This window comes from Meles meles, chromosome 10, assembly GCF_922984935.1.
Source record: "Meles meles chromosome 10, mMelMel3.1 paternal haplotype, whole genome shotgun sequence".
Lineage (NCBI taxonomy): Eukaryota > Metazoa > Chordata > Mammalia > Carnivora > Mustelidae > Meles > Meles meles.
In genome coordinates this window covers 78,884,140-79,028,318 of record NC_060075.1, presented here as the reverse complement: position 1 = coordinate 79,028,318, position 144,179 = coordinate 78,884,140, and positions in this window count along the sequence as shown.

Sequence of the window (144,179 nt, the reverse complement as noted above, 5' to 3'; positions counted from 1 at the left end):
CTTCTCTTCCTCTCTTTCTCTGTCTGCCTCTGCCTATTTGTGATCTCTGTCTGTCAAATAAATACATAAAAATCTTAAAAATAAATAAGTAAATAAAACTACCAAATTTCTGAGATTTAAATGCGGTAATAATAGGAAGCCACTTACTCCAGGGCTTATGACACTGATCTCAGACATACCATCCTTCTTGAACAGTCTCTGAAATGTCAGGAATTAATTCAGTCTAGTATTACTTTTTTAATTAGTGATTACTTTTTTAATTAGTGAAAATACCACTTATACTGATAATTGCCATACTCCCATAATGTGTCTGTTAATAAATTTTTCCATTCCGTTAAGTGATGGGACATCTCTGAAATTAAAATTCTAGAAGCTCAGCGTAGGCCCTCTCCAGGACCAAAAGGAGAGGCAAATGGGAGAATTCTCTCTTGGTTGCATAATTACTAGTTGACTGTGCACATTGAGTCTTAAGACATTTATCAGAAACTTAGTTAACTATGATTATAGCAATTCTGTGGACATGGGTAAGATCACTGATGTTCTGGACCAGTCCAGGTCTTACTGGTATGTCCCATTTTTGATTACTTGTCTCTTTCTCCATGTAGTGGTACATGTTAACAAGGTGTACTTACCAGATATGCACTACAGTTGGGAAAGATACAAGGTTCATCAAAACCTAACTCAAAAATGCAAGGCAATGTCATTGGAAGATAAGTCAGTTCTACTGAGACATTTCTTAATCCAAGCAGGAGATCTTAGAATTTCCCAAACTGCATCCTTTTTTTTTTTTTAAGATAATTCACCACATTTCCATATGCCTAAATATCACTATAAGTGTTTATGGTAGGCAGAATTCTGATGGCTCTTAAGATTCCCAGCCCTTGGTGGATATACACCTTCTCCTAGTCAATTAAACTCCAATCTGGGTGCTTCTGTATAAAGGCTTTTAATGTGTAACTAAAAAGGTCCCAAATTAGTTGGCTTTAAAAAAGGGGGACCCCTGTCTGAAACTGACCGAATCATGTGAGCTCCTAAGAAGACTGGGCTTTTCTGAGTGACAGATTTTCTCCAAGAGAGGAATTCCATGTACAAGAGCATCTCTGTTGCTGGTTTTGAAGCAGAGGGGGTCACATGACCTCTAAGAGATAAAAGTGGCCTCCATCTGAGAGCCACAAGGAAACAGGGACCTGAGTCTAACAACCCCAAGGAACTGAATTGGGTCCTTAGGCTACACCTGGCCTTCAAGCTTCAGATGAGAGCATGGCAGCCTGCACCTTCACCTTCAGCCTGTGTGAGACTCTGAGCAGGAACCCTAGTCACACTGTGCCCAGACTTCTCACCTGCAGAACTGTGAGCGAGGAATTAGTGCTGCGTCAAGGCACAAAGTTTGCCATAATTTCTTACACAGCAATGGAAAACTAATGTACGACCTGGCTGTGTTTTAAATGCAGTTTTATTCAGGGCACCTGGGTGGCTCAGTGGGTTAAAGCCTCTGCCTTCAACTCAGGTCATGATCCCAGGGTCCTGGGATCGAGACCTGCATCGGGATCTCTGCTCAACAGAGAGCCTGTTTCCCGCCCCCCTCTCTGCCTGCCTCTCTGCCTGCTTGTGATCTCTGTCTGTCAAATAAATAAGTAAAATCTTTTAAAAAAAAGAATAAAAATAAAAATCAATGTAGTTTTACTATATCTTTTGCTTTTTAGGATTTTTATTTTTCATTTTCCCTCTTCTACCTGGATAACTGAATTAACGGTAAAAACTCCAATAGGCAATGTGATATGTCACAGACATGGAGGAGCTCTCGAAGAGGTTTGCTATCAACGTACAGATACATAAATGTCTCTTGTCAACATTCAGTAGAATTTCTCCCGAATCGTTGTCTAAGTATACATATGACAATAACATTGAACAGATATTTGCCTAATTGCAACAGAATAAAGGCCTTTTTATCCTCCTCTGTTAGGAGCTCAGGAGCTTTACTTGGTTTTCTTTGGCACTTTTTACCATGTGGAAGACTTAAGGACCTATAGACAGTTACACCAAGGCTGAGATGTTTCTATCTTTTAACCCATGTACCACTTCAAGGCAAGTTTTCTTTAAGCTTTCCATGACAATCTTTCATTTATTTCTCAGTTTCCAAGCCATTTCATTTCTGTGGTATTTCCTTAGTGTGGCTCAACCGCATTTCAAACTCTCCCTACCCTGGCAACAGCTCTGCTTCTTGGCAAACACTCAGATGTTTAAAGTCTCTGGGTTGTATAGCCTGTGTTACAGTGGTCCCTGAAGCATCATGATCTGAAGCTATTTCGAAGTTCCAAAGTCTTGCCTTTGCTCCCCTGGAGCAGTCTAATATCACTTAGATCCTCTGAGGTGAATAATGAAAGCTTACATCCTTGGGAATTAGAATTCTCCCTCTCCCTCCCCTCTTCTCCTCTCCCTGTCTCTCTCTCTCTCCCTTCCTTTTGTTCTCTCCCTCTCCCCTTCCCTCTCTTCCTTCCCTCTCCATTCCTCTCTCTCCTCCTTCCCTTGTGCTTCTACTTTCACCTTTCTCTCTTTTTTGCTCTGCTGGGTGACTCTACAGCAATCCCCAGAGTATATATACACCATCAGTTTACTTTTCAAGAGTCACAAGTAATTCCAAGTTTGGAGTCTAAATGCGACTCGGTGAGGATTAGTTGAACCAACTTCCTCTGTGGGATGACACTCCAACTAATCAGTCCCCCCTCAATTCTGGGGGAAAAAAACCCCAAAAACAAACAAACAAAAAACAAAAATAAACAAAAGAAGAGTGAAGGCTACAAAAATTCATTTTTGGTCTGTTATAACAGGTACAGTGTTTGATGTAATCTAAAACACCATCATTTGCAAACAAAAGTTGTTTTTTTAAAATAGAAAAAATTGCTACCTATTAAATTTAAGTACTTATTAAAGTTGATGTGCAAAATTTAGACTCTAAGACACTGAATGATTGATATTCATGAACTTCTTGATGGTAGAAAATCTCAGATATTTTAAATAAATTTCTGGGGACTACATTGCTTTGGAGATGTGGAAACACTTATGTATATCTAAATGACCTTCTGCGTCTGATAGAGACCTAGTTGTGAGCACAATCACTTATGCAATTTTTGCACATGCACAAATCAGGAATATAAGGAGAATTCTTTGGAAACATTACATACTGCTACAAAGCCCAGAAATATTTTCTTCTACTCAGTATGTGGATCAAATTCTTTGGTTGCTCTAAAACTTCTAAATATGGCATAGGTAAAATGTCACATTAGAAGAATTCAGTGAAGAAGAAATCTAGCCCATCAATCCTTCTCTCATCACAACATCTTAATTCCTATGGCTTTGAATTAAATAAAAAAATAACTGTAGTACATTTTTGTCATCTGTTCCTGTGTATAAATTTTTTTTCTCTTCTTTCCCAAAATGCACTGGTCTTCATTTATGGGTCCATGAAGTTTTGATCAAGGTTTTTTTTTTCTTAAGATTTTATTTATTTATTTGACAGACAGAGATCACAGGTAGGCAGAGAGGCAGGCAGAGAGAGAGGGGGAGAAGTAGTCTCCCTGCTGAGCAGAGAGCCCGATGCGGGGCTCGATTCCAGGAATCTCAGATCATGACCTGAGCCAAAGGCAGAGGCTTAACCCACTGAGCCACCCAGGTGCACCTGGTCAAGGTATTTTTACCTGGATTGTGGTTATCGGCAAATTCAATGCTCTAGAGAGAGTGATTAATATCAGGGAAGGCATGTGCCTTCAGCCAGTGCAATCAAAGTGAATGTCAAGACTTTTGATGGAAATGATAGCTCTCTTGTGAGAATGATATTTGGAAATGGCTGACTCCATTTTCGCTACATTATAGAAAAACAGTATTAATTAACAGGCAGAAGAAGGTAGCAATGAGAAGATCTTACAGAAATAGAGTTTGATAACATTATGAATCCCTGAAATAAGTCTTGCCTGCATACGGGTATCATAGAGTTTGGGTTAGGATCTTTTGCTGTAGTCCATAAAGTAGTCTAACTGGAGCTGAAAATTCTGCTTTTTCAATAGAATTTTGATCCATGAAAAAATCATGTGGTATATGATCTTAATGCTTTTTTTTCTTTTTTCTTTTTATTTTGTAGTTAACATACAATATTATATCAGTTTCATGCATATCTTAGAGTGACTCAGCAGTTTCATATATTACTCAGTGCTAAGTGAGATTAAATATACTCTTTTTTCCCTTTTAAAAAGAGATCTAGTGAGATATAATGCATTTTAAAAAAATTTTTTCTTTAGGTTCCAGTTAGTTAACTTACAATGTAATAGTTTCAGATATCCAATTTAGTGACTTAGCAGTTCATGCAACACCTGGTCAGTCTTAGAACCCTGAGATCATGATGTGAGCCAAAATCGGGAGTTCCACTTAATCGACTGAGCCACATACCTACCCTAAGACTTCATTCTTTTGTGTGTGTGTGTGTGTGTGTGTGTGTGTGTGTGTGTGTGTGTGTGTGTGTGTATACCGCTGCTTCTTTATCCATTTATCAGTGGAAGGACACTTGGACTTTTCCCATAATTTGGCTATTGTAGATGATGGTGCCATACATATTGGGGTGCATGTATCTCTTTAAATTAATATTCTTCTATTCTTAGGGTAAATATCTTGTAGTGCAATTGCTAGATTGTAGGTCGTTCTATTTTTAACTTTTTGAGGAAACTCATATTGTCTTCCAGAGTGACTGCACCAATTTGCATTCCCACCAACAGTGCAAGAGGATTCCCCTTTTCTCCGTATCCTCACCAACACCTGTAGTTTCTTGTGTTGTTGATTTAGTCATTCTGTTAGGTATGAGGTGATATCTCATTGTAGTTTTGATTTGTATTTCCTTGATGGTCAATGATATTGAGCATCTTTTCATGTATCAATTGGTCATCTGTATGTCTTCTTTGGAAAACTGTCTATTCATGTCTGCCTATTTTTAAACTGGATTATTTTTTGGGTGTTGAGTTTTCTAAGTCATTTGCATATTTTGGTTACTAACCATTTATCACGTATGTCATTTGCAAATATCTTATCCCATTTAGTAGACTGCCTTTCAGTTTTGTTGATTGTTTTCTTTGCTGTGCAGAAGTTTTTATTTTGATGGAGTCTCAATAGTTTATTTTTGCTTTTGTTTCCCTTGTCTCAGGAGACATGTTGAGAAAGTAGTATCTGTGGCTGATGTCAAAGAGATTACTGCCTGTGTTCTTCTCTAGGATTTCTATGGTTTCCTGTCTCACATTTAGGTATTTCATCCATTTTGAGTTTATTTTTGTATATGATAAAAGGAAGTGGTCCAGTTTCATTCTTTTTCATGTTGCTATCCATTTTACCCAGCACCAGTTGTTGAAGAGACTGTCTTTTTCCCATTGGATATTCTTTTCTGCTTTGTTGAAAATTAATTGACCATATAGTTGTAATACTGTTATAATAATTACTGAGTTTTCTAATTTGGTCTATTGATCTGTGGGTCAATTTTCTGTGCCAGCACCATAATGTTTTGGTCACTACAGCTTTGTGTACCTTGAAGTCTGGCATTGTGATGCTTCCAGTTTTGCTTTTCCTTTTCAATGCTGCTTTGACTATTAGGGCTCTTTTGTGGTTCCATAGAGATTTTAGGATTATTTGTTCTAGTTCTGGGACAAATGCTGTTGATAGTCTGATAGGGATTTTATTGGATGTGTAGACTGTTTTTTTTTAAATAATTTCACTAATATGTGGATTGATTGATTTTTTATTATGTTATGTTAGTCAACATACAGTACATCATTAGTTTTTAATGTAGTGTTCTGTGATTCATTGTTTGTGTGTAACACCTGGTGCTCCATGCAATAAATATGTGGCCTCCTTAATAGGCCTCACCAGGCTCATCCATTCCTCTACCTCTCTCCCCTCTCCAACCCTCAGTGTGTTTCCCGGAGACCACAGTCTCTCATGGTTCATCTCCCCCTCTGATTTCCCCCTCTTCATTTTTCCCTTCCTTCTCTTAATGTCCTCCATGTTATTCCTTATGATCCACAAATAAGTGAAACTATATGATAATTGACTTTATGCCAAGTGAACGTGTAGCTTATTTCAAGTAGTGTGGACATTTTAACAATATTTCTTCTTCCCATCCATGAAGATGGAGTGTGTTTCCATTTCTTTGTGTCCTCTTTAATTTCTTTCATCAGTGTTTTCAGAGTATAGGTGTTTTACCTCTTTGGTTAGGTTTATTCCTAGATATCTTATTGTTTTTGATGCAATTATAAATGGGATTGCATTACATCTTTAATTTCTCTTTCTGCTGCTTCATTATTAGTGTATTAAAATGCAACAGATTTCATGATGTTGATTTTGTACACTGCTACTTTACTGAATTCATTTATCATGATGTTCTAGGAATTTTGGGGTAGAGTTTTTTGGATTTTCAATGTAGAGTATCATGTCATCTGCAAAGAGTGAAAGTTTGACTTCTTCGTTGCCAATTTGGATGCTTTTTATTTCTTTTTTTTTTTTAAGATTTAATTATTTATTAGAGAGAGAGCAAGTATGAGTGGGTAAGGGTCAGGGGAGAGGGAGAAGCAGACTCCTTGCTGAGTGGGGAGCCAGCTGTGGGCTTCAATCACAGGAACCTGAGATCATGACCTGAGTCAAAGGCAGATGCTAATAGACTGAACCATCCAGACTCCCTGCCTTTTATTTCTTTTGCTCTCTGATTGTTGAGCCTAGGACTTCCTGTACTATGTTAAATAACAGTGGTGTAAGTGGACATCCCTGTCTTGTTCCTGACCATAGAGGAGAACTCTCAGTTTTTCCCCATTGAGGATGATATTAGCTGTGGGGTTTTTGTGTATGGCCTTTATTATGTTGATGTATGGTCCCTCTAACACAACTTCACTGAGGGTTTTTGTCATGAATGGATGTTGTACTTTGTCAAATGCTCTTTTTCTATTTAAATGATCATATAGTTCTTATAATTTCTTTTATTAATGTGGAATACCATGTTGACTGATTTGCAAATATTGAACCACCTTTGCAACCCAGGAATAAATCCCACTTGATTGTGGTGAATCAATGTATTGTTGGATTCAGTTTGCTAGTATTTTATTGAGAATTTTTACATCCAGGGGTATTGGGCTGTAGTTGCCTTTTTGGTGGAGTATTTTTCTGGTTTTGCCATTAGGATGATGCTAGCCTCATAGAATGAGTTTGGAAGTTTTCCTTCCTTTTCTATTTTTCTGAATAGTTTGAAAAGAATAGGTATTAACTCTAAATGTTTGGTAGAATTTGCCTGTGAAGGGAATGAACTTTAGCTTGTTGGGATTTTTTTGATTATTGATTCAGTTTCTTTGATGGTTATTGATCTGTTCAAGTTTTTATTTCTTCCTTTCTATGTATTGGTAGTTTATGTTTCTAGGAATTTATCTATTTGTTCGATGTTGTCCAGTTTGTTGGCATATAGTGTTTCATAATATTCTTACAATACTTTGTATTTCTATAGTGTTGGTTGTTATTTCTCCTCTGTCATTTGTGATTTTACTTATTTGGGTCCTTTCTCTTTTCTTTTTGATAATCTGGCTAGAGGTTTATCAATTTTATTATTTTTTTCAAAGAATCAGCTCCTGGTTTCATTGATCTGTTCTATTTTTTTTGTAGTTTCTACTTTATTTATGTTCTAATCTTTATTATTTCCTTCCTTCTGCTGGCTTTAGGCTTCAACTGTTATTTTTCTAGATTCTTTAGGTGTAAACTTAAGTTGTTTAGTTGAGGTTTTTCTGGCTTCTTAAGATAAGCCTGTATTGTTTTATTCTTCCTTCTTAGGACCATTTTTGCTGCTTCCGAAAACTTTGGGACCATTATGTTTTCATTTTCATTTGTTTCCATCTATTTTTAAAATCTCTTCTTTGAGTACTTGGAAGATACATTCATTATTTAATAGTATTTTGCTTAGTCTCTAAGTATTTGTGGTCTTTCCACATTTTTTCTGTGGTTGACTTGTAGTGTTCTAGCATTGTGGTCAGAAAACGTTCATAGTATGATTTCAGTCTTTTTGCCAATTGGATTTGTGACCTAGTGTATGATCTCTTCTGGAGAATACCCCATGATCACTAGAAAAGAATGTGTATCCTGTTGCTTTATGGTGAAATGTTCTGAATCTATCTCTTGAGTCCATCTGGTACAGCGTGACATTCGCTCTTTCCTTGTTGATTGTTTGCTTAGATGATCTATCCATTGTTTTAAGTGTGTTAAAATCCCCTATTATTATTGTATTTTTATCAGTGAGTTCCTCTATGTTTGCTTTTAATTGTTTTATATATTTGGGTGCTCCCAAATTTGGAGCATAAATATTTACAATGGCTATATCTTCTTCTTGGATTATCACCTTTATTATGATATTGTACCTTGCTTTGTCTCTTGCAGTCTTTGAAGTCTAGTTTTTCTGAAGTAAGTATTACAACTCCTGCTTTCTTTCAACATCCATTTGTGTAATAAATGGTTCTCCTTTCTCTCACTTTCAATCTGTAGGTGTCTTTATGTCTAAACTGAGCGTCTTGTAGACAGCATATAGGTTGGTCTTTTTTTTTTTTTCTTAACCCATTCTGACAACCTTTGTCTTTTGATTAAGGTGTTTATCTATTTAAATTGAAAGTGATTATAGATAGACATGTATTTATTGCCATTTTATTTGTTTACTCATTGTTTCTGGAAATTTTCTCTGATGCTTTCTTGTCTTTGTCACTTTTGGTTTTTCCTTCGCATTCAAAGAGTCCCCCTTAATATTTCTTGCAGGGTCACAAACTCCTTTAGTTTTTGTTTGTCTGGGAAGCTCTTTATCTCTCCTTCTATTCTGACTGACATTCTTGCTGGCTAGAATATTCTTGGCTGCAGATTTTTCTATTCAGCACTTTGAGTAAAGAACGCCACTCCCTTCTGGCTTGCCAAGTTTCTGTTGAGAAATCTCCAGCTAGCTGTATGGGTCTTCCCTTGCAAGTTAAAGACTTCTTTTATTTTGTTGCTTTCAGGACTTTTTCTTTATCTCTATATTTTGAAAATTTAAGTACAATATGTCTTGGTGTTGGCATGCTTTTGTTGATTTTGATGGGAGTTCTCTGTGCCTCTTGGATCTGGATGTTTGTTTCTTTGCCCAGATTAGGAAAGTTTCCTGCTATATTGTCCAAAATATTTTTTGCTCCCTTTTCTCTCTTCTTCCTCTCGAACTCCTATAATACAAGTGTTATTACTTTTGATGGAGTCACTGAGTTCCCTAAGTCTGATCTTGTGTTGCATAATTCTTTCTCGCTTTTGTTCAGCTTCATTATTTTCAATTATTTTGTTTTCTGGGTCACTAATTTATTCCCTGATTCTCCCATTCTGTTATTGATTGCATCAAGCTTGTTTCAAATCTTGTTTATTATATTCCTCATCTCTCATTGACTTTTCTTTTTAACTCTTTCATCTCTGTGGAAAGAGTCTCCCTGATAGCTTCTTTTCTTTTCTTGAGCCCAGTGAGATCCTTATATTTTAAATTCACCATCAGACATATTACTTCTATCTGTTTTGTTTAGATCTCTGGCTGTGGCCTTATCTTGTTCTTTCATTTGGGATAAAATCCTCTGTCTTTGCATTCTGTTTAAGTGTCTCTGCAGTCTCTGTTTTAGAAAGCAAGTTGTGTTTCCTGTTCCTGAAAGTAACCACTTTATGAAAAAGAGATCATGTAGTGTCCAGGACTTGACACTTCAGGGATTGTCTCTGGTGTGTGCTGTATGCACCCTGCTCTTGTGTTTTGGCTGCTTTCTCCTTCAGGTCAGACATCTGCAGAGCCTCTCTCTACCTACTATGGACAGTGCTTGGTCCTTGGCCTGCATGTGGTGAGTTTTGAGTAGGTGTGCCTGATCTTCTTGTGAAACGAGACCTGACAGCACTTCTATTAGAACTGAGTTCCTGCAGAACTATCTGGTCAGGACACATGGTGTGAGCAGGGGCTTGTGCTTGGTCTCCTGGGAGAGGGGCCTGCTGTGCTGGGACTGAGGTAAGCTTGACTGGGAAGGGCAGTTCTGCCAGAACACGGGGGTGTGGGTCTTCATGTAAGTGAGTTAGGCATCCAGTTTTGGGGCTGTGCTTCCCCACAGGGGTGGCTCTGTATTTATGCTGAAAGACAGGGTAGATAAATGGCACCAACCAGATCTTTTGTTCCTGGATAAGTGTCTCTGTGAAAGCTGCCTCAGAGAAATACCCTGAAAAGAGGGAATAATTTCCTCCTGTGTGCCCTAGGAATTCTTCAGGTACCTGTGAATTTTCACTCTCCTGCAAGTGATCTGTTTCTTCCTTAAACCATTACTCCACCTGTCCTACCTTCTTCTATGTGGGATCTTTCTTCTTCACCTTTACTTGTGGAGTTTGTTCTGTTAGACTTCAGGTTAATTTTGAGGTATTTAGGATGATTGGATGGTTATCTAGTTGCATTTGTGAGATAAAATGAGCCTCCTCATCTACCACAATCTTCCTCAACCAGGCCCAGATAAATGTACTCTTACTCCCCTCCATTTTTTGCCCCTCCATATCTTGCCCATTTCTCTCATTTCCTCTCTAGTAACCATCTATCTCTTTGTTCTCACTAGTTAAAAGTATCTTTCTTGGTTTATCTTTTTTTTCTTCCTTTGTTCATTTGTTTCTTAAATTCCACATATGAGTGAAATCATAAGATTATTTGTCTTTCTCTGACTGACTTATTCTGCTTGGTGTTATACTCTCTAAACCCATCCATGTTACTATAGATGTAGGATTTTATTCTTTTCTGTGGATGAATAATATCCCCTTGTGTGTGTATATACATCTTTTCTTCATTATCCATTCATCTGTTGATGGACACTTGGGCTGCTTCCATTGTTTGATTATTGTAAATAATCCTACAATAAACATAAGGATGGATATATCTTTTTAAATTTGTGTTTTAGTATTCTTTGGATAAATACCCAGTACTGCAATTACTGGATCATAAGGCAGTTCTATTTTAACTTTTGAGGAACCTCCATACTCTTTTTTTTTTTTATTCTTTTTTTCAGCATAACAGTATTCATGGTTTTTGCACAACACCCAGTGCTCCATGCAAAGGGCCCTCCCTATTACCCACCACCTGTTCCCCCAACCTCCCACCCCTGACCCTTCAAAACCCTGAGGTTGTTTTTCAGAGTCCATAGTCTCTTATGGTTCGCCTCCCCTTCCAATTTTTTTTTTTTATAAACATATAATGTATTTTTATCGCCAGGGGTACAGGTCTGTGAATCACCAGGTTTACACACTTCACAGCACTCGCGATAGCACATACCCTCCCCAATGTCCATAACCCCCTCCCCCTCTCCCAACCCCACCTCCCCGCCGCAACCCCCAGTTTGTTTTGTGAGATTAAGAGTCATTTATGGTTTGTCTCCCTCCCAATCCCATCTTGTTTCATTTATTCTTCTCCTATTGCACTAATGGAGAACCTCCATACTCTTGTCCATAGTGACTGCACCAGTTTGCATTCCCACCACAGTTTAAGAGAGTTCCTTTTTCTCCACATCCTCGCTAACCCTTGTTGGTTGTTTTGGTTTTTATCCATTCTGAGAGGTGTGAGGTAACGTTTCATTGTAGTTTTGATTTGCATTCCCCTGATGACAAGTGATATTAAACATCTTTTCATGTGTCTGTTGGACGTCTACATGCTTCTTTGGAAAGTGTCTGTTCATGTCTCCTCCCCACTTTTAAATTGTATTATTTGGTTTTTTGAGTGTTGAGCTATATAAGTTCTTTATGTATTTTGGATACTAACCCTTAATCAGGCATGTAATTTGCAAGTATCACCTCCCATTCTTTAGGTTCTTTTAGTTTTGTTGATTGTTTCCTTTGCTGAGCTAAAGTTTTTTTTTTATTTTGATTTAGTCCTAATAATTTATTTTTTGTTTTATTTCATACCTCAAGAGACATATTTAGAAGGATGTTGACCATTGTCAGATAAATTACTGTCTGTGTTCTCTTCTAGAATTTTTCTGGTTTCAGGTCTCATTATTATGTCCTGAATCCATTTTGAATTTATTTTTGTGTATGGTGTAAGAAAGTGGTCCAGCCTAATTCCTTTGCATGTTGCTGTCTAGTATAATTATAGGTTTATTTCTGGGCTTCCTGTTCTGTTCCATTGTTCTCTTTGTCTATTTTTATGCCATTACCGTATTATCTTGGTCACCACAGTTTTTAATATAACTTAAAGTCTGGAATTGTGATACCTCTAACTTCACTTTTTTTTTTTCAAGGTCACTTTGACTATTCTGGATTTTGTACACATTTTAGGATTGTTTGTTTTAGTTCTGTGGAAAACTCTGTTGGTACTTTGAAAAGGATTGCATTAAGTCTACAGATTGTTTTGGGTATTTAGTGACTTTTTACAGAACAAAAACAGAGTAAAAATGGATAAATTATAATTTTTGAGTAGGCTACAGATTTTGTTTGAATAGGAATATGTATATAATTAACAAAAAATATAGGTAATATGAAATAAAATACAAATAATATAAAAATAAAGTACATACAAATAATGTATATTAAAATATATTATATAAAAGAATATATGTATAACTGTATTTTTTGCTGCTGTTATGAACAATAGCACAGTATCCCTTTATCTATGTATTTTATATATAAATTCATTATGGTATATATAAAGTCCTTGGGGGTGTGACTGACTGTCCTTGTTAATCATACCAGTAGCTAAAGTGTGGATTACACCAGATTTAGGAAGAGCCAAGTAGAGAGAGCAGCTAAACAAATATTTGAGAAACTTGTGTAGGCAGAGGAGATATGGTTCAATTAATTTAATTACATATTTCATCAATCTTTAGAATAGCTAAATAATAAATCCAATGTACAAAGTTCAGTTCAGTATACCCTATAAGCATTGTCATAAATATCCTAAAATAACTTATAAATTATAAATGATGCATTTATAATTTAACTAGGGTGTCTCTCTTAATGGAGTTTGTAGCAGTCTAGTATGTATCTTCTTAGCAATACCACATTTTCAAATATCCATTTCTTTTTTTTTTCACTCCTAAAATACTTTTTATAAAGGTAGACTGCCTCAAAATGTACAAACCTGCCAGATAAAAATATTTTGTATTTTTTGTTTTACTGCTTATGGAGCTCACAGTATCCACAACTATAAAATCATTACCAGTCTTTATGTTTTGGTAAACTCTGTTTTTCTACACTGTACAAATAGTTCATTAGCTCTCATTTTATGGAGAAAGAAAGCATAATTAAATCTTAGTTTTTCTTGGAAGAATCCTTTAATCTTTTGGCAGGAGGACATATACTTATACATTTATAAAATTACTCTCAATATTATCAGCATATGTACTAATCTCTAAGCCACTAAGAGAATGGGGAGAGCAGCAGCATGGGGAGAATTATTAAGATTCTTTTCTTTGTATGTTATTTTAGAACAAACACTTTTTTGTAGAAAGTTTTGTAGTATGCATGGAAATTTTTCAGAAATGTCATTGGTCCACTGATTCTCATAGCAAATTGTCATAGTGGTCTCTTCAAATATTTTATTCTTTTTTCTTTGGTCTATATGGACTGAATATTCTCTACATTTTTTTTTCAGAAATGTGTTTAAGAAAAAAAATTAAGTATCCAGAAACTTCATAACATTTCTTTTTTTTTTTTTTTTGGATTCAAGTTGTAGTTTCTAGTAGCCATCTTTTTTTTTTCGATTTTATTTATTTTTTTCAGCATAACAGTATTCATTGTTTTTGCACAACACCCAGTGCTCCATGCAAAACGTGCCCTCCCTATTACCCACCACCTGTTCCCCCAGCCTCCCACCCCTGACCCTTCAAAACCCTCAGGTTGTTTTTCAAAGTCCATAGTCTCTTATGGTTCGCCTCCCCTCCCCAATGTCCATAGCCCCTTCCCCCTCTCCCAATCCCACCTCCCCCCAGCAACCCCCAGTTTGTTTTGTGGGATTAAGAGTCATTTATGGTTTGTCTCCTTCTCAATCCCATCTTGTTTCATTTATTCTTCTCCTATCCCCCTAACCCCCCATGTTGCTTCTCCATGTCCTTGTATCAGGGAGATCATATGATAGTTGTCTTTCTCCGATTGACTTATTTCACTAAGCATGATACGCTCTAGTTCCATCCACGTCGTCGCAAATGGCATGATTTCATTTCTTTTGATGGCTGCATAGTATTCCATTGTGTATATATACCACATCTTCTTTATCCATTCATCTGTTGATGGACATCTAGGTTCTTTCCATAGTTTGGCTATTGTAGACATTGCTGCTATAAACATTCGGGTACACGTGCCCCTTTGGATCACTATGTTTGTATCTTTAGGGTAAATACCCAGTAGTGCAATTGCTGGGTCATAGGGTAGTTCTGTTTTCAACATTTTGAGGAACCTCCATGCTGTTTTCCAGAGTGGTTGCACCAGCTTGCATTCCCACCAACAGTGGAGGAGGGTTCCCCTTTCTCCGCATCCTCGCCAGCATCTGTCATTTCCTGACTTGTTAATTTTAGCCATTCTGACTGGTGTGAGGTGATATCTCATTGTGGTTTTGATTTGTATTTCCCAGATGCCGAGTGACGTGGAGCACTTTTTCATGTGTCTGTTGGCCATCTGGATGTCTTCTTTGCAGAAATGTCTGTTCATGTCTTCTGCCCATTTCTTGATTGGATTGTTTGTTCTTTGGGTGTTGAGTTTGCTAAGTTCCTTATAGATTTTGGATACTAGCCCTTTATCTGATATGTCGTTTGCAAATATCTTCTCCCATTCTGTCACTTGTCTTTTGGTTTTGTTAACTGTTTCCTTTGCTGTGCAAAAGCTTTTGATCTTGATGAAATCCCAATAGTTTATTTTTGCCCTTGCTTCCCTTGCCTTTGCCGTTGTTCCTAGGAAGATGTTGCTATGGTTGAGGTCAAAGAGGTTGCTGCCTGCATTCTCCTCAAGGATTTTGATGGATTCCTTTCTCACATTGAGGTCCTTCATCCATTTGGAGTCTATTTTCGTGTGTGGTGTAAGGAAGTGGTCCAATTTCATTTTTCTGCATGTGGCTGTCCAATTTTCCCAGCACCATTTATTGAAGAGGCTGTCTTTTTTCCATTGGACATTCTTTCCTGCTTTGTCGAAGATTAGTTGGCCATAGAGTTGAGGGTCGATTTCTGGGCTCTCTATTCTGTTCCACTGATCTATGTGTCTGTTTTTGTGCCAGTACCATGTTGTCTTGATGATGACAGCTTTGTAATAGAGCTTGAAGTCCGGAATTGTGATGCCACCCACTTTGGCTTTCTTTTTCAATATTCCTTTGGCTATTCGAGGTCTTTTCTGGTTCCATATAAATTTTAGGATTATTTGTTCCATTTCTTTGAAAAAAATGGATGGTATTTTGATAGGGATTGCCTTAAATGTGTAGATTGCTTTAGGTAGCATGGACATTTTCACAATATTTATTCTTCCAATCCAGGAGCATGGGACATTTTTCCATTTCTTTGTGTCTTCCTCAATTTCTTTCATGAGTACTTTATAATTTTCTGTGTATAGATTCTTAGCCTCTCTGGTTAGGTTTATTCCTAGGTATCTTATAGTTTTGGGTGCAATTGTAAATGGGATTGACTCCTTAATTTCTCTTTCTTCTGTCTTGTTGGTGTACAGAAATGCAACTGATTTCTGTGCATTGATTTTATATCCTGACACTTTACTGAATTCCTGTACAAGTTCTAGCAGTTTTGGAGTGGAGTCTTTTGGGTTTTCCACATATAGTATCATATCATCTGTGAAGAGTGATAGTTTGACTTCTTCTTTACCGATTTGGATGCCTTTAATTTCTTTTTGTTGTCTGATTGCTGAGGCTAGGACTTCTAGTACTATGTTGAATAGCAGTGGTGATAATGGACATCCCTGCCGTGTTCCTGACCTTAGCAGAAAAGCTTTCAGTTTTTCTCCATTGAGAATGATATTTGTGGTGGGTTTTTCATAGATGGCTTTGATAATATTGAGGTATGTGCTCTCTGTCCCTACACTTTGAAGAGTTTTGATCAGGAAGGGATGCTGTACTTTGTCAAATGCTTTTTCAGCATCTATTGAGAGTATCATATGGTTCTTGTTCTTTCTTTTAGTAATGTGTTCTATCACATTGATTGATTTGCGGATGTTGAACCAACCCTGCAGCCCTGGAATAAATCCCACTTGATCGTGGTGAATAATCCTTTTAATGTACTGTTGAATCCTATTGGCTAGTATTTTGGCGAGAATTTTAGCGTCTGTGTTCATCAAGGATATTGGTCTGTAGTTCTCTATTTTGGTGGGATCCTTGTCTGCTTTTGGGATCAAGGTGATGCTGGCCTCATAAAATGAGTTTGGAAGTTTTCCTTCCATTTCTATTTTTTGGAACAGTTTCAGGAGAATAGGAATGAGTTCTTCTTTAAATGTTTGGTAGAATTCCCCTGGGAAGCCGTCTGGCCCTGGGCTTTTGTTTGTTTGGAGATTATTGATGACTGTTTCAATCTCCTTACTGGTTATGGGCCTGTTCAGGTTTTCTATTTCTTCCTGGTTCAGTTGTGGTAGTTTATATGTCTCTAGGAATGCATCCATTTCTTCCAGATTGTCCAATTTGTTGGCGTAGAGTTGCTCATAGTATGTTCTTATAATTGTCTGTATTTCTTTGGTGTTAGTTGTGATCTCTCCTCTTTCATTCATGATTTTATTGATTTGGGTCCTTTCTCTTTTCTTTTTGATGAGTCTGGCCAGGGGTTTATCAATCTTATTGATTCTTTCAAAGAACCAGCTCCTAGTTTCATTGATTTTTCTATTGTTTTTTTGGTTTCTATTTCATTGATTTCGGCTCTGATCTTTATGATTTCTCTTCTCCTGCTGGGTTTAGGGTTTCTTTCTTGTTCTTTCTCCAGCACCTTTACGTGTAGGGTTAGGTTGTGTACTTGAGACCTTTCTTGTTTCTTGAGAAAGGCTTGTACTGCTATATATTTTCCTCTCAGGACTGCCTTTGCTGTGTCCCACAGATTTTGAACTGTTGTGTTTTCATTTTCATTTGTTTCCATGAATTTTTTCAATTCTTCTTTAATTTCCTGGTTGACCCATTCATTCTTTAGAAGGATGCTGTTTAGTCTCCACGTATTTGGGTTCTTTCCAGCTTTCCTCTTGTGATTGAGTTCTAGCTTCACAGCATTGTGGTCTGAAAATATGCAGGGAATGATCCTAATCTTTTGATACCAGTTGAGACCTGATTTGTGACCCAGGATGTGATCTATTCTGGAGTAGGTTCCATGTGCACTAGAGAAGAATGTGTATTCTGTTGCTTTGGGATGAAATGTTCTGAATAGATCTGAGATGTCCATCTGGTCCAGTGTGTCATTTAAGGCCTTTATTTCCTTGTTGATCTTTTGCTTGGATGATCTGTCCATTTCAGTGAGGGGAGTGTTAAAGTCCCCTACTATTATTGTATTATTATTGATGTGTTTCTTTGATTTTGTTATTAATTGGTTGATATAGTTGGCTGCTCCCACGTTAGGGGCATAGATATTTAAAATTGTTAAATCTTCTTGTTGGACAGACCCTTTGAGTAGGATATAGTGTCCTTCCTCATCTCCTCACTTTCCTCATTATTATAGTCTTTGGCTTAAAATCTAATGGATCTGATATAAGGATTGCCACCCCAGCTTTCTTCTGATGCCCATTAGCATGGTAAATTGTTTTCCAACCCCTCACTTTAAATCTGGAGGTGTCTTCTCATCTAAAATGAGTTTCTTGTAGGCAACATACTGATTTGTTTTGTTTTTTTATCCATTCTGATACCCTGTGTCTTTTGATTGGGGCATTTAGCCCATTAACATTCAGGGTAACTATTGAGAGATATGAATTTAGTGCCATTATTAGTCTGTAAGGTGACTGTTACTGTATATTGTCTCTGTACCTTTCTGATCTACTACTTTTAGGCTCTCTCTTTGCTTAAAGGACCCCTTTCAATATTTCCTGGAGAGCTGGTTTGGTGTTTGCAAATTCTTTCAGTTTTTGTTTGTCCTGGAAGCTTTTGATCTCTCCTTCTATTTTCAATGATAGCCTAGCTGGATAGAGTATTCTTGGCTGCATGTTTTTCTCGTTGAGTGCTCTGAATATATCATGCCAGCTCTTCCTGGCCTGCCAGGTCTCTGTGGATAAGTCTGCTGCCAATCTAATATTTTTACCATTGTATGTTACAGACTTCTTTCCTCGGGCTGCTTTCAGGATTTTCTCTTTGTCACCAAGACTTGTAAATTTTACTATTAGGTGACGGGGTGTGGACCTATTCTTGTTGACTTTGAGGGGGGTTCTCTGCATCTCCTGGATTTTGATGCTTGTTCCCTTTGCCATATTAGGGAAATTCTCTCCAATAATTCTCTCCAATAGACCTTCTGCTCCCCTCTCTGTTTCTTCTTCTTCTGGAATCCCAATTATTCTAATGTTTTTCGTCTTATGGTGTCACTTATCTCTCGAATTCTCCCGTCATGGTCCAGTAGCTGTTTGTCCCTCTTTTGTTCGGCTTCTTTATTCTCTGTCATTTGGTCTTCTATATCACTAATTCTTTCTTCTGCCTCATTGATCCTAGCAGTGAGAGCCTCCATTTTTTATTGCACCTCATTAATAGCTTTTTTGATTTCAACTTGGTTAGATTTTAGTTCTTTAATTTCTCCAGAAAGGGCTTTAATATCTCCAGAGAGGGTTTCTCTAATATCTTCCATGCCTTTTTCGAGCCCGGCTAGAATGTTCAGAATCATCATTCTGAACTCTTGATCTGACATATTACCAATGTCTGTGTTGATTAGGTCCCTAGCCTTTGGTACGGTCTCTTGTTCTTCTGTTTGTGGTGATTTTTTCCACCTTGTCATTTTGTCCAGATAAGAGGATATGAAGGAGCAAATAAAATACTAAAAGGGTGGCAAAGACCCCAGAAAAATGCGCTGTAACCAAATGAGAAGAGACCCCAAATTGTGTGGGGGAGAAAGGGGATAAAAAGAGGTTCAGAAAAAAAAAAAGAAAAAAATTTAAAAAATAAAACAAATAAAGAAAAAATATAACAAAGAAAGAAAAAATATATATATTTAGATAAACTAGGCAAAAAACGTTAAAAAAGAAAACGGTAAAAGTTTTAAAAAATTTAGCAGAAGAAGAAAAAAGAAAAATTGAAAAAGAAAAAAAAAATTGAAGTAGCTGCAAGACTAAAGAATCATGGGGAGAAAGCCATGAGTTCCATGCTTTGCTTTCTCCTCCTCTGGAATTGCGCTGCTATCTTAGGAATTGAACCTACTTTCCTTGATAGATGAACTTCGTCCTGGCTGGATATTTTGTTGATCTTCTGGGGGAGGGACCTGTTGTAGTGACTCTCAAGTGTCTTTGCCCGAGGTGGGATTACACCGCCCTTACCAGCGGCCGGACTAAGTAATCGGCTCGGGTTCGCTTTTGGGAGCTTCTGTTCCCTGAATGCTTTCCGTAGAGTTCCGGAGGATGGGAATGAAAATGGCGGCCTCCTAGTCTCCGGCCCGGAGGAACCGAGAGCCTGGGGCCCCACTCCTCAATGAGCCCCCAGAGGACAGCACCCAATCACTCCCGTATCCCCAGCCTCTAGCCGCGCTCCGAGCTTACCCAGCCCGTGACCAGTTCAAGGTAACCCCGAGCTGAGAGTTCAGTCCTCGGCTCTGTCTCTCCAGCCGGCTTCTCCGTTCTAATACCTGCGAGCTCTGCGACACTCCGACACCCCCGATCCTTCTGTGACCCTGCGGGACCTGGGGCCACACTGACCCCGCGTGGGCTGCACCCTGGTTTAGCCTCTGGAGGAATGTCCCTCAGTGGAACAGACTTTTAAAAGTCCTGATTTTGTGTTCCATTCCTCCGCCGCTTGCCGGGAGCCGGCCCCTCCCCCACAGTCTATCTTCCCGTCATTTTAGATTCACTTCTCTGCCAGTCCTACCTTTCAGAAAGTGGTTGATTTTCTGTTTCTAGAGTTGCTGTTCTTCTTCTCTTCGATCTCCCATTGGATTTGTAGGTGTTTGCAATGTTTAGATAAGCTATCGAGCTGATCTCCTTCTACCTGATGTAGTCTCAGCCTGCTGCTTCTCCGCCATCTTCCTTCATAACATTTCTAAGTATGGAAGTTTACAACTGTGTTGTCAGCTGTTCACATTTTTATGATTTTCTCCTTCAAAGATTTTTCTCTTTTCAGATGTCCTTTCTACTCATCCTATATATGTTGTTCTAAGTTTTATCTTAATATGTTGATTGCTAAATTAACTTCTTTAGTCCTGACCACTTCTCTGAGCTTCATATTCTATATTTAACAGCTTAATATTTCTGTGATTATTTCTAATAGATAAAAACTTAAGAAATGGTAAAAATAGAACCCTTAACTTCCAGCACAATACCTGAACCTACTTGTCACTGTCTTTACTAACAGCATCAAATAATAATTAGATGTTTTCCTGGATTATTCTGTGTTTCTCAGTACCCATATTCAATCTCTCAGCAAGTTCAAAAACTACCCGAGATCTACCCACTTCTATCCATTTCTCCTATGATCATCTCTGGTTGGTGCCACAATCTTTTATTACCTGGACTATTTCAAAGGTTTTCTTTTCTGAATGGTTATTTATGCTCTTGAACTATTAGAATCTATGCCCCAACCTTCAATGGTATTTTTCAAAGTGTTAATTTGGGGATACCTGGGTGTCTCAGTTAGTTAAGCATCTGCCTTTGTCTCAGGTCACGATCCCAGGGTCTTGGGATCCAGTCCAGCATCAGGCTTCCTGCTCAGTGGGGAGCCTGCTTCTCCCCCTGCCTGCTCTGCACCCTCCTTGTGCACTCTCTTGCTCTCTCTTTGAAAAATAGATAAAATCTTTAAAGCATTTATTTGATTAAATCATTCATTAATCACTTATTAGAGGATCTTAAAACTCTAAAATATTTTATAGTAAAATCCCAGGCCTTGTAGGACCTGGCTCCTGTCTACCTCTTTAGTTTGATTTCCTTCCACTTTCCTTCTTGTTCTCTGCTCCAGTCACAAGACTGATCTTTCTGTGCTTCAAGCCAATGGGCTTAATCTTTGGGGCTTCACACAAGCTCTTGGTTTTATCTGTGATGTTCTCTTGCTTGATTTTTGCTTGACGGCCAACTCTGTCATTCAGATCTCAGTTTGTCATCTTTTCTGAACACTGAAACTTTTTATTTTCTTTGTAGTAACAATCAAATTCTAATTTCTTGTTTATTTTTTCCTTATTCAAACATAAGTTTACTGTTTATCTTGTTCACTATTATAGTTTTAATTCCCATGACATATAAGACATGAAAAACTAGGTAACAATTTTGGGATAAGAGTTAGTGTGATAGTATAACTCGAATTGAGAAGCATTATTTCAGCTCTGATTTATTTGACAAAATTGTGACAAGATCAGTTAGAATGCAAAGGATTAAAACAGAGAAGAAGCATTATTTGAACAATACCTATTTACATCATCCTTATAGGAAGTTACTGTTCCATTACTACATTTTCTTTGTAAGTCATTTTTAGTTGGCTAATTATCCCCAAGTTTTTTAATATGCATTCTGTCTTTTGCCTTAGATGAGGAAACCACCTCATGATGATACTATTACATGATGAGTTTTTGGCTTAAGTCATCTCATTGTACAACTTTATTAAAACTCTTCTCATTGCTGCCTTGTCTGGTGGAAATTTCAGATGCATAATTTATTATTTTTTTCTCATAATCCTCCACTTTACAGTAGCAGCTACAATTCATGTTGTTTCTCTGCCAAGAGTGAAACATCCTTCAGTAAAGGCAGGATGCTCTCCTGGCTTAAGAGTTTTTTTATTGCTCTGATTAATTTTACTCTTAGGCAAGAATGAAAATGTGATAGCCTTTAACACACTGCTCTCAGGTGGAATTTAGAAATATATGTATACTTATATTTACATGTGCACACACAAACACACACACATATATTTGTATGTATGTATGTATATAAGTGGTAAAACAAACACCCATTTCCATCATAATAGATTTTGTGTGGGTCTTGTTCTTCTGATTCAGTTCTCTATTAAAGAAGAATTTTTACTGAATTTAAGTAAACCAGCAGGAAAAAAATACAGTTGATGGATGTTAGAAATAATGCTCACTGCAGCAAATTCTTTGTGGTATAATTACACTACATTTTTAAGATGCTTTAAATATACTGTTCCCATTCTTTAAGTGGCTACTTGTATGACATTGTAAAGTGTTAAATATTGAATGTAAATTGTATGCTCTAGGGCTTCCTTTTTCAGCACTTTTACATTAAAATGTGTGTGGTAAAGCATAGTGATAATGATGGGAAAGAATGAACAAAGTGAAAAATGACAACTATCTTAACAGCGTTTAAAGTCTATGAAAATTTATTTTCATTTTTTTTGTGAGTACCAAATACCTCAAAGATTTTCTTTTGCATAATTCTAATATAATATAAAAAGACACATATATTTTAGATTTAGATTTTACTAAGTAAAGCCTTATAAATTGTGCTGTAATTTAATTGTTGACCTTCTACTGTGTGTGTGTGTGTGTGTGTTTAAACAAGATTTTTTGGGGGGAGGTTACTAATCTTCAATATCAGTGGTATGTGATTACATTTATACTTTGTGCCTGAAATGACTAAAGGATGTTTATTTTATTTTTTAAAATATTTTTTTTAAAATATTTTTTATTTATTTGACAGAGAGAAATCACAACTAGGCAGAGAGGCAGGCAGAGAGAGAGGAGGAAGCAGGCTCCCTGCAGAGCAGAGAGCCCGATGCGGGGCTCGATCCCAGGACTCTGGGATCATGACCCGAGCCGAAGGCAGAGGCTTTAACCCACTGAGCCACCCAGGCGCCCCTTAAAATATTTTTTATTATGTTAGTCACCATACAGTGTATCATTAGTTTCTGATGTATGGTTCCATGATTCATTGTTTGCATATAACACCCAGTACTCCATGCAATTTATGCCCTCCTTAATACCCATCACCCATCAACCTATCTCCCAATCCTCCTTCCCCTCTAAAACCCTCAGTTCGTTTCCCAGAGTCCATAGTCTTTCATGGTTTGTCTCCCCCTCAGATGCCTCTCTTCATTTTTCCCTTCCTTCTCCTAATGTCCTCTATACTATTCCTTATGTTCCACAAATAAGTGAAACCATATGATAATTAATTTTCTCTACTTGACTTATTTCATTTAGCATAATATCTTCCAGTTTTATTCACATTGATGCAAATGCTGGGTATTCATCCTTTCTGATAGCTGAGTAATATTCCATTGTGTATATGGACCACATCTTCTTTATTCATTCATCTCTTGAAGGACATCTTGACTTCTTCCACAGTTTGGCTATTGTGGACATTGCTGCTATGAACATTGGGGTGCATATAGCCCTTCTTTTCACTACATCTGTATGTTTGGGGTAAATACCCTGCAGTATATTTGTTGGGTAAAGTAGCTCTATTTTTAACTTTTTGAGGAACCCCCACACTGTTTTCCAAAGTGATTGTACCAACTTGCATTCTCACCAACAGTGTAAGAGGGTTCCTCTTTCTCCACATCCTCTCCAACATTTGTTGTTTCTTGCCTTTTCAATTTTGGCCATTCTAACTGGTGTAAGGTGGCATCTCAAGGTGGTTTTGGTTTGAATTTCCCTGATAACTAATGATGTTGAACAGTTTTTCATGTGTCTGTTAGCTATTTGTATGTCTTCTTCTTTGGAGAAGTTTAAACTTCTACTTTATCTTGTCTGAATCTTACATGAAGTAGCTAATTTTGTCTTATTCTGGTGTTACCCTTGTTCCTTTGTAATTTGGAGTCCATTTTTTTATCTCATTTAAAATCTCAAAAGCTACTATATTTGTCTTTTTAAAGAACCGTAAAAAGGAAACCCCTTGAAGGCACACCATCCACAGTACTGTTGTATATGTGTTTGTCTCAATATCAGTAAATATTTGTTTAAGGAACAAATCTTGAAAAAAAGTAAATAATTATGCATATTACAATGATTTTGATTATGATTATGCATAATACAACCTGTGTTATAAGGTCAGTTATTATGGCTTATTTTACTTAACATAATGCCTTATGATCTACCTACGAGTAATCTGATTTCCTTCTTTCTCATCACTGAACAATATTCCATTGTATATGTGTATATGTGTGCATACACACACACACACACATACAAACGTATACACACATATATTCCACATTTTCTTAATCCATTCATCTGTTGGCAAGCACTAAGGTGATTTTTGCATCTTGCCTATTGTGAATAATGCTGCAATGAACATGAAAGTTCAGATACCTCTCTGAGATTCCAATTTCATCTCTTTTGAGTATATATCCAGAAGTGGAGTTGCTTGATCATATGGTAGTTCTATATTTAATTTTTGAGGAAACTCCATACTGTTTTCCATAATGGCTGTACCAATTTACATTCCCACCAACAGTGAACAATGGCTTTCTTTTCTTTTCTTTTTTTCCCCCCCAATGGTTGTATTTTCTCCACATCCTTGTCAACACTCATTATCTTTTTCTGTTTCAACAATCGCCATTCTAAAAAGTGTATTGTGATATCTCACTGTGGTTTTGATTTGTATTTCCCTGATGATTAGTGATGTCAAGTATGCTTTCAGAGGCCTTCTGACCATGTGTATGTCTTATTTTGAGAGATGTCTGTTCCTATCCTTTACCCATTCTTAAATGGTATTATTTGTTTTTTAGCTATTGATTTCTATGAGTTTTGTATATATTTTGGTATTAACTCTTATCAGATAAATAATTTGCAAACACTTTCTCCCATTCCAAGCATTGCCTTTTCACTATGTTGTTTCCTTTGCCTGAAGAAGCTTTTCAGTTTGAGGTAGACTCCTTTGTCTGTTACTTTTGTTGTCTATGCTTTTGGTGCTATATCTAAGACATCATTGCCAAGACCAATGTCAGGAAGATTTTCCCAATATTTTCCTCTATGGGTTTTATGTTTTCAGTCTTCAATCCATTTAGAGTTGGTTTTTTGTGTATGGTGTGAGATAGGGGTTCACTTTCATTCTTTTCACATGTGGATATCCAGTTTCCTAGTACCACTTATTGAAGAGACTGTTCGTTTCCCATTGTGTTTCTTGACACCTTATTGAAGATCAATTGACTGTAGATTTATTTCTAGGGTCTCTGTTCTGTTCCATTGGTCTACATGTCTATTTTTATGCCAGTACTGTATTGTCTTTTTTACTTGACATGTATTATATTAGTTTCAAGTGTACAATATAATGATTAAGTAAGTCTATACAGTTTTTAGTGCTTATTGAGATAATTGTACTCAAACAGTACTATATTGTTTTGATTACTGTATCTTCCTAATGTTCTGTTTGTTAATTTGTTTTTAAATTAGAAAGTGTAACACTCCCAGCTTTGGTCTTCTGACTCAAGATCCTTTTAGCTCTTTATGTCCTTTTTTGATTCCATATGAACTTTTAAATTATTATGTTTTAAAGATTGTATTTATTTATTCGAGAGAGAGAGAGTGCAGGAGAGAGAGAGAGAAAGAAAGAGAGAGAGCAGGGACAGTGGGAGAGGCAGAGGGAACAGCAGAGGTCAAGGGAGAGGCCGAGGGAGAGTGAGGGGGAGAACCGCCCCCCCCCCCCCGAGCAGGGAGTTCCTTGTGGGGCTCTATTCCAGGACCCCTGAATCATGACCTCAAAGCAGATGGTTCACCAACTGAGCCGCCCAGGTGCCCCCAAATTCTTTCTTTTTTTATTTCTGTAAATAATGCCATTTGAATTTTGGTAGGACTTTGATGTGGTCATTTTCAGTTTTCGTTCTCCAGTGCATTGCTGCAACTTCTTTATTGTGTTCCAGAGTTCTTGCAAAACATTTCTACACTGGATAGTTGTTAAATAATTGTTTTTGTGGGGAAAAAATTGTTAGGACCTCCTAATGTGCTATCCTGCTCATGTCACTCTATTACTTTGTAATTAATTGCTTTCATGTCCATGTCCTTGAATTTTAAAAGCATTATTATGTCTGTTTAATCCCAGTGCATTCCATATACACAATGAAATTAATTTTAAATAAATCATTCAATATTTAGATTCATTACAAAAATTGGCAAGGCAATGCAAGTGTTGATAACTCATAAATAGTAATTACATGGACTGTAGATAGGTTATTGGAGATTAAAGTAATCTTCTTACTGCTTTTCCTAGTGAATAACAACTTTATACACATAGTGTCGAATTTAAGACCCACTAATATTAACTACCATGGCCTTTGAACCAATTATCGTTCAGTCATACCAAACAAAATGATTAATGAATTAATTACTGAGATTTTCCACATGTGCCTTTTGAAGATGTATTTTAAATGCAGTTTTCTATTAAAAGCAGCTCACCCATGTTTCCTCAGTCTCTGCTCCTGGGAATGACGTTATATACACTGTATTAGTAGAAAGTGATCCTAATATTTGTGTAAGAAAGAGCAGAGTCTTCTCTTCAGCACTTTTGCTTCAGTGGTCAAACCTTGCCCACCCTCTTTCCCCTCATATTCTTGCTGTGTTATGTATTGTTGAAGGAAGTTGCACTTAATGGAAACATTAGAGCTCAATGCATAAGCATATCCAAACAATGCTGAATCTGTGGTTTTGGTTATAACTGTAGAATTACATGTAGGCTAACTACTCTCACTGAATCACACATGCGTATAGCTTAACTTTAAAGGGTAACTTGCTATTGGTATTTAGAATACTGTTCTCTTACTGTTCTCTTAGGTAACTATAAAAGTCAAATGATACCCACAATCATAGGAAAAATAGCATTAACTGCATAAATGACATTCGCATTAGCAAGCGCATATGCAGGTTTTTGTTTTGGTAATGAAAGTATCACAAGACTGTTAGAAAAACGTTTCCCCCCCCCAAAACAACAGCTTAAAAATACCTGAAAATATGAACCCAATTATTACTTTGCATGCTATATACAAATATATAGTATAGGGGAAAACAAATAGCACTTTGGTCTTGGTATAAATTTCAGATGTAAAACCTAAATAATAGTAAAATTTTGGAAATGTTACTCACCGTGTATTGCATGCCCAGTGTGTGCCAGGTGGTACCAACAATTTTATACATTTAATCTAATCACCACAGTTCCCACATGAAACAACCTGTACTTTTCCCCATTGTCAAGGGAAGTAGCCAAGGTTCTGCTTGAAAGTTCAAAGTCAGGTCTCTCTGTTTCACCATGTAGCTTCCTCAGGTTCTCCTGGCTTATCATCTAGGGAAGTAGAATTGTTTATAACCAGCTTTAAAGGCTGAAGTTAACAAACACACAAGGGCACCAACTGTGAAATGACATTTAGGCCCAGGAGCACAGGCCCAAATGGGCCAAGACCCTTCAATCTTCTTAATCTGACACATAGGGCATTTTGTATTCAAGGTAACGATCTGGAAAGTCAGTAAACTTAAGGGTCTTTGTTTTCAAGGATGAAGACTCATTTTCAGGAAGGTGTCAAAGGTCTGGCAGCTGAAATTCTTGGGTTGTGTCTCCAGTGTGTTCTTCTGTTTCAGCTTCTGGTCCCATCTGTCTAGAATAGTGCGGCATCAGTGAAACTGGCCTGTCTCGGGCCCTCTCTGCTTCAGTGTTGTACAAAGCACAGCCAGCAGACTCACCCTTCCAAAGCATCAGGGTAAGCTTTTTGAAGGTGAGAGCTAGGTTCCTCATGATACATCATGCATGAGAGCCACTAAGTCAATCTATGTGGCCTCTTCCATGGATCATAAAGTCTCATTTTGCTAAAAGGACTCCCAGATTGAGAAATGGGGCCATCTTCATGATCTTCTTTTGCTGTCACCACTCAAATCACTCAGTCTAGGGAAAGGTGTCATGGAACAAAGGATCCTGCTTATCCAGGCCAACCAGCAGCCAGTTTGTTCTCACTGCAGACTCTGATAGTCTGTAACATATAGCAAATGTTAAGCTCTTTCTAGTATCATGTTTTGTACATGATATTATATATAATTTATATACACATATTATATATGTATATATACATATATATATTCTTAGTTTTAAGAAGTACATTGGGAGAAGGCTAAAATGAAAATTATGCATAATACCAAGTACTGGTAAAAATATACAGTGATTGAAATTTTCGTTATAGCTAGGGAAAGTGATAAAGAGTACAAACACTTTCAAAAATGGTTTGACAGTAGCTATTCATCTATGTAACTTGTAAATCTAGGTTTTATATACCCAACAGAAATCAATGTATGTGTATACACACACACACACACATATACGCATATCCTTCAAAATATATATATTATAATATTCACAGAAGCACTATTCATAATAGCCCCAAATTATCTGAAAGTTAAGGTATATGCATTCAATAAACTATGTGGCAGTGATAATGAACAAGCTAGAGCCTGACTAGAACTTCATAAATATTATGTTGAGTGGAAAAAAAAAAAACCCACGGAAGCATACATACCATGTAATTATATTTATATAAAGTTCAGAAAAGGCAACGGTCATCTTTGGTATTACAGAAGATAGGGTGTGGGCACCCTGGAAGTAGTGTTGGATGTGGGCATCAGGTAACCCTGACATTCTGGTTATCTCCTACTTCTAGACCTTATTGCTGGTTACTTAAATGTCATTTACATTGTAAGAAGTATCATCAGTTCGTATCATTTGACTGTGTATTTTTCCAAATGCATGTTATACTTTAATATAATTTACAAAAACATTTAAAAATCCACTGTTCTCTTTTGAGTATGGGATTTGAAACATATTTACTGACACATATCTTTTAAGAAATCTGTTGCATTAATGCCTCCTGTTTTTTTCCCCACTTATCCCCGTAGCCTATCTCTCTAAGTCATTTGAATGGAAGAGGTCAAAAATGCTTATCTTGGTGTGAGTCACACTATATCTGATTTAGGTTGATCATGCAGTAAATTTTATCACTTCTCGTGTGACTTCAGGGTCTACTAAGAAAACTCATTTGTCTCTACAGACATCTTCCCTATTTACTCAGCGTGGATTGGAATTCCATTCTGGGTCTTTGTTCTGTAGGAAGATTTTATATTTTAATGAACATTTGTCTAGTGGATTATTATTTTGAATTTTTTACATTTCAAAGTATTTTCTGAGGAAAAAAACCCATGAAATTCTCAGAGCTAGAAGGTAGGAAAGATGCTTGTGGAAGAGAATTCTGGAAAACTCAGAATAGAAGTGTTGATACTTCTCCAGCTTCTGAGATTATACAGAGCTGTGGTTTGCAAACTCTCCCTTTTAGTAGGATGGAGGCAGAGAAGGCTTCTGAATTTAATATGATCCACTTTGAAGTGCATTTAATAATCTAGTAGCAACTTTGGGGCTATTCCTAGAAACACTGCCTTTGTTAATAGAATTGAGAAGGAACAGTACTATAAGCAGCAACACATTTTCCTTCCCCAGGGCCTGCAGGCTTGGACTTCTTTCTTGAGCAAAGGAACTAGGAGGTCTCAACTCCATGTTTTGCAAATACTTCATGTATCAGGTTGGTTCTAGATTAAGAATTCACAAAATCTGCGTGGTTCTAAACTGCAAAAACTACTTTTAATTGAAAAAGAATAAATTCAGTGCCATATTCATTTTTACTCTCTTCTTCCCTATTCATATGCTTATAGTATATATTCTTACCGTTAAACAAGATTTGTGTTACATAATATAGAGACATGCAGATAAATACTTTGACTTAGAAAAACAAAGTGAAAAAAAAAACAAAAGAAAAACTTCCATGAATCTAATGCAAGTGAAATGCTTGTTGCTTTTTTCCACTGTCACAGCCCTAGTATTTAAGTTACTGCAAATCAGGGAGGCTTCCTGGTCTTAGAAACTTCTATACTGTTATTCTGATGACACGTGTTATGCAGAAAGCCACATTCATGACCAGGGACAGTGAGGAGGGAATGCTAGTAGGTTCAGCCACCTCTGACCTTCATGCTTAGTTTTGAGGATAAGAGTGACCGAAAAAATTTTAATTATTACATATACATCCAAGTCAGTTCTTAAAAACAGGCTTAAACTCCTACCAGTTTTAAAAAAAGACATGATTTCATTGTTTAGTCATCCTAAAGAATTTACATTACTACATTTCTATCTCTGCTTCTATTTTATCCTTCCTTATTCATATATATACATATATACAGTTTGATAGAAAGTAGTTTGTACATATTTGAGCAAGCTGGAGAAACCGTCAACACATAATCAGCCATGAGAATGTATACTAGAGGATCTCCCAGTTAAACAGGGTATATGATCATAATTGAGAGAGAAGAGAAGAATCAGGCAGATGTCAGCCAGGAACTCCCCCCCCCCCCCCCCCCCGCGGAAACTTGGATTCTAAATTAAACACTTCATGCATTTCAAAAATGACAATCTTCTACTGATCATAATAGTGAAAAATTCCTCACTATTATGTTTACATCCTAAAACAGTTAGGATTTCATCACTTTGCCCTGTAAATGAAGCTTTTGGTGGATGCATAGATGGCTTTGTTAGCAAAAGCCAGTAACCTCTAGTTTGCAGAATTATTTAGGACACACTTTCATATACATACTGCCACCTGCTGGTAGTTTTGTATATATCCGTCCACAAGAAAAACGAAATGGCTGATTTTTCAGAAGGATGTGATTATTTCAGAGCTTCGGATTTTGAATGAATTCTTTTAGTAATCATTGGAAAAACACATTTTAATCAATATTTAGATACAAGGAAGCATTGTATTTTCATACATATTTTTTACTTTAGGTAAAATCAAAAAATTTTTTTAGACAAAAGCAAGCAATACTAGTGAAATATATAGTCAGCTGTTTATATATATATATATATTACACATGATCAAGTGATTTCCAGTGGCCTCTGGTTACTATCAGTATTTTAGATAATTTTTAATTTATAGATTCTTTAAAGTTAAAATTATCTGATCTAATAACTGCTATTAATATGGACAATGTAATGTAGCATGATTACATATATTATCTCTTGATCCTTGAAACAGTATTATGAGGGATTTACTAGAAATATCCTCATCATAAAGATGAGTTCAAGGTCACAGACGTGATAAGCCATGTAGAAATAGATCACTGAATATTATTAAATATCGGATGAAGCCTCTTTTAAATGGAGAAACCAGTCCTTTAAACCGGTTGATGTAAACATTGATCAGTCCCCAAACTGCAAACTCTTTTATTCTTTTGTCACAAATCTCATTACAGTTCTACATTTAATTATAAAGGGCTGTATGTAGACAAAACACACATGAAGATCTATGGCTGCTTAAAAACACAAAATTGAACAATTCAAATATGTCATCCTATAATAGTTCATATAACCAATGTGAGACCAAAAAGAAAATGCAGACATTTCAAAAGAGGGTCAGGAACCATGGCTGGAAATGTGGAAAACAAAAAATGTTGAAAACATGTTTATGATAAGTATACCTATACTGTTACCTAATATAAATATTAGATATTTTTTCTAAATGGACTCTAGCGATTTAATTAATAAAACAGAAGGAAAAATGTTAAAAAATATATTTAGGATATATTTAGGGGACTCAGGGCCTTTTTGTTTGTTATAATCACACTTTTTGTTTTGAGATCATTGTAGAGTCACATGCATTATAAGAAACAATAACAGAGAGGTCCACGTACCCTTCATCCATTTTCCCCCAGTGGTAACGTCTTGCAAAATTCTAGTATAGTATTACCCCAGAATGTCAACATTGATGCAGGCTAGATACAGAGCATTCTGTCATCACAGAGATCCCTCCTATTGCTCTTTGAAAGCCACACTCACTCCTCTCTTAACCTACTCACTCTTTAACCCCTAGTAACCACTAATCTCTTTTCCACCTCTGTAAATTTGTCATTTCGAGAATACTATACAAATGGACTTTTGCATTGTATAAGCTTTGGGGATTGGCTCTTTTCACTCAGCAAAATTCTCTGAAGATTAATCCATACTATAGAGTGTATTTAGTGTTCCTGTTAATTTCTGGGGGAGTATTTTATGGTATGGGTGTACCACAGTTTATTCAACTGTTCACCCGCTGAAGAATACCTGGGTTTTTTCTAGTTTGGGGCTATCACAAATAAAGCTGCTATAATCAGGCATGTACGAGTTTTTGTGTGAAGAAACATCTTCATTTCTCTGGGATACAATGCATGAGTGATTTCTAGTTTCTCCACAGCTTCACCAGCATTTGGTGTTTTCACTATTTTTTTATTTTAGCCATTGTGATAGTAGTGATCTCTCATTGTGATTTTAGTTTGTATTTCCTAAATGCCTAATGATGTTAAACATCTTTATTTTTAAAAGATTTATTTATTTATTTGAGAGAGAGAGAGAGAGAACACGTGCATGCACCAGTGGATCAGGGGAGGACCACAGGGAGAGAATCCTTAAACAGACTCACCTCTGAGTCCTCGAAGGGGCTCAATCTCAGCACTGATGAGATCATGACGTGAGCAGAAACCAAGAGTCAGACATCTGACTGAGTCACACAGGCAGCCCATGATTTTAAGCATCTTTTTATCTGCTTATTCCCATATGTATATCCTCTTTGATAATGTCCTTTGCTCATTTTCTAATTGGATTTTGTTTTGTTTTGTTTTTTACTGTTGACGTTTGAAATTTCTTTACATACATTAGACACCAGTACAAAGTTGTCAGATACGTGGTTTCAAATATTTCCTTTTACTCTGTAGTTTGTCTTTTATCCTCTTAATAGTATCTTTTAAAAAAGAGCAGGGATACCTGGGAAATTCAGTCAGCTAAGTATCTGACTCTTAATTTTGGCTCAGGTTATGATCTCAAGGTTGTGAGATCAAGCCCTGCATGGGGCTCTCTGCTGGGTGTGGAGCCAGTTAAAGATTTTCTCTTTCCCTCTGCCCTTCACGACCCTCTTAAAAAAAAAAAAAAGACTAAAATTTTTAATCTTGATGAAGTTCAATTTAATTTTATCAATGCTTCCTTTTAAGATCCTTGGGTTTGATGTCAAAACTTTGAATCCTTCACCTAGCTCTGTATCCCAAAGATTTCTTCCCATGTCATTTTCTAGAACTTTCATAGTTTTACAACTTATAGTTAAATCTATGAGTTACCTTTTATGTAAGGTGTGAACTTAGATTGAGATTCTTTTTTTTTAATTTATTTTTATTTTTTATTTATGTATGTATAGTGCTGTAGTAACAGTGAAAGGCCATCTTTCCTCCATTGAAGTACTTTTGTAACTTTGTCAAAAATCATTAGAACACATTAATGTGATCTCTCTCTAGGTCCCCTGTTCTGTTCCACTGATCTGTGTCTGTCCCTCTACCACTATCACACAGTCTTCATTAATATAACTATCTAATAAGTCTTGAAACCTGGTAGACTGATTCCTTTATCCTCTTTGCTCAAAATTATTTTCATTATTCTACTTTCTTTGTATTTTGATGTAAATTTTACAGTAATTTTGTCTACATAAAAAAATCTTGCTGATGTTTTGATTGGAACAACATTAAAGTTGTATATCCCTTTGGGGAGAATTGGCATTATTATTATGTTGAATATTCCATCCAGGAACACACTCATTCTCTCCATTTATTTAGATCTTCCTTGATTTCATCCATGAGCATTATGTATAATTCAGCATACAAGTCCTGTATATGTTTTTTTTAAGAGTTACACTTAAATATGTCATTTTTCGAGTGATTATAAATTGTAATGTTTTTTAAGTCTAATTGGAAAGACTTATAAACAAATGATTACAGTAGAATTTGATTAAGTAAATAAACCATCGTTCTCTTTTCATTCTTCATTTTCTGTCTTCCAGAAATACTTATTGCTTGTTATATTTTTAATTTTTTTTCTCTCTTGATGCTGTTTACATATTTCTCCTACCCCCATTCCCCACCTCCACCTCTGGCAAGCGCCAGTCTATTCTCTGCATCTATGAGCTTGTTTATGTTTCTCTTTTTAGATTCCACACACAGGAGTGATCATATGGCATTTTACTCTGTCTGACTTATTTCACTTAGCATAATGCTCTTTAGGTCTATTCTTGTTGTCACAAATGGCAAAATTTCATTCTTTTTTATGGTTGAATAATATCCATTACACACACACACACACACACACACACACAGAGTACAATTCCTTTTACATTTATCCATTTATGAGCATTTAGGTTCTTAGATTGTTTTCATATCTTGGCTATTGTAAATAATGTTGTGATAGACATGGGAGGGTAGAAATACCTTTCTGACTTAATGTTTTTATTTTCTTCAAATAAATATCCATAAACAGAATTGCTGGGTTATATGGTAGTCCTATTTTTAATTTTTTGAAGAAACTCCATCTGGTTTTCCATAATGGTTGTACCAGTTTACATTTCTACCAGCAGTGCAGAAGGATCCCCTTTACTCTAGGTCTTGCCAAAACATGTTGTTCATTGTCTTTTTGATAACATCCATGCTAACATGTATGAGGTGATACCCTATAGGGGTTTTCATTTACAGTTCTATGGTGATTAATGATGTTGAACACCTTTTCATGTACCTATTGGCCTTCTGCCCGTTTTCTTTAGAAAAATGTCTATTCAGATCTGCCCATTTTTAATTCACATGATTGGTTTTCTCTTCTTCCTACCTTCCTTTTTTTTCTACTGAGTTACAGGAGTTCTTTTGATATTTTAGCTATTAGCCCCATCTCAGATATATGATTCACAAATAATTTCTCCCCTTCAATAGATTGCCTTTTCATTTGTTGTTAGTTTCTTGCTGTGGGGAAACTTTTTAGTATGAGGAAGTCCCATTTACTTACTTTTGCCTTTGTTGCTTTCGCTCTTGGTGTCAGATACAAAAGACTCATTGCCAGTATCTAGGTCAAGAAGCTTATAGCTTATGTTTTCTTCCAGTAGTTTTATGGGGGTTTATGTTCAAGTCTTTTGCCCATTTTGAGTTAATTTTTGTATGTGATATCATTTTTGTATGTGATGTAAAACAGTGGTTGAGTTTCATTCTTTTGCATGTGGCTATCCAGTTTTCCCATTACCATTTATTAAAGAGACTGTCCTTTCCCTCTTGTGTGTTATTGGCTCTTTTGTTATAAATTAATTAATTGATCATATGTGCATGGGTTTATTTCTGAAATCTCTATTCTCTTCCATTGATCTTTGTTTTTGTTTTTATGCCAACATCATACCCTTTTAATTATTTTAGCTTTGTAATATAACTTGGAGTCAGGAAGTGTGATACCTCCTTTTTTGTTGTTGTTGTTGTTTGTTTGTTTTTTCATTATTGCTTTGACTATTCAGGGTTTATGTGATATTCCACACTCACAAAGTGGAAGAATCAATATTGTCAAAATATCCATACTACCCAAAGCAATCTACAAATACAATGTAATTCCTATCAGAATTCCAATGGCATTTTTCAAGGAACTAGAACACAAGTAATCCTAAATTTTGTATAAATATAAATATATATATATTTGTTATCTGCAAATAGTCTCAGTTTTACTTCGTTTCTGATTTAGATACATTTGATTTCCTTTTGCCTAATTGACATGGCTAGGACTTCTTTGTTGAATAAAATAGGTGTGAGTGGGCATGTTTGTCTTGTTCCTCATTTTGGAGGAAAGACTTTTAGCTATCCACCCTTGAGTATAATGTAGCTGTGAGTTTATCACATATTACCTTTATTATTTTGAAGTATGTTTTCTTTATACCCACTTTGTTGAGAGTTTTTTAATCATAAATTAATGTTAAATTTTGTCAAGTATTTCTTCTGAATCTATTGAGATGATTATATTATTTTTATCCTTTTTGTTAATGTGATGTTGACTGATTAACAGATGTATAGCCATCCTTGTATTCATAGAATGAAACTTGATCATGGTGTATGATCCCTTTAATGCACTGTTGAATATGATTTACTAATATTTTGTTGAGGAGTTTGTATCTATGTTCATCAGAGAAATTGGCCTGTAATTTTGTTTTCTTGTAGCATCCTTGTCTAAATTTGGTATTGGTAATACTGACGTCATAAAATGAAATTGGAGGGGTGACTGGCTCAGTAAATTAAGTGTCTTTCTTTGGCTCAGTTCATGATCTCAGGGTCCAAGGATCAGGCCCTGTGATGAGCTCCCAGATCAGCAGCAAGTCTGATTCTCCCTCTGCCTCTTTTCCTGAGCTCCACTTATGTTCTCTCCCTCTCTTTCTCAAATAAATGAATAAAATCTTTAAATCTTAAAAAAAAATGAAATTAGAAAATGCCCCTTTTCTTTTATTCTTTGGAAGAGTTTGAGAAAGTTTGGCAGAAGGATTTGTAGAGTTGTCCAGTGAAGCTGTCTGGTCCTGAACTTTTGTTTGTTGGGAGATTTTTCATTATTGATTCAATTTCCTTACTAGTAATTGGTGTGTTAAGATTTTCTGTTTCATCACAATTCAGCCAGAGTAAGTTGTGCATTTATAGTTTATTTATGACAAAGATATATCAATCCATTTTTTGAAAAGATTCTCATTCAACTACTGATGGTAGTCCCCTATTGTGCATCCACTTACACATAGATTTGAGAGCCAAAGATGGTGTTAGAAAGATGAGAAACCTGATTTGTTTTATCATGCTCTGCTGCAAGGCACAGCTTTAGACTTAACCATGTTAATAATAACCATATGTTCTTTATTTTCAGGGACAGTCAAGACATCATATAATTAGATGCTTTTCAATAAAGGTGACCAATTATACTTATGATTAATATGATTATAATTTTATGTCTTTAGAATACATTGTTTGCATACATAGTACACAACAAAGTGTTTTTCTCTATTGGACGTGCTCAATTTATATTTGATCCATATAATTATTCTTTGTATTAGTAAACTCTTTTGAGATAAATGACTTGGAAACATGGCTTAGGATCTTTCATTTTTCAGTATGTCTGGAAATATCCAGCCTTATTAAATGATACAAAATGTGATTATTTGTATGTAGTCAGATTTTAGGATGAACCAAAAACCTATGCTGACCTTGCCCTTTAGCCCATCACACTAGGTTGTTACTCCACATTTAGGTGTATGTTCTTTTATTCAAAGTAAACATAAGCCTTCTTCTCTTAAGTGGAATTACTTTTTAGTAATCTCTGTGTATTCTCTGTCTGTGTAAAGGATTTATATTATTTTATAAGATCATGTGTCATAGAAGCTTGAGAAGATAGTGTAATCGCAAAGAAGGAAGCAAACTTCATCTACATTACTGTTATCCCTATCTATGTGATATAATGGCATTTTTAAAAAGGGGACCTAATGTAAAGCCCACTTCTCATACTCTGAAGCCATCAACCGTGCTTTTGTAGACTCCAGTTCCAGATTATTATAAGACAAAATAAATTCCATGTTAAAAAGATTATATTTTTATCCAGAACGTTGACATTTAACAGCTGTACTGACTTTATAACACAATCCATATAATGTTATTTTTTTCTTCAAATTTAACTATCACCAACCCCACACATAGATTGAGCTATCTTTGTGAACTCCAAATCACTTTTCACCTGTGTGCTGATTTTTTTTTCCTGATTGTCTGTTAATTAAATACACATTTCTTATGGAATGTCAATGAAACCACCACCCACTTCTACCACCAAATGCATATTCCCACCACTACATATGGACCAGGTAGATTCTATGTCTTCAAAAATCTTAGAGCCTGAGAAGAAGTTCACACATAGGGATATGCTGATAGATCTTTAACTGCCAGCTCCCAGGGGAAACTGAGAGTCTGATGGCAAGCATTTGCCAATATTTATGGCATAAATTCTCCCACCGTGACTGGTTTCCAGCTACCAACTTGAAGTCACTAAACAAGATATTGGGAAGAAATGTGTGTATTTCATTATTGCAACCTGGTAAAAGCTGGCTGCGGTATGCAGTTGGTTATGCAGACATCATTTATAGTACCGTGTGCTAAATGATTTGATTGAGGCATGTCATAATGCTCAGGAAACAAAGAATGTGAGGGGGGCAGTTGTCAATCAGAATCAGAGAATTCTTCCAGTAGAGCAGTCATTGGCACAAACTGCATCATCTCCGTACTTCTCCAGCTTGGTTCTCATCCTTATCTGTCTGTTCCTATTAATATATAATAGTATTTTTTCAATTACTCAGAAGTTATGAAATCCTAGATTTGCCATTTTATTAATTCTTTTTCCCACCACTTAGTTTTGAAGCCCCATTACTTCTATCTTTCTCAAAACATTGGTATGTATCCCCCAACACCATGTTCTACTCACTGTGGAATCCTTATAATCCAGTGTCTCACATGAGGTTATTCTTAGTAGATCTCACTTGAATAAATGTATCTTTAAGTAAGTATACTTATTGAGGTATCAAATAAATGATATTATTTCTTTACTTGTTCTTTAATTATCCTTCCCATCCATTTCTACTTCAGTGTTTATTTCCTGCAGCGAATCGTTCTGTCTTACCTACCACAATGTTCATTCTCCCCACCACCCCTGAGTAACAAAGGTACTTAAGGTGGCAACATTCCCAAGTAAAGGATGGTATTTGTTGACCTCTTTGTGGCGAGGAGCTGGTCTCTTTGAGACCAGTCCCCTGCAATGATAGGTAATTAGAAGTACTCTGGGATAGTTTCAGGAAGACTCCCTAAAAATATGGTGGACTTTCTCCCTACTTCCTGTTTTCTTTTGCCAGAATACAGATGTAATGGCTCAAGTTCCAGCAGCTATATTAAGACGTAAAATAACTTTGAGAATGGGCTCTGAGAATCACTACTTGTTTTCATCATACACTGTATCTTCAGTTTGAGTTTCTAAATAACTTACTGTTTAAAGATTTCTCAGAGTCCTAATCAAAATTCCTGGGGACTCCTGTAGGTTTTGAGGTGCCTCCAAATATCAAAGCCCTAGTAAATCTGTTTGTTATTCCTGTTTGTCCCTGATTTTTGAAGCATCCCTCATCCATATCTCAGGAAAAGACAGGTTCTCTAAGCCACAAATCTCATATATTATCTTACAAATAAAGAATCTTTGTGAACAATCCATCTAGGAGAATTTGTTTCTTGATTGTATTTCTATTTTCTTGGTTTAGACTTTTTTGCTGTAGATCACTGGAATTCACAACTATATGGAAATATCAGAGATCTATATTATTCACTTTGGAAAGGTTGGAAATTTTGGACCTCTTCATAAGAGGTGTGTCCCCAAATATTATGATATAAATAACTTCCTGTAATCAGAGATATGGAATGGAAATCAGTTAAATATATGTAATTTTCTAGAACTTACAAAGTCTGTGCACCAGTTATCTTATTGGAGCTTCACAAGACCTAGTGAGGAAAGAATCAGCATTATTGTTTATATGCTGTAGAGGAAAGGATTAAGACTCAGGGTTCTCTAAGAAATCAGAAGTAATTAAATTCAATACAGCCATTTTTTATTCCAAGTTGCTTGATTCCCCATCTTTAATACCTCCTTGGACCTTTATTAAGCCATATTTGAAATTATAACAAATGTTTTAAAAGGCAATTAATGAACTCTTGCATTTGAACTTCAAGAGGAAACTATTAATCCCCAAATATCTATTGGCTTTAATCATGCTTATGGGCTAAGGTATGTTATAATAACTAACTGGCTAAATATTTCAGTGGCCTAAAACCACAAATGTTAATTCATTTGTAATCACATTCAGAACAAATCAGCCAGACTAATCAGCTCATTAAATCAACCAGAGACACAGATCGATGTAGGTAGGCATCATGTAATTCTTGGTTCTACAATCGCTAAGGCAAGGAAAAAAATAGTACTACAGAGCCCTGCATTGGCAATTTAATATTTCTACCTGAAAGGGCCTATCATCCTTTATGGTTACAGTTTACTGGCCAACACAAGTCACATGGCCCCAAGGAAGGTCTACTATTTGTTTGTTTGTTTTTTGTTTTCTAGGACTGTTGTAAAAAATTACCACGAACTTGTGTACTTAAACAGCAAACAAAAATTTATCCTCTCAAAGTTTGTTAGGCCAGAAGTCTGAAATCAAAATTTGTACAGGGCCATGTTCCCTCGGAAGGCTCTAGAGGGGAACTTCTTGCCTCTACCAGATTCTAGTGCATCCAGGTATTTCTTAGTTTGTGGCTATGTCCAGTAGAGCCACAATATCTATATATTTTTTCTCTTTCTCTACATCTATATATCTCTCTCTATATATTCAATGTACTCATGTCTTTACATGACTCTCTCCTCTGCATGAGTCTTCTCTTCTTGTCATTGGATGTAGGTCCAACTGGATAACCTAGGATGATCTCATCTTTAGATCCTTAATTTATTTCCATTTGCAGAAACACTTTGAAAAAATAAGGTTGCATTCATAGGTTCTAGGGGTTAGGGCATAGATATATCTTTTGTGTGTGGTGAGGGAAAGGTTGGGGGAGGGCACCATTCTGTTACTACCCTAGGCAAGTTTCCCAAACCCTATTTCAAATATTGTTAAGGACAGTTCAAGCAATATAGAACCCTCGAAAAATGCTGAGTCAGAAGCTGTGGAAACCTGTAGTGAAGGAAGGTACATCCAGGGAATAGAAAGAAGGCAAGGGTTGTTGCCAACTCCAATAGTACAGTGCCCTCAATATATTTGCTCAGAGAGATTTCAGAATTGCTATGGATCAGAGATTGCCAATTGTCTCACATTCTGCCACTCTGTGAATGGGGACATTTATGCCATTATTGTGAGCCTGTGGTCACATCCTGCAAAATGGATGTGTGTGGGATAGATAATTTCTTATGTTTTTACATCTTCAAATCTAAAGAAGCCACATCTGGATAAAACAGAGAAACTACCATGCATCATCATATACCTCCTTTACTACAAGCTGTGTCTTAAATCTATGGTGTTTTGGGTTTCCCTCCCTTAGAAGACTAAATTTATATTTTATGCTGAAAGGGAATTGAGATACCTATTTTATGACCAGAAGGGGATACTATGATAGACATTAAGTATGTTACATATGTTGGGCGCCTGGGTGGCTCAGTGGGTTAAGCCGCTGCCTTCGGCTCAGGTCATGATCTCAGGGTCCTGAGATCGAGTCCCACGTCGGGCTCTTTGCTCAGCGGGAGCCTGCTTCCTTCTCTCTCTCTCTGCCTGCCTCTCTGTCTATTTGTGATCTCGCTCTGTCAAATAAATAAATAAAATCTTTAAAAAAAAAAGTATGTTACATATGTCTTTTCTGCACATGGTAAAAATGTACTTATTCACTCACTTGACATTAAGCATGACCACATGTCTTGTTTGTCTAACGACATGTGAACAGAATTGTCATGTGAGACTTTCAGGAATTCTTTAAGACCTATATATCTTCTTCCTTTCATAGGAACTCATCATATTCCATATGGCAGAGGCTTAACTAGCCTTGATTACCAAATGAGAAAGTGTGAAGTAGAGCTCCCATGGTGGATATTTTCTTGAGTTAGGAATGAACTGCTGTTGTCATATGCCATTAGAATTTTAAGGTTTTTAGTTACTGCAGAATAACCTATGGATGATATGAGGTGAATAATATAAAATAAACACTGTTTAATTATTTAATCAAAATGTTTCAAGGACATGCAAGTTTTAGGTAAATGTATTTGATACACCATTAAGTATTTATGTTTGTTATTTTTCACTAATAAATTTAACTTTTGTTCGAAGAGAAGTCCTATATTGTTTATATCACCGTCTAACCAAAAATATTTGCTGTGATTCTTCTTTATCCTTGATGAATGCAGAGTCACAAGAGGCTCCAGTGAAAACCTGTTCCTCAAAAGTACCTTACAGAAAAGAAAACTCTTGACATAGGAAGTGACACCAGCCTCAAGCATATTCATGAAAATATCTTTGATTAAATACTGAGCAGGCCCAAGTTATGGCACTATTTGAACTTTTTATACCTATATATTTTTGGTGCATATATATTAATACATTTATCTCTCATAAAAGTGACAATAAAATAAGTAACAGAGTAATAAAATGTGAAGTACTAGGATGAAGAAAATTATTTTTCAAGTTTTGTTTCATATCAGCAAAGGCAACTCAGATTTTCCTTATAGGTTATAATTTCATTAAACAGTATTTTAAAAAACAATTCCTAGTATTAGTGAACATATTGTGTTTAAAAATTAAAATCATTTCATTTTTATTAAAAAATGATCTCTTCCTGGGTTTTGTTTTTAAATCAACTTAAGATGGTCAGGATTTTGCTTTTGAATCAACTTAATAATTTATTGTTAGCATCAATTAACACGACAAACATTTCATTTGATCAGCATTAGACAATTTCACTTTATCTTCACTTAAGTGCAGATACAATCAAAGGATCAGTCTCACTGTATTTCTGAGCCTACACAGGGAAGAAAATCAACATAGTACCTTCAATATCTTCAGTGCTATGCTCAAAATTTTATGGTGTTATGTGTCATTATTTTCAACTTGTATTTGAGGAGCTTTCCCAGGGTCTTGAGCCAAGTAGGGACAGAGCTAACATTTTAATTCTAGTCCGATTTCAAAGCCTGAGTTTATTCCAATCTATCAGGTCATCCCATTTCCACAGTTGATGAAGTCTGGTATAATTCTTTCTTCCCTAATATTGGTATTCATCTTGTTGAGATGAACCCTAAATACTCAGGTATACTTGGACTTTCACATCTGCTACTTTCACAGAACTCATATAACTTGGCTTCTATTTAGATGAGTGATTGCACCCTAGTTATCCTTTTGAAACTGGAATTTTGACATTTTTTCCAGCCCTCCCTACGTAAGGCCAACCCATATATTTCTAGAGTCACTAAAAATAGAATGTGATAAGGTAGACAGAATTCCAGTATACCTAAGATTTTTGCCTCCCTGGTTTCCGTGCCCTGTATAATCTCATTCTGTTAAGTATAAGCACATCTATGAAACTGATGGGATATAACTCTCATGTATATGTTATGTTATGCAGCAGAAGTGATTTTGAAGATGTAATTAAGGTCCTTAATTAGCTGACTTTGAGTTCTCTAGAAAAGGGAGAATCCTGGATGGGTCTGACTTAAGCACATGAGCCCTTAAGGAAAGACAACACTTTGAAGCCAGAAACACTCATGTACTAACATTGTAGAAACAAGGTGCCGTTGTTGTTGAGACTGCCATGTGTTAGGGAATGATGGTGCTCCTCTAGGAGCTGGGACTTCACTTCTATAAGTCAAAAGAACTAACATTTCTCAACAACCTCAATGTGCTTGGAAGTGGACCCTAAGCTCTAAAGTAAGAGCACAACCCAGCTGATACTTGGATTTCAGTCTTATGAGACCCCAAGCCAAGAATCCAGCTACGCCAAACCAGTGCTTGTGATCAATAGAACTGTAAGGTAATAAATGGCTGTGGCTTTTAGCTGCTAAATTTGTGGTAATTTATTGCACATCAATAATTGCAACAATAAAAAGCCAATACACAGAGAATTGCACTTTCTGTGTTTACTTATGTTTGGCTTTTTTATTTTATTTTATTTATTTATTTGACAGATAGAGATCACAAGTAGGGAGAGAGGCAGGCAGAGAGAGAGAGAGAGAGAGGAGGAAGCAGGCTCCCTGCCAAGCAGAGAGCCCGATGCGGGGCTCGATCCCAGGACCCTGGGATCATCACCTGAGCGAAAGGCAGAGGCTTTAACCCACTGAGCCACCCAGGTGCCCCTAATGTTTGGCTTTTGCTCTGAAAAATTAACTATCCTAACCAGAGCCATTGTCACACATCTGTTCGTCTTAATAAAGGTAAAAATGACAGAATTCCTATCCACCAAGTTATAATGCTCTGTGAGTATCCTGGCTTGACTAGGATAAATTTAAATATGCCACCTCCCATTGAGGACTGACTGGCTTCATAGTCTGTTATTTCTTCAGTGTCACCTTAAACCACTTATTCTCTGCCCTCTGATTTCGGACTTCCTCCTCTTTCCCAGTAGCCATTGATGAGATTCCTGTCTTTTTAGCAGCAAAGCCAGAAGGAATTTCATCAAACATATTGTGAAATGGATTAAAATATCCTGTACTTCAAAAGGGGTTCATGAAGCTTCCACTTGAAGTCCGTTGTTAACATCAAAGAGTTTTCGAATAATGTATTCCCCTGAATAGAAAAAAAAAAATGATGGATATAGATTATGTGATTTCAATTACACTAGCGGCAGGGATGTGTATTTTCTAGCATTTTCCTTATTATGATTTAAAAGCATGTTTAACTTTCACTGAGTTTTGTACTTCTGATTAAATAGGTATTCCTCCCTTTGATTCCATTGTGTTAACCTCTAAATATTGTCTGTCAGAATCTTGGCTGCTTTCAAATGTATATACATATATCTGTGCTGCTTTCATTTTGTTCTTTAAAATATGCATAGTTTTTGGATTCCTTTAAGCCCATCTGTACTGCACACCTCTGTATATCATGTCAATAGTGGAAAGTTCATCCTGAGAACAGAGATGATGAACAGAAGACCACAGCAGGAAAATTTAAAATAAAAGAAAAACATATTTATTGGCATGGGCTGTAAGAGGGTGAAAGATGTATACAGTGTAGAGAACTTTCTGCCAATTCCTCACTTTCAACTCCCAACAGCCCTCATCCAAAATAGAAAGAATTCCTCCCCATTTGATGTAAATTCCTTTGCAGCTAGAAGAATCTGCATTGGACACAAGGGAAGAGATAGGCATGCTTTCAAGAATTCATAGAGGTTAGCAGGAAATTAGGAAAGACAAATGACAGCCAACGAGTAGAGTAACTTGGCATCTTAGGAACCAGTGGAACAAATCCAGAGCAAGGAAGGGCACGTTAAAAGCTGGGCAGTCCAGCTCCTGATAAATTTGATTTAAATTAAAACTACATGTCTCTTCCATTTTTTAAAATGCAGGTCTTGCTTTGTAACTGACAACAAACAACACATTGGAAAGCTGGCAGCCTAGCTATTAAGCTGGAGTTTGGCCCTGTCTTCAGTTTAATCTGTAGTCTCAAGTTAAGTCACTAAACTGTCAAAGCCATTGGCCTGCAGATGTTTAAATGACTGAAATAATATTTACCTAACTCATAGGGGCACGTTGAGGGTTTCATTAATTCTTATTTGAAAAATGTCTTTTTAAAACCTTTAAGTGAAAAGTACTGAGACATATGAAGTAGCATTATCATTTCCTTCTGACGGATTGCAAAAATGCAGTCATATGCTAGTTGTCACCAATAAGAGTCAAGTCAAAATTTAAAACTGATTATGTCTTAAATCTTGACTTTTTTTTTTCGTTGATGAAGTGTTTCAGGCTAAATGTACAACATATCTTAAATCCGTGGCAAGAAAAGAGGTAAAGGCAACTCCATATGCATGTTCATCTTACTATACTCGGTAGACAGGCATTGGTCTCAAGGTAATGGATAGTCATTATCTCAAATATTTGAAATTAAAACAACATTTTGGGGAAAACCCCCACAATTTATATGCCCTTGTGGTTTAGGGCATTATTTCTTAAACAGTATGGTGAATTGGACATCTCACTTTAAGAGTCTTTTATAGTTATTATGTTTAATAGCTTTCAAACTACTCTCCCCAGATATATACATTCGTACATACACACACACTAGAGGGTCTCATAATAGTCAAATTACACTAATGAACATCGTGGGAAGCACAAAGATTGTAAACATTCATCCCTACATGAACCTAAATTTTACATTGGTAGGTAATATTGGTAAACAGAAAAAGTTACTGAAAATAGAACTAAAATACAAAGCACCATAACTTCCAAGGGAGCACTAGAAAAATTAAGTACAAAAATGATAATTGCTATCAAATGCATTTCTTTCAAAAAAGAACACCAAAATCACAATTTCTCTCTCAAGACTGATGTTATTATTTCCATGTAGAAACGGACTCACGGAGGTTCAGAAGCTTGGAGTCAAGAACAGGAAGGAAAGCTTATCGAACTGCCCACATTATCTGCAGGGTAAGGGGTCCACACTGACTGGAGCAAGGGGTTCTAATGGGGAACAGTAAAAACGAGACTAGAGACAAAGGTTATGTTTCTATCTGGAAGATTTTTTTTTTTTTTTCTTAAGTACTTGGGTTCATTATTACATGAGCACATAGATTTTCATCTGTGATGATAGAGTTTGGCTTTTCATTTTTGCAGCATTGTCTTCTTAGTTCAGATAGATACCTGTCACTCTTCCTGCTTGGTTAATGGGAGTATACCGTAGACTGGTGCAGTAGTTGATGCTTTTTTATTTTACTTTTTTTTTTTCGCTTTGCCCCCCAGTGCCCATTAATTCTTCTTCTGACATTAGCCGCCAGTTCCCACTTGAGGTTCCCTACCCAGTTCGGTCTCAGTGCATGGGTGTCTCTGCCGACAGCATTGCTACTCCCAAAGATGGCACAACTTAGGCCTTATTACCTCCTGGAACAGTGATTAGATCAATAATAGAAACAAGCCTCAAACCAAGCCACTCAAAATCAAAAACAGTAGATCGAGACTTTTGTTTTGATTAAGAAGAATAGACATATTCTTTCGTATAGAGCTAAAAAGGATGTGGGTCAGACCCGCTGCTATATCCATCCTGACAAACTAAAGGAAGTAGAGCTGAGGGGAATCCAGGGGATTAAGAGGGAACCATGGCCCTGAGGATGGCATTTGTGTGGCTATTCTGGATGGGATGGTATCTTGCTGGCTTTGAAGATGAAGGAATGGGGCCATGACCTAAGAAATGTGGGAAGCCCTTAGTAGCTGGAGAAGATAAGATGACAGATTCTTCCCTAGAGCCTCCAGAAAGGAAAGAAGCCTAATGACATCTACATTTTAGTCCAGAGAGACCCGTGTCCAGTGGCTAACCTGGAGGACTGTAAGACAATAATATATTTTTAAATCACCATGTTTACAGAAATTTATTACAGAAGCAATAGAAACTATAGTGAACACATAAATGCTCTCCCGTGCCCCTCACAACCTCTTTTTTTTAATGAGTCACATTTTCTTTCACTTGCAGTTGAGTTGAGAAAATATATTAAAAGCTTTAAAATCATTTAAATAGATTTAGTGCTTTGTGACATGACCTGGGAACTACACAAAATATCCATTGTTCAGTAATTTGATCATCAGTTTGAGAAACTGAAGCAAAATCTTGCTTGTTTCTGGGATGCTAGTTCTTTGGAAAATTGATATTGGACACACTTATGTCCAGAAAAGCAGAGTGAGCTATTAGTTAAATTTTATGTTGTTATCAGTTTTGTTCTAATGCCATATATAACTATCACTTTTTAAAGGAAATGACTTCCATAAGAATCTTTACAAAATCTATTATTAGAAGAAAGCACAGGGTTAATAGGTTTAATTTAGTAATGCGATGTAATTTTAGTAAAATGAATTTTCTATATAGAATCAAGAAAAAATTGTATCAATTTAGAGTAACATAAGGGAATTCAGTATTGCATTTCATGAATTATTTCTCTGAAGTATCTGTTTTATTTACTACTTATAAAACTGTATTGCTCATGAAATGTGGTTAATCACCCACTCACATACTAGGAAAAACAGAACAAAATGTTATCCTATGTAGAAATGATGCAGCCATCTCATTTAAAAATACCAGCTACATCGTTTTTTTTACTGTTTTCCAACTCATAATGTGTCTAAGAGTGTTAGTGGATTATAGAATCCCAACATACGGTTTTTATTCAGCTGTGGCTTGGCGCCTTTGGAGGAGCTGTGCAATTGAATCAAGTAATTTGCAAGCAGGGTTGAAGCATGTGTGTCTCTTCCTTTCTCTTTAAAAGCTATATATTTTGTATCTCTACACAGGTACTTAAATAGCAATTGTGCCAATTAGTAACAATTATGAATTAGTTTAAATTTGATATGTACACTTAAAATGGATTTATCTATGATAATTTTATAGCTGTTTCTAAGAACAAAAATGAATACAATATTTGAAAAAAAAATTGTAGTGGACAGAAAACTAGGCTTATAGCCAGATTGGACAAATCTAAGTACATTTTGTGGTCCTAACCCAGAGGACCACCAAGAAAGTTATGTGACTATCTTGAAACCTTCTAATCTATGAGGCATGCAGGAAAGCAGTGAGGAAAGTTAGTTATTCCAAAAGGCCTGTTTGGCTTCATTTTGACCTGTTGATAATGGAAGCAAAGAAGCCATAGGAAAACTAAGGGCCCAGACAAGTCTCCAGTTCCTAAATAAATCCATGAATAGCATCCACTTATTCTCTGGAACTGAATAAATCAATCCTTATGAAAGTGTTGAGTTGACAAGTCAATATCATAAAAGAAGAACTGTATTAAGAGGAATATTCAGAGTTTGAAATTTGGACCAAATTCTTAAACCATGTATTAAGTCAAGATTTCTACACTTCAATTTCCTTTTTTCCCCCTGCAAAGAAAGAATTAACTTCACTTAATGTTACAGAGTAATAGGCTCCCAGTATAGCCTTTTAAAAACACTTGTAAAATTTTATTATGGTTATGCCTTCTGAGACTATTTTTTATTACTAGAAAATTGTGAGCAACATACCTGAAGAAATAAGTGATCTATGATCACACATTTGATCCATTATTGGATCTTCAGGCACTTATACTCGTGGAGGAGAAATCTTTATAGGGTAAGAGAAATCGTACTTGGCTCTCTGCACTGAGAATTGTTCATTATATGTGTAGGAACAATCATGTTTGCTCGTGTCCCTAAAGATACCATATAATGTCAGTGCTACATAGTTGCAGACATTTGCTGCTCTAGGAACTTAAAATGGAATTTGAGCATAAAAGCCATCAAGAGAGAAATGTTCTTTTATTGTAAGAATAAACCTTAACAGTATGCTGAATCAATTATCCTTTGGAAACCATTCTGGTATTATAGTGTTGCCCAGGATATATTGGCATATTGCATTTCTGGCTTGCTCTTTAGAAAAAAAAAATGTATGTTTACTGATTTCAACATTCCTTTTTGTGTATAAATGAGTGAAGCAATTACATTTGGTTCTCGCCAAGTCAAAAAAAAAAAAAGGGGGAGTATTCCATTTTATCATGATAAACAGATCATATAACTACAGCAAGACTAGTAACAAATAAGAGAAAAAGCATGTTCTTGGAGCCACTAAACTTACTAAATCTTATAGGAAAAAAAAAACCTCAAGGAAACAATTCGCTATAATAAAATAATAATAAAATAAACATTTACTGCATATACAATTTCTGTAATCAGTCACTTCCTTTCCATCCTTACTATGTTGTCCTAATTTAGATTATTATATTTTCTTCCCTAGATTGTTGATCTTTCTCCAATCCCACTAGAATAGTCACACTGAGAGATAAATCAAACCACGTGATCTCCCAGCTGAAGTTTCTTGATGACTCTCTAATGTCTAAGTCTATTACTTGACCCTTACTGAATGGTACTTCCACTTCTTGCCACTCCTTTTTAAATTTAGGAATACAAATTTTACTCCATGGAGTTCCACACCTACATTCTGACAGACTTTCTTGCCTAAGTCATATCCTCTGCCTGAGTGACCTGCCTATGTATTTTTCACCTGAACAATTTTAGTTTATCCTTTATGAATTGGTTTAACAAGAATGGTGTTATTCTCACAAGAGTATATATGCTTCTTTAGAACCCCTCTCCCTTGCACATCTCTATCTTAGCACTTACTACTGTATTTTGATATCACTTTTTTAATCTTTCTATCTCTTTAGACCCTACATTCCCTGAGACCATTTTTCTATCCTTAACAATTAGCATAATGCTTGACATATAATTAAGTTGTAGTAAATGCTTGTGAGGATGAACTAAATTCCATTCACAGAGCTAGCATTATTACTTAAATAGTTCTCCTGCAAATATTTAGGAAAGTCATGACTGATATTACTATTCACATTTTATATAAGACAAAACTGAGGCATAAAGAGTTAATTTTGGCTGATTCCAAATGCATGTTGAGTGAGAGGAGAAGCTGAGACTCAAATTCAGGTGTTTTGCTATTGGACTTGGTTTTCTTTCTGTAGTATTTCATTGCTTTCCTAAAACACAGACACTAATGAACTAAACTCTGGTCTCAACTTTTACCCTAAACTCACTAGGTGACATTGGACTTGTCATGTGAGCTCATTTGGTTTCAGTTTTCTCTTTTGTAAAATTTGAGCACTAAACTGGACTCTGGAGTCCTGCCCTTTTGTTTTATGTTCTACTGAGGCCAAAATAAGCAGTTTTTACACAGCACTACATTACTCTGGTTTTATACTTCTACTCAGTTTTTTTCCATAATGTAAACATTTTTAAAGACCTAACTTTTTGTTCTATATGCAAATGATGCCTTCGTATTAGTTATTGGGATATCGAGAGAGTCAACTCAGTCGATCTACTCTGCTTCCCTCAGGTTTGGACCAAATGAGATAGAGGAGAAGAGTTAGCAGATGGAGAAAGAAAACATTAATATTGAAACAGGCTCAATTAAAGATATAATTGAGTATCGTTCTGAATATAAGCTTTCTAAGTCCTGTCTTCCAGGTTAGACTTTGGGATAACCCAAAAAGCACAGGCTTCTACTGCTCTAACTGAATAAACAAAAAGCAAAACAAAAGAAAACAAACAAAATGAAACAACAACAACAACAAAAAAAAAACAGCAAATGAACAAACACAAAAACCCAAAAATGAAATAGCAAACCTTTGAAGAGAAGATGATCTATTGATTAGCTTCCTTCAGTCTACAAACATGACAAATGGCAATCATCCCTAGACAGATAACTTTTTTCTGTTTTCATGCTATTACCTATCAGTTATGTAACTATATCAACACAACCATATAACAAATTATGCCAAAACTCAGTGGCTCAAACCAAGAAGTATTTATTTAGCTCATCAAATGTTGGCAACATCCATGGAGCCCAACTAGAGGATTCCTTTGGTCAAAACTAGATTGCATTACATAGTTGGAATTTGACTTTCTATTTATTGATAAAGGATGATCTTTATCCAGGACTGCTCTGGTGACTGGGACAATTCACGTGGTTTTCCACTCTCCATGAGATTTCCTTTCCAGAAGGAATCTCCACAATCTCTATGAGATTCTCACATCTTTTAGGCAGATGAGCCTGAGCATAGTTTCATGATATGACACAGGGGCAGGAAAAATCACGCCAAACTGTTCAAGAGAAGCAGAAGTAAGCAAGTTTTTTTGACACCCTGAATAAATTACATTCACTGCTATCCACAGAAGGTCACATGGTCAAGCCCAGAGTCAGTGTAGGAGGGTGTAGCTACAGAGATCTTAGAAGAAATGGAGCCATTAATCAGCTATACATGGGGAGAAATAAGGAGCAGGAAAATAGGTCAGGAATATTTAAAAATTAATCGTCTTTCTGGAAATGAGAAGACTGAGCCAAGGGATCATTCATGATGAAATTTTTGCATGGTAAGGATGTCAGTGACTGTGTTTCAGCCACATCAGGTATATATGACTGGTAGCATCAGAATGCTATTTGCACAACTGATTGAAGACTCTCCTAGAATAATTCAGTCAAACAGAAAAGATGCAGTTATGGCAAGCTCCAAGGAATACCAAAACCCTAAAATTGGGACAGAGAAGACATTTATGTGTAATTTGATATCTGTTACTTCATTTTTCTTTGGATGCAAAACCCATGGACTCATGCCTGAGTTCTAAGTAGACAGGCTGCCAGAAGTCAAAGTTGTTTCCGTTTCAGTAAAATCTTCATGAAATCTAGAAGCACAAACAGCCCTGCTCTAATACACTGAAGAGGAGAAATATATTTTCCCAACAACAGCCTAGTTTTTGAGCCCATTTGACACCTCTAGTACACTGGAATAGCTGAAGAGGAAGTAGGCTGCAAGTAAGTAAAAGAGCAGAATGGAAGAATAGGTGATAATGCTCAGGGGACTAAAAATACCGGGCATAAATACTAGTTCTGTTCAGCATAGCACCCTGTATAATACCCAAAAGTCATGGCAAAGAATGGCAAACACAGAAGACAAGAACATGCAAAAGAAAGGATACTACTTTTTAAATGACAATATTTTTAAAATATATATAAGACATAAGCTTGTACAATAATGGTATGACTTTGATTAAAGAGGACTTGAAATTATAATTGAAGATACCTTAAAACAATGTGGAAAGAGCCAAGATGCCCTTCAACAGACAAATGGATGAAGAAGATATGGTCCATACATACAATAGAATATTACACCTCCATCAGAAAGGATGGATACCCAACTTTTGTATCAACATGAACAGGACTGGAGGAGATTATGCTGAGTGAAATCAGTCAAGCAGAGAGAGTCAAGTATCATATGGTTTCACTTACTTGTGGAGCATAAGAAATAACATGGAGGACATTAGGAGACGGAAAGGAGAAGTGAACTGGGGGAAACCGGAGGGGGAGATGAACCATGAAAGACTGCGGACTCTGAGAAACAAACTGAGGATTTTGGAGGGGAAGGGGGTGGGGAATGGGTGAGCCTGGTGGTGGGTATTAGGGAGGGTACGTATTGCATGGAGCACTGGGTGTGGTGCATAAACAATGAATCTTGAAACACTGAAAAATAAAACAAAATTATTAAAAAAAAACCAACAATGTGAAAATTTATGGAAGTAAAATAACCAGAGATAAGTTTAGCTTCAGGTTGTTTTGATCCAGAGGCTACTATAGTTCTGGGACTACAACTCCAATTCCCTGTGGCTCTCTTGGCTCTGCCCTATTCTCAGATCGGCTCTCCTCATGGAAGGAACTGTGTCTTTTGGTCAGTTAGATCTGAGGTCTCAATTTTCTCATCTGTATAATAGCACCTATCAGGGCACCTGGGTAGCTGAGTCTGTTAAGTGTCTGCAGGCCCTGGGGCTCCCTGCTCAGCAGGGAGTCTGCATCTCCCTCTTCACTCCCCCCCAACCTCCAACCCCCGTGCTCCTCCATATTCTTTCTCTCCTGTGTGTGTGTCTCTCTCTCGCAAATAAACAAATAAAATCTTTAAAAAATGATGATTAAATTTTAAAAATTCCTAGAAAAATCTTACTCTGGTTCCTAGATAATAATGCATACTCAATGTATATATTAGTTTTTTTGTTATTATACTCGCTATTATTGACAAAGATCGTGAAATATCACAGACCCAATGTTTTTCATATTTTAGGTCATTGAATTATAAGTCACTAATAGTAGAATTCAAAGTGAAAAAAGAGGGATGAATTGAATTCACCCTATTTATTAATATTGGATGCTTTGCAAATGACTTAACTCTCAGAATTGCAATCTAAGGTTAATATGCCTATCTCACAGCAACAGGTGAGAAATATTGTAGTGGTGCTTAGGCTAGCAAGGGATACATAATAGAAACTCTCTCTTTTAAAATTTTATTTTTTTTAAATTTTATTTAATTTAATACCTGAAAAACAAAGGTGACATTCCTTTAATATAGGCCTCTATGTAATGACTGTGGGCGAAATTGGTCTCATAAATCTGAACCACTAAATGTCATTTTGAAAAAAAATAGAATGATAGAAAGTCTCATAAATATTTTAAAAATTCTAGTATAGATATTGTTTGCTAACAAATAATATTATAGTTTACTAACAAATAACACCATAGTTTGCTGCCAACACTATAATAACACCAAAGTATCAAGCTTTATAGTAACAATAATGTAATAGATATCTTTTTTTTTTTTTTTTTTGGAGGAGGCAAAAGTTGTTTTTATTTGAACTCCCTTCAGAGCACCCACATCTGGAACACAGGGACCACGTCTGCTTTTGGATGTTGTTCAGGTTTGGCGGTCCTCGGCTCGATTTTCTCTGTGCAGAGCCAATCCGCCGTCCTTAGCGGCATTCTGCTCTTCAAAGACTGAGCAGGAAATGTTTCCATTTTGATGTCTGGCAGGCAGAGGCAGCACATGGGCGGTTGTACTGGGTGCACACTGAGACCTTTTCTGGCCCGGAGAGTCTGTGATTCATTTGAGGGGGAGGCGCACCACTGATGGTTTGCTGGTGGTGATTTCCTCTGCTCAGTCTGGCTTCCAGGGGATCCTACAAAGGCTGAGACCCCACTCAGCTGCTACAGGAAGCCCTGTCTTGTGCAGTGACCACCTACCTCTCTGAAATTCCTGGAATGTCCACGGTGCTTAGATGTCCCACCCAGCAAGTCCAGTTCATACGGCTCATCACCCAGTGCCAGATAGTCTTGTCCTCGCTCTTGAAATGTGGAAGGTGGATACCAGAGGCCCGCAGAAGTCCAGACGGTCACATGTCTTCCATCACATGAACATGAAAAATACCAAAACTCTTAAGCGGGAGTGGTATCATTAAAATATATATATATATATAATGAATTAATGGTTTTCACATCCATATACAAAAATCAATACAATGTAATTGTACAAGTTGCAGGGTAATTACAAGGCTTATTGAGGAAAAGCAAATCTTTACACTTAGAAAAGGAAGTATCAGAGTTTATTTATGTCCTCTGAGCAAGAGAGATTTGCTTTCTTTTTTTTTTTTAAGATTTTATTTTTTTTAATTTGTTTATTTTCAGCATAACAGTGTTCATTGTTTTTGCACCACACCCAGTGCTCCATGCAGTATGTGCCCTCCCTATTACCCACCACCTGGTTCCTCAACCTCTCACCACCCCCCGCCCCGCCCCTTCAAAACCCTCTGGTTGTTTTTCAGAGTCCACAGTCTCTCATGGTTCATCTCCCCCTCCAGTTTCCCTCAACTCCCTCTCCTCTCCATCTCCCCATGTCCACTGTGTTCTTTGTTATGCTCCACAAATAAGTGAGATCATATGATACTTGACTCTCTCTGCTTGACTTATTTTGCTCAGCATAATCTCTTCCAGTCCCGTCCACGTTGCTACAAAAGTTGGGTATTCATCCTTTCTGATGGAGGCATAATACTCCATTGTTATGTGTACCACATCTTCAACAAAACAAAGAGGCAACCCATGGAATGGGAGAAGATATTTGCAAATGACAGTACAGACAAAAGGTTGATATCCAGGATCTATAAAGAACTCCTCAAACTCAACACACACAAAACAGATAATCATATCAAAAAATGGGCAGAAGATATGAACAGACACTTCTCCAATGAGGACATACAAATGGCTATCAGACACATGAAAAAATGTTGATCATCACTAGCCATCAGGGAGATTCAAATTAAAACTACATTGAGATACCACCTGACACCAGTTAGAATGGCCAAAATTAGCAAGACAGGAAACAATATGTGTTGGAGAGGATGTGGAGAAAGGGGAACCCTCTTACACTGTTGGTGGGAATGCAAGTTGGTGCAGCCACTTTGGAGAACAGTGTGGAGATTCCTCAAGAAATTAAGAATAGAGCTTCCCTATCACCCTGCAATTGCACTGCTGGGTATTTACCCCAAAGATACAGTTGTAGTGAAAAGAAGAGCCATCTGTACCCCAATGTTTATTGTAGCAATGGCCACGGTCGCCAAACTGTGGAAAGAACCAAGATGCCCTTCAACAGATGAGTGGATAAGGAAGATGTGGTACATATACACAATAGATATCTTTTTAAATGCACAGTAAGATTGAAACTAGGATAAGTGTCAGAGGATGCCAGTTTTTTTTAGAGAAAGACTCTTTTTTTTAAGATTTTATTTATTTATTTGGCAGACAGGATCACAAGTAGGCAGAGAGGTAGGCAGAGCGAGAGAGGAGGAAGCAGGCTCCCTGCTGAGCAGAGAGCCTGATGAGGGGCTTGATCCCAGGACCCTGAAATCATGACCTGAGGCTTTAACCCACTGAGCCACCCAGGCACCCCGACGATGCCAGTTTTATTTCATTATTTTTTAAAATAGTTTTTTGGCAAATAATATTATTTACCATCAACTCTTCTTCATAACATTCATATTCATAACCTTAATTAATTGGTTCTCACTAAAAGTCAGAATTATTTGGTGATGATTTTTAGGTCAGCAAATTTTTTTATTTCCCAAATTACTTCCTAAAATAATTCCATTTTAGATTCCTGAGTGGGTTTGAATGGACCATGATAAAATACTCACAAAAACTATGTTCCACCAATGGCCAAACATAAGGAAAGTTTACTTTGGAATTTAGAGGATAAAATATGGATTTTCTTTTTTAAGCAGATAAAGATGTGGTGCAGTGTCAAAAAACTCAATAGTTTATAATCAAATTGGAAAATAAAAGTTTCAATTTGCAAAATTATATTTCTATTTGGATATAAAAACATGATATATCCAACTGTATACTGAGAATACTCCTTTTGCTTATTTCTTTCACAAGTCCATTAAGCACAGACATCTTTCCAAATAATCAGACTTATAATATATAATGTCTCTGATTTAATTGTTAAAAACATGGATGGATAAAAAGGAAAAGAACATAAATTACTCAAGCTGAATTTTTTTTCAAGCTGAACTTTCTTAAACAATGATATTGTACTTTTATACTGAGTACATTAAGTGTAATAATAATTACAATACAATTAATTATATTCCTACAAATATTTTATACTATTTCATATTCTTTCTAAAGTACTGACAACGTTTGTATTATGAATTTGTATATTTGAAGTGCTTAGTGTTTAGAGTGTGTAACAAAAAATGAAAATAATGTTTACACACAATAACCTTTGAAACATTTCTTCAAAGATCCATGAAACATAAGAGTATATATATTTTCTTAACAAAAATATTATGGAATACTAAGATGGGCTTGGAGTGGATTTAGACTTCCTGACATGCTTGTTAAAGTTACACCGCTGTTGGGTTTTAATGGCAGAAAGAGTTTCTCTCTTTCTCTCTCTTTCTGCCAACAGCATATAACTTAAATGTATGATTTTTATACTTACATAGCAGTAGCTTTAGTGCTGTGTTTTTTTGCGCCATTCTAGTTTATACTAAACGGTTGTGAAACAGAATTTATCCCAGGAGTGCTTGGTTGGCTCAGTCAGTTATGCATCCAACTCTTGATCTCAGCTTAGTTCTTGATTTCAAGGTTGCAAGTTCAAGCCCCACATTGGGAGAAAAAAGTGTATACCAAATTTAAGAAAGCAAGATAAAATCTAAAAGTAAATTAAAGGGGAACCCTCATACACTGTTGGTGGGAATGCAAGTTGGTGCAGCCACTTTGGAGAACAGTGTGGAGATTCCTCAAGAAATTAAAAATAGAGCTTCCCTATGACCCTGCAATTGCACTACTGGGTATTTACCCCAAAGATACAGATGTAGTGAAAAGAAGAGCCATCTGTACCCCAATGTTTATTGCAGCAATGGCCACGGTCACCAATCTGTGGAAAGAACCAAGATGCCCTTCAACGGACGAATGGATAAGGAAGATGTGGTCCATATACACGATGGAGTATTATTCCTCCATCAGAAAAGATTAATACCCAACTTTTGTAGCAACATGGACTGGACTGGAAGAGATTATGCTGAGTGAAATAAGTCAAGCAGAGAGAGTCAAGTATCATATGGTTTCATTTATTTGTGGAGCATAACAAATAACATGGAGGACATGGGGAGATGGAGAGGAGAAGGGAGTTGAGGGAAATTGGAAGGGGAGATGAACCATGAAAGACTATGGACTCTGAAAAACAACTTGAGGGTTTTGAAGGGGCGGGGGTTGGGAGGTTGGGGAACCAGGTGGTGGGTAATAGGGAGGGCATGTATTGCATAGAGCACTGGGTGTTGTGCAAAAACAATGAATACTGTTACGCTTAAAAGAAATTTTAAAAAAGTGGGAAAAAAAAAGTAAATTAAAAAAACATAGAGCTGTTTGCTCTCCTCCAAGATCACAACTCTGATTTTGACACTCCTGATAGTCTGCAGGAAACTGAAAGTCATTCCCACTGATAAGGTATGCATTCTTAGCTTTATAAAATGTTTTGCTTGTTTGAAAAGTGAATTTGACTGATATTAACATTTGTGACACAGTATGCTTCACAATCCATTCTTATAAATAATGCAACTCAATTATTCTGACCCTATGTAGAATATTAGTAATTATTCCTTTTCATATCAAATATCAGAAATTATTTGAGATAACATTCGCCATTTACTAAAAGTGTGTTTTGAATATATCTCAAATTAATCACTTCAGTGATATGACAATTGAATGTGTGTTTAGATGATTTTGGAAACAGCAGATGAGTCCATTCATTCAGATAAAATATTAGTCAGATTTGGGGGAGTTTTTTGCATCATAGAGTTGAGTAAGCACTTAAGAATAGTTTATGTTCTCAATCAGTTATAGTGATGTCCAAACTAAATATCAAAGATAATGTATAATCAGATGCCATGGGGTGTGTGTGTGTGTGTGTGTGTGTGTGTGTGTGAGTGTGAGATCACTGTCTATCCATTAACCAAAGGCTTTCTGGGAGTGCCTAGGTGATGAAGTTGGATAAGTGGCTGCCTTCAGCTCAGGTCATGATCCCAAGGTCCTGGGATCCAGCCCCACATCAGACTCCCTGTTCAGTAGGGAGCCTGCTTCTCCCTCTTCCTCTGCCTGTCACTTCCCATGTTTATGCTCTCTCTGTCAAATGAGGAAATAAAATTAAAAAAAAAAAGGCAAAAGAAACCCATATAATCTTTTCTTGTAGATTATATGGGTTTCTTGTCTCCTCTAAGTACCCTATTTAAGATTGTTTCCCCCAGAGAAGTCAGAAACACACTTCTTTTTCAAATAGTTTCTTCATATCTTTCCTATCAGTATGGGGTATTTTGTTTTTGTGAGAATGTGTGCTTGCGTATGTGTTTTGCAGTCCTTTAAAGGAGGACCAGTATGTTGCAATTGATGATTCTGTATTCAGTTTCCTAGCCTTTATAAGCAAAGAATGGAGCTCAGCTTCCAGCTAATACTTTTCTAATGCCTTTTATGTGCCCAGCACTTACAGATGCTGAAAATCAGCGGTAAACAAAACAAAGTAAGAACAATAAAGAGCAAAGTAATTACACATGTAAAAATAAACATTAATTAAAAGCCTATCCTTGATCTAATTATTTATACCATCAAGGGGTTATGGATGAAAATTTTTTTAATATACTATTTTTATTAATTCATACATTCACATCCAATCATCCCTGGAATGACTTGAGGAGCAAACTAAATATTTGAACAATCCAAGAACAAGCACAAAAATGATAAAAATAAGAATAATTATGCTTAGTAAAGGCAGAGATCTGTGTGGGTTGACAAAGCCGAAAGAGTCTTCCTTAAGAAAATAGAATTTGACAGCAGGGAGCCTGCTTCCTCCTCTCTCTCTCTCTGCCTGCCTCTCTGCCTCCTTGTGATCTCTATCTGTCAAATAAATAAATAAAATCTTAAAAAAAAAAAGAAAATAGAATTTGAATTACAGCTTGGAGAACACTTCACATTTTATTTTTTTAATTTAATTTTATTTTTTCAGTGTTCCAAGATTCATCGTTTATGTACCAAACCCAGTACTCCATGTAATACATGCCTCCTTAATACCCACCACCAAGCTCACCCAACCTTTTACCCCTCTCCCTTCCAAAACCCTCAGTAGACTCTGAGAAATTTTTTTTTAAGATTTTGTTTATTTACATGATAGAGACACAGCGAGAGAGGGAACACAAGCAGTGGGAGTGGGAGAGGGAGAATCAGGCTTCCTGCAGAGCAGGGAGCCAGATGCAGGTCTCCATCCCAGGACCCTGGGATCATGACCTGAGCCAAAGGCAGATGCTTAATGATTGAGCCACCCAGGCACCCTGATGGATGAAATTTTTAATGGTTGAATGTAATAGTTTATTTTATTTGGCATTTATCTATGCAAAATTCTAATTTAGACATGAGGAAAGGACAAGAGAAAATGAATAAGATGAAGGGGAAGGAAGTGAAAAAGAAAGAAAACAAAAGAGAGGGAGAAAGGGAGAGCTGAAGTGGAATGAGCCAAAACTATTTTTTTTCCCCAGTAAAACATTAGGTTTAAATATATTTTTAGTACCGATACATAAATGGTCTTGTTTCTTCCCCCATCTCTTTATACATTTTATCTACCCCCAAATAATGTTATCATTTATTATTCTCATATGTATTGAGGACTAGTTTACATAATATAAATCCACCCATTTTAAGTGTATAGTATGATTGAATTGTAAAGGTAAATGTAATGTATAATGTGCATAATATGACTATATAACCTGTCCTTCAATCAAGAGAGAAAAATGTCCTTTCACCTGAAATAGTTACTTTGTGTCCCTTTGCAGTCGATCCTGTCTCCCAATCCCTAACCCCAGACAACCACTACTCTTTTTCTTTTACAGTAGTTGAACTGGATAGGGTCGGCTATAGTTAGTTGGGTAAATAGGAGTTATTGTGGATCATGTGGCATATATATGTTAACCTTAGTAGATATCGCCATGTGCCAAAGTGGTTATAACATTTCATATTCCAACCAACAGTATGGGAAAGTTCTAGTTGTTCTACATTTTTAGCTACAGTTGGTGTTATAAAGCTTTTAGATTTAACTCTGTCTTTTTGTGCTTGCATTTCCCTGATAACTGGAGGTTTGAGTATTTTCATGTGCTTATTGATCATTGTATACTTTCTTGTGTGAAGTATCTGTTCAAATTGCTTGCCATTTTTGTCTACCTGTTTCAATGAGTTGATTTTCTTCTTAATACTAGGTCATAAGAGTGTTTCATATTCTGCCTGTAAGCTCTGTCAGATACATGATGAACAATTGGAGTATTTAATCCATTAACATTTGTTGTAATATTTACTATAAATTTTGAATTCATCTACCATTTTATTGAGTTTTCTTCATATCTTCTGTGTTTCCCCTGCACTCTTCTTATTGACTCATTTTGGGGGGCTTATTTTAGTACTTTTTAGAATTCTACTTTAATTTTCCTACTATCCTTAATACTATACCTCTTGTGTTATTTTTAGTCGTTACATGGGACTACAGTATACAAGTTTAACTTTCCATGTTTCATGGGCAGTGAGTATTCTATCACTTTATGTCTAATATATAAATCTAGTTAATATTTGAATCCATATCGGGTTTATTTCAGTGTTATTTTCTTTTCTTCTGGAAATATGTTCCTTTTATTTTATTTTATTTTGACCGTATCCTGGACATAATGAATATTAACTTGTGAAACTTGTGAACTGAATATTTTCTCAGATAAATTTTGTTTCTTTTGTTTATCTGGCAAATATCTTTGTAAGACTTGAAGTCCATAGTCTGTTCCCTGAGCAGGACCTCTGACCTTAATTCACATTTCTTGTCTCTTGTTGAGATACATTGAGTCTGTCCTGCATATACATAATTCCAGGATCATTCAGAAATGGGAACAAAGTTTGAGAGTCCAATTTTATTTTGCTTTGTTTTTCCATCTCGATATTCCCTCAGTTTTTTTTAGAAGTCATAGTTTCCCTGCCTTCAGTTTTTTATCCTACCTCCCTATTCCCCCACCCTCCAGGACTTTTGTTTGTTTGTTTACTTTATGCACATTTATGATGGAACTTAACCCCAGACTAAAAACTGTAAAACTAAAACTCATTTCCTTTAAAACTGTGCATTCCTCGTAGCTTAAGGTAGGTTTTGGTTTTGTTTGTTTTACTTTTGGCAGATTACTAATTAGGGAAGGTCTAACCCCATTTTAATTATAAGTGATGCACTTTTGATTCTTGCTTTTAGTGTATGTGCACTACACTGAGACTGAACCCAAGAATCCTACTTTGTGAGAAGTAACTGAGTTCTCTTAGCAGGAAAATAAGTTGGTATATACATTTCTAGTCATATACATGGTATTAAGGAATTGAGGAAGGAGAACCACAACATATTTGTTCCTGCTATTAGAAATGATTCAATCCTTGCTAAAAATTTCCTTGACTTGGAATTCTGGCATTCCTTTTATATCAAGCCGCTTCCACCTCAAACTTCTGGTGGAATACATTTATCTTAAAACATCCAGTAAAATTTAAGGAACGATGCCATATTACTAGCTTTCAAAACGTGAAGTATATAAAACAGATGCCTGAGGCACACCGATACATCCATTGTGAATACCAGACTGTCACCACACCTCTGGCACATCTCCTCCAGGCTCTGCTTCATCTGTCATTGTTAATACATTTCATTTTATAAAGAAATAAAACAGAACAGGCCATGCTCCTGAATACATTTTCCTGTTTAGGGGCCTTGAATGTGCTTCCACTATTATTTTAAGGAATTAACACAGAGGATGGGGTAGTTTCTGATTCGAAGAGCAGTTTTAATGTTTTCTCTCGTGTTACCATATCTCTGGTATGTAGATGATAAAAAAAAGGTCTACATTCCAGATAAACCTTTGAACAATTCCTTGAAATGAACGTACTCCTGTTGAAGAGAGCTGTCAGTTCCCTCTCATCTCTTGGAGAGCAAGGTTTGGGAGGTCTCCTTTCACATTAATTCTAGAGGACTACATTTGTTGCTCATATGGTCTCAGTTTACTTATTTGGGAGCATGTGTGCCACTAGTGTCTACCAGCTTGAAGCACTGACAGATCTGCAATTCTAAGTGAGTTTTAAAATTCCGAATATTCTATTTTGCTTAATAAGATTTTCACCGTGAAGACAGCAGCCACCCACATACTCACAGAGGGTAACGTGAAGATGCAGCCTGTACAACTGAAGTTTTGTTAATGTAGGATCACTTCATTTCAACCTTAGATTTTGAAGAAAAATTACACCAGCTCGTTGCAGTGGTTCTGAAATGCTGTGAATTATAGAAATTTTTACAAAGATACTTCTCATAAACAGCTTGTTATTTGATTAACTACCATTGCTTTGGTTATTGACTTCAAAAACAAGTGGATGCACTTCCTAGTTTATGTTATGAAGTTCACAGAGACCTAGTACTAGAACTTGATATTATGAGAAAAGAAAATAATAAGCTAATGTTGCATCGTAAATATAAATATAACCATTCTTAACAAAATATTACTAATTGGATCAAGCAGCATATAAAATGGATAATCATCATAGCCCAGTGGGATTATCTCCCATATTTAATAAAAATCAAAATAATAACCCCATGAATTGAATTCGAGAGAAAGGTCATTTATAATCTTAGTAGTTAAACAACATCTCTTTATAATTTTTTTAAAGATTTTTATTTATTTTTTTGACAGACAAAGATCACAAGTAGGCAGAGAGGCAGGCAGAGAGAGAGAAGAGGAAGCAGGCTCCCCACTGAGCAGAGAGCCCAATGCGGGGCTTGATCCCAGGACCCTGAGATCATGACCTGAGCTGAAGGTAGAGACTTTAACCCACTGAGCCACCCAGGCACCCCTATAATTTTTTAAAATTAAAATTTTTCTGATCATCAAGCAATGCCATTAAGACAGTCTTGAAGAACATAGTCAGTCACATATGTTGAATAACTTGTATCCAAAATATATTAAAAAACTCCCACAAATTAATAGTCTCCAAAATGGGCAAAGACTTGAATACTTTACAAATGGAAGATACAAATGGACAGTAAGAAATGAGAAGGTGTTCAGTATTATTAGTTATCAGGGAGATACATAATAAAATTACAATATGAATTCAGACTGATACATTCATTTCAGACCCAGTAGAATGACAAACAAAAATGACTGATGACACCAGTATTGGTGAGAAATTGAGCGACTCATACTTTGCTGGAGAGAATGTAAAATTCTCAGTACTTTGGAGAAGTGCCTGCAAGTTTCTTATAAAATTGGATATACTTTTACCATATGACCCAGCATATACCAAAAGGGATGAAAACATAATCCACAGGAAAATTCATACAAAAGTATTCATAACAGGGGCGACTGAATGGCTCAGTCAGTTGGGCATCTGACTCTTGATTTTGGCTCAGGTCATGATCTCAGGATCCTGGAATCAATCCCTGCATTGGCTCCACAATTAGTGGGGAGTCCGGTTGAGGATTCTCTCTCTCTCTCTCTCTCTCTCTCTGCCTCATTCCCTGCTTGCATGCATACACTGTCTTACAAATAGATAAATAATCTTGAAAAAAATAAAAATATTCATAAAAACTTTATTCATAATAGCCAAAAGTTGGAAATTTAAATATTCTTCAACCAAAGATAAACAAATTGTTGTTTCTTTATCTAAAGATTAGATCTAAAAATCTTTATTTAAAAATTATCCAAAGATAACCATAATATATTAACATACTATATAATATGAGATGATATAATATAACATAATATAATATTAGTACTATATCATATGCCCTGAAGCTTAAAAAGAATGAGCTGCTGACCAGTCAACAATAGGAAAGAATATTATGTAAGCAAATGAAACCAGATACAAAACAATAGAGTGATTTTATTTATCTGAATTCAGATAGAGAAACAAACTAACCTATGATTTGAGTGATTTTGATAATAATTTTGATAAAGGATGTTCTAGGAGCTTGGTAATGTTCTAAATTTTGTTGAAAGTGGTTTCACTGATGTATGCATTTATCAAACTCTGAACAATTAGGATCCATGCTTTTAACTGTAGTTTACTTAGATCTCAGCTAAAATAAAAAGAATAGTATACTATCCGGAATGCAGATCACCTGGCTTGTAAAACTGAACTATCCAACATCTTCTCTAAGAAAAATAGCCACAAGACATTTTTTATATTGAATTTGTGCTCGTTATAAAAGAACACCTTTGTTTGCTATATTTCCTGTTTTAATATATTTTTATAAAAGACTGTTTTCTCAATTTTCATGTTTCTCTTTGTAATTTGTATGTTCACATAACAAGTAAACTCAAGGAATTCAAAAGGTTGATTTTGAGCACTACATCAGAAACTAATGATGTACTGTATGTTTTCTAATTGAATTTAAATAAAAAAAAAAAAACCAATACAACAAATCAGGAAAACAAAGTCAAATAAACAAAAACTCTACCACTAACCATTTGATGGATAGTTTTCTAAAGTATTCTGAATATAAGGTACTTAAAGAATGCATTATTGACTTAACCTACTGTTTGCCTAAGTAAGAGTATATAATTGGAAGTAACTTTTAAATGTGTAAGGGTATTATCTCAATAGTGTTTTGGCAAGCTTGCTTTATGGTTAGTGGTTCCCCTGGGACATTTGAAACTATGGTTCATAACTCCTTAAATCTTTTTTCCTTGACTTAGAGATTGACCCACTTTACGAATGTATTACATCTGTAACTGTGGCCACTCTGTCTTAATATCACTTTTTTACATTTATTCCTTATCTGTTGAAGTTTTCCAGGGATGCCTTTTTGATCACTTAAGTAGTTTCCCCTGATGAAGTCATCCACAATGACAGAGTTAGCAAACACATTTACTGAGTGTCCATAAATGTGTATTTTACATATAAATCATGACTTGAGATTTGGAGACAGCCTTTAAATGTTCACAAGCATTAAAAATTCAACATGTTCACAATCAAACCAAGTGCCTGTCTTCCTCGCCACACCTGCTAACAAACGCACCTTTGCCTTGAATAGAATAAACAGACACTTTACCGTACATGACAGAAACTAAAGAATCTTTCCAATTTTTGTTTCTTACACTTTAACAGCCATACACAAATCATCTTATTCTATTTTCTAAGTTTGTCATAAGTAAGTTCTCATTCTCCATAGCTACTGATACTGCCTTAATTTAAATCTTCGAAAGTGTTTTTGCTATTCTTGGTCAATACATGGGTGGTGGTTTTTTTTTTTTTTTTTTTGAATGTAGCTTCTGATCGGCTATCAGGGAGATATTCTTGTAATGGAAAATTTATAAGGTCATGTCCTACTGAAATCAGCTTACTAATACTCTTCTAGTTAGGTTATTTCTGCATATTAGAAGTCTCAGAGCATATATCCTTTTTATCAAGGGAGCTAGTATTCAAATTCTTCTCCTAATTCCAGCTTAGGACAGGTGTCTTCTTCAGGGATCTTGTGGCATCTTGTATAGAGTTTATCAAGCATTTATTACTCCCATAACTTTTTGTCTGTCTCTTCTTCTTGACATTGATCTCACTGAAGACATGGAATTTTTTCTATCTCTTTATACTTAGCAATTAATCCTGGACTTGTACACAGAAGGTATTAAATATGTTTTAATAAATGTAATACACTTAAAGTATTTCACAGGGTAAACATAAATCTACTTTAATGCAATTATATTGACAATGACTAGATAATTTAGTCTTGTAATTGAATCCATTCATCATTTCAACAAATGGTTCAGTGGCTCTCTGTGACACACAGAATGCTTCGTGCTTTGCATTTATGATGAATTAGGCAAGATCCCTGCTTTAAAAAAGTATTATTCCAAAAAAGAGACATCCACGTAAATAACAAGAGTTTCTAGCAAAGCGTTATTGAATGTTTTGGAACTATAATACAGGTAGGTAGTTCTGGAGTGGGATGGGAGATTGCTGGAAAAAAATCTTCACTTGCAAAATCAATTTTGAGTAATGTGTTGAGTAGAGAGGGTGCGCAATTTGTAGAATAGAGCATTTGAAATGTAAGTAGCAGTTTCAACAAAGTCATGCAAATGTGAAACATCTTGACATTTAGAGGAACTTCATAGTGATTCAGCATGGTTAGTGTAGAGAGTAATATGAAAGTTTCTGCAAAAAATGAGTTTGGCAAAGCACAACCAGATTTTTCAGGCTCATGCATGCCTGGGGAAGAATGGTGGGGGAGGAGGGAATAAAGGTCAAACTGGGAGAAAAGAAGCAAAGCTATGTACGATAAGGAAGGAGAAGTAGGTAATTCATCCTATAGGCCAGGATAGTAACTGAAGCTCTAGGGAGACTGGACAGACAGAGGACGAGAGAGGAGTGGGTGGAATTGTGGAATAGGCCAGACTCGGAGCCAAAGTAGCCAAAGAAAAACTAAAGCATAGATAGGATCAGAACAGACTCAGCTTCAGTTATCATGCAGACTCACAATTCTGGCTGTCCTCTTTATTTCAAGCATTTGCTACACTGTTATCTGGACATGGTGAAATGTGTTATTTTGTTGGGCATGTGACGGTATCCCATTTGTCCTAAAATGGAAGCATAGAGAATTTAATAAAAGAAAACTTACTCTAAAACACCTTAATTTGATATAATCATTGCCAATTAGTTTGTGGATGAATTTAATTCCTGTTTTTTCAGTAAGTTTCTTTTCCCCCAATTTCTTCTTTCAGAAAATTTCAAATTGATGGGAAAGTTAATAAAATCGTATAATTAACCATCATTATCTTTCACCTAAAATCATCAATTTTTAAAAATATTTTATTCATTTGAGAGGAGAGAGCACATGCGGGGGTTGGGGAGAAGCAGAGAGAGAGGGAGACTCCTCTCCCCACCAAGCGGGGAGCCCAATGCGGGGCTCGATCCCAGGACCTGGAGATCACCACCTGAGTCGAAGGCAGAGGCTTAACCATCGGAGCCACCAGGATACCTCTAGGATAATCAATTTTAACATTTCTTCTGGTGTATTTTTTTCTTTCATATTCTTTTCCTATTTATATGCATTTTTTTAGCTGAACCATTTGAAAATGAATTGCTTTATGACTTTCACACCTTTATGATGTTTCACACCTCCACATTTCATGGAGAAATTCTTATGCTAAGAATAAAGAACTTCCATGGTACACCAATACCATCATCATAGTAAAGGATGGCTCCTGATACAGCATAGTAGTGAAATAGTTATTTGCAATTTTCACCCTCAGCCATAGCCCTGGTCAGATTCCTCAGGGTCCGCAGTTTTAGACCTGGTAATTTCTCAACATTCTTCTCCCCAGAGAAGTCTACCCTTAGAGGGGCTTTCGCTGGTCACTCTTTCTGGCATAGTTCTCAGCCCTGTCACTTCATTATGCTCTTCCTCAATCACCTGCTGTATTTCCGTACTTACGTCTGTTTACTTATTTATTGCATGTAGAGTCTTTCTTCCTTCCTATTAAAATGTAAATTCTACAAAGAAAAAAATTTTGTCTTATTCACCATGTTGCACCGGGACAAAATTAATTTAGTGCCGGGCCAAGATTTAGGAACGGCTTCCTTCTCCTTTTGAATTTGCAAGTTTCCTTTACATCTCCATCCCTTTTCAATTAAATAAACAAAACAAGACCTTTTTGTCTTGTTTTCCGTTTTCAGAATTAAACTTTTGATTCTGAAGGGTGACATGTCCTAGGTCTTTTAATAAAAATCAAAATATTCTCATATATTGGTACATGATGAAGTGGTGAAAATAATCCACTTTACTAGGTTATTTTTAATGATTTCGTGTAAATTAAATATGAGATAGTCATACTACAGATGGTCTTTGTGTCTGCTAGACATTAAATCACTGTATTTTGAATTTTCTTATGTAAACACTTAAATTTTGTTTGGAACGTGTTCAGGTAAATTGGAGCACATGGATCCTATTTTCCAACGCAGAACTATTTGGAAAATACTTCTAAAGGACCCACACCCAGAACCCTGATCATTTTCCATTTCGTAATCCTATAAACTTTGAAGTATTTCCATAATCTGCAATTGCTGTATGTAGCTCGGTAGGATTTAAAATTAGTGTTGCCCCCCCATACCTGTTTTTATAAGCACCTGAATCTGGAAACCTGTCAAGGGGCACTTGTGCTTACTGGAAACAAACATCTTGATTTAATTTAGCATGTCTATCGCCTGCAACGCTCCTCATGCTGCGTGGTGGGGTATCATCCCACGTGACAAGTGTACCACAGACTCCTTGTCAGGTACTTTAGCAGCATCTCCATCCGGGTGGGAAAGCAACCAGAGATGACCAGGAATTGATGGCAGAGTTTCTGAGTGAGGACTGAACCAGTTTCCCTTGCACACTATTGCTTCCCATGAGAAAGCCTAGGAAAGGAAATTAAAAATCCATAATTTTATAATTAATTCAGCAGGACTTCATATTTTGCATGGGGATCACAAAACTTTATATTTTTTTGAAGTATGTACTATTTTGTCACGGGCTTTTACATTTTTCATCTCCTTCTCCTTTCAATCTTTGTGTCTTTTACACTCACAAACACAGGCCCTGCCACACCTGCCACACACTCAATATACCTGAAAATATTCCCTCTTCCTTCACCTTCTTTTAGATAAGATTAGTTGGTTCCTTCAGGCCACAACATGCCAGTATGTCTTATCCATTTTGATATGTTTGAATTCCATTTTAATATTGGTAGAGAGGGGCGCCTGGGTGGCTCAGTTAAAGCCTCTGCCTTCAGCTCAGGTCATGATCTCAGGGTCCTGGGATCGAGCCCTGCATGGGGCTCTTTGCTCCGCAGGGAACCTGCTTCCTCCTCTCTCCCTGCCTGACTCTCTGCCTGCTTGTGATTTCTCTCTGTCAAATAAATAAAATATTTTAAAATTAAAAAAAAATATTGGTAGAGAAATACTGTTTATAGATCACTATGTGTGGGACTGATGAAAGCAGAGAGATGTCACTAAAAACGTATAATTTCTGTTTACAGAAGTTACATCTTATTTATATACTTTCAGGTGCTGAATTCTCTGCTGAGGTTATTCAAAATATAAAGTTCAGCTATTATACTGGACACATTAATCTAGCTGGCTTTTTTTTTTTAAGATGATAGTGTGCTGTGCTAATACCTAGACAACACACTCATATCTAGTATCAACCTGACTAAGTGATCCAATGTGCTTTTTAAAAAACATTTCAAAGTGTGTTGGTGACATTTATAAAAGCAAATGAAAAATATTGATATTGATAAAAGCACATTATTGCTTATTTAGGAAAAGGCTGTCTTTTAATGATGCAACAAATGATTGAAAAAATTAAGATGGAGGGGCGCCTGGGTGGCTCAGTGGATTAAGCCGCTGCCTTCAGCTCAGGTCATGATCTCAGGGTCCTGGGATCGAGCCCCGCATCGGGCTCTCTGCTCCACAGGGAGCCTGCTTCCTCTTCTCTCTCTGCCTGCCTCTCTGCCTACTTGTGATCTCTCTCTGTCAAATAAATAAATAAATAAATAATTAAGATGGAGTTATAAAAATATGGTTTGGTACACTGGGTAATAAAGAGTTGTCAAAAATGTGTTTTAAGGGGCACATAGGTGGCTCAGTTGCTTAAAGCCTCTGCCTTCAGATTAGGTCATGATCTCAGGGTCCTGGCATCATGCCCCGGAGCCCCGCATGGAGCCCCACATTGGGCTCTCTGCACAGCAGGGAGCCTGCTTCCCCTCTCTCTCTCTGCCTGCTGCTCTGCCTACTTGTGATCTCTGTCTGTCAAATAAATAAATAAAATCTTTTTTAAAAAATGTGTCTTATCCATTCATCTGTTGATGGACATCTAGGTTCTTTCCATAGTTTGGCTATTGTAGACATTGCTGCTATAAACATTCGGGTACACGTGCCCCTTCGGATCACTATGTTTGTATCTTTAGGGTAAATACTGATTCACAGACCTGTACCCCTGGGGATAAAAATATATTATATGTTTATTAAAAAAAAAAATTTGGAAGGGGAGGTGAACCATAAGAGACTATGGACTCTGAAAAACAACCTGAGGGTTTTGAAGGGTCAGGGGTGGGAGGCTGGGGGAACAGGTGGTGGGTAATAGGGAGGGCACGTTTTGCATGGGGCACTGGGTGTTGTGCAAAAACAATGAATACTGTTACGCTGAAAAAATAAATAAAATGGAAAAAAAATGTGTCTTAATAAGTAGTGTTAGCATATTTTCCCTTTTTAAATTTTATTTGTTTCTTTTTACTTTTCATCTCTCTGACTTATTTATTTTGTAACTGGAAGTTTGTATCTCTTAATGCCTTTCATCTCTTTATCCCATCCCCTCACTCACCTCCTCTCTGGAAAATACCAGTTTTTTCTAGAGTCTGTTTTTGGTGTGTCTTTTTATCTTTGTTCGTTTGTGTTGGTTAACATTTAACACTTGTGATCTGAACTTGATGGAGACAGAGATAGGAGAAGTTGGTTTATTGAAGATGGAGGTCTTCACTGAGAGGATATACCCATGGTTTCAGGGTTGGACAGGGCAGATACCTGATTTCCCTGTTCATCAGTTCCCAGATCAGAAAATACTGTGACTGAATTCTACCTCCTTGGAGAGGCAGGGATCCGACTGTCAGCAAATTAGGAGAGAGAAGGAAAGCCCCTTCTGCCATTGCCTGCCAGAGCCTTGCAAGCACAGAGCCGCTTAGCAATTCTTATGCTTCTCTTCTTCCTGGTAACTGAAGCCTCATACTCCTTTAAGTAAAATTTTATTTTATACTTATAAATAAAAAGTCTAAAGTGCTAATTTTTTAGGCTAATCTCTTGAGAGTCATGCATCTGTCTTGCATATCTGATTATGAAGCATGTGAATCAAGCCTTGAAAGCATCAACTGTCAAATTTGAGGGAGATAGAAGTCTTACACTTGACAGGTTCTTCTTTCTTTCTTCCTGTGTTCAATATTGCTTCTATCAGAACAAAGGGGGAAAATAGAAAATTTACTTTAGGCTATACTGGTCATGATGACACATTCAGATAATAACTTGTCATGCCTCATGAACAAAGTTTTAAAGGGCAAGACTTATTTAAAAGGAGTACAGCATTCAGAAGGTATTTTGTTTCATATATCATAGTAACATTCTTACCATATTTCTCTTTTTCAATACTGTTTTCTAGGAATAAGAGATCCTGAGAGAAAAACAATACTTTTGCTTTTAAAGAAAGTAATACAAATACATGATGTTTATCATAAATATTATATATGTGTATATATATGTGTGTATATATATATACATATATATATATATGATTTAGATTATGCTATGTTAGAAGTGTCTTGAAAGATAAAGCCACAGGATAAAGAAGAGGGAGAATTTAACTGTGAGACTAATTTAAGTCCAAACTAGTGTCTTGACTCTCTTGTTATAGTACCTGAGGTAGCTGGCCTCTCTGATCCTGAGAAGAAAAGGTGAATTCCTGTTCTTCCTTGATTGGTCCAGGGGATAAATGAGATAATGTACACGGAATTATATTGATCCCTTGTCAAAATTTAGGATGGCAAATTTGAATTTTATTTGTAAGTTAATGAAGGGTAAACTCTTAGATATGGACTTTCAAAAGTTAGAACTATTTCTACTGGCAGTTATGTGTCAAAATTTTATGAATTGTTATAAACAAATTCTCATTACTTTATCATGGCTTTTGATAGTGCTTGGAAAAGAATTCTGCAAGTAAACCAACTTCTCTTTTAATTCAGGTACATTTTTTAAAAAAAATTTATGAATTGAAAGCTCTATTTTCTGCATACTGACCAATTTTTATCCAGACTTAGTTCTAAATTGGTAAGTTACTTTTGTAATTAATCTAAAATCAGAAAAAATAAATAATATAATCACATTCCATATTAATAATTAATATTTGCAGCATAATAAAAAGTAACCTTGTTTTATCAGGAGATTTTGACTTTATAATCTCCTGAATATATATCATTTGAAACAAAAGTCATTTATCAACTGAGGGTGTAGACTAAATCTGAAACACTCTTCAGTTCCAGAGACTAGATTGGGTTATTCCATCACAACAGTCAAATCTTGCACATAGTTTTCTTAATTTTAGTATTTTTCCCTCAACAGTGGTTCTTAGACTTCTGCTATAACTTACCAGCTAATAAAGATTAGCAAACTATTATCACATACAAATCAGTATTTAAGTAATACTAATGGAAGTATTTAGAACTGGTAAATCATACTCTACCACCATCTTATCATTTTTGTAGTTCAGGGTATAATTTATTTTTCATGATTATAATATAGTCATATTTCTGCTGGTAAGTGTTTCCAGTTCATATGAGAGAATTAAATATGTCAGTGTTTTATGGTCTTTTGTTATGGGTATGAAAATCCCCAAAGAAAATTTTAACTTCAGGTGCTTTTCCATATTAGTACTGGGCCAGATGATCTTTAAAATCTATTCCAGCTCTACATTTCCACAATTATTTGATTTAAATCAGATATAATGTAGCCAAAGCCAAAATGAAATAAACATGGATATAAAATTTAAATTAAATTACTGAGTTTAAATCTGTTTGAAGTAGAGTCTATTTTAGATTTTACTCTTTACGTTGCCTTACAACTAAGAATGATAACTAAATGATGATAGGTCCTGACTAGTAAGAGTCAGTCAGGGTCTGGCCTAGAACAGAAACAGCAGTCATTTTAATGGAGAAAAAATAAGTAATTTAAGAAATTGCTTGCGAGTATTGGAGAACTGGAAAGGCAAATGCAGAACACTGAGTTATCACAGGGGTAGGAACCAAAGGAAGCACTTACCAGTGCTGGGGCCAGGAGACACAGGGAAGGGCTTAGGACTAGATTTCAGCCTGGAATTTGAAAAAAAGGATCCCGCACTCAGGGATGGGCCCCAGATCTTTGAAGAGAGGACACTGTTCACCTGGGCTGGTACTCAGGCAGTAAGAGGAGGACCCCTGCCCATCTGAGACTCTCCAGAAAGGATGTCAGCCCATAGAGATGTGTATTTATTTAAGTTTTTATTATTATTCTTTTTAAGTTTTTATTTTAATTCCAGTTAGTGAACATACAGTGTAATACCCATGTCGGGTGTACAATTTAGTGATTCGACACTTCCATGCAACACCCAATGCTCATCACAGGTGTTCTCCTTAATCCCCATCACCTGTTTCACCCATCTCCACTCTAGTAACCATCAGCCTGTTCTCTGTAGTTAAAGAGTCTGTTTCTTGGATTATTTCTCGCTCTCTTTTCCCCCTTTGCTCATTTGTTTTCTTAAATTCCACAGATGAATGAAATCTTATTGTATTTGTCCTTTCTGATTGACTTGTTTCCCTTAGCATTATATTTTCTACTTCTATCCATATCCTTGTAAATGGCAAGATTTCATTTCTTTATGGTTGAATACTATCCATTATGTATGTCTGTATAAATATAGATATCTATCTCTCTCACATCTTCTTGATCCATTCATCTATTAATGGATACCTGGACTGGTTCCATATCTTGGCTATTGTAGAGAATGTTGCTATAAACATCAGCATGCGTATATTCCTTTGAATTCGTATTTTTGTATACTTTGCGTAAATATCCAGTGGTGGAATGCTGGATCATAGCTTAGTTCTCTTTCTAGCAGTTTGAGGAACCTCCATACTGATTTCCACAGTGGCTGCCCCAGTTCGTATTCCCACCAACAGTGCACGAGGTTTCATTGTTCTCCACATCCTTGCCAACACCTGTTGTTTCTTGTGCTGTTGATTTTAGCCATTCTGACAGCTGTGAGGTGATAACTCATTGTAGAATTGATTTGCATTTCCCTGATGGTAAGTGACCATGAACATCTTTCCATGTGAGATGGGTATTTTGGAGGGGACATGATATGGTGCATTCTGGGAGCAGGGAAGAGAAGCTGCAAATGGAACCAACTTCTGCTGTGGGGGAGCAGAACTATGGCTGGGCTGGAGCAGTGCCCACCGGGAAGATTAGGAAGCAAAGGGGAGGAATAAGTCTCTTCTGTCTTCCACACTGCCCTCTCCGTCTAGTAAACCTAATGGGGTGCCAGTGGGTAATTAAGAAATGTGCTTCTCAAATCCCAGGCTTTCTTTCACAGAGCAAAATGCAGAAGGAAGGGTTTGAGGCTGAAAAACAATCAATAATAAGCACAATGGAAAGTCATTCAGAACAATGATTTAGAGTACAAGTAAACATTCAAAAATAAAACTAGGGAGAAACTGTGCTGAATGTTAAAAACAAAGGTAGCATTTTTCTGAGGTTTGTATTTCTACAAATGGCTTTCAAATCATAGCACATTTGTCTCATAGAGGAAAAAGTTTAACTACCTCATCATTATGGTGAATAAGGAGTTATTTATTAGTTAGATGCTAAATAACAACAATTAAAACCTATCAACTCTTTTTATTGAATGGAAACTGACGCCCTACAAAGAGGTCATTTTTTTTTTAACCCCATAGAACTCACATACATATATACATGCAAATACAGATGGGCACACAACTGTTTCCCCAAACTTGCTAATTTTATTTTCCATCATGGAATATTAGCAACTAATGGGCATGAGTTTACAAATTTTATGCCAGTAAGTTATTCTGAGATTCAAAACGTAAAATACACAGTAAAGCGAATGCTTTTAAAAATAATTGGTCAATTTAATGAAAACCAAAGCAGAACACAGAACTCTTCTCATGTCAAAAGAAAAGAACTATTGTAATAGAAACCCACTAAAATAGCTACTTATAATTGAAGTGACTCTATGAACGCAATAAAATTTACACACCCTTGTTGTACAGCACTTGGAATGTTCCAGCTACACTGACTAGTTAATTGACATACCCAATTATTTTTCACTACTAAAACTGATTGACTAATTAATGAAAGTGACTCATTTAATTAGTTATTTGGGCATTATGTGCCATAACAAAGTTTATTGATATTTAAAATCTATTGTATGACTAATACTCAATGAAAATAATTACCAATAAAACAGAAATGTTAAAGTAGAAACTGCTAAACAAATGATGCTTACTTTTGAGTAGAGGAAATGATATCTGTAAATTACTTTTTTTCCAATCTTATATAACTATTTAGATATTAGATGTAGCTGTAATTTGTTTCACCAAAAATGATATCTGTAAATTACTTTTTTCCAATCATTAGATGTAGCTGTAGTTCTGTCGTTTTGTTCATAGTTAACCAAAAATTAGAAAGTCTGTGTCACTCTTTGCTCAACCACCTTAATAGATTTTAATTCAAGCTACATTTGTAGCAAAATAAACAAATTCTATCTTTTTTGTTGAAATACAGATCTTTTTGCTATTTATAATGACATTTCAAGGTGATTGTGTGATTTAAATATTTTATATATGTGCAGCTGTTAAAATTTTAGTTAAAAGATTTATATCTTCATCTTCGTAGTTTCATTTATTTTGACAGGATGACACAAAAATTCTGACTAAACAGTTTCATGCTACCAACACTAATTTAACACTCAGATGTCCAGAAAAAAACTGCTGCATTTCATACACAAGACATAACCCTGAACCTGGAAGAAAGATTTAACTCCTATTAAATTAAATTAAAATTAAATTAATTATAACTTTAATAATTTGATCACTCATTCACTATGCTTTTTAAATATATTTAATTTTTTATATTTAATTTAAATGTATTTAAATTTGTAAATGAATTACTCATTCAGTAATGCTTTTTGAATAACATCTATGATCGAAGATTAATGGTGCTAGGATTTATGAATAATTTTAAAATGTGTAAGACCAGACACCATGCATCCCAAGTTTTCTAAGACATACCAAATTAAAATAGTTTGTCCCTATATCAGGACCATGTATTTTAATTTTTGGTTCATAATTAGAGTCTCCACAGTGTTAAAACTAACCCCTTGGCCTTAAGGTCCATGCAAGTTAACACAGGAGGTAAGTTGTATAAAAGAGTAAATCCCAGACAGCTTTCTCAACTAAATTGTTGTTGTAGAGCAGCAAGGATAAAGCAGATGACCTCTCATTATCTTTGTTATAAACTAGAATTTTTTTTGAGCCCTGTTGTTGGAATATATTGTTTGGTGAAATTTCTGTCATGGTTGCTGTGACATTCGTGATTGTCCAAGGGATCTGATGGCTGCCTTTTTTGTGAACACAAGTCATCTGTTAAGTGATACACCTCAGAGGCCTATTCAGACTTTTCTGTATAGTAAGTCAGTAGACTTGACAGTTAATACCACTTTCAGGGCTGTATGTGGCAAAGTTGTGACACCTGCAAATTCCTGGGATATTGTAAACTGAAAAATCTAGACGGGCAAATTGATGTCCATTATACATAATTATAGCCTGAATTCCTGGCTATTTTTCTGCATTCAAGAGAGAGAGCAGCTGTGTTGCTATGTGTTCTGAACCTTTTTCTGGAGAAAAAAAAAAGAGTAATTGTCTATCCTAGTTATTGATTTCTGAAATAAACATGTTCTTTCAAAAATATTTTGGCATTAGACGGGTTTGGGAGGCTTCAAGAAAGGATTTATTTGCTCCTCCTTTGTAGATAATCTCCTGAAAGGTACCCTTGTTCTTGCGTTCTGTTCTCAGGTATGGCTGAGGACGGTTCAGAGACAATTTTTTTTTACTTTCCAGAGGCAGCTTGTACTTAGCCAAAGAACCCTGTAATGACCGCGGTTTAAGAATGGTGTGAAACTATTGTTCATGACTATGAATTAAACATGATACATTGTCCACAAAAACGTATTTTCCATGGAACTTGTTCAATGCAGTGTTGCTTAATTGGTCTGTCAGTTATTTCAAAGCAGGTGGAATAGCTTCTGCAGTGGTCTGTAATTCCCATGTTTTTAATACAACTCAGTACATCAAAAGACAACGGAGAAGCTTCTAAATCCTTTGGCATTTAGTCAGCATCTCTTTTACTTAATAATTTTAATACTGCTAATTTTTTGGCTAATGTAAATAATAAAAGTATATATAGAAAAAGATTTTGATCCAGATTTAATGCTCTGTTTTGACAAAAAAAGACACATTCATCTCTCTGCTTTGCTATTTTTGTTGGTTGAATTCTTCAAGGAATTTTTCATTTCTTTTCATCAACATCATCTGAGAAGTGTATTGTTTGGTCTTGTTCTCTTTATTCATTATTCATTTTCCCCACAATGGAAATTCTTTTTTAAATAAAGGCTCTGAATCACTTCACTTACCTTCTTGAAATAAACCACATGCTTTTTCACTCTAATGGTATTCTTACCTTTCTTGGGAAAAAGACAGACTTTGTGATATTCACGTTTTCACCTTCTGATTTTCAAAAATATATAAAAAAAATAAATCAAGGTGTTTTCATCCGCTGGTTAAATTCTTACAATTTCTGGACCACTGCATACCTGAAGACTGCCTTGACTGAGGTGCGTGTCCCTGGCCCCGTTTGCTGCTGAAGAAACGACTGGGTGCTGAAGGGTCCCCTGGGTTCCATTGCCTTTGTTTTTCCTTGAGTTGCATCTGCCTTCTGACCCAGGAGTTACCGTTGTGGGTTTCTGCTTCATGCTTTGTTTTTCCTTTTCAATCCTTAACTGGATGATCAAAGTAGCTTATAAATATCTGATCATCAGAGGTCATCTTCCTGGGGTTTGTACAAAATGATTTCTCCTATCCTTAATGCCCTTAGAAAATACATCCGAGGCAATAAAAGACATAAAAACATTTTAAAATTCCACATACCCTGTTGGGTCCTGGTGGCTGTTGGCCCACCTTGTGTTTTGGTCTAGCTCCCAGAAATGTGGCAAATATGAAGTTGTACTACTGCAGAAGACAGACAAAATAATCTTTCATGTCCCCAAAGTATAATCAGGCCAGGGTTTGAAAGTGTCACTGAGAGATCTCCACCCCACCCCAGACGCTGAGCTGGCTTTGAGCAACCTGGTTTATCTGCTTCAAAAAGAGGAAAGGGTTGGTTGACAGGATTTAAACCTGTGGCTCCAGGCAGTCTAGGCTCTTTAATTTGGATTCTTAGATCCCGAAGCCAAGCCCTGTAGCTCTCAGAAACTCTGTATTTATACACAGATAACGATTATACCAATCAAGTTGACATTCTGTAATAAGAATTTCACCAAGTTTCATCTATACCTTCAAATGTGTTATTGTTCAGTCTCATCATGTGAGTCAAGTTGAATCAAAGCCAACCAACCTTTTTTCCTTACAATATCAATTTTGAGTAATTTTATTTAACTTTCTTTCCGGCATTTACAGACTCTCTTCTCAAAGGACATTAGAGCTAGTGTTGATGAAATATTATTAATGCCCCTTTATCTATGAAAATACAGTGAAAACCAAAGCATGAATTTCCTTAATTGCAAGAAAAACTATGTTGTATGTTGATATTTATATTTATAAAAAGAGTTATGGAACTAGAACATACATTAGTGCCATCTTCATATTACTTTTGCAGAAAAATCATTTCAAAATACATTTGTCTCTCATCCACTCACTCATACCCAGTTTGCTCTGCATTTATTATTCTGCATATTTGGCTTTTACTAAAAGATAATCAATTTCTGAGCATCTAAAGTGAATAAATAGAAAAAAAATAGCTAATGTTTCAAATTATAATTATATTCTCTCAGACTATTGTTAAAAAAATACTATAGTTAACACATTAAAGACATGGCAAATTAACCTTATCTCTAGTCTCTGCATAACATGAATTTCAAGACTTTTAAATTATGATAGAACAGCTCAAGTTTTAAAGCATTTGTTAAAAGAATCTCTTCAACTATGAGGCCTCAAAGAAGTGAAATCTGTGGGCTTACCCCCCACCCACACCCCTGGAAATTTTTTTTTTTTTTTAAAGGAGTTGCACTTTGACTTGGCTCTCTTCTTTTTGAGGATCGCATAGTCTGTCATTTTGATCCCTTACTCTATTCCTCGGGTGTTTATAAAATTCATTTTTTTGAGGCAAATAGTGATAAAACTTAAACCATTAATTTTATTCACGTGCTTCTAAATTTGACCCAGTTTTTATATTTCATTCGAATAAAGATAGAATCATCACAGATAAAGTTATTTGTAGCTTACATTTTTCAAACATAAACATCTTCAAAAATCATGTTTTCAGACATTGCTAGGTAAGTTGCCATATATGAACAGTTTAAATACACCCCACTCCCAAATATCTGGGATAGAAGGAATTCATGTCATCTGAGTTTGAGAGGGGATCTCAAAAAGTTATTCGCAAATGGACTGCACTACATAAATGAACAAGTTAATAAGTAAAAGCTTTCAGAGTTCTCTAATGTGCAAGATATCTGAATTACTGCAATCTCTCTTTAGATGATTTTTTATACATATCTCTGTAGAGAAGTTTTGAAAGACTTGAGAGTTAAGTAATACAACTGTAGCTCTCCGTTCTGGTAATCAGATAAGAGAGAAGAAGAATTTCACTATGAAGATGCATCAAGTTATTCCTTTTGTAAAAATGCAGAGTCTAAAATAGACCAAATTACAAAACATCTCAATTCTTATCAGGTGTTTTGAAACTCCCTATCAACTCAGTAATCCCACCTTGCATTTTCCAACTGCTAATTTTTCACCTGGGGCACTGTTCATTCGCTAGGTTGTCAGTAACTGTCTCATTGTACAATGCATTTTTCCATATGCATTTTTCTTCATAAATGTGCACATAACTAGGGGCGCCTGGGTGGATCAATCATTAATCATCTGCCTCGGCTCAGGTCATAATCCCAGGGTTCTGGGATCAAACCCTGCACTGGGCTCCCTGCTCTTTAGGGAACCTGCTCTTTCCCCACCCCTGCTCCCCCTGCTTGTGTTCCTTCTCTGTGTCTCTCTGTGTCAAATAAATAAATACATATATCTTTAAAAAAAAAAAGTTCACATAACTAGAAGATACTTACCGCATTTGAAAAAGCTGAAATGACACCCAAATCATGCCTTTCACCATTTTAAACTCTACAAATTAAGTTTAAAGCTTATGCATACATTTTCCCTCATTCTTCTGCTGTCATTTATTCTGCAATCGATTCTCTCACCTATAAATCAGAAAGCAGCTGCTGTAATTCTAGTAGCTTTGAATAACATTTGGATGCATTGAAGCAGAAAACAAGCTTTATATTTTACTTAAGTGGAAAATTATCTCGACTGTCTCATTGCAGGATGCCATTATGTGAATGGCTTATGTAGGGTTGTGGAATGCATAATCTGGGCAGCAATACATAGGAACAAAAAGTAGTACAGAAAAAAAGATCTGTGTTGTAGAGGTTCAATAAATAAATCATAATTCCAATTGTTCCTTTAACAATAATAGTGATAATTTCTTCACTGAGCTTTTCTGTAATTATGGTAAAAACTAATACTGTTTGGATGTTTACAATATCCTTGGCAGGTTTCTAAGCATTTGTTATTGATTCTCTTAATCCTCACAACTGCCCTATGAAGCGAATATTATTTTCTTTATCCTACAAAAAGGAAAACTGAGGTACAAAGAGGCTAAGTAGTGAAAGACAAACACCTCATGATTGATAAATATCCTGAGCCTTTTTAGAAATAGATATCCTGGGATTTATATCCTTTGCTCTTTTCTTTCCTCAGTATTTATTTATCTTCATGCTATGAATCAGTCCACAGTTCTACTATTACGTATTTATCAATGGGATATTGAGCAAAGGAATGAATGAATGAATGAATGATATCTGTGTCTTCAGTAATAACATATCCCCATGCTACACATATACTTGAAGATCCAAATACATGGGTTCGCTCTTCATGTCTCACAAACATCTCCAATTTAACTTTCTTTTTTAAAATATTTAGTTATTTATTTATTTGAGAGAGAGAGAGAGAGAGAGAGCATGAGTTGGGCGAGGCGCAGAGGGAGAGAATCTTCAAGCAGGCTCCCCACTGAGTTTCCAATCGGAAACTCTACGTCAGGACCTGAGATCATGACCTGAGCAGAAACCAAAAGTCAGATGCTTAACCAACTGAGTCACTCAGGCACTCCCAAAATGAACTATTTCAATCCTGAATTTATTATTTAGCACATCAACACTAACACCTATAAGCTACTCACCGTATCTGTGGTCTCGATATAATTGTGCTGGTTATTTGCATTTTCTAGCTCAGAAATCTACTAGACCAGAATCTGTAAAGAATCTGCAAATGGCCTTTCTCCTTTACCAGTTGGGCTTCCTTTCAGTACCCATGGGTAGTGATACAATGATACTGGGAGAATGTAATTTGTTGCCATTTGTTTGCTATTCCTCTCAGCATCTCCTAGCAGCCCTTGGTTGCAGCATCCAGCTTCTCTTTGCATACACAGAACCAGCTCTTCTGTGTCCTTGACCACAGTCGGCACTCCTCAGGGATGTGAGCCCTAACTCCTCTGAGTTTCTAGATTCGGATAATAGCAACTTCTTCCCTTTGTTCCCTGAACTCTAGGGTTGTAGCTGTTTCCTGCAATTAGAGTCTAGTCTTTCCCTAAACTCTCCCAGCCTCGAAGATCAGTATAACTAATTACCTATATTAAATTCCATCAGTTTTCAAATATAAATTGTGGTTTCTCTTTCCTGACCAGTGTGTCAGTACTATAATGATGTGTTAGAATTTCCTTTGACTGCTTTGGTTCCTTTCCCTGACTGTTCTTGGCATTTCCTTTACCTACTCCCATTTCTTTCTCTTCCACATTCAACTGATTTCCAAAAGCTATCAGTCATAGAATATCACAAAAATATATATCTTCGTTCTTTTTATGTCAATCAAAATGCAGTGGTAAAGATCAAGGAGTTTTGATCCAGAAGGCTTCGATTAAAGCCCTAGGTCTACTGATTGTCAGCTCTAACACCTTGGGGAGATGTGTGGGTGAGGTTGTTTAACACCAACAACCCTGAAAGTGCTGATTTAGGGAAGAATAATGGTGACTATAACCTGACAGAATATGCTATTGTAGGAGTTATAATCTTTGTACTTCTTTATTTCAGAATTGTCCGGTCTCTGTTTTGCAGAAGCAAAGAAAGGAAAGAGGGCAAGAAAATGAGGGACAGGAAGTAGGTTTGGGGAAGGAGTTAGAAACAATTCAGTTAGAGACCAAGAAAAAAAATGAAAATAATTTTTTAAGAAAGATTTATTTATTTACTTTAGAGAGCGAGAGCAGGAATGGGGGTAGGGGAAGAGGGAGAGATGCAGAATCCCCACTGAGCACAGAGCCCCACATGGGGCTTGACGCCAGAACCCTGAGACCGTGACCGGAGCCAAAATTGAGAGTCAGATAGCCAAACAACTGAGCCACCACGGTGCCCCAAAAATACAAAGAATTTTTTAAAAATGAAGGGAAAGAAACACATGCATATGACACATAAAACATAAGTATGCACACATATATATGAAATTGTATACACACATGCAAATATGTATATATAGGCATATGCATGCGATATATTTTATATAGTATGCGTGTAATTAATATTATATATGTTTAACATCTTTCATTTCATCAGCACTTCTATTGTGTCTTTGCCCAAATGACTGTGTTTGCCATTATCTCTTAAAAATTATAAAGAAGCTAATCATTTAAAGATTTGACAAATGCTAGACTCATCAAAAACAACCTGCTATTTTAAACGTCTGTTACCCTCTTTTTTTATACCCTCTTTAAATAATACTTTTATAGAAAATAAATTAAAACTGTGATCAATTAAATAAATTTATCTTATTTTTAATATATAATGGTTTTATCAAGACTTCAAATGTGAGTAAGGACATCTGCATGAAAAAATACTGAAATATAAATATCAATACTGACTTAAATTGTATGGTATGGTAACCTTACGTTGCAAGATGATGGAGTGTTTCTGGCTAAATGCAGCCTTGTGATTACTACAATTACCATAAGTCCTATGCTTAGATAATGATAAAAGAAATTCACTTGTAATGTCTAGCATCTTACAATATTCTTAAAATACATCTATATCACTCAGTTCGGTAGAAATCATTATGAGTGTGGTGCACAGGAGGAGTTCTAGAGAGTAGATAATTTTGGTGGGTAGAATGCCTCGTATGTTATTTTTATTCTTTGAGCGACATTTGCTGAGCTTTGGTCTATCTTGCCCAGGCGATATTCAAAGTCCTATAAAGAAAAGCCCTCCATCTGCTCTAAGTCCTTTAACTTTCTACCTCAGAGTGCTTGGCATTATTCCCAGCTCTCCCTGGGAATATATAATATATAATAATTTATTGAGTTTAAAAAAAAATTCAAGTAGAAGAGGGTGCCTCCTGTGTTTAAAAGAACAAAATTCATTTTCTACTCAGACGGTGCTAATATACTTTCCACACCTTAGTTATTATAAATAAAAGTAATATTTTGTTTTTGTACAACTAGTGTTTTTTAAGATATTCAACGTATGTGGTTTATGAAATCCGAACATGTGGCAATTTTTCTAATGCTCAGTAAAGTTAAATGCAGGTGTTTCAAATAATTTCCTGGAGATACAAGCTACATTAAAGTTGTTTTACATGGTAAATACCACACAGTGAAACAAATGTTGAAAATGTTTTAAAAACAGCTGTATGTATTAAAAAACAATACCTAAAGAGAATAGTCTATTGCTCAAAGTAGACTAAATAAAGGGATTATAGTTCCAATTGTGAAAAGAAAGGAGTCTGTGGCTATAAAAATGTCCGGAGGGTAGAAGCCACATCTTGTATCTCTTATTTTTCTGAAGCACCTGGTTTGTACTCTATGCACAAAAACATTTTTACTTGATGACTGAAAAAGCCAATGATTGCTAATTTTCCCTTAGTTTTCTACAGATAGTAAGACTCATTCCAGTCAATCAGCACATACATATTGACTGCTTCAAGAACTCTGACATTAACAGAAGATACTACACTGAACAGCATAAACATGGTGTCAGAGTCTGTGAGCTTAGAGTCTAATGGGAAAAATGGGTAAAAAATTAATAAATCAATTAAAAACCATCCAAAAGAATCTGTAAAAATTATTAGCACATTTACTAATATGGCCGCAGAGAATTTTTTGTCCTATATCATCAGCAAATAGCTTAAAAATATAAATAAAAAGTCAAGCTAGAAGCTATTTACAATACACATCATGCCAAATAATCAGTATCCGAAATATATGAAATACTCATTGGGATCACTTGCTTAAAAATTAAGACACACAGCATAAAATAAGTGACAGGAAAAAATGTGAACAGACATTTCTCTTTTTTTTTTCCATTTTATTTTATTTAATTTCTTTTCAGTGTTCCAGCATTCATTTTTTATGTAGCACACCCAGTGCTCCATGCAATACATGCCCTCCTTAATACCCACCACCAGGCTCACCCATTCCCCCAACCCCCTCCCCTCCAAACCCCTTAGTTTGTTTCTCAGAGTCCACAGTCTCTCATGGTTCATCTTCCCCTCCAATTTCCCCCATCTCACTTCTCCTCTCCATCTCCCAATGTCCTCCGTGTTATTTCTTATACTCCACAAGTAAGTGAAACCATATAATAACTGGCTCTCTCTGCTTAACTTATTTCACTCAGCATAATCTCTTTCAGTCCCGTCCATATTGATACAAAAGTTGGGTATTCATCCTTTCTAATGGAAGCATAATACTCCATTGTTCACATGGACCATAACTTCTTTATCCATTTGTCCGTTGAAGGGCATCTTGGTTCTTTCTGCAGTTTGGCCACTGTGGCCATTGCTGCGATGAACATTGGGGTACAGATGGCCCTTCTTTTCACTACATCTGTATCTTTGGAGTAAATACCCAGTAGTGCAATTGCAGGGTCATAGGTAGCTCAATTTTTAATTTCTTAAGGAATCTCCACACTGTTTTCCAAAGTGGCTGCACCAACTTGCATTCCCACCAACAGTGTAAGAGGGTTTCCCCTTCTCCACACCCCTCCAACCCTTGTTGTTCACTGTCTTGTTAATTTTGGCCATTCTAACTGGTATAGTGAACAGGCATTTCTTATCAGAGGAATAACATTTCCTCAATTCCTCAAAACTCTACATAAATAAAAATGAAGCCATCAATGAGATGTATTGTTACATGCTCTAACTTGGCAAAATAAAGATGTTTGATTATACCAAGTGTTTGCAAGCATGTAGAACAATGAGAATTTACATAAACTGTTGACTGAGTTGTAAACTAGAACAAGTCATTTGAATAATAATTTAGTTGTTATAAAGTAGAATATGTATATTCTCCACAACTCTGTTGTACTTTTAGGCATATGTTCTATAGAAACTAGAAATACTTGCCCAAGATTGGGCTCTGGAGAGGAACTTGGCACATTCTCAGGAGGTACATTGAACCACCAAGCATGAAACATGACCAAGGATGGACCTGGGACATCTTACAGCATTGCTTTCAAAGCAAAATGTTGGAAACAACCCTGTGTTCGTTGGCAAGAGAATGTATAAATAAATTGTGCTATATTCGCATAGTGTGATAGTATGTACAAGTAAAAAAATAAACCAGTATTATGAGAACAACATAAATAAATCTTAAAAGTGAGATTTTTAATGAAAAAGTTAACTCATGTATATATGTACATATGGTGATATTTTCATAAATCACAATATGTACATTGTTTAGAGACACATATATATTCAAATGCTATAGGAAGACAGGAGAATGATTAATAAAACAAAATCAAAATAGCCAAGAGGAGATAAGGCTAGGGAGAAGCACACAAGTAGAGATTCAGTGCTATTGGTAATATTCTAGTAATTTTGTTAGGTGGTCAGCTAATAGGTGTTTATTTTGTTAGTATGTTTCAAAGACAACATATGTTATTTTGTGTATATAATATATTATATAATAAATATTGCTTAAGCTTGAATAGAGGAAGTCAATTTTGGATGCAGATATTAAATTTGAGTTGGGAAAATACGTAAGTATTTGAATCAGATAGACAATTGGATATGTTAATTGCAACAAAGAAAAGGGGTCTGTCAAGTGAAGAAAAATCTGGAATTTAAAGTCTTGGAACTCCAACAAAAACGTTGGAAGTCCACATACATCCTTTTTGAATCTGTATATACACACACACACATAAATTAGGTAGAAGATGAAACTAATGAAGTGTTCTGAGAAAGATTGACAGTTGTGGTGGAAAGTAAATGAGCGATCAAGAAGGTGAAGGAGGGAACAAGAACTGTATAGATTCTGGCCAAGAAGCTTTTCAAAATGGAGCTGGAAACAAGAATATATAACTTGCAAACTGACAAGAACAATCGGGTACTGCAGAAGCCAGTCTGAAGTGAGTTGAAGAGTGAACGGAGACTATGTTGAAATATCTCATATAAACGTCCATTGTAAACGCTGAAAAGATTATACAAAATTAAAAAATATATCACTTTATACGCATTGCCCAACTGCTAAGAAAGTCGGGAAATACTCAGCTCAAGCAAGAACACAAATGGAAATCCAGGTCCTACCATGATGAGGAGCCTGGGGAGAGATGCTCCCATAAAGCTGGGGTTTCAAAAAGCTATACTCCCAATGAAAGGGTAAGGCACAGAACTCACCGCTCTGCAAAGGGAGACACCTTCCTCAAATCTGGCTCTGAATGGAGAGAACGAAATCTCTCTTCTGAATGTTTGTAACCACGTGGGGAAGCTCAGGAAGGTCTGTGGCCTGAATTCATGATACCAGTATCATCCACATATCCCCAAAATGTCCCTAATGAAGCAAATTTATATGAAAAACTTAAAGCTGATCTGAGCGGGCTGACGGGGGTTTGTAAAGGCTCCTATTACTCAACAAAAGCTAATGCAAATCCTCTCTGAAGGAGGTTGCCTTGGATAGGGGCCTTAAAAAGCATTCCCACCTATGGAATTCAGATGCACAGGAACTCTGAATAGAACAGCAAAGCACACACACAAAGAAAGACGGCAAAAATGAGCGAGCACTAGCAGCATGAGACCCACAGAAGAAGACCCACAAATAATTCAGACATTAAAAAGATGAAATATGTGAGACAAAATGTACTATTGAGAGCAGATAAGAAACGAGATCATTAAAGTAAAAGAAAAATGTGAAAACAACAAAAGATGATTTTTTGGAAAATAATACACAAGTAAAAACTCATTTGAAGGATTAAACCAGAAAGTACACAACTGGTGTAAACTGGAAAAAAGCTATCTGCTCTCTATCTTGTCCCATTCTTGAAATGTTCTGTGGATACCTGGAGAATCTTAAGACTTTTCAAGGGGCTCATGAAGTCAAAACGATTTTCATAGCAATAGTTGGCAGTTAATAGCCTTTTTTGTTTGTTTGTTTGTTTTTTTACCATGTTGACATTTGCAAAAATAAAAATGGGACAAAACTGCTGGAAGCTTTGAGTGATTGAGGCAGTGGTAGCAAACTATACTAGAGTTTTTTGTTTGTTTGTTTTGGTTTGGTTTTTGTTTGTTTGTTTGTTTGTTTGTTTTTAATCACCATGCATTTGCTATGGGAAAAAAAATCCAGTGATTACTTCGCAATGTCCTGAAAGAATCCGTAAAAATGACTATTTGTAAGCTGTACGCTCAGGTACACTTTTTAAAGTATTTTATGCAATTGCGTGAGTATATACAAAGCCCTCATGCTGCATATGGTATGAAGATCACTGTTTCAGGGAACATAAACTACACCATGATTTGAATTGTTAGTTGAACCAGCCGCCTGTTCATGAAACACAGTATTTTTACTTGAAGTAATAACTAACAGACAAACCATGTCTATTCTTACTCTGGTACTTGGCAGGTATCTTCCTGAAAATGAACAAAGGGAGCCTGTCCTATGATCAACAGCCGATGATATTATTGCCAAGATAATATTGGCACCCTATAGCAAGAGTTAGAATTTTCGGTAACTTGTCTCCACCACCATAAACTTGACAGTTTCCCACTTCTAAAAGTTGTATCTGATAAGATCTTTGATGCTAATAATAAAAGTTATTGTTTGGTTTGTATTATGAAATGTGCCAACATTTGGGAGAGCTGCATAACTCCATGAACAAGTATTTTCCAAGTGATCAATTCATGATGTTATGAAATCATACTTAGCTAAAGAATATACTTAAAATGCAAGATAATTTGTTGGATTTTAAAGTAAGAGGCTAAAGGATGTTCATGGACATGGTTTCATATTTCTCGCTGCTAGTCTACTTTAAGATACAAACCTACCACTTGCCAAATTTTAGTGTAGTGACAAAATAGAATATCCCTAGTTATCTGAAAAGGTTATTAAAATTATCTGCCCTTTTCCAGTTATAGATTTGTGTAAGCTTGAGTTTTCTTCATATTCAACCAAAACATCATATTGCAAAAATTTGATTGCACAAGATAAACAGCTGTCTTCTATTAAAACAAATATTAAAGATATGTACAAAAAAACTACTTCTTACTGAATTTCTTCATTTTTGGAAATACAGCTATTTGCATAAAATATAATCATTTAATAAAATATAATTGTTCTGATAATATTTTTCCTTATGCTAACAGGTAGTAGATATATCATTGTTATTTTAAAATTCATTATGTTTAAGTTGGTAAGTATCTTAACATTTTTTCAGCTTCTAATCAATAAATATTGATAGATATTCATATGGATGAACAAAATCTTTTGGGGATGGCGAAATAACAAGAAATATATATTTTGGTCTCTGGCTCTGGTTCCTTCCACAGAACTTCTGAAACCCTTGTCAATAAGGCTGCTAGGAAAATATTTCATTTTAACATGACTCTGGTGTCTGATATAAAGACCTCCTAAGAACATCATAATTTTCTGAGTGTAAGGAATGTCCAACATGCAACTCCTAAATCCCTTGGAATTTGGGGGGCAATAGAAATATCTTTTGTTCTGATGCATGATTCTTGGACTCTTGAGTGGGGGTTAGTCAGCAGAAAGACCAAGCTATAATTAGAAGCCTGGAACTTTTAGTCACACTCACCCTATCCTCCAGGAAGGAGAGAGGGGCTAGAGAGGAGTTAATGATCAATCATGCCTATGTGATAAAGTCTCCATAAAAATCCCAAAAGTATGGGATTCTGAATCTTCCACCTTGTTGAACACATACACGTACAGAGAGAACACATCCATGTACCCAAATCCACAAGGCTCTGTGCTGGGGACATTTGCAGATCTCAACCAATATATCTTTTAATGTGGCTCTTTACCTCTATCCTTCATTACATCCTCTGCTATATAATAAACTGGTAAACATAAGTAAGGATTTTCCTGGGTTCTGTGAACTGTTTTGGCAAATGATCAATCTAATGAGGTTGTAGGAAACCTCTGGTTTTTAGCGAAATCAGACAAAGGTTGGAGATAACCAAGAGAACAACTACATATGAACATGGGGGGGGCAGTTTTATGGGATGAGTTTTTAACCAATGGAGCCTGCCTAGGGCGAAGACTCAGTATCATAAGACTGGTTGGTGTTACAATTAAATTGAACTGAATTGGGGCGCCTGGGTGGCTCAGTGGATTAAGCCGCTGCCTTCGGCTCAGGTCATGATCTCAGGGTCCTGGGATCGAGCCCCGCATCGGGCTCTCTGCTCCGCGGGGAGCCTGCTTCCTCCTCTCTCTCTGCCTGCCTCTCTGCCTACTTGTGACCTCTCTCTCTGTCAAATAAATAAAATCTTTAAAAAAAAAAAATTGAACTGAATTGTTGGACCTCTAGCTAGTGTCATAGAGAATTGCTTGGTGTGGGGGGAAAAAAACCCTCCACATCTGGTGTTAGAACTGTTTTAAGTGTGTGAGTTAAAGTGAAACACAGATGTGTTTTCTTAGAAAGGGACTCTTGATAATTTTTAAGTGTGAAAAGAGTTCTTCAGATCAAAATATTTGAGATGATAGCTAGATAGAGATTCAGATACAGATATAAAGTTACGTATGACAAGGAGATATATCACAATCTGATAAAGACCATGAAAGAAAAAAAATATGAGTGAGAATAAATCATGGAAGATAGATTAAAAATGACTAATGTATATTTTAACAGATCTCAGACAATAATTAAGAAAGAATGTGGGAAGGAAAGTTGGCACTACTATGAAATATCATGTTTGAGAATATAAAAATTTTCCTGAGTTAAAAAGGCATACGTTTTCAGATTCAGGAAATACCATGAACTCAGTCATGACAAATAAAAATAAATTGATTCTTAAGACATGTGATGAAATGGCAGTATACCAAGATAAAGTGAGTATTTAAAATTTTACCCTGAAAATATTTACAAAGGATGTGTACGAGATTCACAACAGAATTCATAGGACCAACGATAGAAACCAGTTATTGTAGAAAATAAGTTGTTCTAAAAATGAATATCCAATTAACTATTCTTTAAGTTTCAAAGTAAAATTGAAATATCTTTAGATAAATAGAAGTAGAATTTTTCATCAATACAATCTCAAAAATGTTACCTTAGGAAGTACAAAAAACATCCTGAAAGTAGGTCTGAAAAGCAAACAGGAAGAGCCAGCAAAAAATTCAAAGCATAAACGTGTGGGCAAATCTAAACATATAGAACTGTATAAACCAACAAAAATATTTAATCTGTGGGATTAGAAACACAGAATGATACTAAAATGTTGGTTAATAATAGCTAATAACAAGGAAGTCATAGTTTGAAGAGAAATCAGTACCAAACAAATGCTTAGGTTTAAACTTCAGGTGTATGTGCTAGACTTCTGAAGAACAGCAATTCAAAGAATTAAAATAATGTCAATAAAGATGAATGCATGAGGAAAAAGCAGTTATTTTTTAGTTTTTAAGAAGCAAAAAAGAAATATAAAAGTAAAACATAGAAGTTGAAACAAATGTGCAACATTAAATGGAAAAAATAAATTCAAATGTATCAGTTATCTAATATTAGTGGATTCCTTAATCATATGGCTTTAAAGTACATAAATCCAAAAATTGATAGAACTGCAAAGTCAATTTGAAAAATCTATTATATTGAGAAATAGATGGTACATCAAGCAGTCAATGTAGACAAGAAGAGAATTGTCATAACTTGAGAAAGGATATCAAGGTTAAGATTCCAATATTATTCATAATGAGTAAATGTTAAAAGCACTGTCTCTGGAACCAGAGATGAGAGAAGGATTCTAACTGTTGCTACTTTTTATTCAGCATCGTGCTAGGAATTCTGGTCTATGGAGCAAAATAAGAAAAATTTTAAAAATTATACCAAATTGGAAGCATGAAGCAAAGTGACATAACTTACTGTTGCCATGATTTGAATAGAAAAAAAAAATCAAAGAATAGAAACATTATAGCATTCAGAAGACAGTCCAGTAAATTTGATGAACACGATTATAATACTGTTGCTATACATGTGTTATTATTTAACAGTGTCCATTAAAATATCATTCATGTTAAAATCACATCTACACCAGCAAAAAAAAAAAAAAATCATATGACAATAACTTTAACTGAAGATTTGCAGGAGTGCTTACTACTTTTTACCGTTCAGTGAATTTATATAATATCATCAATACAGTGGATCAATTTTATTTTCTGCTGGATTTTCACCTGATCTATGTTGTAAGAGATAGCAACAGAATGAATATATCTCTAAGACAAGACATCAAATGTATATATTTCCACCTCCTGGAAAAGAAAACTGCTTCTGACCCTTCTTTCCATTGGGCTTTTGAAGACAAGGCATGTACCAAAACTGTGGCAGTGTATCATGTCCCAGGATCCATGGCTAATCCTCTCTAGTAAATACAGCAGCTGGGATTCTCATCACTTCTATAAGCTCCTAGCAGTCCACTGCCATTCCCCACTCTCCATTTGATTTTTCAAGGATCATGGTGAAATGTGTGGAAGCAGAAATGAGGTCATCTCTCCCTACATGGTATCTGCTCCTGGATCCTATCAGTGTTTGACAGTAGCCCCAACCTCTGTCATTCACCATACTATGAAATATCAATTTTGGTTTATTTTCCTACCCAGGAGATGAGGGCCGAGGGTAGGTTTATTGCCTTACACTTTAGTTTGTTCCCCAGAGATTGAGGAATTAATGTGAAGTTTCTGCCAACTGCTAGTTAGGTACATTTCAATTATATATTTAGCAACCAGGATAATTAATAGTGGAAGGGTCCACAGATTTATTTAGTGGGCCCACTATGAGGTTGATGGGCCTAGGACGCCACTCATGATTGTATGACACCCACATGCTGGTTTCTCTAGATTTCCAGTTATCAACATTAACTGAGACTCTAAATCTAACATCACTTGGGTGATCTGGTATCCCTCTTTCCCCAGGATAAAGTTACCTGATAAAATTTCCCTGAGGTCCCTTTGGTGGAAGACCAAGGTGATGTCCATTACATCATTTGACCCAGGGTTGCAGGGTCCTTCCTGAAGAGAATTTAGGATTAGTTTAATCTGATGAGTACTGATCTGAGAACAGACATTTTGGGTCACCATATGCATTGCTACCAAACAACAAAAATAAAACCAACAAAAAACTCTAGTCCTTTAGAATCTCCTTAGATCTCTGAGGGTCCTATCCCTGGCTGCTATTCTGACCTAACTTCTCATCAGCAAATATGCTCACTGGCTTCTTATGGTTAAGGGCTACCACCTAACCAAGGCTACTCTTGAATCTTATTATTTCCTTTACTGAGCTTTGCAATGATGAAGATGTTTGTATCCTCCTTCACTGAACATTATTTACCACTTTGAAAACCAAGGGTTCTCCTAGGCTTCATGCAAAACCTGGGGAACGGCTGGGTTTTTCATTCTCACAGTAGACCTATTGTAGATAATCACCTTATAAGTGAGCCTTTTGCTCTCTTCCTCTACTTTCTGCCATGTCAGTTAGGCCATGTCTCAGACATTTAATGTCATGCATCACAATTTTTTCAAACACAGATTTATTGAGGTATAATTTATATGTGGTAAAATTTAGCTCTTTACAATATTTATTTCTACAAATGGTAATGATAATAGCTGTATAGCATCATAATAATCAAGACATAGAATATTGAAATCACCTCAAAAAAGTTCCCTCATATAACCTTCATACAACTCCTTACAGTGGGTCTATTATCTTTTCTACAGTTTTTCTTTTGCCAAATTTCAGGTACAAGAATCATTTGATATGTTGCCTTTTTAGTCTGGCTTCTTCCCCTTTGCAAATTCTTTTGAGACTCAAGCATGTTGTTACATGTATCAGTGGTTTGTCTTTATATTGAAGATTAGTGGTCTATGGCATGGATGTGTCAATTTTTTAACTAATTCAGTATTTGAAGGATATTTGCAAATTTTTGCTCATTCTGATTGAAATGGTCATACACACATTTGTGTCCAGGTTTTATTTATTTTGGGTAAATATTTTAGAGTAGGATTGCAGAAACATATGGTAAGTACATGTTTAGTGTTATAAGAAATAGCCCAACTAGGAGCCCCTGGCTGGCTCTGTCAGTGGAGCATGTAACTCTTGATCTCAGGGGCCGGAGTGAGTTCAAGGCCCAGGTTGGGTGTAGAGATGGCTTTAAATAAAAATAGCCCCAATTTTTAAGCAGAGATGCAAAATGGTTCCACCATAAAATGAAATTTTTTTTCACCAAGAGTGGATGAAACTTCTAGTTGTTTTACATCTTTTCCAGCACTTGGCATTGTCAGATCTTGTTGTTGATGTTACCCTTCTAATAGGTGTGTGTGGTAACTCCTAGTGGATCTCACCTGCATTTCCCTAATGTCTAATGATGTTGAACATCTTTATATGAAGTTATTTATTGTGTATTTTCTTTGATAAATATCTAAAGTATCTTAAATGTTTTGTCCATTTAAAAAAAAATTGGGATGTTTCTTTTTATTTAATGGTTCACAAATGTTCTTGATATATTTGAGATAACTGTCTTTTCTCAGAAATACATTTTGAAGGTTTTTTTCCTCAATTTGCAGTTATCTTTCTCTTAATGTCTTTCAAAGAGCAGAAGTTTTTAATTTGGTGAAGTCTAATATATTTTCTTTTATGGCTTATGGTTTGTATTTTCAATCAAAGACAACTTTTCCTAATTCAAGGCTGAAAATCTTGTCTTCTATATATATATTTTTTTAAAGATTTATTTATTTGACAGATAGAGATTACAAGTAGGCAGAGAGGCAGGCAGAGAGAGAGGGGGAAGCAGGCTCCCAGCCAAGCAGAGAGCCCGATGCGGGGCTCGATCCCAGCACCCCGGGATCATGACCCGAGCTGAAGGCAGAGACCTTAACCCGCTGAGCCACCCAGGCGCCCCTTGTCTTCTATATTTTTAACAGAAATTTTATAGTTGTATATTTTGTATTTATATCAATGATTCACTCCAAGTTAATTTTTATGTGGTGAAAGATGTGTCACTTAAGGCTATCAAAATGCTATATTACTTACTGATAATACTATTCTTTTCCCATTGATTGGTTTTTCAGTCTGTCAGAATGAGTTGTGTGGTTATATTTCTGGATCCTATTCTCTTTCATTTATCTATGCATGTTTTCCTTTCTCATTACTATACTGAATTTATTATTGTATGTTTCTAAGAAGTCTTAAATCAGGTAGTGTGTGTTCTCCCAATATGTTATTTTTTAAGAAAATAGGATTAGCTAATCTAGCTAAGAGATTTTTGGCATTTTCATTGGGATTGTTTTGAATCTCTAGTTCAAATTGATAAATGGTGTCTTAACAGTACTGAATCTTAAAATACATGAACTCATTATGTCTCTCCATTATTTAGGTTTTTGTTTACCCTCATTTATGTGTTATAGTTTTTAGACACAGATCTTGCAGTAGTTTTTTAGATGCAAGCAAACATTCTGTATTTAGTTGATGCATGGTAAAAAGTAATTTGTTTTTAATTTGTAATCATTCATGATAATGATTAGAAATGCATTTCATTGTCTTCCATTGAACTTGCATCCCATCTCCACTCTAAACTCACTTATTCACTTTAGTAGCTTTTTCAAACATTCAAATGTTCTCCATTGACAATAATATTGCTTGAAAATAGAGCTCTAAATGTACTTATTCTTATTTGTTTATTTATTTACTTGAGAGGGGACGGGGAAGGGGCAGAGGGAGAAGGAAAGAATCTTAGGCAGAATCTGCTTAGGTTGGAATCTGATGAGGGGCTCAGTCTCACGACCCTGAAATCATGACCTGAGCTAAATTGGAGAATTGGATGTTTAACCAACTCAGCCACCCAGGTGCCCTTAAATGCGTTTATTTCGCATCTGTACATATTTTAACATTTTTTCCCCTGTAAGGAACTGACTACAACCTTCAGTATGATGTTAAATATAGTTCTTAAAAGTGGACATCCCTGTCAGTTCCTGATTGTAAGGGGAAATATTCAATATTTTACTATCAACTATGATACTGGCTGTAGAACTTTGGTGAATGCTTTTATCAGGCTGAATACATTATAATGTATTATAATGTATTCATATAATTATCCCTTAGTGCATAGATTGCTTAGAATTTTTATCATGAATGAGAATTGAATTTTTCCAATTATGTTTTCTGCATTTCCTGCAAAGGTCATATCTTATTCTTTAGTATGGTGACATGATGAATTGAATTATTTGACTTTGAAATATTGAGCCAGCCTTGAATTCCTGGAATAAGCCCCAATTTGGTCATTAGATGCTAGCATGTTTTTAAAAATCTGCATTATATTGGCTAATTTTTTAGAATGATGATTTTGTCTATTTGCGTGATGGATATTGGTTTGTAATTTTATTTTCTTATAATTTTTCTATATTTGTTATGTAGATCTCATTAAATGACTTGAGAAATATTTCCTCCTCCTTTCCACTTCTATTATTTTCCCATATATATTTGATAAAAATTTTCAATGAAGTAATCAAAGGCTTTAATAGATATATTACTCTTTATGTTTTTCTTTTTCTCCTATGGCCACTAGTCATTTGTGCCTTTCAAGGAATTTGTCCATTTCATCTAAATGATCAGATTTGGGGGCATGAAGGTGTTCATCATATTCCATTAAAGTCTGCAGTGATGTCACACTCTTCATCTCTGATGTTGGTAATATAAGTCTTGTTTCTTTTTCACTTTGTTAGTCTGGCTGGAGTCTTATCAATTTGTTGGTATTTTCAAAGAAATACCTTTGCTTTTATGGATTTAAAACCACTCTTCTGGGGCACTTTGGTAGTGCAGTGCGTTAAGCATCCAGCTCTTGGTTTTGGCTCAGGTCCTGATCTCAGGGTTGTGAGATCAAGCCCTGCATCCGGCTCCATGCTCCAGTGTGGAGTCAGCTTGAAAATCTCTCACCCTTATCCTCCTGCTTTCTCTCTCTCTAAAATAAAAAAATACATATACATAATAAAAATAAAAATCGATCAATCAATAAATCAATTGATAAATCTTTTAAAAATATTATTTTAATTTTATTAAATTATTTCTCTATTTTAAGTTTTCCTTCTCTTCCACTTGCTTTGGATTTAATTTACTCTTTCCATTTATTGAGTTGGAATATTAGGTCATTTATTTAATGTCTTTCTTTTTTTCTAACATATGCATGCAATACTCTAAGTGGATCTATAAGCAGTATAAATCCCACATCTTATGAAATGTTGTGGTTTCATTTTCAGTCAGTTAAAAATGTGTTCTGATTTTCCTTATGATATCCTATTTGTCCATGGATTATTTAAGAGGTTATTACTTAATTTCCAAATATTTGGGGACTTTCTAAATTTATTTATTTCATTGATTTCTGATTTGATTCTGCTGTATATTGAGGGCACATTTTGTGTGATTTTCTTTCTTGTGTTTTGTTTGTTTTAAGGCCCATAAGGTGATCTATTTTGGCAAATATTCAATGTGAACTCTTAAATGTGAGTTCTTAGGTTTGGTTGTTGTTGGGAAATATTTCATAAAAGTCAGATCGATTAGTAGTGTTGTTCAGTACTAAAAAAACTATGTATGATCATTCAAGTCCACAGGCAGTCACAAAAGCTTTACCTGGCAGGACTCATGGGAGGAAAGCTGACTTCCCCACCCAGGTCCTGGGGTACAGTCAGTGCATTACAGTCTCTGAAGGGAGTTGCGGTCAAGAACCCAGGACCCCATAACTGGCTATGTTTTTTTTATTTTTTTAAGATTTTATTTATTTATTTGACAGAGAGAGATCACAAGTAGGCAGAGAGGCAGGCAGAGAGAGAGGGGGAAGTAGGCTCCCTGCTGAGCAGAGAGCCCAATGCAGGACTCGATCCCAGGACCCTGAGATCATGACTTGAGCCGAAGGCAGCGGCTTAGCCCACTGAGCAACCCAGGCGCCCAACTGGCTATGTTTTTATGAATATCTGCATTCCTGGCCCTGGTATCTCCATTTGGAGGTTTCTCTATCAAGGAACCACAAGATAATTTTTCTCCACTCTGACTTAGTATTTTTCCATTCCTAGCCCTTGGCTTTCTCCCTCTTCTCAGACCAAATCTCCAGAGGTTTCTGTTCAAGTCTGTCTTAACAGTGAGATGAGTTCCCATGTCTACCATCTGTTCGTGGGGGGAAATAAATAGGGAAGAATATAGACTTCTGATTTTAGACTCCTGCTCATACCAATATAAGTGATTCAAGATTTCACTGTTACTTTCATTTTTATCTTTTGACTTTAGTTGGCTGCTCTCACTCCTGACTGCCCAGATCTTTCTTTTCAGTTCAGTAGAACTACTGAAAGTGAGTGATTTAAAACTAGCCCTGTCTCTGGAGCTCCCAGGTATTTTATATATATATAGTCTTTCTGGCCCACACTTCTCCTTTAGTAATTTAGTAACATTGTATCAGATTCTTCCCTACCTACCCAAGTGGGGTGGGGGTGGTGAGGGAGCCTTTGATTTCAGCCAACTTGGTGACACTGTGACTACAGCTATTTGATTGCTTCAAAAAAAAATCTTACTGTTATGGAAGTGATAGTGTCTCCAACTTTCTAACGTTTAAGTGGAAGCAGAAATATCTGGCTTCCACTTCATTCTAGGGGCTGAGAGCTAAGCCATCAGTCTGTTAGAATTTTCTCCCAGGGACCTTTGCCAGGTTGTTAAATCCTGTGTCACGAGAGAGTAGCTCCATACTGTTAATGTTCCTTATCTAGTTTCACAGTCTGCTCCACTTGACCCAGCATCCCTATTATCCACTCTTATTTACTCCAACTCATGCATGTTAGCTAGATCCAGCAGCTCCTTTGGGGTAAATCCCACTCAGCCTGTAGTACACACAGCACTTTTCTAATTGGATGACACTGATATTTGACTCTACGAATGGGTGTGATGTTCAGAAAGATAACTAAAAACAGATCCAGAAGAAAGCATTGTTTTGTGAAGCTCTTGCCATCGGTAGAGTCCTCATATAAGGGGAAGCTTTTTTCAAACAAAAAGAAGTAGGCTCCTTCTTTTGCCCTGCATAATTCAGAAAACCCAGCCACCGGAGATCCTCAGATACCCCATTAAAAGTCTTCGGATTCCATCTCTACCAGTTCCAGGTCCAGATATTCTCCTCTGTCTATTGTTAGAATGCAGAAGGTGAGACTCTTTCAGTGGTGCCAAAGTGTGAGTGGAAGAGAGGCAGAGAGAGAGGAGAGGAAGAGGATCTTAAGCAGACTACCGGCTGAGCGTCAAGCCTAAAGCATGCCTGGATCCCAGAACCCTCAGATCATGACCTTCCAACTGGGCCATCCAAGTGCCCCAAGAAAGCTCTTTTTAATCATTTTTTTCTTTCACATTCTGAGCTCAACCCGGATTTATTAGGAGATAAATCCTCCTGGTGCCTTTCCTGTATACACAAATTTATAGTGAAATTTCACTCTTTCCTTATGCTCAAGAGTAATTCAGCCAGTAATACTTTGATTACATCTTATCACATGGTGCCACGTATCGTTATTAGGATTTACCCATTTTTTTTTGGCAAGTATTTTATCTATACAACTAGACTAAGTTCCTTGAAACAAGGGGACCATAATTTATGGTTCCTTTTATTCTTTTTTTTTTTTTGAAGATTTTATTTATTTATTTGACAGACAGAGATCACAAGCAGGCAGAGAGACAGGCAGAGAGTGAGAGAGGAAGCAGGCTCCCCGCGGAGCAGAGAGCCCGATGTGGGGCTCGATCCGAGGACCCTGAGATCATGACCCGAGCTGAAGGCAGAGGCTTTAACCCAATGAGCCACCCAGGTGCCCTGGCTCTTTTTATTCTTATCAGAATTATGCTAAGTGTTCTATCTATGAGGGTACTATGTAAAGATTTCAAAGAGAGTAAGCAAGATGTTTAATAAGTTACTAATATATAGCATGGTCCCTGGCACAAAGATGTACTTTGTAAGTTTTTGCTGACTGAATAAATACATTAAAATTAAATTAATTTATGACAAGTATATATTCTGGTATGTTTGCTTATGTGTGTGTTTATGGGTGCTAATACTAATGTGTTATACAAATTTAATAACTTAATTTTTATTTGGGAATATCTTTGAAAAAGAGCTTATTTTTTCTGTAGATTTACTTTGTCTGCTTCAAATTACTATGAGAAAAGTCAGTCTTCTATTTCATTTATAAGCCACATAATGATGAGCATTCTTGAATTTATTTCTCTATTTCTTAAAACCACAGACCTACAGATGAGTTTGAATCAGGTCCAAAAGCTACGGTACTTGAAAGCACATGCAGGCAGGCTACAGTTTCGTGGGGAGCTCTGTAACCACGGCACATGACAGCTAGAAATTAATAAACCAATTTGGGTGGGAAGAATTGAGCCACATCTTTGTTTGAACAAAATTAGTGACTCTTGTTTATGAAATAGTCCATGAGCTGATATTCTTAAAAAAACCATTGGTGCATGTCAAGTAGCTTTGTTTATTTCTTTTTGTCTACATCTTTACAAGCACTTATAATGTATGTTATAGTCAGAAGTGAGTTTCATTGTGTGGCTGTTTGAGAGTAGCAGAGACTCAGCCAGTATTGTCAATATAGCTGAGAAAAGGAAGGACCTAAAGTCTAATGAGAATATTCTTTCATTTCTAAGGGGCTTTGCAGAATATGTCTGTAAGTCCAGGTGATTTGTAAAGACAAAAAAAAAAAAATGAGTGCTTGTTCAGATTGGACTCTATCAAAATGTTATTAACAGGGTCCTGGGGCTCAATGGTTTAAGCCTCTGCCTTCGGCTCAGGTCATGATCTCAGGGTTCTGAGATCGAGCCCCGCATCGGGCTCTCTGCTCAGTGGGGAGCCTGTTTCTCCCTCTCTCTCTGCCTGCCTCTCTGCCTACTTATGACCTATCTCTCTGTCAAATAAATAAATAAAATATTAAAAAAATGTTATTAACAGACAAATTTTATTACTGAAAAATATTAAAAGACAAAATGTTGATAAATTTTCTCTGGTAGGTTAAATTGTTCCTCTTTTTAGCAAACAAATGACCAGAGGGGGAACCTGTCAACTTGATTATATGTCAACTTTATTGTATGATCTTCATTCACTTTTACTTGACTTTTAGTTATTTCAAAGCAAGTTTTATTTAGTTTCCACAACTTTGACTTAGAATTTTTTTCTCATGGCTTTTTTATTCAGTTAGCTAATATTGTATCTCCTGCTTAGGAACCTTTTAAACTGTCCTCTCATTTTTAGCCTCTTCTTTCCTATGTGCCCCATCTGTTTAGAAATACAGGTCAGCCAGTTTTCTCAACTCTGCTCTCACATTGCATTTTATTCCAATGCAATGAAATCATAGTAGCATTGCTCAGTGCAGATACGCTTCTGTATTTTGTACTTGCTACTCTTCTTGAATAAAACACGTTTACTTACTACCTTCTTTCTCATTCCCTATCTATGCAGCTTACATAATTTGTAGTTTGTTAGGTGCCAGATCACTCATGTTTTAATTTTCATTTCCCTTACACTGTTCGTGACAATTTAAGAACACCAGCTACGTTAACCCTGATCTGCTCCAGAGAAGAGCTGAAGGGTAGCTCTTGATATAAGGGAGCACTAGAGCTCTCAGGACCAATAGCTTATGAATCTTCAGTTTCATATTTAACAAATAATATAATATCCTGCATAAATGGCTTCTTTTTTCCTACATGGAAGCAATTGCTGATTTTCTCCTCTATTTTTAGTTTAAATTTCCAGAAAAGGTTATGTAAATTTCTGAACAACTTACACATTCCTATTAAAGACAAATGCTTTAATGTCTGCCTATATTCTAGGCTTTTGGTCTGCCTAGGATTGAGCTCTCTTGGATTAGAGGTCTGCCACTGATCCAATCAATAGGGACATATACCATGGCAAGCCACTCCGCGAGAACCTTGGTCAAGCAAGGCCCCTCATCCAAGAGTGTGGGCGTGGACAGGACAAGAGCTGGCTGAAATCTCCATTACTTTCTATTTCTTGATGCAGTAAACACATGACATCACTCTTATGCATACATTTCCAAAAGTGTTCCACTAAATTATCCAGCTAGAACACATTGAGTCATTCATTATTTTTTGAGTAATCTAATATGTGTCAGGAGAATTTCATGTTTATTCATATGAGGTTAAATTAGAGATAGTTGAAAAATAAGAAAAAATCTTTGCTCTCAAGTTGTTTTTGAGAACTAGAAAGACTATCAATTACTTTTGATAAATTAACATGCATGATTAGGGGAATTGAGAAGTAAGGGAGATTAGAGGGCAAGCCTGTGAAAGATCACAGAGATCTTCGTGTACTACAATAAGGAATTTTACTTTTACTCTCATTATGATAGAAAACCTTTGGAGGTGTTGCAGAAATCTGTCCATGATACACCCTTGCTTTGTTTTGTGTTCAAGGGTATATCATGGTCAGATTTTTGTTTTAAAATAAGCACTTTGGCTGTTGCCTGGAAAATTTACTCAGTGGGAATTAAGAGTGGAGGCCCGTGGCCCTGATATGAGATTGCTGACCTAGTCCAGATAAAATGATTGTGTTTTCAACTGTACTTGGAACTGAATGGGATGACTAGAGGTTGTATTAGCCATTTTAAAGGAAGAACCAACAACATTTAACATGTAGTGGTTTTACCAATAGCTCCAAGAATTGTGACCTGGGTAACTGATGGGATAGTAGTGTGATCATCTGAGATAGGAACGATTTTCTCAGAAATAGAACTGTCTGGAGAATTTCCAAGGGGCCAAGGGTGAACAAGCTTTCTATTTAAACCATGGTAAATTTGGTATGCCCATTATAAATCCAAGAAGAGATGCTGAAGGCATTTGTAAAAGTGAGACTGGAACACAGTGGAAAGAAGCCAGACTGGAGTCAAAGATTTAGGAGTCACAACTTCCTGATGGATTTTAAAGTCATGAAAGTCAATTTAAGTAGAGGAAAGAAGGCTGAAATTGTGTTAATTTAAAGAGCAGGTAGAATAAAGGCTAGTAAAGGGGTCTTAAAAAATGGGTCTCACGAGGTGGGAGAAAACACAGATAAACCTTGTTTTGTTAGAACAGAGAGCGTGGTTCTCACTCTTGAGCGTGCATCAAAATCTCCTGGAAAACTTGTTAAGACAGATGACTGGCCTCACCCTCCAAGTTTCTGATTTAGTAGTTCTGAGATGAGCCCAATCATTTGCTTATTTTACAAGTTCCCACATATAATAAAGGGTCTGGCTATATTTTTGTGATGTTTGTCCACAGCTTTCAGGCGTCACTCTTCCCTCTTCCTCTCTCACCCACATCTAGGTAAGCTGATAAGAAAGTTTGGCTTCATTCCTCCTTTGATTCTCCTGAGAGGTTCAAACCATCAGGAACCTCTGCCACTGTGAGGGAACCTTTACCTGATTTTCTCTTTCCCCCGCTAAAGATAATAAAAAACCCTAGACCAGTCATCTTTCCCTGCTCTCACAAGCCATTTTTGGACCTGTTTAGAAATGTTCTGCTCTTCCTAAAAAGTCTTATTATGTAATAAACCTTATATTCCCTTCATGTGTGTGGCATCATCAGTCTCAAAATATGAACCAAACTTGGGCAGTGTCCATTCTGTTGCCTCAGGGTGGTCACAGGTGTTGCTTATCTGGAAGCTACTACAAGGGACATTTAATAGCATGCATTAGTAAAGGGTCCTTCAATTTAAAATGCTGCTAAGAAATCAAATAACCTGAAGATAGAAAGTTGGCCACTGACCTTAGAGAGATCATCTGTGAATTTAATAAGAGCTATTTTAGTGGAATGGGTTAAGGATATAATGTAATAAAATAGAGTGGATGGAGAAAGTCGAGAGAATTTTCCCAAGAAGTAGCTCTTTAAAAAATGTTAAGGTTGGGGCGCCTGGGTGGCTCAGTGGATTAAGCCGCTGCCTTCGGCTCAGGTCATGATCTCAGGGTCCTGGGATCGAGTCCCACATCGGGCTCTCTGCTCAGCGGGGAGCCTGCTTCCCTCTCTCTCTCTCTGCCTGCCTCTTTGCCTACTTGTGATCTCTCTCTGTCAAATAAATAAATAAAATCTTTAAAAAAAATGTTAAGGTTAAAAAAAATGTTATGACATATTTCTATTCTGATCCAATGTTCCAATACAAAATGAGAAACTGATCATGTGATAGGGAAAGGGGGTGCTTGTTAATCAGTTTTTGAGAAATGCGATATATGCTCCATAACACAACTGACACCTTTATCCTTAGACTAGAAAAGGAAGAATTATATCATATTAGAGAATTCTTATATTATATTAGAGGAGGAAGATGAGATTGACTGCATCTGATAGTGTCTGCAAACTGGGATCATCCATCCACTCAGTAAAGAGAAAGGATTAGGAAGACATAGTCTGTGGAGAGTGGGACAGTGATCTTCTAGGCTATCTGCTAGGGTTCTGGCTTTGAGATGACGGTTGGCAGTGATGAGTACTTATCTGAGATGTGTGATTTTAAGGTTGAAGGGAGACCAGGTCATACTGGAAGCCAGTGTTGACTAGGAGGTTGTGACTACAGCTCTTAAACTTGAGCTTCCGGGTTCAAATCCTTTCTTTGCCCCTTATTTGAGCGTGACTTTCAACAAAATACTTAACCACTGAAAAGGCTCACTGCCTTTTATAGTATCACTTTGACATGAGAACGTGTCAGCATTGAAAGGTCTCAATACTACCATACAAAACAATTTCTTGCTCTACTGTAGATAGATAATTTATTGTTTTGTCGTTAATTCTAGGTTTGTGGCAGACTTACATCCTACCACACAAGTGGGTGGCCCAGTGACTAATCATGAAATAAGCACTGGATTTGTTCCTGGAAAACTGGGAGTTAGTCCCAGAAGAACACGGTAAGAAGTTCATGTTCTTAGTTTTCTCAAACACTCTCATCCCCACTCCCATGGTTGCTTTAGTTTTGTGTCATTAGGATGGATAAAAATAGTCACTTTGGATAGTTTAATCAATATTTTGTTTAGTCCCCCCTGACCCCCTCTGGTGAAGGCTCTCTGGTGAGCATTCACTGTCATAAAATTGTCTTTCCCCCAAATTCATCACTGTATAATCTTTCAATCTTTCTACTTCCAAATCACTGACTTATCTAGCCAAACTATTACCTCCTACTACAGTCAGCTTCACTGGCATGTGATCTTCTAGTTGGACAGATCCCACACTGAGAACGGCCCAATGCTTTAATGCTTTACTTTCATCATCTTGAAATTCTTTGGACTTGAGTTTTTTAAGTGAAGCCTGATGGAACAATAGAGCATGCATGTGACCAGAGGAGACACGCTGGTTGGTAGAGCACTCACGTGGTTGTGGTTCAGCAGTAGTCAACACCTGCTGGCTCAAACCTCTCAGTGTGGTAGAAGTATGCATGTATAGCAGTTGGCATAGCACAGAATCATATGCCTGGGCTGCCAAGCCAGGACTGGAGGCCAGACTAGAGACAGCAATGGCTACAGCAGGAAAAAGTACCAGGCAGCAGTGGCTGTGGAGGGAGGAGGGGCTCTGTATGGGTATCAGGATCTGAGGTGTGAGGCTGCTTGCTCATTTGTCTATGACGCCTATCTTTGAAGTATCTGTAGATACATTAACTCTCCAGGCTGTGTACTGGGACAGAACCTGCTGACAATCAAGCAGTAAAATATGTCAGTCAATTATTGCAAAATAGAAGTTTATCCATGAGTATTGTAATAAAGAATATGGGGAGCTATTAGAACACTTAGTAGAGTTACAATCTCTAGTTTTGATTACTTATGTAATGTTGCAGAGAAAATTCCCAAAGATTTGGAAATGGAATTTAAATATCATTGTATTATTGGAAAAGAAGACAATTTTTATATGAAGTTTGGATGACTCTATTATTAACAAGGAAGACAATTTTAAATTAAATTTTTTTGAAAGATACAGAAGTAGAATGCACAGACAGGCATTTTGAATTATGTGCATATCATGAAACTGGTTTGTTTCTTATATGACCCCCACAAGTTATAGAAAATGCCAAAGGAAACATTAAAATGCCATTATATAAATTTACATTTAAGTTAAATAAGAAACTGATTTGTATGAAGAGTTAAATCTTTTTAGAAAAAATGTTCCATGAGAAACATCAGGTCCAGATGTACTAAATTTTATATTTTGAAATAATTTATAAGAAATTTATCCTAGTGTTATTATAGCTTATGGACATTCTTATTGGTTCCAGAAGCAGTTGTATCAGTAGAAAAATCTCCCTCAAAATTAGAAATTATCAAAATTATTTGCAATTGTTCATTTACCAAGAGTGACCAACATTGCTTTCAGCTATATTATAAACAATGTAACTATAAACATAAATTTTGATGAACTTGTAAATAAAAACTGAGACAATTATATGATTAATCAATATACTACAGTAAGAAATTATTACTATTTAAGGTATTATATAAAATTACAACACAATTTATTTGCAGTTTGTAAATTAATATTATTTTTTCTCAAGTACTAGTGCCTTTATTATGTTTAGAATTATGTTTAGCAAGAAATCTTTTAAGGTAAGGATTTTTATATTTTTGCACTTTTAATGACAAGATACTAAGCAAGGGACCACACATTTTCATTTTGCATTAGATAATGGAAATTATATAGCTGGTCTATATAGACGCAGAAATTATTTCAAATCTTGCCTCTGGTTATAATCTCACCCAGCCAGAGTAAACTTTAAACTGTATTGTTCAAAGATCTAATATTGGGAAATATAAAAAAAAATTTTTTAGACTACCCCTGAGAAGAGAGGTAGTCCTTCACATAATGTATATGTCTGTCAGTTTCACACATAGACTTGTTACATTGCCAAACTTTTTAAAAAAAATTTTTTATAGATTTTACTTATTTATTTGGCACACAGACAGAAATCACAAGTAAGCAGAGAGGCAGGCAGGGGCGGGGAGCAGGCTCCCCGCCCAGCAGAGAACCCAATGCAGGGCTCGATCCCAGGACCCTGAGACCATGACCTGCACTGAAGGCAGAGGCTTAACCCCCTGAGCCACCCAGGCACCTCTTGTTGAACTTTTTATTTAGGTGCTATGTGTTATCCCACTGGCATCATATCTTGCCACTAATTAATGCTGTATGTTTAAAAATCATCAGGGTAGCCCACCTATAAGACATTCAGTGAGCCAAGCTGCTGTGTGTAAACATAAATGAACATTTTTGAATATTTAATCACAATGATGGTTGACTATCCAGTCATAAAATGCCTACCTCAAAATTTGAGAATTAAAATGTTAAAGCAAAATTGATAATTGTTTACCTACTTAAAGGAGAGTGTTATGATTGATACATTCCAGGACTACATCATGAAATCGTGATGCATTAGTATCCTATAATTAAGTGGTCTTGAGTCTTTACAGGGGAGTGCATGTCATGGCTGAAGGAAAGCAAACACCAAGATATATCACTGACAAACTTGGTAATAGGGGTTTTTTTTGGCACTCTTCAGTTTGGCATTTGCTGTATAATCCGTAATCCCATTTCCCTTCCCACTTCCTCAATTCTCCCACTTTCCTGTTTAACTTGCAATATATTTCAGAGCATAGTAGCAAACATCAGTATTTGTTCTCACTTAAATTTACAAAGGCTTTCTGAAATCTAGTATTACTACAATGAGAGAGTTATGCACTACAGAAATGTCCACATTTATCTTGATGGCCATACAGAAAGCAAATTTTTTGTATTAAAGAGGGAGCAACAAGTAATAACAAAGAAGTAAGTTTCTTCCCATTCCCAAAGTGTCACAGGTCAGTTAGTCAGACGCTGATTGACAGATACGGTGTAATATTATCTATTCTTGTGCAAAAGAGTTCACATTATATGGTGAAAAATCCGGAAGAGTGCATTATGTTTACTTAAATACCGTGGTAGAAATTAACCAGTCTCTGAGTAATTGATCGCAGTGTCCAGGATGTCTGTTTGTTTCTAGAATTCTTTGTAACTTCTGGGTCTGTTTATTCTGGGCCTACTCATTCTTTGTTTCCAGACACTCTGTTGATTTCTGAACTGAGTTCAGGCTTCCTTTCTAACACAGCCTTATAAATAAGCGATGAGGAGCTATGCAATACCCCAGTGTTGATCTGAGACTTCTGAAGTACTCTGTGGACTACTTGGCATGCTGCACAGACTTTGAGCAAATAGAGGGATTCAGATCAGTCTTCCACTTCTTAATTTGACTTTATATAATGGAGGAAACCATGTGGATAAAATTAGGAAACTTAGAATATTAGAACAAGAAACTATTCTGGAATTAAAAGCATCTGAAGCAGTAAAGTCCTCTTTTAGATATAATACTGGCCAAAAGTTTTACTGAAGTTGAAGGGGAAAGTCTGAGTTATAGTTATTTCCTCCCGTTCTTTAATGCCATTTCATATTAAACCAAGAGAAAAAAATAATGTGCTCCAAATTCTGTCCCTGGATAAATGACTAAATTTGCTAATGGAAATCAGCAATAAAATTAATATTTTTTTTTCATTTTATTTATTTTTTCAGTGTAACAGTATTCATTCTTTTTGCACAACACCCAGTGCTCCATGCAAAACGTGCCCTCCCCATTACCCACCACCTGTTCCCCCAACCTCCCACCCCTGACCCTTCAAAACCCTCAGGTTGCCCCAACCTCCCACCCCTGACCCTTCAAAACCCTCAGGTTGTTTTTCAGAGTACATAGTCTCTTATGGTTCGCCTCCCCTCCCCAATGTCCATAGCCCGCTCCTCCTCTCCCAATCCCACCTCCCCCCAGCAACCCCCAGTTTGTTTTGTGAGATTAAGAGTCATTTATGGTTTGTCTCCCTCCCAATCCCATCTTGTTTCATTTACTCTTCTCCTATCCCCCTACCCCACCATGTTGCTTCTCCATGTCCTCATATCAGGGAGATCATATGATAGTTGTCTTTCTCCGATTGACTTATTTCACTAAGCATGATACGTTCTAGTTCCATCCACGTCGTCGCAAATGGCATGATTTCATTTCTTTTGATGGCTGCATAGTATTCCATTGTGTATATATACCACTTCTTCTTTATCCATTCATCTGTTGATGGACATCTAGGTTCTTTCCATAGTATGGCTATTGTAGACATTGCTGCTATAAACATTCGGGTACACGTGCCCCTTCGGATCACTATGTTTGTATCTTTAGGGTAAATACCCAGTCGTGCAATTGCTGGGTCATAGGGTAGCTCTATTTTCAACATTTTGAGGAACCTCCATGCTGTTTTCCAGAGTGGTTGCACCAGCTTGCATTCCCACCAACAGTGGAGGAGGGTTCCCCTTTCTCCACATCCTCGCCAGCATCTGTCATTTCCTGACTTGTTAATTTTAGCCATTCTGACTGGTGTGAGGTGATATCTCATTGTGGTTTTGATTTGTATTTCCCTGATGCCGAGTGACGTGGAGCACTTTTTCATGTGTCTGTTGGCCATCTGGATGTCTTCTTTGCAGAAATGTCTGTTCATGTCCTCTGCCCATTTCTTGATTGGATTGTTTGTTCTTTGGGTGTTGAGTTTGCTAAGTTCCTTATAGATTTTGGATACTAGCCCTTTATCTGATATGTCGTTTGCAAATATCTTCTCCCATTCTGTCAGTTGTCTTTTGGTTTTGTTAACTGTTTCCTTTGCTGTGCAAAAGCTTTTGATCTTGATGAAATCCCAATAGTTCATTTTTGCCCTTGCTTCCCTTGCCTTTGCCGTTGTTCCTAGGAAGATGTTGCTACGGCTGAGGTCGAAGAGGTTGCTGCCTGCATTCTCCTCAAGGATTTTGATGGATTCCTTTCTCACATTGAGGTCCTTCATCCATTTGGAGTCTATTTTCATGTGTGGTGTAAGGAAGTGGTCCAATTTCATTTTTCTGCATGTGGCTGTCCAATTTTCCCAGCACCATTTATTGAAGAGGCTGTCTTTTTTCCACTGGACATTCTTTCCTGCTTTGTCGAAGATTAGTTGACCATAGAGTTGAGGGTCGATTTCTGGGCTCTCTATTCTGTTCCACTGATCTATGTGTCTGTTTTTGTGCCAGTACCATGCTGTCTTGATGATGACAGCTTTGTAATAGAGCTTGAAGTCCGGAATTGTGATGCCACCAACTTCGGCTTTGTTCTTCAATATTCCTTTGGCTATTCGAGGTCTTTTCTGGTTCCATATAAATTTTAGGATTATTTGTTCCATTTCTTTGAAAAAAATGGATGGTATTTTGATAGGGATTGCATTAAATGTGTAGATTGCTTTAGGTAGCATAGACATTTTCACAATATTTATTTTTCCAATCCAGGAGCATGGAACATTTTTCCATTTTTTTGTGTCTTCCTCAGTTTCTTTCATGAGTACTTTATAATTTTCTGTGTATAGATTCTTAGTCTCTTTGGTTAGGTTTATTCCTAGGTATCTTATAGTTTTGGGTACAATTGTAAATGGGATTGACTCCTTAATTTCTCTTTCTTCAGTCTTGTTGTTGGTGTACAGAAATGCAACTGATTTCTGTGCATTGATTTTATATCCTGACACTTTACTGAATTCCTGTACAAGTTCTAGCAGTTTTGGAGTGGAGTCTTTTGGGTTTTCCACATATAGTGTCATATCATCTGCGAAGAGTGATAGTTTGACTTCTTCTTTACCAATTTGGATGCCTTTAATTTCTTTTTGTTGTCTGATTGCTGAGGCTAGGACTTCTAGTACTATGTTGAATAGCAGTGGTGATAATGGACATCCCTGCCGTGTTCCTGACCTTAATGGAAAAGCTTTCAGTTTTTCTCCATTGAGAATGATATTTGCGGTGGGTTTTTCATAGATGGCTTTGATAATATTGAGGTATGTGCCCTCTATCCCCACACTTTGAAGAGTTTTGATCAGGAAGGTATGCTGTACTTTGTCAAATGCTTTTTCAGCATCTATTGAGAGTATCATATGGTTCTTGTTCTTTCTTTTATTAATGTGTTCTATCACATTGATTGATTTGCGGATGTTGAACCAACCCTGCAGCCCTGGAATAAATCCCACTTGATCATGGTGAATAATCCTTTTAATGTACTGTTGAATCCTATTGGCTAGTATTTTGGCGAGAATTTTTGCATCTGTGTTCATCAAGGATATTGGTCTGTAGTTCTCTTTTTTGGTGGGATCCTTGTCTGCTTTTGGGATCAAGGTGATGCTGGCCTCATAAAATGAGTTTGGAAGTTTTCCTTCCGTTTCTATTTTTTGGAACAGTTTCAAGAGAATAGGAATTAGTTCTTCTTTAAATGTTTGGTAGAATTCCCCTGGGAAGCCGTCTGGCCCTGGGCTTTTGTTTGTTTGGAGATTTTTGATGACTGTTTCAATCTCCTTACTGGTTATGGGCCTGTTCAGGTTTTCTATTTCTTCCTGGTTCAGTTGTGGTAGTTTATATGTCTCTAGGAATGCATCCATTTCTTCCAGATTGTCCAATTTGTTGGCGTAGAATTGCTCATAGTATGTTCTTATAATTGTCTGTATTTCTTTGGTGTTAGTTGTGATCTCTCCTCTTTCATTCATGACTTTATTGATTTGGGTCCTTTCTCTTTTCTTTTTGATGAGTCTGGCCAGGGGTTTATCAATCTTATTGATTCTTTCAAAGAACCAGCTCCTAGTTTCATTGATTTTTTCTATTGTTTTTTTGGTTTCTATTTCTTTGATTTCTGCTCTGATCTTTATGATTTCTCTTCTCCTGCTGGGTTTAGGGTTTCTTTCTTGTTCTTTCTCCAGCTCCTTTACGTGTAGGGTTAGGTTGTGTACTTGAGACCTTTCTTGTTTCTTGAGAAAGGCTTGTACCGCTATATATTTTCCTCTCAGGACTGCCTTTGCTGTGTCCCACAGATTTTGAACTGTTGTGTTTTCATTATCATTTGTTTCCATGAATTTTTTCAATTCTTCTTTAATTTCCTGGTTAACCCATTCATTCTTTAGAAGGATGCTGTTTAGTCTCCATGTATTTGGGTTCTTTCCAGCTTTCCTCTTGTGATTGAGTTCTAGCTTCAGAGCATTGTGGTCTGAAAATATGCAAGGAATAATCCTAATCTTTTGATACCGGTTGAGACCTGATTTGTGACCCAGGATGTGATCTATTCTGGAGAAGGTTCCATGTGCACTAGAGAAGAATGTGTATTCTGTTGCTTTGGGATGAAATGTTCTGAATATATCTGTGATGTCCATCTGGTCCAGTGTGTCATTTAAGGCCTTTATTTCCTTGTTGATCTTTTGCTTGGATGATCTGTCCATTTCAGTGAGGGGAGTGTTAAAGTCCCCTACTATTATTGTATTATTATTGATGTGTTTCTTTGATTTTGTTATTAATTGGTTGATATAGTTGGCTGCTCCCACGTTAGGGGCATAGATATTTAAAATGGTTAGATCTTCTTGTTGGACAGACCCTTTGAGTAGGATATAGTGTCCTTCCTCATCTCTTATTATAGTCTTTGGCTTAAAATCTAATTGATCTGATATAAGGATTGCCACCCCAGCTTTCTTCTGATGCCCATTAGCATGGTAAATTGTTTTCCACCCCCTCACTTTAAATCTGGAGGTGTCTTCGCATCTAAAATGAGTTTCTTGTAGGCAACATACTGATGGGTTTTGTTTTTTTATTCATTCTGATACCCTGTGTCTTTTGATTGGGGCATTTAGCCCATTAACATTCAGGGTAACTATTGAGAGATATGAATTTAGTGCCATTATTAGCCTGTAAGGTGACTGTTACTGTATATTGTTCTGTACCTTTTTGATCTACTACTTTTAGGCTCTCTCTTTGCTTAGAGGACCCCTTTCAATATTTCCTGGAGAGCTGGTTTGGTGTTTGCAAATTCTTTCAGTTTTTGTTTGTCCTGAAAGCTTTTGATCTCTCCTTCTATTTTCAATGATAGCCTAGCTGGATAGAGTATTCTGGGCTGCATGTTTTTCTCGTTGAGTGCTCTGAATATATCATGCCAGCTCTTTCTGGCCTGCCAGGTCTCTGTGGATAAGTCTGCCGCCAATCTAATATTTTTACCATTGTATGTTACAGACTTCTTTTCTCGGGCTGCTTTCAGGATTTTCTCTTTGTCACTAAGACTTGTAAATTTTACTATTAGGTGACGGGGTGTGGACCTATTCTTGTTGATTTTGAGGGGGGTTCTCTGCATCTCCTGGATTTTGATGCTTGTTCCCTTTGCCATATTAGGGAAATTCTCTCCAATGATTCTCTCCAATAGACCTTCTGCTCCCCTCTCTGTTTCTTCTTCTTCTGGAATCCCAATTATTCTAATGTTGTTTCGTCTTATGGTGTCACTTATCTCTCGAATTCTCCCCTCATGGTCCAGTAGCTGTTTGTCCCTCTTTTGCTCGGCTTCCTTATTCTCTGTCATTTGGTCTTCTATATCACTAATTCTTTCTTCTGCCTCATTTATCCTAGCAGTGAGAGCCTCCATTTTTGATTGCACCTCATTAATAGCTTTTTTGATTTCAACTTGGTTAGATTTTAGTTCTTTAATTTCTCCAGAAAGGGCTTTAATATCTCCAGAGAGGGTTTCTGTAATATCTTCCATGCCTTTTTCGAGCCCAGCTAGAATGTTCAGAATCGTCATTCTGAACTCTTGATCTGACATATTACCCATGTCTGTGTTGATTAGGTCCCTAGCCTTCGGTACTGTCTCTTGTTCTTTTGTTTGTGGTGATTTTTTCCGCCTTGTCATTTTGTCCAGATAAGAGAATATGAAGGAGCAAATAAACTACTAAAAGGGTGGCAAAGACCCCGGAAAAATGCGCTGTAACCAAATCAGAAGAGACCCCAAATTGTGGGGGGGAGAAAGGGGATAAAAACAGCTTCTGAAAAAAAAAGAAAAAAAAAAAAGAAAGAAAAAAATTTAAAAAATAAAACAAATAAAAAATATAAAAAAGAAAGAAAAAATATATATATTTAGATGAACTAGTCAAAAAATGTTAAAAAAGAAAAGGGTAAAAGTTTAAAAAAAATTTAGCAGAAGAAGAAAAAAGAAAAAAGAAAAAAAATTGAAAAAAGAAAAAAAAATTGAAGTAGCCACAAGACTAAAGAATCATGGGGAGAAAGCCATGAGTTCCGTGCTTTGCTTTCTCCTCCTCTGGAATTGCTCTGCTGTCTTAGGAATTGAATCTGCTTTCTCCTTGATAGATGAACTTCGTCCTGGCTGGATATTTTGTTGATCTTCTGGGGGAGGGGCCTGTTGTAGTGACTCTCAAGTGTCTTTGCCCGAGGCGGGATTGCACCGCCCTTACCGGCGGCCGGACTAAGTAATCGGCTCGGGTTCGCTTTTGGGAGCTTCTGTTCCCTGAACGCTTTCCGTAGAGTTCCGGAGGACGGGAATGAAAATGGCGGCCTCCCAGTCTCCAGCCCGGAGGAGCCGAGAGCCTGGGGCCCCACTCCTCAGTGCGCCCCCAGAGGACAGCACCCAATCACTCCCGTATCCCCAGCCTCCAGCCGCGCTCCGAGCTCACCCAGCCCGCGACCAGTTCAAGGTAACCCCGAGCTGAGAGTTTGGTCCTCGGCTCTGTCTCTCCAGCCAGCTTCTCCGTTCTAATACCTGCGAGCTCTCCGACACTCCGACACCCCTGATCCTTCTGTGACCCTGCGGGGCCTGGGGCCACGCTGGCCCCGCGTGGGCTTCACCCCGGTTTAGCCCCTGGAGCAATGTCCCTCAGTGGAACAGACTTTTAAAAGTCCTGATTTTGTGCTCCGTTCCTCCGCCGCTTGCCGGGAGCCGGCCCCTCCCCCCGCGGTCTATCTTCCCGTCGTTTTAGATTCACTTCTCCGCCAGTCCTACCTTTCAGAAAGTGGTTGATTTTCTGTTTCTAGAGTTGCTGTTCTTCTTCTCTTCGCTCTCCCATTGGATTTGTAGGTGTTTGCAATGTTTAGATAAGCTATCGAGCTGATCTCCTGCTACCTGATGTAGTCCCAGGCTGCTACTTCTCCGCCATCTTGACTCCTCCCCTAAAATCAATATTTTACAAATGAATGTGACATAAAAAAATGAATCACCTCAGTAGCATTTGTTTTTATTCTTTTTTTAAAGATTTTATTTATTTATTTTTGTGAGAGAGAGAGAGAGAGCATGTGAGCACACATGAGGGGCAGTGGGAGAAGCAGACTCCCCGCTGAGCAGGGAGCTTGCTTCCAAGACCCTGGGATCATGATCTGAGCCAAAGGTAGATGTAAGGACCTATTTAGCCAGAGGCTTCCATCAAGGTTAAAACAATAACCTTTTTGTTTAACCCTTAAACTGTCCCTGCTCCCCTTTCCCCAGGGGACTTACTTAAAAACAAGTCCGGGGAAACCAGCTCCAGGTAACAAAGCCCAAATACAAGGGTGGGTCAGGCCATGTGGAGACATCTGATGGGCGGGGGTGGGGGGGGTTTGCATACTGTCTCCCTAGCTACCAAGGAGTATGGGCCCCGCCCTTTGGGATCCTTTTGGGCGCCAATTCTAACCAAGGTGATAGGCTAGGTCAAATGTCTATAGGGTAAATTGTAATTCAGTTGGTCACTTACGTGCAACCTAACATGACTATGGAGTTTCCCCATGTGTGTTACAATCTCATTGGCCACCTGTGCGTTACAATCTCATTGGCCACCTGTGCGTGGCCAGGCCTGACCACAAGACCTTTGACTTAAAAGCTAGTCTGGGAAACAGAGAAGGGTCGCCCTCGTTTGTAAGAGGTGTATCCCCAAACATTCGGTCTGATTCTTGATGCTTGGCACAGAATAAAGCTTTGCTTGACCTTCGCTTTATACCAGTCTAACTCCTTTAACCATGGACCCATTTTGGGGGGGACCTATCAGTAGACAGATGTTTAACTGGCTGAACCATCCAGGTGTCAGGTGTCATGCATTTGTTTTTATTCTGAAATAATGGGTCTTTAGTTCAGAATCATGTTATCCAAAATTACTTTTACTCTCTCTAAACCTTGAAAAAATATCTTTAATAATTTATCATTGATGCTGTCATGTTTTCTAAATATATTCCAATTTAAGAACCATTGTTAATAAAAACACTGTTTGCTTATTATATAATATAGTCAAAAGGATTATTACTGCCATTGAAAATGCTTTAATAGAACTTACATGTGTATAAAAATATGCCTACCAGTATTGATCCTTAGTTTATCAAGTATAAAATAGCTAGTAAAAATAAAATTATATTATCATCTTCAAGAAATACCTACCTTAGATGGAAATTAAGGTCATTTAAAAATTTTAAATTTGTACATTCCATTAATGTCTGTATCTAGTTATTTCATATATCCAAGAATGTTAAATCTGAAGCAAGCACATTTTTCACAGCTGTTTTTGGTTTAATAGTGTCTTTAGACAAATCCATATGTTGAAGTTCTATCCCTCTGTACCTCAAAATGTGACCTTATTTGGAGATAGGGTGTCTTAGACAGGTCAGACTGCCATAACAAAAATGCTTATATACTGGTGGCTTAAACAAGACAAACTTATTTCTCATAATTTTAAAGGATAGGAGGTCGCAAGGTATTGACAGATACCATCTCTGGTAGTGTCCCCTTTCAGGCATGGAGACAGCCAACTGTGTCCTCAGATGGTGAAGAGAGAGGGAAACAGCAAGTTCTCTTGTCTCTTCTCATAAGGGCACTAACCATGTCATGAGGATTCCAACCTCATGACCTAATTACCTCTCAGAGATCCCACTTTAAATATCATCACATTGAGGATAAGGGTTTCAACATAAAAATTTTGGAGGGACATAAAATTTCAGAGTTTACCAAAGGTCTTTACAGAGAAAATCAAGTTAAAATGAAATCATTACAGTAGGCCCAAATATACAGTGATAGCTACACTGTATATATAAAGAGAAAATTTGGAGACAAACATGCACATGGGGAAAGAGAATCAAATATACAGTGATATCTACACTGTACATATAAAGAGAAAATTTGGAGACAAACATGCACATGGGGAAAGAGAATCAAATGAAAACAAAAGCAGGATCAGGGTGATGTTTTTCTAAGCCAAGGAATGCCCGCTACTTCCAACAAATCACTAAAGGTTAGGGGAGAGACCTTCTGTTTCATAGGCCTCAGGAGGAACCAACCTTGCCAACACTGTGATTTAGGACTTGTAACATCAAGACCTCTGAGACAATTTCTGTGGTTAAACCATCTATTGAGTTTGTGATACTTTGTTATGGCAGCTGTAGGGAACTAATATAATAATACCACAGTATATGCATAAACTATATATATATGTGTGTTTATAATTACATATAACTATGTATTTCACATGTACTATACATGTATCTATAATTCTCTGTAAAAGCAAATGGATATATGGAAAGCAAATTCATTTCAGTGGCATTAAGAATATGGAAGAGGGATTGTTAAAGAATTGGGTTTATCTTTAACATTCTAATTTGCAAAAAGAGAACAAATTAAACAAATTAATAGTCACTTGTACCATTTGAGCTTTATTGAGGTTGTTGTTATATCTCATCTAGACAATTCCAGTCGTTTCCTACTGGATTTATTTTATTTAAATTCTATGTATTTACCATTTCTCCACTTAGAGAAATCTGCTAACCCCTCAAGAACCAGTCGTTCCCCCAGGAGTGTCAGATGAAATTAGTCATTCCTTCCTATCTGAACGTATGATTCTAGGCTTTGATTTCTGTAATGATGCAACAAAGAAGGTGACCTTTTATAACAATTATTTAGAGTATGTTTGTGTCACTTACTAGAGCCCCTTGGTGTAAGAGACTTTTAAGAAAAAACAACATTTATCATTCTGCTTTGTAAAGAGCGGAAACTTTAAAATTGTTTGCTGAATTTTACATTATACTGACTTATTTGTTATGTGACCTTGGGCAAAAAACCTAAATACCTACCACTTAGATAATAATACTTATCGTAAGGGTAATAGTGGATATTTAATATAAAGCATATGTAAAATCGTTTGGCACCCTGTCTGGAATTTTGTACCCCAAAATTAAAGTTTGTTGTTTCTGTTGTTATAGTTTCTGCATTTATATAAAGATATTGGGATCCTATATGTTGTTTGGATCTATAGATGTTTACCAGTTAGTCTACAAACAAAAACCCTACAGCAATATGTATAAGATCAAGGATGAAACTAATAAGCTGGGAATGTTGGGAATAATTTCAAGGCAGCACCAGGGGCAGCAATTGTCTGGGAATCCAGATGCTTATCTCTCATGGTGACTTATCCTTAACCATAGATTGTGTATTTCTCTCTCTTTTTCTTTTAGCCTCCACTGCTACTGACCTCACCTTAATTTCTGGGTGCTTGACCTTTCTTTCTTTTTTTTTTTTAATTTTATTTTTTATTTGTTTATTTACAGCATAACAGTGTTCATTGTTTTGGCATCACACCCAATGCTCCATGCAGTACGTGCCTTCCCCATTACCCACCACCTGGTTCCTCGACCTCCCCCCCCCCCCTTTCAAAACCCTCTGGTTGTTTTTCAGAGTCCATAGTCTCTCATGGTTCATCTCCCCTTCCACTTGACCTTTCTTTCTGTTTTCCATACTTGCATTAAACCAGGGCCTGATTCTGCTCTCCTAACCTCCACAAGTGATCTGATCATTCCTTCAGTTTGTTCCACTTTTGCTTGGAGATTTGGCTGTGTAGTTAGCCCTAGAAGATGTTCTGTTTTAGAAAACCCAGTTGAAGGAGGATGTGTAAAAAGAGATCTGAGAAACATGACAAGGATGGCAAATTCCCCAGAAAGACTGTGAAGTGAAGACCAGTTGTTGATTTTGATGAAGCTAGGAAGGAAACAGGGTATGAGATGGTGGTAATAGTTTTCAAGAAACTGAAGGATTGGCAGCCAGAATCTAGAGAACCTGTTCTGTCTTTCCAAAGATAAGACTGATAACACTGATTTGAGAAATGCAAGACATTGAACAGGCAGAAATCATTTCAATATACAGTTGTTTACACATCTTTACACATTTCGCTTTCAAGATTTACTTTATTTTATGAAATATCTTTCAGTCTTTTTATAATGAAAAGGGAGATTCCCTTCTCTCAACAAAGATGCCAGGAGCAGTTGAAGTATGATGTAAGTCATCTTGAGGAACAGTTATACCAGCCACCCATTTCATTCATTCAATGTCTGCAGACATCCTTTTATAGGTGACCCCTGCCTAACCCTCCCCCCGCCACCAACTGCCCCCTCCTCCCCATCCCCCTGCCTCAGCCCAGCTCCAGGTATGGTGTATTGGTCTCAAAAAGTACAGTGGCACCCACGGTCATGATGTGGGAGCAAATACTTTTGGGGTCCCTTGTCAGCCAGTGGGGCCATGTACACTTTTCCATACTCCTCCTTCCGGCACCCCCTTTCCTCATCACTTGAGGGATCTAACACCATCCTCATCCATTCACTTTCATGTCTCTATTCTGTTGTTGGGTCCAAAAGTGACAGAACGTTTGGTCTAAAGCACAGTTGTTCAAAAGACTCAAAATTTCTGAATTTTGAATGCCATCTTCCTTTTGATTCCAGTAGTTCACTGAATGATCCCATCCTCTAAGCATTTTCTCATGCTCATTTTCTCAAGCATTTCTCATATTCTCATCCTCTAAGTAATTTCTCATGCCTGTACATCATGCAAATTCCATGAGAATGCCTTCTAGAATGATCTCCAGATAATGCCATCCTGGGCAGCACAGGGAACTATTAATTAACCTCATTTAAAACATTTTAGCAGAGGCCAAATACTTAACTATTAGGAATGGTGAAGTTCCTACATTAGTGGGAAGAGAGAATATATTATTTGTACTGTATTATTTGTATTGTATTTTATAGGAAACCTGTGCCCACTTAAAATTCTCTTGTCTCAATTCTTATTATAGATACTGCTTTGTTGATAAGTTTCACCAGGATATACTCAGCTTCATGCAGGTATAGGACTTCAACCTCTGTCCTCCTAGTTCTTGCCATTAGCCTTCTCTGATAAAGGATGCCCTGAGCAATATACTTGGAACTTTACCAAAAATATATATTTGGGAATCTCTTAAGGCTTTGGATCATTCTTGATACTTTTTCTTTGATACGGCATAATTCCTGCCAAAAATTAGCCTCTTGCCTGCAGGTGGTGACTTATACCCCCTTTTGTCCAGGAGAGGCAAGTAGGTCCTTCTTACCAGAAGTGACACCAAGGCTGGATATGAGTTTGCTTTCCCAGTGTACAGTGCCTTTGAAAACATCATCATAGAAGTGTTTGTTTTGCTAGAGTAGTATATTGTACAGTATTGGCTCAGATCAAGGGATTCATTTTATGTCAAAAGAAGTACAATGATGGGTACATAATTATGGTATCTGCTGGTCTAACATATATCCCATCACCCAGAAGAAGCTGATCTAATGAAGTGATGAAACAGCCTATAAAAACTGGGCCTTATCTTCTGGGGTGTGAAACATTTTCTATAATGAAAGTGTATATCAGGCCACTCCAAGGATGTTTGTGCCCCAGGACTTCTTTGCTCTTGTGTCTCTTCCTCAACAAAGAAGTTAATATCTCTTGGAACAATCTTTGAACATGGGGATAAGGAACTGATAAATAAATACATTTTTTTTTTTTTTGGTCCAGTAAGTGATCATGAGGTTTCTCATATGGCCCCCAGAAGAATAACATTTTGTTTCCATAGTAGTGGCCAATTTGATAACATACTGGCTCTCACATGCATCAAGCCTTGTTCCTGGGATCACTGTCTCTGATAAACTACTCATACAGCATCCTTTGTCTCAGGCACTATTTTCCGAGAAACGTAAGATAAGACAATATCTAAGGTCTTTACCAACTCTGGCAATGTATTAATTTTCCTGAAGATAATCATATTCTAAATCTAACTTTTCCATAATAGCCTAGCAGAAAGATTTCTTTCTGGATTTCTTTCCCTGAAAGGAGTTGTCACGATCTGCTTTTGATTGAAAAGCTGCAGGGTACATTAAGGAACTCTCCTCAGTCTGTGGCTTAATGGGTACAGTTTTATGATATCAATTGTTGGTAAGACAAAATAGAGCTGAACCAAAATGGCATGATTAACACAACAGAGCCAAGTTTATACATTAGCGTTTGGCAATGAGAATATGTAATCAAAATACTTGGCAAAACTGCTGCTGTGGATTCATGTAGATAAGAATGGACTAGTTTTTCTCTGTGGCCATGAAAACCACAATTTTATTGTCATAACATAAATAACTCTAGGCAAAGGGTCTTGGCAGTCATTACTATTGAGAATCTATAGACATTTTTAATCCTTAAATAGTTTTTCTTTCTTTCACTCAGATGTAAGAGCATGAGAAATTCTACCACTTAATCTGTTGATATGATTAAGCTTAGTCTGTGTGTGAGTGCTACCATGATGGACGAGGACCAGATCTGTGGAATTCACCACTGGAATAGCTAATTGGTTTGCTGTCACTTGGCGTTGAGTTACTCTATTATATTTAGATGACTGTTGGGTTCTTAAGATTGTCACCTGAATGTCCAGTTCTTCTCGATGAGATGCTAAAAATCAAGATTTTCCAGAAATTCTTTCAGATTCTAGCTGTAAAACGTGTTTAGCCAGGCAAAAATGAAAGGGACACTTACCTTTCTGTACTATTGACAATTACCAAAGTCTAACAGTATGAATTTATGGGACTTCCCTAAAGCAGCATTCACTATGCCTTCTTCACCTGTGTGAGAGGTACTTATCAGGTAACAGTGGCTATTTCTTCCTTTCAGCATAACCCTAGCAGCAGCCTCAGAAGTTATTTCCTCAGTGGGTCAGTGCTGTATTATTCATGGAGAACTTACAGGGCGTCCCCTTATATACCTTCAGCACTTAGAATGACTTTCGGGGTTAAAGTCCCTGTATCAAATATCTTCCTGCTGAAAATACTCAAGGCATTTTCTGTTTTTGGTTTTTTTCCCCCCGAACACTGAGGGATGCATCAAATTAAGAACTGAGTCCAATAACATGACCAACAATAGAGTTTCATGTGATTGACAGAGATTAAGAATGTAAAGAAATATATGTTCACATAAAATTAATTTCTTAGGAAAATGCCACGTTTGAAATGTATTAGCAGAAGTGAGAGGAGCAAGGTCCAAGGTGGACGTCCTGACTTGTGTGTGTTTAAGGACTTAGTGGAATCGGAGGCCTTGGTGACCAATCGAGAGATGACATGAATCTTTGGGCTTTTGGGTACTTGGGGCCGTAAACCATGATCTCTTCTGTAAACCATCTCCCCACACAATCTCAAAATTAAAAAAAAAAATAGGTATTTCAATGTTCTCTGACTTCAACTGAAAAAAAAAATATGTGAAATATAAGATATATCTACACACTGCAATGTGTTTACATTCCTGTCTCCCATTTGGTGATCTTTAAGTCAGAGCAACATTTTAAGGAAGAAGGTCCATGTCACACACCTGGCACTGATATGTCTCTTAGATACATGTAATTCTAGATTGTCAGACAAGTAAGGAAAACCACTCTTATAGTCTATGACTGTGCACGTTAGATGCCATCAATCCTCACAATTCCATCCATAGACAGACACTATGGTATAGCAACTGATTATAACTTCAAGAACAATTCATGGATTCTAGAACCTGAGAATCAAAATCATGCTGAACTTCTGATTGGTTGATTATTAGCTCTTCACTGACTTGCGTTTTAAAGAATCTTAATACAAATCCGTTAGCACTATTATCTGGAATTCATTAAGTACAACATGCATGGAAGAATTTTTTAAATTGTATGTTTTTCAGTTTTGGTGAGTGGTGAAAAAGCTGACTTTTGAAATACCTTCCCAGTGATGGTCTTTTATTTTTGCAGGGAGATATGGATTATTCCCCATGTTTTCTCAGCAGCTTACATGGCCTTTGAAATTATAGATGACACAAAAACTTATCTCTTATTCATTTTATGACAGCTGTTTCCATTCTGTCTTTAACACAATATTACTTTACTATATTATATTACTATGTAATTACTATACAATACATTACCATATTTTAATGCTATACTACATTTTTCATAATCTCTGCTCTTAAACAATGATCGGCATGGAATAGAAATTTATGAATTATAATAAATTAAATGGCTTGGGGATCAGACAAAATGTGATTTTTTAAAAAAATGAAATCAAATTATGGTCAGGCATCATGAAGAAACAGTTATGCAACTAGTAAACATAAATCATTTGTTGGATTGCATATATAGTGAATTAAGGTAAGCATGTGAAAAATGTCCTTCATTTTCTCTAAAACTTTAATAAATAATAATAAAAAAAAAGAAATGTGGTAAAGTAGCCTCAGCTTAGGTGTTGAAAAGTCTTTCTGTTTCTCCCTGCTTTACTGAATGTGAAACCTCTGCCTATGGAAGGGTTTGAGAAAAAAAAAAAAATGTATGGATGTTTTTAGCTTACTGACTATTAAGTACAATGCTTCTCTTAGTTCATTATGATCACTGGTGAGTTCTCTACACTAATATTATTGAGAAAAAATTTAATATTTAAACTTAATTTGAAATTTTAGTATCTGCCTCTGTCAGGCTGTCTCAGTACCTGGCAAAGAGGGATGGAAATGAATAAATTCTGAAAATATTTATCTTCTATTGGCTTAAATAATTCCTTTGAGACAGAATTGAACATTTCAGTGGTTGCCATGGAGTCACAGAGGTGATCAGTTAGTGCAGTGCTTTGAATCACTAATGCTTTAATGTCTGGAAGATAGGCAGTGGGAATGTTAGCGAAGTTAGCTTCCAGATGATGGAAGGGTCTCTCTCCCTCTCCCATGAATGCCTGCACACACTTTAATGACAGCATATACCTATTATTATAAGTTCATCTTGAAATTGTTTGCCAAAAATTCCTTCACTTACAGAGACAGAAGAGACAACAAAGAAAAAATATCTGGCAAAAAAATACAAATGCCCTGTATCCCTTTATCCGCTGCTCTTTGGAGACTTTCATGGAATAGCATGATCAAATAAATGCTTTCTCTTGTATGCCAAAATTTCTCCAAGAAAATATTTCATTTAACATGTGGCTTTGACTTTTTCTGTCAACTACCTCTCTTCAACCATTTTTCCTTCTTTACATCTTTTTAAAATTAATTATTACATAAATTTGCAAGGAAATCAAGCCAGGTTTTTAGAATTCCTCTTTATGCTACTAATATTTTCACAAAATTAATTGATACTTGCTGAATCTTTTTCTCAGTTCTCCATAAGTCCATAAGTCCCTGCAAGCTGCCTTCTACTCCTGCCCTAACCCAATAACCATTTCTTTCTTTGGTCAATGGTGTCTTTCTAGTGACCAATCACAAAGATTTTCTGTTCCATATTGCTACCCTTCTTTCTTAAACTCTGTTTCTGGTTTTAGTTTATGCAACATTATTTATGTAGTTCCATTTCCTACCTTCCATTCTCTCTTCTTTCTTGTCTTTCTGTCTCTGTCACTTTTCCTGGTATGTTTTCCACAATTCCTAAATAAAGGTGTCCCAATGTGTCCCATTTCCTTTGTCACTGTACTCTTGGTCATACACTTCCATGATTTCAAAAAAATCTTGAAATAACTTCCAGCTCTCTTGGTGACAAAGTTTCTCTGTCCATTAAATTCCAGATGCTGGGTGCCTGGGTGGCTCAGTGGGTTAAAGCCTCTGCTTCGGCTCAGGTCATGATCTCAGGGTCCTGGGATTGAGTCCCGCATCGGGCTCTCTGCTCAGCAGGGAGCCTGCTTCCTCCTCTCTCTGTCTGCCTACTGCTATGCCTACTTGTGATCTGTCTGTCAAATAAATAAATAAATAAATAAATAAATAAATAAATAAATTCCAAATGCTGCTCAATATGAATACTGAATTTTTTCTTGTCCCTTTCATTGAGATTTCTACACTTAGATACCTATTTAAAATGTAATAAATTTAAATACTCTTGAATAACAGTGCTAAATTGTTATGCAAAAATAAATTATAAGTTGAGCACATCTGTTATTACCTATAACATATTACCTATAACATATCAGTGCTTGAAACTGTGAAGCCTGTCATATAATTTGACATATAAGAAAAAAAAATTAATGAAAATTGCTGACCAGTGAAACCAGGTTTTTCAATTAATCATCTTTTTAGTTGACATTGATTAGGTTTGGTCTTACTCCAAATTAGGTTTGGTCTTACTCCAAATTACCTGCATTCATTAGATTTTGAACTAAAATTTCAACAGTAGACAACACTGTAACTCATCTTCCTTTATATTCTGAAAATCTGTTTCATGTTACCACATTCTGCATAAATAACACAGCCAGAGAATTATGTATGTCAAGTGGACACTCATTCTTTTAACAGCACCCCTCACTCAGGAACTTGCTAACCACCCCTGGGGGGTCAATTCCAGGTCATAACATGAGTTATCTGGGTTTCCTCCGTGTTAAATGGGGGCAATTATTTTTCAACTAGGTTTTACTTTGTTGACAAGGAAAAGGAAAGTTAGAATTATAATCAAAAGTACTTTTGTAATTTGAAGGTAAAAATATATAAGAAAAATAAGGCAAATATGAATGAAGATATGGGGAAATTAAAAATAAAAGCACCAGAGGCACCTGGTGGTTCAGTCAGTAAGGCATCCAACTCCCAGTTTTGGCTCAGGTCATGGAATCGAGCCCTGAGACAGGCTCCACACTCAGTATGGAGGCTATTTGAGATGCTTTCTCCTTCTCCCTCTGCCCCTCTTGTGCCTGTGCTTTCTCCCTCTCTCTCTCTCTCTAAAATAAATAAATCTTTAAAAAATAACAACCACTGAATGCAAAACTCAGTCTTTTTCAAATGATAGTTTAGCTTATATCACAGAAGGTTAGATCTTCAGGACTATTTCTGCCAAATATATATAACATATTAACTTTCATGTTCGTTTATTACTATGGACAGACACATTTTATTGCAATTCTAGAAACATCAATAATAGTAAAATCTCAGTTAATTGGGCCAAACTAATTCGTATGCATTATAAGTTAAAATTGCATTATTTCATTTTCTAGATAAAGAAGGCCAAAATAATTATGTTTCATTTAGCCAGGGATATATTGAAGAAGTAGCAGATACTGAAAAAGAAAAAAAAAAGGTAAACCCTCAGAAATTAATATCTGACAATTGTGTGGAAATATCCCTGTCTCCCTTCAGGTCAAATTAATTGGTTCTTTCCCTTGTGCTTTTATAGCACAGTTTATTCTATTTAAATAATTTGGAATTATTATTATGTTAACTTTTTTTTTTAAAAGATTTTATTTATTTATTTGACAGAGAGAGATCACAAGCAGGCAGAGAGGCAGGCAGAAAGAGAGAGGAGGAAGCAGGCTCCCTGCGGAGCAGAGAGCCCGATGCGGGGCTCGATCCCAGGACCCTGAGATCATGACCTGAGCCAAAGGCAGTGGCTTAATCCACTGAGCCACCCAGGCGCCCCATGTTAACTTTTTATAACAAGATAAAGTGAGCACAACTCTTATTACCAACAGCAAATTCTAGGTGATGTTTTCAATATTTGAAACTATAGAGTTTAAGTCTTATGATTTTGTACATAAGAAAAGAAAATATGTGAAGAGATTGCTTTTATTCATTTATATTGCTTTTTCTCCCATTAAACTAAGCTCCTTGTGAGCAGGAACCATGTTTAAACCATCACTGAATCTCAGATATTAACCCAGCATCTGAGTTGTCATTTCCACCCAATAACTGTTATAAGAATTAAAATAAGAGTTTTATTATATAGCAATTATAATATACTCAGAATCATTCAAAATTAGTGATCATACTTGCAAAATGCTGAGGGTAAGAATAAAATATACTAAAAAAATTGGGGGGCTCCTGGGTGGTTCAGTTAAGTGTCTGCTTTTGGCTACGATGGAGCCCTGTGTGGGGCTCCCTGTTCAGTGGGGAGTCTGCTTTTCCCTCTCCTCCTTGCTTATGCTCTCTCTCACTATATCTGTCACTCTGTCTCTCTCTCTCTCTTAAATGGATAAATAAAATGTTTACAAACAAACAAACAAAAAATCCAAGATGAATTACAGCCATAACACTGAATATCACATATTAATAAAGTTTTTAGATATTGCTATCATAAATATCAAAACATCTACTAAAACTGGAGGAGAAAATGTTATTAGGGATTGTACCAAGAAGGAAATACCTTTCTCTATTTTTAATCACAACTGAAGCTAGAAGTCTTTCATGTATGATCCTTCTTTCTCATAAACAGGAAAGATTTTGTCATATACACAATGATGTATATGAATTTTTCTCCTAAGCCAAAACACATGAGAATTATTAACTCATTTTTCTTCTTACCGTATACCTTTGTCAAGATAATCTGCATACAAAACCTCAGGATTTTTTTTTTAATTTTTTATTTATTTATTTTTTTATTATTTATTTGACAGAGAGAGAGATCACAAGTAGGCAGAGAGGCAGGCAGAGAGAGAGAGGAGGAAGCAGGCTCCCTGCGGAGCAGAGAGCCCGAAGCGGGGCTCGATCCCAGGACCCCGAGATCATGACCTGAGCCGAAGGCAGCGGCTTAATCCACTGAGCCACCCAGGCGCCCCCAAAACCTCAGGATTTTAAGGGAGTTTCCCACTTGGCCAACTTTGTAATGAAAGAGACCCATAAAAAATATAGTTCCAAAACATAACGGAAGAAGTGTGATTTCAGGGAATGTGAGTGGCTTAGGAGTTTGGAGTTTATCAAGATCTAGTTTGGTTATTGACTCTTTTCTGAGTGTGGTTCTATGTAAACTTCAGTTTCTCCATTTGTCAGTCAGAAATAGTAATTTACTTCTGCTCTTATCCTTGGTAATATTGACATTTTTTTTATGGCTATCCTCAATGTTCATCATATTATTATTGATGTGATTAAGCATATTGTAACATTCATGTAAGGATGAAGTCAAAGCTACTCTATATCTACTCTTTGTTATTTTATGTTCAATTTAAATTTAGTTGGATTTTTAAATTTTATTTTTAAAGATTTATTTATTTATTTGAGAGAGAGAGAGAAGGTCTGCAGTGTGTCTGCACATGCATGAGCCCAGGGAGGGGCAGAGGGTGAGGGAGAGAGAGAATTCTCAAGCAGACTCCCCCTTGAGTATGGAGCCTGCCCAGGGCTCCGTCCTGGGACACTGAGATCATGACCTGAGCCAAAATCAAGAGTCAGCCACTTAACCAAGTGAGGCACCGAAATGCCCCATAGTCATTATTTTAAACAGAAATACAATTTATTAACTGACTTGAAGACCCACCATTTCATTTCTAGATGGAGTTAGATGCTATTGAGATACAACATAAGAAGGTATTTATAAGCGTAACACTCAGTGATGCCAAAGGCAATTTTCCAGCAGATCTTTTTCTTTTAATGCTGATTTGAGATTGGTCATTGATGAAGCAGAAATTTTAAAATAAACCATTTTGACATTTACTCATTGATTTCTATAAATTATCTTTAACAAGATATTTTAAATGGTTATTTGGCTTCATGTGGACCAAACATAATAAAATGCTATTTGCTTGGTTTTTGTCATTTTACAGAGTTCACTGTCTGCATTTGGTTTTTGTCATTTTACAGAGTTCACTGTCTGCATGAAATCACATCCTGATTCTAATAAAACAAATTGGAGGCTACTATAATCTGAGAAAACTTAAGTACCTTATATAAAAAAAGTTATGAGTTACACCAAATTTAATTGTTATAACATACTTAAAAGATAACTACTTAAGGATCATCCATTGTTTGATGATGGAAAACAAAGCGGACTTAGTTACAGACAACTGCTTATAGTTTGGACTATAATTTTCAATGATATGAGAAAAGGCACAAGATTCTGCATGAATTGAGCTTGTTGAAGAAATAAAATTACATTTTGATTTCTTACATTGTTATATTCTCCTCCTACCAATATTGCTTTGGACAACACTATAAGTAAATCAATGCCAAGTGAATTAATTGCCCATTTTATCTTTTTTTTTTTCTTTTCAGTGTAACAGTATTCATTGTTTTTGCACCACACCCAGTGCTCCTTGCAACACGTGCCCTCCCTAATACCCACCACCTTGTTCCCCCAACCCCCACCCCTTCAAAACCCTCAGGTTGTTTTTCAGAGTCCATAGTCTCTCATGGTTCACCTCCCCTTCCAATTTCCCTCAACTCCCTTTACCTCTCCATCTCCCCTTGTCCTCCATGTTATTTGTTATGCTCCACAAATAAGTGAAACCATATGATAATTGACTCTCTCTGCTTGACTTATTTCACTCAGCATAATCTCTTCCAGTCCCGTCCACATTGCTACAAAAGTTGGGTATTCATCTTTTCTGATAGAGGCATAATACTCCATCGTGTATATGGACCACATCTTCCTTATCCATTCATCCGTTGAGGGGCATCTTGGTTCTTTCCACAGCTTGGCAACTGTGGCCATTGCTGCTATAAACATTGGGGTACAGATGGCCCTTCTTTTCACTACATCTGTATCTTTGGGGTAAATACCCAGTAGTGCAATTGCAAGGTCATAGGGAAGTTCTATTTTATTTTCTTGAGGAATCTCCACACTGTTCTCCAAAGCGGCTGCACCACTTGCATTCCTACCAACAGTGTAAGAGGGTTCCCCTTTCTCCACATCCTGTCCAACACATGTTGTTTCCTGTCTTGCTAATTTTGGCCATTCTAACTAGTGTGAGGTGGTATCTCAATGTGGTTTTAATTTGAATCTCCCTGATGGCTAGTGATGATCAACATTTTTTCCATGTGTCTGATAGCCATTTGTATGTCTTCATTGGAAAAGTGTCTGTTCATATCTTCTGCCCATTTTTTGAGGAGTTCTTTATAGATCCTGGATATCAACCTTTTGTCTGTACTGTCATTTGCAAATATCTTCTCCCATTCCATGGGTTGCCTTTTTGTTTTGTTGACTGTTTCCTTTCCTGTGCAGAAGCTTGTGATCTTGATGAAGTCCCAAAAGTTCATTTTCGCTTTTGTTTCCTTGGCCTTTGGAGACATATCTTGAAAGAAGTTGCTGTGGCTGATATCGAAGAGATTACTGCCTATGTTCTCCTCTCGGATTCTGATGGATTCCTATCTCACGTTGAGGTCTTTTATCCATTTCGAGTTTATCTTTGTGTATGGTGTAAGAGAATGGTCGAGTTTCATTCTTCTACATATATATGTCCAGTTTTCCCAGCACCATTTATTGAAGAGACTGTCTTTTTTCCACTGTATATTTTTTCCTGTTTTGTCGAAAATTATTTGATCATAGAGTTGAGGGTTCATATCTGGGCTTTCTCCTCTGTTCCACTGGTCTATGTGTCTGTTTTTATGCCAGTACCACGCCATCTTGGTGATCACAGCTTTGTAGTATAGCTTGAAATCAGGTAACGTGATGCCGCCAGTTTTATTTTCGTTTTTCAACATTTCCTTAGCAATTCGGGGTCTCTTCTGATTCCAAACAAATTAGGATTTTTAGGATTTTTAGGATTTTAGGATTTTAGGATTTTTTTAGGATTATTTTTAGGATTATTTGCTCCAGCTCTTTGAAAAATACTGGTGGAATTTTGATCGGAATGGCATTAAAAGTAAAGATTGCCCTAGGCAGTATAGACAGTTTAACAATGTTTATTCTTCTGATCCAAGAGCATGGAATGGTCTTCCATCTTTTTGTGTCTTCTTCAGTTTCTTTCATGAGTTTTCTGTAGTTCCTCGAGTACAGATCCTTTACCTCTTTGGTTAGGTTTATTCCCAGGTATCTTATGGTTCTTGGTGCTATAGTAAATGGAATCAATTCTCTAATTTCCCTTTCTGTATTTTCATTGTTTGTGTATAAGAAAGCCACTGATTTCTGTACATTGACTTTGTATCCTGCCACGTTACTGAATTGCTGTATGAGTTCTAGTAGTTTGGGGGTGGAGTCTATAGGGTTTTCCATATAAAGAATCATGTCATCTGTGAAGAGAGTGAGTTTGACTTCTTCATTGCCAATTTGGATACCTTTTATTTCTCTTTGTTGTCTGATTGCCGTTGCTAGGACTTCTAATGCTATGTTGAACAAGAGTGGTGAGAGTGGGCATCCTTGTTGTGTTCCTGATCTCAACGGGAAGGCTGCCAGCTTTTTCCCATTGAGGATGATATTTGCTGTGGGTCTTTCATAGATAGATTTTATGAAGTTCAGGAATGTTCCCTCTATCCCTATTCTTTGAAGCGTTTTAATCAGGAACAGATGTTGGATTTTGTCAAATGCTTTTTGTGCATCAATTGAGAAGACCATGTGGTTTTTATCTCTTCTCTTATTGATTTGTTCTATCACATTGATTGATTTGTGAATGTTGAACCATCCTTGTAACCCAGGGATGAATCCCACCTGCTCATGGTGGATAATCTTTTTAAGGTACTGTTGGATCTTGTTTTCTAGGATCTTGTTGAGAATCTTAGCGTCCGTATTCATCAGTGATATTGGTCTGAAATTCTCCTTTTTGGTAGGGACTTTGCCTGGTTTGGGGATCAGGGTAACGCTGGCTTCATAAAAAGAGTCTGGAAGTTTTCCTTCTGCTTCAGTTTTTTGAAACAACTACAGGAGAATAGGTGTTATTTCTTCTTGGAAAGTTTTATAGAATTCCCCAGGGAATCCATCAGGTCCTGGGCTCTTGTTTTTTGGGAGGTTTTTGATCACTGCTTCAATCTCGTTACTAGATATCGGTCTATTCAGGTTTTCAGTTTCTTCCTGGTTCAATTTTGGGAGCTTATAGTTTTCTGGGAATGCATCCATTTCATCTAGGTTGCTTAGCTTATTGGCATATAACTGTTGATAATAACTTCTGATGATTGTTTCTACTTCCTTGGTGTTAGTTGTGATCTCTCCATTTTCATTCATAATTTCATTAATTTGGGCTTTCTCTCTTTTCTTTTGGATTAGTGTAGCCAATGGTTTATCAATCTTATTGATTCCTTCAAAAAAGCAGCTTCTAGTTTCCTTGATACATTCTACTGTATCAATCTACCTCATTGATCTCTGCTCTAATCTTGATTATTTCCCTTCTTATGTGTGGAGTTGGTTTAATTTGTTGTTGTTTCTCTAGCTCTTTAAGGTGTAGAGACAGCTGGTGTATTCTGGATTTTTCAGTTTTTTGAGGGAGGCTTGGCTGGGTATGTATTTGCCCCTTAGTACCGCCTTTGCTGTATCCCATAGGTTTTGAACTGAAGTGTCTTCATTCTCATTGGCTTCCATGAATTGTTTAAGTTCTTCTTTGATCTCCTGGTTGATCCAAGCATTCTTAAGCAAGGTGGTCTTTAGCTTCCAGGTATTTGAGTTCCTTCCAAACTTTTCCTTGTGATTGAGCTCCAGTTTCAAAGCATTGTGATCTGAGAATATGCAGGGAATAATGTCAGTCTTTTGGTATCAGTTGAGTCCTGTTTTGTGACCCAGTATGTGGTCTATTCTGGAGAAGGTGCCATGTGCACTTGAGAAGAATGAGTATTCTGTTGTTTTAGGGTGGAATGTTCTGTATATATCTATGAGGTCCATCTGGTCCAATGTGTCATTCAATGCTCTTGTTTCTTTATTGATTTTCTGCTTCGATGATCTATTACTGAGAAAGGAGTGTTAAGATCTCCTACTATTAATGTATTCATATCAATATGACTCTTTATTACTGATTAATAATTTTCTTAATCATTATTAATAAAGTGATAATTATTAAATTTTCTTAATTATTATTAATAAATTATTATTTATTAATGATTAATAATTTTGTTATGTAATTGGCTGCTCCCATATTGGGGGGTTGATATTTACAATTGTTAGATGATCTTGGTGGATAGTCCCTTTAAGAATTATGTAGTGTCCTTGGGGCGCCTGGGTGGCTCAGTGGGTTAAGCCGCTGCCTTCGGCTCAGGTCATGATCTCGGGGTCTTGGGATTGAGTCCCGCATTGGGCTCTCTGCTCAGCGGGGAGCCTGCTTCCCTCTCTCTCTCTCTCTCTGTCTGCTTGTGATCTCTCTCTGTCAAATAAATAAATAAAATCTTTAAAAAAAAAAAGAATTATGTAGTGTCCTTCTGTATCTCTGACTACACTCTTTAGTTTAAAATCTAATTTATCTGATATGAGAATCGCTACCCCGGGCTTCTTTTGAGGCCCATTGGCATGAAAGATGCTTCTCCATCCCTTCACTTTCAGTCTGGGTGTATCTTTAGGTTCAAAATGGGTCTCTTGTAGACAACATATGGATGCGTCCTGTTGTTTTATCCAATCTGCAACCCTGTGTCGTTTTATGGGCGCATTTAGGCCATTCACATTGAGAGCGATTATTGATAGATACGTTTTTCTTTTTTTCTTTTTTTCTTTTTTTTTCAAGTAGGCAGAGAGGCAGACAACGAGAGAGAGAGGGGAAAGCAGACTCCCTGCCAAGCAGAGAGCCCAATGCGGGACTCGATCCCAGGACCCTGAGATCATGACCTGAGCCAAAGGCAGCAGCTTAACCCACTGAGCCACCCAGGCGCCCCTAGATACATTTTTATTGACATTGTGTTACCTTTGAAGTCTTTATGTCTGTAGATTGTCTCTATATTTCTGTTCAATGATATTTTTTAGGATTTTTTCTCTTTTATAGAACCCCCCTTAATATTTCCTGCAGTGTCGGCTTGATGGTTGCATAGTCTTTTAAGTCTTGCCGGTCTTGGAAACTCTTTATCTTTCCATCCATTTTGAATGTCAGTCTTGCTGGATAAAGTATTCTTGGCTGCATGTTCTTCTCATTTAGTACCCTGAATATATATTTCCAGCCCTTTCTGGCTTGCCAGGTCTCTGTGGACAGGTCTGACATAATTCTGATGGACTTTCCTCTGTACGTAAGGAGCTTCTTTGTCCTAGCGACTTTCAACAGATTGTATCTACAATTATGATTTCTCAATTTTACTATCAGGTGCCTTGATTTTTTTTAGAATCTATAATCTTGGGGGGAGACTGTTCTGCCTCTAGTACATGAACGCTGGTTCCATTCATGAGATTGGAATTTTCATGTAGAACTTGTTCCACTATATCTTGTAGACTTCTTTCTTTCTCCTCCCCTTCAGGGATTCCAATAATTCTGACGTTGGAACGTTTCATGGCATCATTTATTTCCCTGATTCTGTTTTCGTGGCTTCTAAGCTGTTTGTTCCAGGCTTCCTCCTGATCCTTTCTCTCTGTCTGTTTGTCCTCCAGATCACTAATTCTATCTTCTGTCTCAGTTACCCTAGCTTTTAGAGAATTTAGATTAGATTGGAATTCATTGAGAGCATTGTGAACATCATGCCTGGTGGCTTTCAGTTCTGCCCTAATCCATTCCGTTTGGTCATCCATGGCTTTCTCCAACCTAGCTATTGCCTGGATAATTGTTAGCCTGAATTCCTTTTCCGACACATTGTCTATGTCAATAGCCATTAGCTCTGTTGCAGAAGGCCCATCCTCTGTATTTTTCTTCTGTGGGGCATTCCTCCTCCTAGTCATTTTGGTGAGAGATGACTGAATGGATGTAGCTGGATGTATCGACTGTGGTGCAGTCAAGGTGCACCCTGGAACACTGTTGCGCAGTCAGGATTCCCCACCCAAATGAGAGAAAAAAGAAAAGAAAAAGAAAAAAGGGAGAGAGAGAGACAGGAAAAAAAGTGAAGATAAAAGAGAAGGCTCAGCCCAAATGGGGCCCAAGGTAAGATTTATGATGTATACAAACAAAAACAGACAAACAAACAGACTGATAAAAGTATATGACAAGAGAAAAAATATATATATATCTATATATATATATAGAGAGAGAGAAGCAAAAAAAGGAAAAACCTTGTCAAAAAGAACCCCAAGTATAAGATTTATATACTATCAGGACAAACACAAATACACAGAAACACTGGTGGAAGAAAAAGATGGGAGAGTGGTTATAAATTCTCAGTGTGGGCAGGGAAGGTTATTTTGATTCTTCCTGGATGTATCTTGCTATCTTGGTCAAAGGACTCAACTTTCCTAAGATACAGGGGGATTAAAAATTGGTTTTCCTATAGGGGTAGCATTCATTGGGGAAAGGGGGTTACCTTGAAGTTTAACTCTATATGTATATTAGAAAATAAAAATTAAAAAAGAATAAATTAGACTAAACTATACTAAAATTAAAAAAAAAATTTAAAAAAAATAGAAAAGCAAAAGAAAGACACGGGTGTATGTATCAAAAAGTTCAGGTTAGAAGGTTATTAAGGAATTTGATGTACTGGACATCTCACTGTGATGGTAAATAGGTTAAAAAATTATCTATATAAAAAAATGAAACAGAATAGTGGGAACGAGTTAAAAATAAAAGTTGTATCTATGAAGTAGTGGTGGTTGTTCTCTTGTCTTTTATTTTTTTTCTTTCCTGGTTGGTTTTCTGGGGGGAGGGGCCTGCCATGTGGGTTTTCGGTCAATAATGTTCCCTGAGTTAAGTCCTCCCTCCCCCCTCAAGGGGTGGGCTCTGAGGAAACGGGTTTTTCGGGCTTTTGTTCTCTGGAGGTTTTTATGTTTGTTTGTTTGTTTTTGTTTTTGTTTTTGTTTTTTCTCTCACCTTGACAGCTTTTGATGGTTTTTGGAGGTTTAGAGGAAAGCAAACTGCACCCTGACCTCCCTTTCAGAGAGAAGCCTCAGATTGCTCCCCTGTGGGTGCTGCAGAGCTGCTGGCAGAGTAGGTTCTGAGTCACGGTCCCTGGGGATGCAGGATCTCCTCCTTGTACCCAAAGCCATGGAGGTGGTGGCTGTCTGGGCAGCTCCAGACCACCAGAGAGGTTCCAAGCAGCGATAGCACACTGAGATTTTCCTGCTGGCCCTTGCTGGGAGTGCCTGGTTTTTCTGGTCTGAGAGCCCTGGGCTGGTGCCTGTGCACGCCTCTCCCAGGGGAGGGTGTGGGGCACACGCGTCTCGGGCTCTGATAGCATGGCGCAGTGTTCTGCTGTCTGGTGAGGCTCCCAGCCCCACACAGGAGCCGGACCCCACGCATTCTCTGGCGTGCTGGCAGCTCAGGGCCCAGGACCTGGTTTCTCCGCCACACTCTCTCTGGCTCAGTGCCAGGGGAGGCTTATCCTGGGTCCAGGGATTTAATCCCCTGTCCCTAACTGCCCCAATTCCCACAATTTCCCCCCGTGATCTTTTGCTCTTTTTGAATGCTTTCAATGAGACTCCAAGTTAATGCTGGTCCCCAGTCACAGGGCACTCTCGTATTGGGATATTACAGTCACCTCTGGTGGCTCCTTCCCCCTTTTGTTTATCTTCCGATATCAGTCCAACGTTCCCACTCTGCTTTACCTGCCCACTGGTGCCTTCTGTCCCCGGAGAGATCCAAAAAACCCCCACCCCGGGCTCTGTCCCTGGAGGTGATCAGAGTTCTTTGGTAGGTAATCAGCTCACTTTAGGGGACAGGTTGAAACGGCGCCTCCTCCTACTTCCCCACCATCTTGTCTCCCTCGCCCATTTTATCTCGATGTTAAAGTATTGAATCCTGAAAACTTATGTTTGCAATGGTTAATATCCAAAGTAATGGATATTCGTTAAATTATTTTGGTCAGGTTGACTGCATAAGTTCAATGAATCTGTTCAGCTAGCAGCATATTTTACTTCTTTTTAGTCAATACTTTGATTCTTTTTACTGATGTACAATGCTGAACCTCAAAGATAATGTTAAAGAACATGTACCAAATCTGTCATTATAAACTCTGTGAGGTACTCCTGTAGGAAAATCTAGGCCCTAGGCCCAGTGTTTTCTTGAGTGAAGAATATCTTCAAAAATACAATTTATTTATTATGGCCTTTTTTTTTCAGTTTAGACTTTCTATACCTTGTCTGTCAGTTTCGATAACTTATATTTTCATGAGAAGCGTCTGTTGTACCTAGGTTTAAAAACTTATTTCATGCAGTTGAACAAAGAACTCTCTTAAAATACTTATAATAATTTCCTATATATTGATGGCAACCTTCCACTTGGTATTTCTTATTTTACATAATTTTATTATCTTCCTTTTAATCTTGATTTACTTTAGTTAAAATTTTATATATTTTATTGTTTTATTATATAGATAAATTCTTTTCCAAGAAGGAGAATTTACTTACAGATAACTAAATTACCCATACCTCTGTGATTTTGTTAGTCTTAAATAATTTTTTATACATGTAAAAAATGAGGAAATTACATTACCTACCCAATTTCTTTTCTCCTTTCTGCGACAAATCTTTTTACTTTTGTCTTTTCCAAGATGTTAGGGTGTATGACATTTGTATGGTAATTTGTAAGCCAAAACTCCATATTTAACTTATTTATTGTCACACATTCTTCTTGCCATAAGTTCATCATCATTTCAAGTTTGCCTGAAGTTCAGCCTCAATTAGTAAATTAAACAAAAGCTTATAAGCAATATACGAACAATATAACCCCTGTGTTATTGCAAAAATGTATCTGTTACTTTTGTATTTAAATGGTGACTGTGTTATGTATAATGTCAGTGAGTCATACTTTCTCTCCCTTGAGGAACTGCACTGTCCCATTGGCTTTCCCCATTGGCAAATCCAGGTCATTTCCAAGATATTGTGAATTAGCTATAGGAAAGGATTTTGTGGGCAAGTTCTTTCATCTGTTACTTCTCTCGGGCAACTGAGGATATTGCTTCCAGTTCAATCACTGTCTTCTACACTGCCTGACTGGTAAATTGTTCTATGAAAATATTGCTCATCTCTATGACTGGAAATCGAATCAAGTCCACAGCAGCTTCCACTGCCATCTCAGGGAACTATTTCTGATTATTGCAAACAGGGACCTGTCAGTTGAAGCCTTTGTGTCCCTTACTCTGAAGAAGTGTACCACTCGGTATACCCTAAAGGGAGATTGCTGTGTCTTCCTACACTCCCCCTTGACCATTGCTACATTTGGGATCCCTTCTTATTCACTTGTGATACAAAGAGTTTGTGTTTCTGTACGGTTTATCAGAGGTAAAATTTGCATTTTCTTTCTCACTCTTTTTAGAAATTTTGAGTAAATCCCAAGAAAAAAGGCAAAAAGACAGATTTAACTGCATCCTATTAAAACTATAAATTGTAAAGTATTATTTCTAAATAATATTATTTCAAAAATAATAGCTCATGTGTGATGCCAATATATTGTATTATTTTAAATCACTGAACTTAGCAAAGCACTTTATTCTTCAAAGATAGCAGATCTTGGTACTAAGATAGAATGGGTAAAAGAGAAGAGAAATTGAAAATGATTTCACACAAATTTGTTAAGTTTTTATATGTCCCCTTTATAAATTTTTAAAATAAAAGTATTTCTTATATTTACATGTTGATTTTTTTGTGAACAATTAATTGTAGTAGTCTGCTCTTTATTACTATTTTATTAAAATACATTTACTACACAATGTTATATTAATTTCAGGTGTATAATGTATTGATTCAACAATCCTGTACATTACTTAGTGCTTACCATGATAAGTAGAGTCACCATACAATGTTATTACAACATTATTGACTATATTTCCTTTGTTGTACTTTTCATTTTTGTGACTTATTTATTTTATGACTGGAAGTTTGTACCTCCTAATCCCCTTATCTGTTTCACTCATTCACCCACCCACCTTGCCTCTGGCAACTACCAATTTGTTCTCTGTATTTAAGAGTCTGTTTTATGGCTTGTTTGTTGTTTTGTTTTTTTTTAGATTCCACATTTAAGTAAAATCATATGTATTTGTCTTTCTCTGTCTGACTTATTCACTTAGCATATGGTCTTTTGAGTCTATCTATGTTGTCGCAAATGACAAGATCTCATCCTTTTTGATAGCTCAATAATATTCATACATATAGCACATCTTCTTTATCCAGTCATCTATTGATAGACACTTGGGCTGCTTCCACATCTCAGCTTTTATAAATAATGCTGCTATAAACACAGTGGTGTATATATCTTTTCAAATTGGTATTCTGGTTTTCTTTGGGTAACTACCCAGTACTGGGATAACTGGATCATCTGGTATTTCTATTTTTAATTACGTGGAGAATCCCCATACACTCTTCCACAGTGGCTGCACCCTTTACATTTTCATTTACAGTGTAGCATGCTTCCTTTTTCTCCACATGTTTGGCAACAATTGTTACTTCTTGTCTTTTTGATTCTAGCCATTTTGACAGGTGTGAGGAAATATCTCATTGAGGTTTAGATTTGCATTTTCCTGATGATTAGTGATATTAAGCATCTTCTCATGTCTGTTGGCCATCTGTATGTCTTCTTTAGAAAAAATGCCTATTCAGATCTTCTGCCTATAAGGGGATTGTCTTTTTGGTGTTGAGTTACATAATTTCTTTATATATTTGGACCGTTAACTCCTTATCTGCTATATCATTTGCAACTACCTTCTCCCATTCAGTAGTTTGTCTCTTTGCTCTGTTGATGGTCTCCTTCACCTGTGCAAAACTTTTTCATTTTGGTGTAAACACAATAGTTTATTTTGCTTTTGTTTCCCTTACCCAGGGTGACATACCTAGAAAAATGTTTTTAAGGCCAATGTCAAAGAGATTAGTGCCTGTTTTCTTCTAGGAATTTTTTGGTTTCAGTTCTTACAATAAGGATCTTCCCTTTATTTTTGTTGTTGTTGTTTGTTTGTTTTATTTTTGTTTGTTTTTACTTTAAAATTTGTGCTTCAGGTTAGTGGTCAAAATTGTAGGATATGGTGCTGTATGATATGTATATTGCTCTCCAAATTACTCAAATACAAAAGCAACATTCTTCTTTTATCCTTCACATATTCTTCTAATAACTAAACTTTTTATTGGTTTTATAAAAGTAGACATTTACATTCCAAATAAAATCTTAGTGTATCAGTACCCTAATAAATTTAATTGCTGCAATAGTCCAACAGATTTCTATTACAAAATATAAATTAAGTATTTCAAAGCCATGTATTTCAGAGTATAGAGATATAGTTAAAAAACATGTAAATCATTGGTTTTATAGAGTTTGTTAAACTTTCACATTTTGTCTCCATGAGATCTTGTTTGAAAGCAAGTGTTTAATGATTTATGGCTTCTTGTAATTTTCAGTACATGTATATTTCAGATATATGATCAATATCACTTACCCTGAATGGTGAACCAGCAGTCAATTTTGCAATATATTTAAGGTACATGTCAATAGATGTCAAAATATTTTTCAAATATTTCCTCTTCCTCTTTATTTCTCTCCCCCTTCTAGGATTATAATTGCATATTCTCTTTCTACTCCTGTAATTTCAATTGCCATATGATATTATTTCTGAGTTTCTCTTCATATAAAAACAAATGCTGCTGATGGGTGACCCCAAATCCATACTGAAAATTTTCTCCTTCATTGAATCACACTACAGAGGATGAAAGTCGAATACTGACTTTTCCAGCCTCATATTACAGCTATTGATGATTACAAAGTTCTATTTTAATCAATGAATTTAAATGGAAGTTGGGTCAAACCTTCAGGAAAAATTCACTACATTTCAGATGAAGCTAGAAAACCATTTCCACTTACAACATGCATTAAAGACATAATTTCTGCCACTATAACAGTCTTCTTGGACTCATAGCACCATAAAATGATATGCTAAGAATTGTGAAGCTGAAATGCAAATGGAATCTGAATCTTCAATATTGTTGAGGCACTGAGTCAACCCTGAAATTTCTATACTTAGATTTAAAACTTTTTTCATTATTGTGCTGAAAAAATAAAAAATATTTGTCCAGTCTGAATTCTAAACCCTATGAAAGCATGCTTCTAAAAAGAGTATATATATATATATATATATATATATATATATATATATATATAAAGACATTTTCAGATAAAAGAAAGCTTTGAGGTTGTATCATTAGCAGAATGTAGTGCAGGAGGAGCTAAAGGATGTTGCTCTTCAGGATGAAGGGAAATGGTAACTCATTCCTAGATAGATTGGATAGAATCATACCTCTTTGGTATATTCAGATCTAAAGGAACGAATGAAGAGCACAAAAAATGGTAAATAATTGGACAAGTATAAAAACTGTGTTTAATTTTTAGCAAAATTTCATATAAGATAAATTGCTTTTTATTTTTTTATTTTGTAAGATTTTATTTATTTGAGAAAGAAAGAGAGAGTGAGAGAGAGCATGAGAGGGGAGAAGGTCAGAGGGAGAAGCAGACTCCCCGTGGAGCTAGGAGTCAAATGTGGATCTCAATCCCAGAACTCTGGGATCATGACCTGAGTCAATGGCCTTGGTTTAACCAACTGAGCCCCAGGCGCCCAATAATCGTTTTTAAACCCAGAATGATAACATTGTAGATAAGGGTTTATGAATGGGGTAAAAATGAAAGTTATTACAATAGTCAAAAGAATGATGGCTAAGTAAATGGAATTATATAATGTTATAATATTTAATGGGAAGTGTGAAGTAGGCAGTCATAAATATTTACTTTAAGTAAACTCTGATAATTTAAGAATATGCTTTGGATATAAAGCAACTAATCGGTGCATGTAAACTTATAAAAATAAATATAGTTATGTAGACTGGAAATGAACAATTGGAAAAGAGTAATAGCAAACGATTTATAATGACATTAAAGTAAAACATCCGAAGAATAATTTTTTAAAGGCCTATAAAATGTGTACTTTGAAAACAAAATATTTATAAGAGGAATTTAGGAACAATATATAAATGGCAGTGTATATGGGCTCATGAACTGGAAAAAATAATGTTAAAGTATCAAATTTCCCCCACATTGATCTGTAGATTCAAGTAACCCCCAATCAATATCACAAGCAAGCTTTTTTGTAGACATTGTTAAGCTGATCTAAATTATTATGGAAAAACAAAAACCTAGAAATTCAAAACAGTAGTGAAAAAGAAAAATACATGGGATGACAACACTATCCTCTTTCAAGATCTACTGTAGAGGTGCAGTGAAGCGGGAGTGGAGCATGTCATAAGGATAGACATGTGGACGAATGGACATATAGAGTCTAGGAATAGATTTATACAGTCATGGTCAACTGATTTCCAGCAAAGATTTCAAGATCGTTTAATGGAGAAAAGACAGTCTTTTCAATGAATACTCCTCGAACAACTGGATAAAATGTGAACATTGACCCCTCTAGATTATTATTTCTAAAAATTCAAAATGAGTAGTATTTATAAACGTAGAAGTTAAAACTGTAAACCTTCAAGTAGAAAATATAGAGAAAAATCTGGGGTGCCTGGCTGGTTCAGTTGGTTAAGTGTTTGACTTCAGCTCAGGTCATGATCTTAGGTTCCTGTGATTGAGCCCTACTTGGAGCCCACAGGGAGCCCCTCGTGGAGACCTCATGAAGCCCCTCATAGAGCCTTCCCCCCTCCAGCTGAGCCTCAGCCTCTTCTCCCTTTGCCCCTCCTCCCACTTGTGTATGCTTGCATGGGCTTGCTGTCTCTCACATAAACAAATACATTTTTTAAAAAGAAAATATAGAAAAAGTCTTAACAAACTAGGTATAGGGAAAAATTTCTAGGAGAGGACACAGAAAGCATTAGTCACAAATGCATTAATTATTAAGTTGGACTTCAGAGCAAGTTAAGGTTTCTGCTTTTGAAAAAAGGTTCACATTGGAGGAGAAAGTATATTCCAAACATATATCTGACAAAAAGCTTCTATCTAGGACATATATGGGCTTTTGCAAATTAATACTAAAAAAAAAACCATTTTTCTAAATCAGCAAGTCTTAGGCAGATACCTCACAAAATAAGATATATAGATGACTCATAAGATCATGAAGAGACGTTCATTAGAAGAGCTTAACCTTAAAACCACAATGAGATACTACACACTCACTAAAATGACAAAAATTAAAAATACGTTATCAAGTATTGACCAGAATATGAGCTATTTGAGTTCTCATGTATTTTAAGAATGACCTTGAAAAATATTTTGATGTTTCTTGTTAAAGTTTAACATATTTTCCCAGGATAGATGAAAACCCATGTCCATCAGTGACATATGCCAATGTTCATAGCTGCTTTATTTATATTCACTTCTGACTTGAAACAACCCAGATAAATATAAACATGTGAGCAGAGATACAAACTAGTACATGCATACAACGGCGTATGACTAATCAATGAACAAGAACAGACTTCAGATATAAGAACAGACACACAGGGGCACCTGGGTGGCTCAGTGGGTTAAAGCCTCTGCTTTCGGCTCAGGTCATGATCCCAGGGTCCTGGGATTGAGCCCCGCATCTGGCTCTCTGCTCAGCGGGGAGCCTGCTTCCCTTCCTCTCTCTCTCTGCCCGCCTCTCTGCCTACCTGTGACCTCTCTCTGTCAAATAAATCAATAAACTCTTAAAAAAAAAGAACAGACACGCAGCAAGTGTGTCTGGCTAAAGAAGCTAGACATACAGTGTGTTTAATATTTTTATAAGGTCCCAGGAGAGGTAAAAATAAATTATTGCTTAGTTGTCTGGGGTCAGAGTTTGGGAGAGAACTGAATGAACAGGGACACAAAAGGATGTTCTGGAGTGAGAGAAATTCTCAATATCTAGATTTTGGTGACAGCTTAAAGGTTTATACACATCATAGCGTCATACTATAGAATTAAAATGTGGGCATATCATTTAATGTAAATTATAGTTTAAAAGTTTGATTCCAAATAACATCATCAGAACTATGCTTCAGAAAGATAATTTGTCAATTATGTTTATATGGTATGAAGGGCAAGGTGTTGATAGGCTGTGGATGGGTAGCCCAGGTAAGAGAGTGATGTCATACTCTAGATAAGAGGTAAGGAAGACTTGTGGCAGAAAAGATACATAAAATTTGGGAAGAGAAATACCAAAGGTAATTAAGGACTTTACTGCCTCACTTTAGCTAAATGTCTGAGGTTGCCAAGCCAAATTCTTGAAATACATAGCCCCTATATTTTCTCATTCGAAGTTGTTGTAATAATGATATACTATACAAAAGAGTGATTAATGACAAAGAAACAAGACTACAGTGGAACAAACTT